This window comes from Pristiophorus japonicus, chromosome 16 (assembly GCF_044704955.1).
Source record: "Pristiophorus japonicus isolate sPriJap1 chromosome 16, sPriJap1.hap1, whole genome shotgun sequence".
Lineage (NCBI taxonomy): Eukaryota > Metazoa > Chordata > Chondrichthyes > Pristiophoridae > Pristiophorus > Pristiophorus japonicus.
In genome coordinates, this window is record NC_091992.1 from 77,150,096 (window position 1) to 77,294,274 (window position 144,179).

Here is a 144,179-nt window from a genome sequence, read left to right on the forward strand (position 1 = left end):
AGGTGCTCGGTGGTGTCCCGACCTGTGACCAATATGACTTCCTGAAAGACCACTGTGTGTGGTACCGACTTGAGTAGGCTCTCCATGTTTCTCTGGAAGATCGCTGCAGCCGACCGAATTCCAAACGGGCATCCGTTGTAGATGAACAGTCCCTTGTGCGTGTTGATGCAGGTGAGGCCCTTCGAAGACTCCTCCAGCTCCTGCGTCATGTAGGCCGAAGTCAGGTTGAGCTTGGTGAACGTTTTGCCTCCTGCCAGCGTCGCAAATAGGTCATCTGCCTTAGGTAGCGGGTATTGGTCCTGTAGCGAGAAACGATTAATAGTTACTTTATAATTGCCGCAAATCCTGACCGTGCCATCACTTTTGAGTACTGGAACAATTGGGCTGGTCCACTCGCTGAATTCCACTGGGGAGATGATGCCCTCGCGTTGCAGCCTGTCCAGCTCGATTTCCACTCTCTCCCTCATCATGTGAGGTACCGCTTGCGCCTTGTGGTGAATGGGTCGTGCCTCTGGGACCAAGTGGATCCGCACCTTCACCCCGGAAAAGTTTCCAATGCCTGGCTCAAAAAGGGAAGCAAATTTGTTAACAACCTGGGTACATGAGGCCTCATCGACATGTGATAGCACTTGGATGTCATCCCAGTTCCAGCAGATTTTACCCAGCCAGCTCCATCCAAGCAGTGTGGGACCATCGCCTGGGACAATCCAGAGTGGCAATTCGTGCACCGTACCCTCATAGGTGACCTTGACCATGGCGCTGCCCAGGTCAGTAATAAGCTCTTTGGTGTACGTTCTTAGTTTCGTGTGGATGGGGCTCAGGGCTGGTCTGAATGCCTTGTTGCACCACAGTCTCTCAAACATCTTTTTACTCATGATGGATTGGCTAGCGCCAGTGTCCAGTTTCATGGCTATGGGTAAGCCATTCAATTTTACGTTTAGCATTATAAGTGGACATTTCGTCGAAAATGTGCGCACCCCGTGTACTTCAGCATCTGCTTCCTCTCTCTGAGGCTCGAAATTGCTTTGATCCACCATGGACCGATCTTCCTCTGCCACATGGTGGTTAGCAGATTTTGCAGAGCTTGCAGCTCATTTTCAAGCTCATTGGAGGTGCTCCATTGTTCCACAGCTCTTGCAAACATATCCTTTGAAGCGCCATGAATAGGCTGAATGGAAGCGTCCACAACGCCAACAAGGTGTGAATTGCCTTGCATTCATCCTTTGTTGGGGACTCTGAGTCATCTGGGTCACCTGAGGCCTGCTGGCAGTTGCAGACTTGTGGTTTCTGCCCTGTACATTTCTGCTCGCAAACACAGTTCCAGTTAATTTATGAACATTGCTAGCACTTGTGTGCTGAGAGATTTGTTTGGTGTTATCACTGGTGGATATAAACGCCTGTGCTATCGCAATGGCCTTACTGAGGGTCGGTGTCTCTACAGTCGAAAGTTTTCGTAGGATGGTCTCGTGGCCAATGCCTAGTACAAAAAGGTCTCTGAGCATTTGCTCCAGGTAGCCATCAAACTCACATTGTCCTGCAAGTCGCCTTAGCTCGGCGACGTAGCTCACCACTTCCTGACCCTCACATGTAGAACCGATACCTCGCCATCAGCACGTTCTCCCTCAAGTTAAGATGCACCTGAACCAGTGTACACAGCTCCTCATACGATTTATCTGTGGGTTTCACCAGAGCCAGAAGATTCTTCATGAGGCTGTAGGTCGGTGCCCCGCAGAGTGTGAGGAGGACCACTCTTCTTTTTGCAGCACTTCCTTCTCCGTCCACTCGCTGGCTACAAAGTACTGGTCTAGCTGTTCGACATAGGCTTCCCAGTCCTCACCCTCCGAGGAATTCTCCAGGATGCCCACAGTTTGCTGCATCTTAGCGTTGGATTCGTATTCTCGTCACCAGTTATTGTGTTCCTAACACAGATGAGGCTGCACACAAGGAGGTTAAAGTAACAGTGACCTCAGTCTTTAATAAGACACTCCAGAGTGAGGAACAGGCTTATATACAGTGCTCCCAAGGGATGCTGGGATCTCTTGGGACTTCAGGGGATGAGCTCCTTGGTGGCGGAACATGGGAGTGCATGCTTTACAGATACAAAATTATCACGTTGCTGTTTGTGGGAGATTGCTGTGGGCAAATTGGCTGCCGCATTTCCCATATTACAACAGTGACTACACTCCAAAAGTACTTCATTGGCTGTAAAGCATTCTGAGACGTCCTGAAGCTGTGAAAGGACCTAAAGAAATGCAAGTCATTCTTTCTTTAATAAAGAGAATGGTGCTTGAAGAAGCCTTTTATTTACTGTTAATTTTGCAGGATAATTGTGGTAAAAATCTTCGCTGGATCTATTCCGCCTGTTAGTTATTAGCAGAAGCCCACGCAGGCTGGGTATGGAAGGAGGAGTGCAGTCTGCAGTCATCCGCTGACATGGCTTCTGCTTAATCCTTTCCAGGGACTGCAGCTGCTGACTGTGTCAGCACAGGTAGGTGGTTTTTGAAGCAGCCTTGCACAGTAACAATAATCCTCATTAAACATAATTAGTCGGTCACCTACTGGGTAATTATGGCCACCGCCACTGCTGAAGCATGAAATGATCTGAGGCATTGCATGGATGGAAGAGAACATTTAGGGGCCTTTACCTTAACAATGCTCCAAGTATTTTAGTTTAAGCTTGAAATCAAGGAAGTGTCAGATATAAATTAATTCTGTGCAATATCCGGGAGTCACCTGCATTGTGACTGCATCCCTCTTGCAAAGTTTAGGAGATGGTTGGGTAAGGCACATCTCCATTATCCAACCCTCTCCTTAAACTTGATTTCAATTTATTTTTAAATGGGTCATTTTGGAAACGCACTGCACCTGTACTGAAAGATTGGGACACTCGGTGCCAGGGCCATTCAATGTCAGGGAGTGCGTGTGCTTTAAACTGGATATCCATATCTGTACCTTTGGACACATCTGAATGGTCTGAGAGAAGCACATTGTTCATGTCTTTAATATAGACCAATCAGATCTGAGAGCCATAACAAAGGAGGCGGGCATTATTGATCCCACACCAGCTCTCCCCATTCCCGCCCAACTTTTGTTTTTGGATTTTCAGCTTTGATGATTTCAGGGCGGTAATGGCGGCGGGGCGGTAAAGTTAGCGCCCGGGAACAGTTTGCGTCTCAGTAAGTTTGGGCAGCTGGGCCCTGAGTCAGGGGGCGCAGCGCTAAGGGAGGCGTTGTACATCTCTCTCGGGCGTTGGCATGGGAAACTCCCAAGAGACGTCTGGGGGTGCGAGGAGGAGAATTAAAAAAAAAACACAAAAACATTCCTGAAACATAGCCCACGCCGCCACAACATAAATTGCAAAGAAAATTAAAAGAAAAAACAATCACACTTACCTCAGGAGTCCAAGACTCACCTCTTCGCTGTCGGGCTGGTTGGACCACCTGATTTCCCAGGCGGTCACTGTGGGGCGTGCTGCGGGTTGGGCTGAAGTCAAAACTCGCGGCCGTGTCGCAACCAGGGGCGTTGCACATCGGGTGAAGCTCCTCCGGGCGGTGCTGCTCCACGCTGCCGCAAAACCGGAGCCGAGGATCGCTGCGGGGTGCTGGAGGGGTGAAAAACGGAGCGGAGGGGAGCCGAAAATCCGACCCGTAATCGCTTAAATATCTTATTTATGCGCTTCCTGTCAGCACCACTTGTCTTCCTGTTGTCACGTTTTGTGTCAACATTTTACCATTATAATTTCCAATGTCCACATTTAATATGGGATTCGTCTACAAAAGTTTGTCACAGTTTGATTCTACTTGGGTGGCTTCGTGCCCTGTTAGTGAGTCCCTCGCTGGACGTGTTCACAGCCCAGGGGGGCCACTGGCTTAGTTTTGCTGCAGTTAAACTTTCACTTTAAGTTTTACCGTTTTCATCTCGGGATTCTTGAGAGTTTAGTTTGAAAGGTTTGCGGCCAGGAATTTTCTTGCGAGCTGCTGCCGCTCAACGTGTAAACGAGATTTAAGCCAAACTTCCGGCAAAGTTACGGTGCAGAACTGGAGCAGCCTAGAGGAAATTCCCGGCCTTTATACTTGTCTCCTTTCACATTCTGAATCTTCCCCGTCCCTTCCTTACCCTGTTCAAAATAATGAAGGATTTTAATAAATCATCATCATCGGCAGTCCCTCGAAACGAGGATGACTTGTTTCCACGCCAAAAAAGGATAAGTTCACAGGTGTTCCAATGAAGGTCCTAAAATTCCAGGTCCGGAACTACATCCTGAAGGGTGGAAGATGCCTGTGCGTGGATTGTTTTAACGTGTGGTGGCCGTTGCACACCAGCCGCCACACGGACTTGACAGAGCTAGGTCTTGTTCCAGTGGCAAGGAATAATCAGGATGACTGGAGACTTGCTCTGCTGCACGGACCTAGTGTGCGCACATATGGCATTGTGGGCTGACCCGTGCTGCCCCTGGGCCCTCGCCTCTTCTGGCCCCGAGCTCACGTCTCTCCCGAGTCCGGATCACATCCCTCTACAATCTCTCACCGCTCCTTCGCTCCAACCTTGCCGCTCCTGCTTCACCTGCCCACGCTCCAATCACCGATCTGGACCTTGATGACGTTTCTCTTCGCTGCCATCGCCCTGGTACACCTCCACGCTGTCCAGGAGCCGCCGCTCGCTGCTCCTTTTATGGCCCCAACCTGCCGCTGATGGTCTCTCGCAGGTCGGGGCTGCCATGCTGTCCTGGGATCGGAATAGGGTCTTGTTAGAATAAGGAATCCAAAACATTTATTGTAGCGAAGGACATCTTTTATTTTGAATGAAATATATTGATGTGAAGTTATATTCCCTTTTGCTCCCGATAGCCAGGCCTGATCCCAAAGAGTCCCCATCATCCTGACCTCCCATGCAATCCCTGCCCCGTGCAGTGCTCTACACTGCGGCATATTCAGCTGCTTGTTTGACAGCACCGCCCACACCGATGATCTCCACCATCTAGGACAAAGACAGCAGTGGCATGGGAACGCCACCACCCCCATGTTCCCCTCCAAGTCACAGACCATCCCGACTTGGACGTATATCGCCGTTCCTTCATTGTCGTTGGATCAAAATCCTGGCACTCCCTGCCGAACAGCACTGTAGGAGTCTCTTTTCCACACGGACTGCAGTGGTTCAAGATGAAGGCTCACCGCCAACCTTCCAAGGACAATTAGAGATAGAAAGAAAGACTTGCATTTATATAGCATCTTTCACAACCACCGGATGTCTCAAGGCGCTTTACAGCCAATGAAGTACTTTTGGAGTGTAATCACTGTTGTAATGTGGGAAACGCGGCAGCCAATTTGCACACAGCAAGCTCCCACAAACAGCAATGCGATAATGACCAGATAATCTGTTTTTTTATTACGTGGATTGAGGGTTAAATATTAGCCAGGACACCGGGAAGAACACCCCGCTCTTCTTCGAAATAGTGTCATGGGATCTTTTACGTCCACCTGAGAGAGCAGACCGGGGCCCCGGTTTAATGTCGCATCTGATGGGCAATAATTGCCAGCAACGCCCACATCCTGAGAATTAATTTGTAAGAACGCAGGAACTTCCTGTTGAGTAAATTAGTGGTACATCCCCCACCCCCACCCCCTCAAAGTTTTTTCTAACACTGTAACATCATGCGCTGAAACCCTTTTAGCTTGTCTGGAGTTCATCATCTCGTTTTCTTCTTTTCGCAGACATCCCTTATCTCCCCCCTTTACTGCCGAATTTGCATTTGGTGCAGTTGAACTTCTCTTCCCCTGAACTTGCAGTGAAACCGTCATCCCCCAAGTTTGGTATCAGTGCTGACCACCTCCTCCTCCCCTCCCATGACATTGGCATCTGTTGTGGCTTTAGCCCACATAGTGTTGGATGAATCGATGCTGGATAACCCAACTGACATAGAAACATAGAAAAATAGGTGCAGGAGTAGGCCATTCGGCCCTTCGAGCCTGCACCGCCATTCAATAAGATCAAGCCCCCCCTCTCCTTCCCCCCATCCCTCTCCTTCCCACCCTCCCTCTACTCTTTCCCCCCCTCCCTCTCCTTCCCCCACCCTCTCCTCTCCCCCCCTCTCCTCTCCCCCCCTCCCTCTTGTCTCCCCTCCCTCCCCGTCTCCCCTCCCCCCTCCCTCTCGTCTCCTCTCCCGCCTCCCTCTCGTCTCCTCTCCCCCCCCTCCATCTCCTCTCCTCTCCTCTTCCCCCCCTCCCTCTCGTCTCTCCCCCCCCTCCCTCTCGTCTCCTCTTCTCTCTCCCCCCCCACTCTCGTCTCCTCTCCCCCCCTCCCTCTCGTCTCCTCTCCCCCCCCATTCTCGTCTCCTCCCCCCCCCCCTCGTCTCCTCTCCTCTCTCCCCCCCCACTCTCGTCTCCTCTCGCCCCCCTCTCGTCTCCTCTCCCCCTCCCTCTCGTCTCCTCTCCTTCTCGTCTCCTCTCCCCCCCCCTCTCATCTCCTCTCCCCCCTCTCCCTCTCCTCTCTCTCTCCCCCCCCCTCCTCTCCTCTCCTCTTCCCCCCCCCTCTCCTCTCTCACCCCCTCCACCCTCCATCCCCCACCCCTCGCTATCAGAAACACAGACACTGACAGACAGAGGCAGAGAGAGAGACACTGACAGAGACAGAGAGACACTGGGGGGGCTGTCCCAGCATGCTGTTGGAGGGCTCCCGGTGCTGCAGTTGGTGAGTAGAAACTTAATTTTGTTATTTATTGAATTTTTAACTTAAAAAAAAATTTTTTTTTTTTGATTGATTTATTGGTTGATTTATTGATTTATTTATCATTTATTATTGATAATGGCTCTTTATTTGTAAAAATGATGTGTTTCGTGTTTGTAAACGTCCCTTTCCCTCGCCACCCCCCCCCCCCCGCCCCCCACCCCCTACTCCATCTCTCTTCCTTACGCCTGATTTCTAAGTGTAGGCAAAGTTTTTCTGAGCATACAAAAATCTACACTTACTCCATTCTAAGTTAGTTTGGAGTAAGTTTTCTCTGCCTAAACTTGCAAAACAGGCGTAAGTGAACTTGGCAAATTTACAGTGGGCTTGTGCTTTGGGAACCAGCAACAGTGACTTTAACGGCATTTTTTTATTTCAGCACTGGTGTCAGGAGAGCGATATTATACTACCTTTCCAGGATTTCTCTCAATCCCTAGTCTGAGGAAGAACGTACATGGTTTTTGAGGGAGTGCAATGAAAGTTCACCAGACTGATTCCAGGGATGGCTGGGCTGTCATATGAGGAGAGATTGGATCAACTGGGCCTTTATTCACTGGAGTTCAGAAGGATGAGAGGGGATCTCATAGAAACATATAAGATTCTGACGGGACTGGACAGGTCAGATGCGGGAAGAATGTTCTTGATGTTGGGGAAGTCCAGAACCAGGGGACATAGTCTTAGGATAAGGGATAGACCATTCAGGACTGAGATGAGGAGAAACTTCTTCACTCAGAGAGTTATTAACCTGTGGAATTCCCTGCCGCAGAGAGTTGTTGATGCCAGTTCACTAGATATATTCAAGAGGGAGTTAGATATGGCTCTGACCTGGGACTTGACGTTGATTACGGCGTTTGGAGTAGGTAAAGCTGATCGCCCACCGCCCTTCCCGTCCCATCCCGACCCCACCCTTCTCCACTGAGCTGGGATAGGGTGCACTATAACCCACTCCCTCCTCCCCACATATACTGGTAAACTTTGAATCAGTGCTAGTTAAACCCTCTGATCTTGGAATCAGTGCTAGTTAAACCTCCTGATCTCAGAATCAGTGCTACTTAAACCCTTTGATCTTGGAATCAGTGCTAGTTAAACCCTCTGATCTTGGAATCAATTCTAGTTAAACCCCCTGATCTCAGAATCAATGTTAGTTAAACCCTCTGATCTTGGAGTCAGTGCTAGTTAAACCCTCTGATCTTGGAATCAATGCTAATTAAACCCTCTGATCGTGGAATCAATGGTAGTTAAACCCCTGATCTCAGAATCAATGCTAGTTAAACCCTCTGATCTTGGAATCAGTGCTAGTTAAACCCTCTGATCTTGGAATCAGTGCTAATTAAACCCTCTGATCTTGGAATCAGTGCTAGTTAAACCCTCTGATCTTGGAATCAATGCTAGTTAAACCCTCTGATCTCGGAATCAGTGCTAGTTAAATGCTCTGATCTTGGAATCAGTGCTAATTAAACCCTCTGATCTTGGAATCAGTGCTAGTTAAACCCTCTGTTCTTGGAATCAATGCTAGTTAAACCCTCTGATCTCAGAATCAGTGCTAGTTAAATGCTCTGATCTTTGAATCAATGCTAGTTAAATCATCTGATCTTGGAATCAGTGCTAGGCATGGAATCTGAATGACACCCCCATTCTCTCAAACATTGAATACATACTGGTGTCCCCCACCTCCAATCTTAGCCCCAATTCCACCCCACTGAAGACAGAATCAAGAATAGCAAATTATCTCAATCTCCTTGAGTTGCGAATCTGACATTGCCGGCCCCACTGAGCAGGTAACCCTGGAGCTGCAATATAGCCCAACCCTCCTCCTGCCCAGCCTCCTCACTTTCTACTCCGCCAATTAGTGGTTCAAATACATAATCTTATCTGAAATAGATTGAGTTTTACAGAGAAATTATGTTGAAATTGAAAGAATTTAATTATTTGCAAAATTAGATGAAGTTGTTTTTACAAAGGCTTATAATGTAACCTTAGAGGTTTATGGATAAAGGGAATGTCAGGTAAAATTTAAAAAATCAAGACTTGCATTTATATAGCATCTTTCACAACCACTTGACGTCTCAAAGCGCTTTATAGCCAATGAAGTACTTTTGGAGTGTGGGAAACACAGCAGCCAATTTTCACACAGCAAGCTCCCACAAACAGCAATGTGATAATGACCAGATAATCTGTTTTTGTTATGTTAATTGAGGGATAAATATTGGCCAGGACACCGGGGATAACTCCCCTGCGCTTCTTTGAAATAGTGCCATGGCCTCAGTTTAACATTTCATCTGAAAGACAGCACCTCTGACAGTGCTGCACTCCCTCAGCACTGCACTGGAGTGTCAGTCTAGATTTTCTGTGCTTAAGTCCCTGGAGTGGGACTTGAACCCACAACCTTCTGATCCAGAGGCAAGCGTGCTACCCACTGAGCCACAGCTGATTTAATTTGTCAATGAGAAAACTGCTGTGAAATTCCTGAAATTGTATATTAAAATGTATTTATGCACAATGTATATATTATGACATTTAATAACATTTTATACACAGCATATTACATAATGTGGACATGGTATTTAATATAAATGGATTGCTTTATTGTCGGTGTTTTGTGACAATAACAGAGTGCAGCAAACAATATATTAACACTATAAATAAATTTGATGGACACTGAAATGTTCTGGAAAACTGGTGTCTGAGACTGGTGGGATACATGAAAAATACAATTTTCTGTAGTTATTTTTGGTGCATTTAAAATACACATCAACTTCAGGTACAAGCCAAGTGTCACTTTATTAATGAAAAAAAGAGAATATCTCTGAAGAGCTGAAAATAATAAAAGGGTTCTGAGTGTAGAACTTTGACAGGAACAATATTGTATAAAAGTGATTTTTAGGTTGGAATGGGAAGAGTGACGTTCAATGTTCCCGAACTATTTTTGTGCATGGTCCGTTCAAAGTGTGGTGCAAGCGCGGGTTCTCCCATTGAAAGACCAGCGAGCAGTCTGCGCGGGGTCTCCAGACAACTGGGCGGCACACGGCTGAGCGAGAAAGTTGGTGACGTTCAGGTATTGAGGCAAAGAGAGATCGTGGGGCAGCTGGGAGATAAAACTTTGGTGAGGGGAGCAGGTTTGCGATTTCCAGGAGAGTTCAGATTCAATTGGTCAATGAGGAAATTGGGGTTAGAGTTGATTTTTTTGTGGTGAAGAACCTGTCAGGAGGCACAACAATTGTGGAGAGGAAATCAGCAAATGGGGATAGACTCATAGAAAATAGGAGCAGTAGTAGGCCAATCAGCCCTTCGAGTCTGCACCGCCATTCAATATGATCATGGCTGATCCACTATCTCAACACCATATTCCCGCTTTCTCCCCATACCCCTTGATGCCTTTTGTTTCTAGAAATCTATCTATCTCCCTCTAAAATATATTCAGTGACTTGGCCTCCACAGTCTTCTGTGGTAGAAAATTCCACAGGTTCACCAGCCTCTGAGTGAAAAAAATTCTCCTCATCTCGGTCCTAAATTTCCGACCCCATATCCTGAGACTGTGACCCCTTGTTCTAGACTTCCCAGCCAGGGGAAACATCCTTCCCGTATCCAGTCTATCCAACCCAGTCAGAATTTTATACGTTTCAATGAGATCCCCTCTCATTCTTCTAAACTCTAGTGAATACAGGCCTAGTCGACCAAATCTCTCCTCATACGACAGTCCTGCCATCCCAGGAATCAGTCTGGTGAACCTTCGCTGCACTCCCTCTATGGCATGTATATCCTTTCTTAGGTCAGGAGCCCAAAACAGTTTTCTAGCTTTTACAAAGACATTTTCTTGGCTTTTACCCCATACCCATTCATCTTCTTTACGCAGTAAGACATGCTGTGGTTCTAACAGTGTGCTAAGACCCGATAAGAAGTTACCAAAGTAGTTCAGGAGTCCTAGAAACGACCGCAGCTCCGTCACAGTCTGAGGCCCTGGTGCGTTCTCGAATCGGTGGGCCTAATGCCGTCCACCGCGATTCTTCTCCCCAGGAACTCCACTTCAGGCGCCAGGAAAACACACTGAGCATTTTAACCTGAGCCCCATGCAGTTGAGTCGACTAAGAACCTCCTCCAGGTTCTGCAGATGCTCGACTGTGTCCCGACCTGTAACCAAGATGTCGACCTGGAAGACCACCGTGCGCGGGACTGACTTCAGTAAGCTTTCCATGTTTGTCTGGAATATCGCCGCGGCTGATCGAATCCCAAACGGGCATCTGTTGTAAATGAAGAGACTTTTGTACATGTTGATGCAGGTGAGGCCCTTCGATGATTCCTCCAGCTCCTGCGTCATGTAGGCCGAGGTCAAGTCCAGCTTCGTGAATGTCTTTCCTCCCGCCAGCGTCGCAAATAGATCGTCTGCCTTTAGTGGGTATTGATCCTGCAGGGAGAAATGATTGATAGTTACTTTGTAATCATCACACATTCTGATGGTGCCGTCTCCCTTGAGGACTGGAACAATCGGACTGGCCCACTCGTTGAATTCGATCGGTGAAATGATGCCCTCTCTTTGCAGCCAGTGCAGCTCGATCTCCACTCTCTCGCTCTCATCATGTACGGTACCACTCTCGCCTTGTGATGGATGGGTTGTGCCCCCGGAATCAGGTGAATCTGCACTTTTGCTTCTTGGAACTTCCAGATACCTGGTTCGAACAGCGAGGGGAACTTGTTTAGGACCTGGGCACACGAAGTGTCGTTGACAGACGAGAACGCTCGGACGCTGTCCTAGTTCCAGCGTATCTTCCCCAGCCAGCTCCTGCCGAACAGCGTGGGGCCATCGCCCGGTACCACCCAGAGTGCATCGCTCCATCGTAGGAGACCTTTACAGTGGCATTGCCGATTATGGGAATCAGTTCCTTTGTGTAAGTTCTCAGTTTAGTGCGAATGGGAGTCAGGACTGGACTTGAGGCCTTGCTGCACCACAATTTATTGAAAGTCTTTTTGCTCATAATGGACTGGCCCGCGCCCGTGTCCATTTAATTCAACCTTCAGCATTATCGGGGGACACTTTGTGGTAAATGTGTGCGCCCCATATACCTCTGCCTCCTCGGTCTGAGGCTCTGGTTCGTCGTGATCAGCCTTGGATCTGTCCTCCTCTGCAACATGGTGGTTTGCAGGATTAGCAGGATTTGCAGCTCACCTGCACATACGTTGGAGATGTCCCATTGTTCTACAGCCCTTACAAACGTATCCTTTGAAGTGGCATGAATGGAAACGATGATCATCCCCGCAGCGCCAACAAGGTGTTAATGGCCTTGCATTCATCACCCTTGATGGTGGACTCTGAGACATCTGCAGACGTGCAGCTGCAGGCATGTGGGGCCTGCCCTGTATGTTGCGATTCGAAAACAACATCACTTTGTTCACAGTACTTGTAGCAGCACTCGTGTGCTGAGAGATTTGCTTGGTATTATCACTGGTGGCAATGAACGCCTGGGCTATTGCTATGGCTTTACTCAAGGTTGGGGTCTCTACAGTCAAAAGTTTGCGAAGTGTTACTTCATGGCCAATGCCAAGTACAAAGAAGTCTCTGAGCATGTGCTCCAAATGTCCTTCAAATTCGCAATGTCCTGCAAGGGGTCTTAGCTCGGCGACATAACTCGCCACTTCCTGACCTTCAGACCTTTCGTACGTGTAGAACCGGTACCTCGCCATCAGGGAGCAGCTTTCCTTTGGGTTAATATGCTCCCAGACCAGTGTGCACAAATCATCATACAATTTCTCTGTGGGTTTCGCTGGAGCAAGCAGATTTTTCATGAGGCCATACGTTGGTGCCCCGAAAACGATGAGGAGAATCGGCCTTCGTTTGGCAGTGTTCGCTTCTCCTTCCAGCTCGTTGGCCACGAAGTATTGGTCGAGTCGCTCCACGAAGGTTTCCCAATCATCTCCCTCTGAAAATTTCTCCAGGATGCCCACTGTTCTCTGCATCGTTGCGGTGGGGTTCGCCATCTGTATCTCATCGCCGGTTATTGTGTATGAATAAAGAGTCTGACCAGATGCTGTGAGCTCAAAGTAAAGTGTGACCTTAGTCCTTTATTGCAGGTCTCCAGACTGCCTCTCCAGCCTGTGAGGCCTTCTTAAGTACAGGTGCTCTCAAGGGATTGTGGGATCCTTTGGGACTCCAGGCGATGAGCCCTCTGGTGGTTAAACAAGGTATTTACAGGTTTACATATATAACAATTTTCCTTTCATAAATCCATGTTCACTTTGTTTAATACCTGGGAGATAGAGAGAGTGGATGAATGGAGATAGAGTGAGTAATCAAGTGAGATGGTGAGGAAGAGCGAAGAGTGGATGAATAGAGATAGTCCAAGGTGACACTCTTCATTGCTGTATCCACATTGCCGTCACATGATCCCACTACCTTTGCAAATTGTAATGGCTTTCACTCCATTAATGTGGAACTGGTGTGTGTTCACAAGCAGCACACCATCCAGGTCAGCGCCTGAGCTCCTGGCAATTGCCATGATGCTTTTACATTGCTACCACCCACAATCCCTCTCCCCCCATTGCAAAACTCCTTGTCCCTGCTCAGAAAGTGAAAGGCTGGCTGCTTGGGGACAAGAGCTACTCCCTATGCACTTGGTTGGTGACTCCTCTCAGGAACCCATGCTTACCGGTCGAACTGCACAACAATCAGATCCTCAAGCATCGATTCCGTTGCCTGGACAGGGCTGGTGGCTTCCTGCATTGCAGCCCAGAAAGGGCATCCCATCTAACTGTGGTTTGCTTCATGCTGCACGACTTTGCTCTGCCTCGGAGACAACACATGGGACAACCATTATACGACAACCTTCAGCCTAATGAAGGAGATGATAGAGGATGGTGAGAAAGCGGAAGGGCTCAAACACTTGCCTGTAGCCAGAGCTCTTCAGCAGCAGCTCAGTGAAGAGTGCTTCAGCAAAATGTTCCCTGACCCTGCCATGTCCAACATCTCATCCAGTTCTTCCTCCAATAATCTGCATCCACCCCAAGACTAACATTGATATTCATGCCAACTAATATACCAGCTAATACACAAACACTGTCTGCTCACACAGATTTTATGAAGATTATCATGTTCATGCCTTATACAAGTGCTAAACACTAGTTATCAACCTAGTGCCTACCCTAAGCACTCTCTTACCTTTTTTTAAATAAATAAACTGGGATTCCACTTGACTTTTTAAAAATTCATTCCTGGGATGAGGGTGTCACTGGCAAGACCGGCATTTATTGCCCATCCCTAATTGCCCTCAAGAAGGTGGTGGTGAGCCGCCTTCTTGAACGGCTGCAGTCCGTGTGGTGAAGGTGCTCTCACAATGCTGTGAGAGAGGGAGTTCCAGGATTTTGACCCAGCGACGATAAAGGAACGGCCGATATATTTGCAAGTCAGGATGCTGTGTAACTTGGAGGGGAACTTCCAGGTGATGGTTTTCCCATGCGCCTGCTGCCCTTGTCCTTCTAGGTGGTAGAGGTCGCGGGTTTGGGAGGTGCTGCTGAAGATGCCTTGGCGAGTTGCTGCAGTGCATCTTGTAGATGGTACACACTGCAACCACGGTGTGCCAATCAAACAGGCTGCTTTGTCCTGGATGGTGTCAAGCTTTTTGAGTGTTGTTGAAGCTGCACTCGCCCAGGCAAGTGAAGAGTATTCCATCACACTCCTGACTTGTGTCTTATAGATGGTGGAAAAAAGGCTTTGGGGAGTCAGGAGGTGAGATACTCATTGCAGAATACCCAGCCTCTGACCTGCTCTTATAGCCACAGTATTTATGTGGCTGGTCCAGTCAAGATTCTGGCCAATGATGACCCCCAGGATGTTGATGGTGGGAGATTTGGCGATGATAATGCCGTTGAATGTCAAGGGTCGGTGGTTAGACTCTCGTTTGTTGGAGATGGTCATTGGCTGGCACTTGTGTGGCGCGAATGTTACTTGCCACTTATCAGCCCAAGCCAGAATGTCGTCCAAGTCTTGTTGCATGCAGAACATCCCCACTTCTGACCTGATGATGGAGGGAAGTTCATTGATGAAGCAGCTGAAGATGGTTGGGCCTAGGATACTGCCCTGAGGAACTCCTGCAACGATGTCCTGGGACTGAGATGATTGGCCTCCAACCACCACAACCATCTTCCTTTGTGTTAGGTATGACTCCAGCCAGTGGAGAGTTTTCCCCCTGATTCCCACTGACTTCAGTTTTACTAGGGCTCCTTGATGCCACATTCGGTCAAATGCTGCCTTCATGTCAAGGGCAGTCACTCTCACCTTACCTCTGGAATTCAGCTTTTGTCCATGTTTGGACCAAGGCTGTAATGAGGTCTGGAGTCAAGTGATCCTGGCAGAACCCAAACTGGGCATCGGTGAGCAGTTATTGGTAAGTGCCACTTGATAGCACTGTCGATGACACATTCCATCACTTTGATGATGATTGAGAGTAGACGGATGGGGTGGTAATTGGCCGAATTGGATTTGTCCTGCTTTTTGTGTACAAGACATACCTGGGCAGTTTTCCACATTGTTGGGTAGATGCTAGTGTTGTATCTGTACTGGAACAGCTTGGCTAGAGGCGGGGCTCGTTCTGGAGCACAAGTCTTCAGCATGACAGCCGGGATGTTGTCAGGGGCCATAGACTTTGCTGTATCCAATGCACTTAGCCGTTTCTTGCTATCATGTGGAGTGAATCGAATTGGTTGAAGACTGGTTCTGTGATGGTGGGACCTCAGGAGGAGGCTGATATGGATCATCCACTTGGCATTTCTGGCTGAAATGGTTGTAAACGCTTCAGCCTTGTCTTTTTCACTTGCGTGCTGGGCTCCGCCATCATTGAGGATGGGGATATTCATGGAGCTTCCTCCTCCCATTAGTTGTTTAATGGTCCACCACCATTCACGACTGGATGTGGCAGGACTGCAGAGCTTTGATCTGATCCATTGATTGTGGGATTGCTTAGCCCTGTCTCGCGTGCTGCTTTCGTTGTTTAGCATGGATAGTCCTGCTTCCCCAGGTTGGCACCTCATTTTTAGGTATGCATGGTGCTGCTCCTGGCATGCACTCCTCATTGAACCAGGGTGGCCCCCTGGTTGTTGGCAATAGTAGAGTGAGGGATATGCTGGGCCATGAGGTTACAGATAGTGGTGGAATACAATTTTGCTCCTGCTGATGGCCCACAGCACCTCATGGATGCTCAGTTTTAAGCTGCTAGATCTGTTCCGAATCTATCCCATTTAGCACGGTGGTAGTGCCATACAACACGATGGAGACTGTCGTCAGTGTGAAGATGGGACTTCGTCTCCAAAAGGACTTTATATGTGTCACTCTTATCAATACTGTTATGGACGGTAGATGCATCTGCGACAAGTAGATTGGTGAGGACGAAGTCAAGTAGGTTTTTCCCTCATGTTGGTTCTCTCACCCCCTGCCGGAGGCCAGGTCTGGCAGCTATGTCCTTCAGGACTCGGCCAGCTTGGTCAGTAGTGGTGCTACCGAGCCACTCTTGGTGATGGACATTGAGGTCCCCCACCCAGAGTACATTCTGTGCCCTTGCTACCCTCAGTGCTTCTTCCAAGTGGTGTTGAACATGGAGGAGTACTGATTCATTAACTGAGGGAGGGTAGTAGGTGGTAATCAGCAGGAGGTTTCTTTGCCCATGCTGGACCTGAAGCCATGAGACTTCATGGGGTCCGGAGCCAATGTTGACGACTCCCAGGGCCACTCCCTCCCGACTGTATACCACTGTGCCGCCACCTCTGGTGGGTCTGTGCTGCCGGTGGGATGGTGATGGAGGAATCTGGGACATTGGCTGAAGGGTAGGAGACTGGGACATTGGCTGAAAGGTAGGATTCTGTGAGCATGACTATGTCAGGCTGTTGCTTGCCTAGTCTGTGGGGCAGCTCTCCCAATTTTGGCACTAGTCCCCAGATGTTAGTGAGGAGGACTTTGCAGGGTCGACTGGGCGGGGTATGCCGTTGTCATGTCCGAAGCCGCTGCCGTGATCGATGCCACATGGTCCATCCGGCTTTATTCTTATTATTGTTTCTTGTAGCGGTTTGTTACAACTGAGTGGCTCGCTGGGCCATTTCAGAGGGCAGTTAGGAGTCAACCACATTGCTGTGGGTCTGGAGTCACATATAGGCCAGACCGGGTAAGGGCAGCAGATTTCCTTCCCTAAAAGATATTAGTGAACCAGATGGGTTTTTACAAAAACAAATCTGATAGTTTCATGGTCACCATTACTGATAATAACTTTTTATTCCAGATATAACTGAATTTAAATTCCCCAGCTGCTGTGGTGAGATTTGAACTCAAATCTCTTGATCGCTAATCCAGTAACAGAACCACGATGCTACCTCATAGGAGCTTCTAGAGTGCAACCAGTTATTTACAAAAGTTTAGCACCACTTCCTTGCTTTTGTACTCTATACCTCTATTTATAAAGCCCGGGATCCCATATGCATTTTTAACATCGTTATCAACTTGTTCTGTCACCTTCAAAAATTTGTGCAAATGAATATGGTCATAAGAACATAAGAAATAGGAGCAGGAGTAGGCCACCTTGGCCTAACTCCACTTCCCTGCCCACTCCCCATAACCCTTCACTCCCTTATCATTCAAAAATCTATCTCCACCTTAAATATATTCAATGACCCAGCATCCACAGCTCTCTGGATCAGAGAATTCCACAGATTCACGACCCTCTGAGAGAAGAAATTCCTCCTCATCTCCGTTTTAAATGGGTGACCCCTTATTCTGAAACTATGCCCCCTAGTTCTAGATTCCCCCACGAGGGGAAACATCCTCTCTGCATCTACCCTGTCCAGCCTCCTCAGAATCTTTAATGTTTCAATAAGATCGCCTCTCATTCTTCTAAACTCCAATCAGTACAGGCCATATGGTGACAAGCCATAAGAGTACTCGCAACCCGATCAGCTAGAGGGTATGTTACTGCTGCTTTTTGGGGTTTCTTTATTCTTTTCATACTCTGAATATTTTTGTCTCTACTCCCGTAGCTAAAAACAAAATAAAAAACTGAAAATTATTCTTTGTATTCCAAAGTTTAAAAAAAATAAACTTTTCAACCAACAAACTGCGAAGCTACTGCAGGGTACGCCCCTTTAATAATATTTTAGAGCTTTTAAATAGGGTTTTCATCACCCAAAGGTGAATCAATCCCAAAAGAAGTTCATTGACAAGGTGGTACAGCTCTATAAATGCAAGTATTTCTTTCTCCAACTCTCACCGACCGATTCACGAGGCAGTCAGTCGAGGAGGCGGGAGCTCGGAGCAGCGCGAGTCCGGGGTCGGCGAGAGGCCTATAAAGGCCAGCGGGAGTCGAGCAGTTCGAGCAGTCAGTCGAGGAGGCGGGAGCTCGGAGCAGCGCGAGTCCGGGGTCGGCGAGAGGCCTATAAAGGCCAGCGGGAGTCGAGCAGTTCGAGCAGTCAGTCGAGGAGGCGGGAGCTCGGAGCAGCGCGAGTCCGGGGTCGGCGAGAGGCCTATAAAGGCCAGCGGGAGTCGAGCAGTTCGAGCAGTCAGTCGAGGAGGCGGGAGCTTGGAGCAGCGCGAGTCCGGGGTCGGCGAGAGGCGTGCCGGTGCAGCTACAGGGAGAAGGCAAAGAAAGAAACAAAGGTGACGTCACAGCCTAGGGGGTAAGTGATTGGCTGGTGATTGGTGAGTAGTTTTTCTTTTTCTTCTTATATCAGTGAGTAACTTTTAACATTGTTGTTGCCAATTTAAGTGTATCTAAGGGTTCAGTCATGGCAGGAGAGCTCGGTCGGGTGTTATGCTCCTCCTGTACCATGTGGGAACTCAGGGACACTTCCAGTGTCCCTGACGACTATGTGTGCAGGAAGTGTATCCGCCTCCAGCTCCTGACTGTCCGCGTTGCGGAGTTGGAGCTGAGGGTGGATTCACTCTGGAGCATTCACGATGCGGAGAATGACGTGAATAGCACATTTAGTGAGTTGGTCTTACCGCAGGGAAAGGGTCCACAGCCAGCTAGGGAATGGAAGACCAGCAGGAAGAGTAGTGCAAGGAAGGTAGTGCAGGGGTCCCCTGTGGTCATCCCCCTGCAAAACAGATACACTGTTTTGAGTACTGTTGAGGGGGATGACTCATCAGGGGAGGGCAGCAGCAGCCAAGTTCATGGCACCGTGGCTGGCTCTGCTGCACAGGAGGGCAAGAAAAAGAGTGGGACAGAAATAGTGATAGGGGATTCAATGGTGAGGGGAATAGATAGACGTTTCTGCGGCCGCGACCGAGACTCCAGGATGGTATGTTGCCTCCCTGGTGCAAGGGTCAAGGATGTCTCGGAGCGGGTGCAGGACATTCTGAAATGGGAGGGAGAACAGCCAGTTGTCGTGGTGCACATTGGTACCAACGACATAGGTAAAAAAAGGGATGAGGTCCTACGAAACGAATTTAAGGAGCTAGGAGCTAAATTAAAAAGTAGGACCTCAAAAGTAGTAATCTCGGGATTGCTACCAGTGCCACGTGATAGTCAGAGTAGGAATCGCAGGATAGCGCAGATGAATACGTGGCTTGAGCAGTGGTGCAGCAGGGAGGGATTCAAATTCCTGGGGCATTGGGACCGGTTCTGGGGGAGGTGGGACCAGTACAAACCGGACGGTCTGCACCTGGGCAGGACCGGAACCAATGTCCTAGGGGGAGTGTTTGCTCGTGCTGTTGGGGAGGATTTAAACTAATATGGCAGGGGGATGGGAACCAATGCAGGGAGACAGAGGGAAACAAAAAGGAGGCAAAAGCAAAAGACAGAAAGGAGATGAGGAAAAGTGGAGGGCGGAGAAACCCAAGAAAAAGAACAAAAAGGGCCACTGTACAGCAAAATTCTAAAAGGACAAAGGGTGTTAAAAAAACAAGCCTGAAGGCTTTGTGTCTTAATGCAAGGAGTATCCGCAATAAGGTGGATGAATTAATTGTGCAAATAGATGTTAATAAATATGATGTGATTGGGATTACGGAGACGTGGCTCCAGGATGATCAGGGCTGGGAACTCAACATTCAGGGGTATTCAACATTCAGGAAGGATAGAATAAAAGGAAAAGGAGGTGGGGTAGCATTGTTGGTTAAAGAGGAGATTAATGCAATAGTTAGGAAAGACATTAGCTTGGATGATGTGGAATCTATATGGGTAGAGCTGCAGAACACCAAAGGGCAAAAAACGTTAGTAGGAGTTGTGTACAGACCTCCAAACAGTAATAGGGATGTTGGGGAGGGCATCAAACAGGAAATTAGGGGTGCATGCAATAAAGGTGTAGCAGTTATAATGGGTGACTTTAATATGCACATAGATTGGGCTAGCCAAACTGGAAGCAATACGGTGGAGGAGGATTTCCTGGAGTGCATAAGGGATGGTTTTCTAGACCAATATGTTGAGGAACCAACTAGGGGGGAGGCCATCTTAGACTGGGTGTTGTGTAATGAGAGAGGATTAATTAGCAATCTCATTGTGCGAGGCCCCCTGGGGAAGAGTGACAATAATATGGTGGGATTCTGCATTAGGATGGAGAATGAAACAGTAAATTCAGAGACCATGGTCCAGAACTTAAAGAAGGGTAACTTTGAAGGTATGAGGCGTGAATTGGCTAGGATAGATTGGCGAATGATACTTAGGGGGTTGACTGTGGATGGGCAATGGCAGACATTTAGAGACCGCATGGATGAATTACAACAATTGTACATTCCTGTCTGGCGTAAAAATAAAAAAGGGAAGGTGGCTCAACCGTGGCTATCTAGGGAAATCAGGGATAGTATTAAAGCCAAGGATGTGGCATACAACTTGGCCAGAAATAGCAGCGAACCTGGGGACTGGGAGAAATTTAGAACTCAGCAGAGGAGGACAAAGGGTTTGATTAGGGCAGGGAAAATGGAGTACGAGAAGAAGCTTGCAGGGAACATTAAGGCGGATTGCAAATGTTTCTATAGGTATGTAAAGAGAAAAAGGTTAGTAAAGACAAACGTAGGTCCCCTGCAGTCAGAATCAGGGGAAGTCATAACGGGGAACAAAGAAATGGCAGACCAATTGAACAAGTACTTTGGTTCGGTATTCACTAAGGAGGATACAAACAACCTTCCGGATATAAAAGGGGTCTAGTAAGGAGGGGGAACTGAAGGAAATCTTTATTAGTCGGGAAATTGTGTTGGGGAAATTGATGGGATTGAAGGCCGATAAATCCCCAGGGCCTGATGGACTGCATCCCAGAGTACTTAAGGAGGTGGCCTTGGAAATAGCGGATGCATTGACAGTCATTTTCCAACATTCCATTGACTCTGGATCAGTTCCTATGGAGTGGAGGGTAGCCAATGTAACCCCACTTTTTAAAAAAGGAGGGAGAGAGAAAACAGGGAATTATAGACCGGTCAGCCTGACCTCAGTATGGGTAAAATGATGGAATCAATTATTAAGGATGTCATAGCAGTGCATCTGGCAAATGGTGACATGATAGGTCCAAGTCAGCATGGATTTGTGAAAGGGAAATCATGCTTGACAAATCTTCTGGAATTTTTTGAGGATGTTTCCAGTAAAGTGGACAAAGGAGAACCAGTTGATGTGGTATATTTGGACTTTCAGAAGGCTTTCAGAAGGTGCCACACAAGAGATTAATGTGCAAAGTTAAAGCACATGGGATTGGGGGTAGTGTGCTGACGTGGATTGAGAACTGGTTGTCAGACAGGAAGCAAAGAGTAGGAGTAAACGGGTACTTTTCAGAATGGCAGGCAGTGACTAGTGGGGTGCCGCAAGGTTCTGTGCTGGGGCCCCAGCTGTTTACATTGTACATTAATGATTTAGACGAGGGGATTAAATGCAGTATCTCCAAATTTGCGGATGACAATAAGTTGGGTGGCAGTGTGAGCTGCGAGGAGGATGCTATTAGGCTGCAGAGTGACTTGGATAGGTTAGGTGACTGGGCAAATGCATGGCAGATGAAGTATAATGTGGATAAATGTGAGGTTATCCACTTTGGTGGTAAAAACAGAGAGACAGACTATTATCTGAATGGTGACAGATTAGGAAAAGGGGAGGTGCAACGAGACCTGGGTGTCATGGTACATCAGTCATTGAAGGTTAGCATGCAGGTACAGCAGGCGGTTAAGAAAGCAAATGGCATGTTGGCCTTCATAGCGAGGGGATTTGAGTACAGGGGCAGGGAGGTGTTGCTACAGTTGTACAGGGCCTTGGTGAGGCCACACCTGGAGTATTGTGTACAGTTTTGGTCTCCTAACTTGAGGAAGGACATTCTTGCTATTGAGGGAGTGCAGCGAAGATTCACCAGACTGATTCCCGGGATGGCGGGACTGACCTATCAAGAAAGACTGGATCAACTGGGCTTGTATTCACTGGAGTTCAGAAGAATGAGAGGGGACCTCATAGAAACGTTTAAAATTCTGACGGGTTTAGACAGGTTAGATGCAGGAAGAATGTTCCCAATGTTGGAGAAGTCCAGAACCAGGGGTCACAGTCTGAGGATAAGGGGTAAGCCATTTAGGACCGAGATGAGGAGAAACTTCTTCACCCAGAGAGTGGTGAACCTGTGGAATTCTCTACCACAGAAAGTAGTTGAGGCCAATTCACTAAATATATTCAAAAGGGAGTTAGATGAAGTCCTTACTACTCGGGGGATCAAGGGTTATGGCGAGAAAGCAGGAAGGGGGTACTGAAGTTTCATGTTCAGCCATGAACTCATTGAATGGCGGTGCAGGCTAGAAGGGCTGAATGACCTGCTCCTGCACCTATTTTCTATGTTTCTATGTTTCTAACCCACACATGCAGGCATGGTGCCCTCTGCTGACTGATTTCCAATTTTTTATAAAACAGTAGTTCTGTGTAACCCGAGTCAAATCATAATCCAGGTATTTTACAGCATTGTGTGCACCTGACTGCATCCAAACCCGCAAATGTTTCGTTGACTTTTCTATTCAGAGTCTGCAATCCATAGCAGTCCCCGCTGTGGCTCAGTGGGCAGCACTCTTGCCTCTGGGTCAGAAGGTTGTGGGTTCAAGTCCCATCCAGAGACTTGATACACATCACCTGAAGGAGGTGCCGTCTTTTGGATGAGACATCAAACCCCCGTCTACTCTCTCAGATGGACATAAAAGATCCCATGGCACTATTTCAAAGAAGAGCAGGGGAGTTATCCCCGGTGTCCTGGCCAATATTTATCACTCAACCAACATAACAAAAACTGATTATCTGGTCATTATCACGTCGCCATTTGTGGGAGCTTGCTGTGCGCAAATTGGCTGCCGCTGCCGCTACATTAAATCAGTTACTATGCTTCAAAAGGTACATAATTAGCTGAAGCCTTCCTGATAAAGTGCAACATCCCCACTGACACCTGGGAGTCCCTGGCCAAAGGCCATCCTAAGTAGAGGAAGAGCATCCGGGAGGGTGCTGAGCACCTCGTGTCTCGTCGCCGAGAGCATGCAGAAACCAAGCGCAGGCAGCGGAAGGAGCGTGCGGCAAACCAGTCCCACCCATCTTTTCCCTCAACCACTGTCTGTCCCACCTGTGACAGACTGTAATTCCCGAATTGGACTGTTCAGTCACCTGAGAACTTACTTTTGGAATGGAAGCAAGTCTTCCTCGATTTCGGGGGACTGCCTAGGATGATGAATTAGCTGTGAAGCACTTTGGTTGTCCTATGGTTGTGAAAGGTGCTATATAAATGCAAGTCTTTTGTTTTAAATGTTGGTACAGTAAGCAAGTATTGCCGCACTGGAGAGCCACATTTACCCCCTCGGTGCCCCAATGACACAGCATGTGAATGCACTGACCATCTGCATTATCTAGTCTCGGATCGGGCCTGGCCTTAGCAACTGGAGAAAGAAGGGAAGGGAGAGTTGACAATTATATAGTGCCTTTCGCAAACACAGGACAGAGATCAACATTTAGGTTTCCTCCTCCACACATTCACGTTTCCCTCCCCCCAGTGCAAGAGAAGGAATATTGTGTCCAGCTACAGTATAAGTTGCAAGGCCTGTGCAGTTGCTTGTTTTCACCTGTTATGGCTGCTGATCATGGCCATTGTGGAGAGGCAGCTTTTGGGGGCTGCGTCATCTCATGTGAAGCTCTTGGTCAGCTTTTGCTCGTTTTCTAAGCTGGCGTGTATGCACACATACGTGATGCAATCTTCACTGAGCTGTCTTGTTTATGAGCTAATATCCCTCCCATCAACAGGTGGCACTGTTTTACAACGTGTATTTATACAGTGCCTTTACCGTAGTGAGATGTCCCAAGGCGCGTCACAGGAGGGTTATGCGATAAAAATTTGACACCGAGCCGCATAAGTAAAAATTAGCGCAGGTGACCATAAGCTCGGTCAAAGTGGTATGTTTCAAGGAGCGTCTTGAAGGAGGAAAGAGAGGTGGAGAGGTTTAGGCAGGGAGATCCAGAGCTTGGGGCCGAGGCAACAGAAGGCACGGTCATCAGTGGGTGAGCGATTATAATCAGGGATGCTCAGAAGGGCAGAATTAAAGGAGTGCAGACATCTCAGGGGGGCTGGAGGAGATTACAGAGATAGGGAGGGGCGAGGCCATGGAAGGATTTGATAATAGGGATGAGAGTTTTGAAATCGAGGCGTTGCTTAACCGGAAGCCAATGTAGATTAGTGAGCACAGGGGTGATGGATGATGATGATGACGATGATGGGTGAGCGGGATGGTGAGAGTTAGGACACGGGCAGCGAGTTTTGGATCACCTCTAGTTTACGTAGGGAGGCCAGCCAGGAGTGCATTGGAATCGTCAAGTCAAGAGGTAACAAAGGCATGGATGAGGGCTTCAGCAGCAGATGAGCTGAGGCATTTACCTTTTACATCCTAACAGGCAATAATCTCACACTGGTAAAAGTATTAAAACCATTGCAGAATTCGAACAGATATTTAATATAATCTTTAGCACATGCACATATTTCAGTATCTGCACTTGTACCGAGTAGCTGTGACTGTCTTTCTAATGGATCAGTTTGCACTGGTTATATTTACAGCCAAACAGCCTATGTCGTTTTGAGTGCCAGCAAATTCTCAAACGATACAAGTGATCGCCACTCTATTTTGTGAAAAATGCTCTCTCTTTCTGAGTGCCTCAGTCTATTAATTTGCCAGGTATCATGGTTTCTCGAAAATATTATTTTAATACCTGTAGCTGCTTCTATTAATCTGGACCAGCGTTACCAACCTTTGCCTCATTTGCATGCCTATACTATTAATAGGGGGTTTTCAATACCTCTGTACATGCTCGAATACCGCCACCCCTATTGCTGCAAAAGACAATACCCTTCTCATTGGGCTGTGAAGAAAGAAAAAGAAATTAAGAGAAAGGAAAAAAGAAAAAGACAGAAAAATCTTACTGCGTAAAGTAATTTCTCCTAATCTCTCTCCTCACTTTTAGCAATAATTTTAATTTGGTGTTAGAGTAAGTAGTCTTTCCCTATTCACTCCATCAAAACCCTTTATAATTAAAGAAAATTCTCTCTCAAATCTCCTCTCAACCTTCTCTGTTCCATTGGAAATAGCCTCAGCATTTCATGTCCTTCCTCATAATTATAGCTTCTCATCCCGATTATATTAGCACAGTTGGATATTATAAGTTGGATAGCCCTATGAAAAGCAAGGTACATTTTAATCCAACGAGGGTCAGCTGAGCAGTGAATGACAAGGACCACTGCTTTGCTCAACTGTTGTAAACATCAGCCAGTTCTGCCCAGCAACAAACTTGGGGGAGCAAAATGTTGCAAAAGCTCAAAGAACAAGGTGAAGGCAATAGAGCATGGTAGCATTGGGGTAAACGAAAACCAGAGCGTGACAGGAAGGGACAGGATCTATAAACATAACAGTGTATCAGAAACTGGGGCCATAGCAGAAGAAAATGGTAAGAAAAAACATTTAAAAGCTCTTTATCTGAATGCACGCAGATAAAGGTTCACGGAGTTGGAGGATGGATAGAGGATTGGCTAACTAACAGAAAACAGAGAGTAGGGATAAATGGTTCATTCTCTGGTTGGCAACCAGTAATTAATGGAGTGCCGCAGGGATCAGTGCTGGGACCCAACTATTTACAATCTATATTAATGCCTTGGGAAGAAGGGACTGAGTGTAACGTTGCCAAGTTTGCTGATGATACAAACTAAACATTCAGGGGTACTTGACAATTCGGAAGGACAGACAGAAAGGAAAAGGACGTGAGCTAGATCTGTTGATAAAGAATGGAATCACTGCAATAGTGAGAAACGATATTGGCTCAAATGATCAGGATGTTGAAACAGTTTGGGTGGAGATAAGGAATAATAAGGGGAAAAGTCTAGAGGTCCCCTAACAGTAGCAATTCTGTTGGTTGGAGCATAAATCAAAAAATAGTGGGGGCTTGTAAAAAGGGAACAGCAATAATCATGGGTGATTTTAACCTTCATATTGATTGGACAAATTAAATTGGTCAGGGTAGCCTTGAGGAGGAGTTCATAGAGTGCATAAGGGACGGGTTCCTTGAGCAGTATGTATCGGAACCAACCAGGGAACAGACTATCTTAGATCTGGTCCTGTGTAATGAGACAGGATTAATAAACAATCTCCTAGTAAAAGATCCCCTTGGAATGAGTGATCATAGCATGATTGAATTTCAAATTCAGATGGAGGGTGTGAAAGTTGGATCTCAAGCCAGCGTAATAAGCTTAAATAAAGGTGACTACAAAGGTATGAGGGCAGAGTTGGCTAAAGTGGACTGGGAAAATAGATTAAAGTGTAGGACGGTTGATGAACAGTGGTGTACATTTAAGGAGATATTTCATAACACTCAAGAAAAATATATTCCAGTGAGGAGGAAAGGGTGTAAAAGAAAAGATAGCCATCCGTGGCTAACTAAAGAAATAAAGGATGGTATCCAATTAAAAACAAGGGCATACAAAGTGGCCAAAACTAGTGGGAGGACAGAAGACTGGGAAGCTTTTAAAAGCCAGCAAAGAACGACTAAAAAAAATGATGAAAAAAAGGAAAATAGACTATGAAAGTAAACTTAGCACGAAATCTAAAAACAGTTAGCAAGAGTTTCTATAGGTATATAAAAAGGAAAAGAATGGCTAAAGTAAATGTTGGTCCCTTAGAGGACGAGACCGGGAAATTAGTGATGGGGAACATGAAGATGGCAGAAACTCTGAACAAATATCTTGTATCAGTCTTTAGGGTAGAGGACACTAAAAATATCCCAACAGTGGATAGTCAAGGGGCGATAGCGGGGGAAGGAACTTAACACAATCACAATCACTAAGGAGGTGGTATTCAGTAAGATAATGGGACTAAATGCGGATAAATCCCCTGGACCTGATGGCTTGCATCCTAGGGTCTTAAGAGAAATAGCGGCAGGGATAGTGGATGCATTGGTTGTAATTTACCAAAATTCCCTGGATTCTGGGGAGGTCCCAGCAGATTGGAAAACTGCAAATGCAATGCCCCTCTTTAAAAAAGTAGGCAGACAAAAAGCAGGAAACTATAGACCAGTTAGCCTAACATCTGTGGTTGGGGAATTGTTGGGAGTCCGTTATTAAAGAAGCAGTAGCAGGACATTTGGAAAAGCATAATTCGGTCAGGCAGAGTCAGCATGGATTTATGAAGGGGAAGTCATGTTTGTCAAATTTGGTGGAATTCTTTGAGGATAAAGGGGAACCAGTGGATGTGGTGTACTTGGACTTCTAGAAGGCATTTGACAAGGTGCCACATAAAAGATTACTGCACAAGATAAAAGTTCACAGGGAGTAATATATTAGCATGGATAGAGGATTGGCTAACTAATAGAAAACAAAGAGTCGGGATAAATGGTTCATTCTCTGGTTGGCAATCAGTAATTTAGTGTTGGGGCCCCAAATATTTACAATCTATATTAACGACTTGGATGAAGGGACCAAGTGTAATGTAGCCAAGTTTGCTGACGATACAAAGATGGCAGGAAAAGCAATGTGTGAGGACAGAAAAATCTGCAAAAGGACATAGACAGGCTAAGTGAGTGGGCAAAAATTTGGTAGATGGAGTATAATGTTGGAAAGTGTGAGGTTATGCACTTTGGCAGAAAAAAATCAAAGGGCAAGTTATTATTTAAATGGAGAAAGATTGCAAAGTGCCGCAGTACAGCGGGACCTGGGGGTCCTGGTGCATGAAACACAAAAGGATAGTGTGCAGGTACAGCAAGTGATCAGGAAAGCCTTTATTGCAAAGAGGCTGGAGTATAAAAGCAAGGAAGTCTTGCTACAGTTATACAGGGTATTGATGAGGCCACACCTGGAATACTGCATACAGTTTTGGTTTCCATATTTAAGGATATACTTGCTTTGGAGGCAGTTCAGAGAAGGTTCACAAGGTTTATTCCAGAGATGAGGGGGTTGACTTATGAGGAAATGTTGAGTAGGTTGGGCTTCTACTCATTGGAATTCAGAAGAATGAGAGGTGATCTTATCGAAACGTATAAGATTATGAGGGGGCTTGACGAGGTAGATGCAGAGAGGATGTTTCCACTGATGGGGGAGACTAGAACTAGAGGGCATAGTCTTAGAATAAGGGGCCGCCCATTTAAAACTGAGATGAGGAGAAATTTCTTCTCTGAGGGTTGTAAATCTGTGGAATTTGCTGCCTCAGAAAGCTGTGGAAGCTGGGACATTGAATAAATTTAAGACAGAGATAGACAGTTTCTTAACCAATAAGGGAATAAGTGGTTAAAGGGAATAGGCAGGGAAGTGGACCTGAGTCCATGATCGGTCAGCCATGATCATAATAAATGGTGGAGCAGGCTCGAGGGCCGTATGGCCTACTCCTGCTCCTATTTCTTATGTTCTTATAAACCACAGGCTTACAATGATTTTTATATTCAATTTAAAGAAGTAATCGACAACAACCCCATCATCTCCTGAAACAGGAAGGCATCATTCTTGAGCCCGTAGTCTAAGTTGACACTCCAGTGCAGCGCTGAGGGAGTGCTGCATTGTCGGAGATGCCATCTGCCTTCTCAGGTGGATGTAAAAGATCCCATGGCACTATTTCAATGAAGAGCGGGGAGTTATCCTGGGGCCAACATTTAGTCCTCAATCAACATCACTAAAACAGATTATCTGCACCATTCCTCCAGTATCCCGGCGTGCCGCGCGAGGTCTGGCGTAGTTCTCGGCTCCTCCAGTATACCGGCGTGCTCCGCGCGGTGCCTGGCGGAGTTCTCGGTTTCTCCAGTGTCCCGGCGTGCTCCGCGCGAGGGTCGGTGATCATGGCGGCAACTCGGGAAGATGCGGCAGAAAATAAAGAGAACCGAGCGGCGGCGGCTACCCTGAGCCTGGAAAGTATCCTTTGCCGAGCCCGGGGCTTTCCGGTGCCGCGCGGAAGCAGCCCGGCGGCACCAGCGCGTTCCCCGGCCGCAGTGAGGCAGAGCTGGGGCACAGAGTGTGGGCACAGAGACTACGTGTCAGTCCCGGGAGTGGGCCCCGGGGAGGGGAGGGCACAGGCAGTGTGTGGGGACTGGATAGGAAGGGCACATTTTCCTTGGGTCAACAACCAGTGGGCATGGATTTAAAGTAATTGGGGGGAGGTTTAGAGGGGATTTGAGGGGAAATGTCTTAATCCAGAGGGTGGTGGGGGTCTGGAACTCACTGCCTGAAAGGTGGTAGAGGCAGAAACACTCACCACATTTTTTTCCTCCCTGGTGGCTCACAGCAGTGTCAAGGAGGTTAATCTTTAAATACCTCGAGACTCCAGGACAATCCTGAAGGTGTGCACCTAAAGTGCTGTAACCTGCAGGGCTGCGGACCGAGAGCTGGAAAGTGGGATTAACATAAGGGGCCGCCCATTTAAAACAGATGAGGAGAAATTTCTTCTCAGAGGGTTGTGAATCTGTGGAATTCTCTGCCCCAGAGAGCTGTGGAGGCTGGGTCATTGAATATATTTAAGGTGGAGATAGACAGATTTTTGAATGATAGGGGTGTGAAGGGTTATGGGGAGCGGACAGGGAAGTGGAATTGAGGCCACGATCAATCAGCCGTGATCTTATTGAATGGCGAGCAGGCTCGAGGGGCCATACGGCCTAATCCTTCTTATGTTCTCATTAGGCTCTTTGTTAGCCAGCATGGACACGATGGTCTAAAATGACGACCTTCTGTGCTATAGAGTTTGAACCCAGCTGTGAAGGGGGCAAACGGGCATGTGGGTATCGGGAGGGGGTGAGCCACGAGCCTGGGGGCCACAGTGTGCGGGGAGCCCAGACGAAGGTGTGAGCTGTTTATCCCGCTCTCTGGCACTGGAAGCGGCCCAGTTGTGACACGGAGCTCGCACTTTGCTGCCTTTAGGATGTGACATTTGCTGCAGACCGTCAATCCCAGCCGAATGTCCTATCACGGCATATGCCTTTAACCATGCCATCATCACATTTTGTCAACTATCAGTTATATTTATCTTGGGTCATTTTGAGATGATCGAATAAAGCTCCCATTTAATGTTAATTTGGTAGAGTGCATGCTCCTTCAGTTAGGCCCTTTTACTGAGTGAAACCATCTTGAAACTGACGTTACACCCCCTGAAATCTCCCAACCATCTGTAGTTAGACCATCATGGTGATTCATTCACTGATGTTGAAATGTGCAGCTTTCTGGATGATTCTCTGTTACCACCTCCTCATTGCAACAGATCTGTTTCTTGAGGCAGTTGGTTTCCTGTTTGGGCTTACCAATTATAAAGTTTTATGAACAGTGGCAAACTATCAGTGGGAAGTTTGTGGCAGAGGGGCACTTTTAATACTATGTGGAAGATGTCCACTTTCATTCATCTTTACTAAGTACAGATAGCAACTTATGAGCAAAACTTGTGCTGGGCAAGTAAAACGCAACTTCTCCTTGCCCTGTAGGTGCAACTGTCTGAATGGAAAATAAAACTGTAACACAAAAAAGAATGCTGGAATCACTCAGCAGACCAGGCAGCATCTGTGGCAAGAGAAAGAGTTAATATTTCAGGTCGACAACCTTTCATCAGAACATTCACAGAAACCTACCACTGAGCTTGGTGCCTCTTTAAATTACATCAGCACCCCACTGTCCCTCCAAGCCAACTTCATGAAAACTTCCCTTCCTGCCACCTTTGGTTCCCATACCCTGCTTCTGTTCCTGCCCACTGTGTGCCCTCACCATTTCAGCCTCTGGCACGGCACACTTGTGCTTCCTCCTGCCTCATTTCATCTAACTTTTCAACCCCACAGTCTCACAGTTTCTGCCCAGTTTCCTTTGCCCACATATCTTGCAGAGGTTTCCCTGTGCACCAGGACTCACTGTTACAGGTAAACTGTACAGACGGGTGACAAGGCTGCAACTTCAAATTGAAAGTGCCCTTCCAGGTCAGACTGGTGTGACCACTCCCTTCAGCCCACGCCATTAAATCCTTCTGCCCTGAACCATGTGTTCTCTGACCTAAGACAGTTACAAGAAGGCACAATTATTATGTTTCAATTAACATCACAAAACATTGTTTGTGGGAGCTTGCTGTACACAAATTGGCTGCCCCGTTTCCTACAGTACAACAGTGACGACACTTCAAAGTACTTCATTGGCTGTAAAGTACTTTGAGACGTCCAGTGCTCGTGAAAGGTGCTATAGAAATGCGTCTTTCAGTGAGAAGCGTGAATGGTAATGAACTGATTTGGTGACTACAGGTTCTGAAGTTTAGCAATTTAACACCTATACTATGCAGGCATATGTAGCTTTTGTTACTTAACCGGATTCCTCTATTTGGTTTACTGGGATAGCGATAACTAAGCTCGGGGTAACTTGATCCCTGTGGCTCAGAGCAGACAAGACTTACGGGAAGTACAATGTTGCTTATTGCAAGAACAAAGATTGGGAGAAATGTACGGGTTTGCACAGATGGTGCTCCTCAGTGCCCCAGTCTCTCCATAGTTGGTAGTTGGAACAGTCAAAGCTCCAGTTTGATAGCGGGAAGTGGTTCTCACCGCCAGCACTTGGCAAATCAGTTGTGAGCACAAATTGCCAGGTTTCTCTCCTCTCGTGAATGCAGTAACTTTCTGTTCTACGGCACTATTCAACCATGGAGGTCATCACCAAGTCCAAGCAAACCTTCTTTCCAGCAGGAGTGAGAGCCCTGTCTATCAGTTTCTCCCTCTCCCTCAATTGTAGGCTCCTGAACAGCTGCCACAGCAAGATCAGGGAACTGGGGGCATAATGGGATTCGAACCAGAGACCTTCCTGCCCTGCGTTGCTCAGTACTTTCTTCATTTCACTGCCTTTGTGTGAAGCAGCCAAGCACTCCTTATGCACATCCTGTTTTCCTCAATGTGTGTATTCCAGTCCTGCAGATCATCAAGGACTCTCAGCAACAACATGGCCTCCGACATGAAGACTACCAGAGATACAGGTTGGTGGTGATGGTCGGTTGTTGTTTGTTACCTTTGTGCCAACTTGGCGTTGGGGAACTTGCACATTTCAAACATCGTATCAGAGAAAGCTGCGACAGGGTGTCGTTCAATCCACTGCAGAAGGGCCTGAAGAATTCACTTAAAGCTTTGTGTGTCAGGAACAATTAGATTTCCAGTGTGTGCTGTACCTTTTGAGCACGGGTAACTTGGAAAGATTTTAGTTACTGCATTTGCCAGTGTATAAAGTTGCTTCATTGGTTGATTATTGAAAAGCTTGACTGTTGCAGTGCTACGCAATGTGTTTCCCTTACAGTCAGACTAATCTGCGCAAAGTGCAATTTCAAACATCAGGTTGCACCGTCGTGAGGAGCTGTTGCTCTATCCTTTAACAGCACCAAACTAGACAATGTGGAGCTCCTGTCAAAGTTTATAAGGGTTTAGACTTCTTTCAGGCCTGTCGCATACTTTCCTTCAACAGCATCCATGTGTATGAGGGGCCCAGATAGAGTGGATAGGATGGACCTATTTCCCTTAGCAGAGAGGTCAATAACCAGGGGGCATAGATTTCAAGTAATTGGTAGAAGGATTCGAGGGGAGTTATCATAGAATGGTTACAGCACGGAAGGAGGCTATTCAGCCTGTTGAGCCCATGCCGACTCTCAGCTCGTCTCACTTCTCCCCCCGCCCTTTCCCCGTAGCCCAGTGAATTGTTTCCTTTCAGGGACTTATCCAGCACCCTTTTGAGTCTGCCTCCACCACCCCCTCAGGCTGGCATTCCAGATCCTAACCACTCACTGTGTAGAAAAGGTTTTCCTTGTGTCGCCTTTGGTTCTTTTGCCAGTCACCTTAAATCTTGTGTCCCTGGTTCTCGGCATTTCCGTCAATGGGAACAGTTTCTCGCTAGCTACTCTGTCTAGACCCCTCATGATTGTGAACACCTCTAACAAATCTCCTCTCAACCTTCTCTGCTCCAAGGAGAACAACCCCAGCTCCTCCAGTCTATTCACGTAACTGAAGTCCCTCATCCCTGGAATCGTTCTTGTAAATCTTTTCCGCACCCTCTCTAAGACCTTCACATCCTTCCTAAAGTGCAGTGCCCAAAATGGGACACAATACTCCAGTTGAGGCCAAACCAGTGTTTTATACGTTTGTACTCTATACCTCTATACCTCTAATCAGGATCCCGTAAGCTTTTGTAACCGCTTTCTCAACCTGCCTTGCCACCGTCAACGATTTGTGCACATATAACTCCAGGTCTCTCTGTTCATGCATCCCCTTTAGGATTGTACCCTTTAGTTTATATTTATATTTACTCTCATTCTTTCTACCAAAATGTATCACTTCAGACTTTTCTGTGTTAAATTTCATCTGCCCATTCTACCAGACTGTCTCTGTCCTCTTGAAGTCTATCCCTCTCCTCACTGTTCACTATACTTCCCGGTTTTGTGTCATCTGCAAATTTTGAAATTGTGCCCTGTACACCCAAGTCAATGTCATTAATGTATTATCAAGAAAAGAGTTGAGAATTTTTTTCACCTAAAGGGTGGTGGGATCTGGAACTCACTGCCTGAAAGGATATTAGAGGCAGAAACCTTCATTGCATTTAAAAAGGATTTGGATATGTACTTGAAATGCTGTAACCTACAAGGCTACGGACTAAGAGCTGGAAAGTGGGATTAGGCTGGATAGCTATTTTTCAGCCGGCGCAGCCACGATGGGCTGAATGGGCCCTTTCAGCGCCGTAATTTCTATGATTCTATAATTAATCATGGTATCAGCATAATATCTTGTCACAGTGAGTTAATGAATAACACATACCTGGGAGTGAGTCACAAACTGGACTCTAATCGAGGGGTTCAGGTGGGTTATATACAGAATAATGGTTAGCCGGGATTGAGGTATAGGCTGGAATCTAATCAAAGGGTTCCAATGGTCTATATAGATTATTAGAGTATTCCCAAAGGAACCCAGGAATCACGTGATCTTCCTCACTGTCAGCTGATGTGCAATTCTGCACCTCAGGACTTCCATCCACAGTCTGCTGGCTATTGTATTTTGTCGAAAGCAGGATGTGTGGATTGGGATTGTGTTCTGCAGCTTTGGGCAGTGTCTGGGTTTTTGCAGATGACCGATTTGCAAACCGGGGATCTAAAAGTCAAATTATATGGAAATCGTTTCCCACAGGCTGCAAATGCCACAGAGAAATACTACAGTTGGCATCTTCCCACTTAAACTGACGTGCTGTATCTTTCTCCTTTCAATAAACAAATAAGTCACGGAATAAATTCAGGACCTTGTTAATTCACTCAATTTGATAAACAGCCCAAAAATGCGCTCAAGCCATGGAGTTTGTAATTGAAAGTGCCGATATCTGCAGTGTCTGCATTTCAATTGGTTTTTATTTTAGTGCTTGTGTGTTTGAGAGCTGTACTCTTACAGGCCATTTAAAAAATTAAACAAGTCCCACTCTTGCACTACCCTTTTGGGTCTGAAGATGGTCATGGATTCCTCCTCATAAACCAAAATCTTTTAGTCAAAGGCTGGTAAAGGTACCGACGGATACGGAGCAAAGGCAGGTAAATGGAGTTGAGGTACAGATCAGCCATGATCTAATTGAATAGCGGAATAGGCTCGAGGGCTGAATGGTATCCTCCTGTTCCTGTGCTCTGCAGCTCTGAGCAAATGAACATTTTGGGAGGGCTATGGATGTGACTTAAGCAGTTATTTAAAACCCTGGTTGAGAGTCGCAGCCTGGAGTTTCCTTTACAATGAAGACTACAAGCCTATTTTGCTTCCTCCGCCCCGAGAACCCCCTGCTTTCTCCTGTGCTTTTGGCTTGCGCTGTGCTTTCCCTTCACCATGTGCAAACCCTTACTCTCTCACATGCTTAATCTTTGTTCGTGGGTGTGCGTACAGTTCTCTCTCTTTCCCTATCTCGCTCGCCATGCACTTTAGCCTTCGGGCACAAAATTAGTCTGGGAAGTATTGGAGAACAAACAGTAATCATTGGGTGCCTTTTTAAAATTTGGACTATATCATTAACATGCCAACAATTGTTTCTCTTAACTGTTTCGCTTACAGTTGGGTTTTGAGAGTTGGGAAAGATGGGCTAGAGTCAAAATTTTCCTTGTAAATATCAAGGAGAAATTTGCAGGGCGATGGGGAAGAGCAGGGGAGTGGGATTAATTGGATAGGTATGTCAAACAGCCGGCACTGATGCGATGGGCCAAATGGCTTCCTTCAGTGCTGTGTGACACTATGCTGGTTCAGTAATATTCCCCCTCTTTTCCACCTGGAGTTGCTGTGGTTATTCTCCCTTGTGGGTGGGTTGAGTGCACAGGCGATTAAGTGTGGTAGTGGTTGTTCGGCTACAGCTCCTGTACTTCTGTTGATTTGTGTTGGAGATGGACTCGCATTGGCTGCGTCGTCACTAACTCTCTCCTTGGTTGGCTGTAGGGGTTACTGTTCACGCAGACTCCGCCGCCTCAGGAAGGCGCTTGGCTTTAAAATGGGAAACAGGCACAAGTTCACGGGCAAGAAGGTCACAGCGGAGATTCTGTCAGACAACAGGTAGGAGACTGGAAACTATACTGCCATCTTGATTTCAATTTCATTGTCTTTGGGCTGTGTACTGATAAGCTAGAGTCTATCCAGGGCTGGAGGAAAACAGTTTTTACTGTTGATGGTTCTTGGTGAAATTATTTCAGGTTCTTTCAGTCTTGTTCTTGATCAGCACGTGATCTTCACATGGCACAAATATGCCCACCACGGTCAGGAGAAACAAACTGCTGAGAATCACTGACTTTTCTATAACAAATGGAGCTGAATGAATATTTCACCAGTACTTCTGCACAAGTACATTTGTTTGCAGTGAATTAAAAAGCACAATGTGGTGAAATGTATTTGATTGAAAAATTCCCAATTTATGGTAGCTGATCTGCGCTGTACCAGCGCGAGGGAGCGAGCATTTGCTGCTGTACAGGGAACTGTACAGAGTGTGTTGCAGTGTATCTGAACTGCAATGCAAGAGTCTAGGGCGCTTGATGCAGGTGGGGCCAGATACCAGAGGCCTCGCCTCGTATGTTCAAGCTATTGATAGATGCGTAGTGCTTTCTCTAATCCTGCCCTCCTGTATTTAGGTATTTGTTGCTGGTTTTGATGGACGCAGAGCGAGCGTGGAGCTACGCCATGCAGCTGAAGCAGGAAGCCAACACCGAACCTCGCAAACGCTTCCACCTGTTCTCTCGGCTCAGGAAAGCCGTCAAGCACGCAGAGGAGCTGGAACGCCTGTGTGAGAGCAATCGCGTTGATGCAAAAACAAAATTGGAAGCTCAGGTAAACGGAGGAGAGAGAGAACCTGCGCAGGACAAGCAAGGTTTAGCGGCTTGTGTCATTGGGGGTAGTCCTTGCATTTCACGTGCTTTTATGTTCTGCTGCTCCCTATTGTATCGTGTTTTTCCTGCTGACTGCTTTGTATTCCTTTCAGGCGTACACTGCCTATCTTCGAGGCATGCTGAGTTTCGAGCTACAAGAGTGGAAAGGTGCTATGGAGGCTTTGCACAAATGCAAGTGAGTGATTTGCTTCTTTATAGTAGTGTTCCTTTAGGTTCTCCCCTGGCTTCTCAATGTGCGCTACATGTGGTTCCTGTCTCTCTCCTACCTCCTGCCCACTTCCCCATTGGCAACCTGATGTCGTGGTTTTACTCCCCGTGGGCCATGAGTGTTTGAGGCTTTTTGTTTGTTCTTGGAATGTGGGCGACACTGGCAAGGCTGGCATTTATTGCCTATCCCTAGTTCCACTGAGCAGGTAATGATTGAACGCCGCCTTGAAACACTTCAGCCCTTGTGCTGGTGAAATTCCCACAATGGGGTTAGGTAGGGAATTCCACGATTTTGACCCAGCAGCAATGAAGGAATGGCAATAAATGTCCAAGTCAGATTTCTTGTCCTCAGTGGTGAGGTTGCTGGGCAAGGAGGTGCTGTCTAAGTACGCTTGATGAGTTGCTGCAGTGTATCCTGTAGATTGTACATGCTGAAACTAGAATGTTCCAGTGATGGAAGGGGTGGGTATTGACTCTGTTGGCAAGAATGCCAATCAAGTGAACTGCTCTATCCTGAATGACGTTGAGCTTCTTAAGTTATTTCGATTGTACCACACTGACTTGAGCCTTGTAGGTGGTGGAGGACTTTGAGAGATCAGTATCCACTCATTGCAGAGTACCGAGCCTGTTCCCTGCTCTTGTAACCGCGGTGTTGATATGGCTGGTCCAATTAGTGTTCTGGTCTGTGGTGACCTCCATGATGTTGATTGTGGGGGGACTTGGCGATTGTGGAGTCATTGAAGTTTGGGAGAAGTGACTGGGATTTCTCTTGTTGAGATGGTGATTTCCAGGCACTTGTCAGCCCAAGCCTAGGTGTTACTCAGGTCCATCTGTAGGCTGGCATTGGCTGCTTCACTATCGGAGGGAGTTATGAATGGGGCTGAACACTGGAGTCATCGGAATCACTCCTGACTTTGACACAGGGAAAGTCATTGATTAAGCTGCTGAAGGTAGTTTTCTAGAAGACATCGGCAATCTTGGTTCTGAACTGCTCTACTTGTTCCGTTTGATGTCTACCTGAGACCAAGATCTATTGTCTTTAGCAGTAATTGTTTTGAGGCTTTTTCCTTCCAGGCTCTGTGTAAAATGGGAGGGCAGAGGATTCTCGCGAATAGTTGGGCATGCCTTCTCTATCTGCTGGGAGAATGGAGGACCCGAGGAAATAGTATGCATCTTCTCTGTCTGAGCAAAGGGATGAGCAGGATTGAGATGTTACTATGACAGCACTGCTTAATGCCTGATTCTTGCCTACCTTTGTGAGCACAGACAGCAGCTCTCCTTTGCAGTGGTTGGATTTGAAGGTCTGGTAGGTTGTTTACACGAGTGCTGGTGTGATTGGAAATGCTTGTTGCTGTGGATGAAGCTTGCTTTATAGAACAAGCTTTTTATTGATGCTTGCTCCAACTCTTGTCGTCAGAACACTTATTTCAAAATGCTTTGTAAAAAGAGGGCAAGAGTATTGGGAATTACTGAGGAATGGGATAGCAATATATTTAAATTATCTTTAGAGATGTTTCTGTGGAAGGGAGCAGTGCCAGTTTCCCTCGGTCTTTGTACCCACACCAGACTGAAGCAAGCAGGCACTGTCCACGTTGTTATGGCTGTGTGTTCCTGTGTTTGGCTAAATGGGCTATTCTGAAAATAGCCCTGCCCCCCCTCCCCCTTTCACCTTTGTCTCTCGCTGCACATCATTCCTGGCGGTGAGGGTGATTGAGCAACCTGCCCCTCGACCTCCAGAAGGTGAAAACACTGGCCTTTTGGACCGAGCCTTGGCCAATGCTGCCTGGTCACTGACTCTTCCCTGTCAGAGTCAGGGAATGGGGTTCTGAACAATGACGGAGCGCAAAGCAAAAGCTCTCCATCGACCTTCCCGCGAATGTTTCCGGAGCGCTGTGTGACGTCCGGGAAAGCAGCCTGAGGTTTAATGGCTACACGGCTGGGTGGTTAGCACATAACGTGGCACATGATTCAATGCCAATGGTCTGCAGATCCTGTGCAGGCCGCTCACTGACTTTTCAATGTAAATAACCACATGTGCACGAAAAATTGAATGGGTTGTACTGCCAGTTAAAAGGTCCGTGGGGAACATTGCTCTCTAGGTGGAGTGTTGTACATGCACATCCATGTTGTACCACTTCACTGTCCCCAAAACTTTTTTTACTTTTACTTTTTTCTCTTGTTCTCTTGTCATGCACAGTTTGAACCCACAATACAAATAACATATAATATTGGGTTGGACTAAAATGGAATCTAAATGTGTAGACTATGTTTTGAACTATCGCCTATGAATCCCCACTTCCTTCACCCCACCATTGGTGGCTGTGTCTTCAGTCATCTAGGCCCTAAGCTCTGGAATTCCCTCCACAAATCTCTCTGCCTCTCCATCTCCCTCTCCTCCTTTAAGAGGGCTGCTTAAAACCTACCTCTTCATTGGCTGTAAAGCAAGCGCTTTGGGACGCCATGAGGTTGTAGAAGGCACTATATCACTGAAAGTTCTTTCTTTCCTTTCTCTTTAACCGAATGTTTGCTCACCTGTCCTAATGTGACTCGTGTCAATTTTTGTCTGGTTATGCTGGGACGTTGTCATGTATCCTATATTGCTACTGTTTGTACTATCACAAGGTGTGCCACCAGAGGGCACAGCAGTGGGAGACTTGTAGGTTACCTGTACAGGTGTGCCTGGCCTAGTATAAAAGGCAGGCAACCAGGTGTGATCCTCACTCTGGAGTTAACAAATAAAGGACTAAGGACACTACAGTTCAAGTACAACACATTGCCTCGTGGCGTCATTACTAGAGTATCCAAGGACATAACACGTTTAAAAGCGCTGTGTAAATGCAAGTTGTTTAAGAGATATGAGCCGTGTCAGGAGTTGGGGTGGTAAAGGCTCAATCTCCCAAGTAATGGGAACAGTTTAAATACTTGTGAGTTTATGTACACAGCTGTTTGCCAGTGTGAAAGTACCCGACTGTGTGCGGTTTTGAGGTTTTGACCCTAATTTTCCTTTGTCTTTGACAGGACAATCTACGAGAAGTTAGCAAGTGCGTTCATGGACGAGCAGGCGGTGCTGTACCATCAGCGCGTGGAGGAGATCTCTCCCAACATCCGTTACTGCGATTATAATATCGGTAAGATCATGTGTGCTTGAGGCACCGGCAGGGCCTCTCCGAACCCAATCGTGTCAGGAGTTCAGCCAGACACACTGTGCTATTCCTGGAATTCCTTTAGTAACATGTCAATGCAACGGGGAAAGGGTGGGGGAGTGGGACTAGCTGAGGTGTTCTTGCAGAGAGCCGGCATGGGCTCGACGGGCTGAATGGCTGCCTTCTGTGCTGTAACCATTCTATGATTCTATGAAGCCCCCAACTTGTGCTCAGGTGTGACTCGACGGGCCTCCAGAGCAGCCCTCCCTTGCCTTGTCCAAGTCGCCATTCTGCAGGTGTGGTCCGGGACAGCTAGGGATCAAGAAAAGTCATTTATTTTTTTACTAATTTCTACCATATATCTGTGGATTTTACCAGGTTGGTAGAGTGGTTAAAAAAATTCTCTCAATATTTACCATTTAAAAAAAACCCACATATTTCTCCTCGTCTTTGAGCTGCAAATCAGACGTTATTTGCCTGCATCGCATTGTTAGCATTGTCATGCCCAATGTGCGATGGCCTGCTTTATGTCACAGCTCTATACATCCCACAGTCTATGTGATGGTGTCACTAATGTAATGCGATCTTCTCAAGGCCCAATTTTCACTGTTAAATTCCTTCAAGGAGCCGGGAGTTAGCTTTTGTTACGAAGGTATTAGAGTCGAAGGGCTGGATTTTCGGTTTTCGGCAAAAACGGTAGTTTTACGCCAAAATTACCGTTTTCGCAGCACTACCGTTTTTAGGCCTAATTTTCGGTCTTTACGATCGTTAAAGTCGGCGGTGCACGAGGATTAGCGGTGCAAACTGCAAGGTTCGACAACTTTAGTCCAAGGCCGGTAGCTGCGAGAGAGGCCTTGGTGGGGGGGAAAAAACAACAATAAAACAAATTGCAAAAAAAACATTCACAAAACCCCTACCTACTAAATCGCTGAAAAATAATTACAAAATAAAAACTCTGGTAACTTAACTTTTTTGCAGGTCATCGTACTTACCGCTGCTGGCTGGTTTGACCTGTCGGTATATTCTGGGTGTGGCGGAGAGTGCCGAAAGTATGATAACGCAATCCGCGGCGTTTCACGTCGACATGCCGCTCCCTGGCAGTACTTGAAAGCGCTGCCGCAGAGAGGTCCCCAAGGATCCTGCCAACCAGGTTCTTGCCGCGAGGGTCAAATTGCAGCGAAAACCCGGTTGCAAAGTCGGCAAAAATCTAGCCCTAAGAGTAAAGAAGTCTTACTACAATTATACAGGGAATTGCTGAGTCCACACCTGGAGTACTGTGTACAGTTGTGGTCTCCTTACTGAAGGAAAGACATACTTGCCATAGAGGGAGTGTAACAAAGGTTTACCAGACTGATTCCTGAAGCGATTGCCCTGTGAGGAGAGATTGAGCAGACTGGGCCTATATTCCTTAGAGTTTAGAAGAATGAGAGGTGATCTAATTGAAACATGTAAAATTCTTAAGTAGCTTGACAGAGTTAATGCTGAGAAGATGTTTCCCCTAGCTGGGGAATCTAGAACATGGGGTCATCGTCTCAGAATAAGGGGTTGGCCATTTAGGACTGAGATGAGAAATTTCTTCACTCAAAGGGTTGTGAATCTTTGGAATTCTCTACCCCAGAGAGTTGTGGATGCTCAGCTGTTGAGTATATTCAAGGCAGAGGTCAATACATTTTGGGCAATTAAGGGATATGGGGAAAATGCAGGAAGGTGGAGTTGAGGTAGAAGATCAGCACGATCTTGTTGAATGGTGGAGCAGGCTCGAAGTGCCAAATGGCCGACTCTGCTTGTATAATTGATGAAGACCTGAGGTGGGTTCGGCAGTGACAGTGTGCAGATCACCTGTGGTTCTCCTGCTACAATAGGGTCACACAACTGAGCTGATGAACACCTCGTGCAGCCTGCATAAGGTGCACAAAAATATCAGTTGCCTCACGAAAAGTGCTTTACAGGGTACAGTCCCCACCACTCATGGCAATGACTCTAAGCTGATGAAATCTAAAAACCCCTCCATTCCTGTCAAATTCTGATTCCGAGGCTTGTTGCTTATTTCTTCAGATCTTAAAAGCTGGATTTAAATAATGAACTGGTTCTCATCAAGGGACGGCTTTGTGTTCTGCCTTGCCAAGCTGTTGGTATTAAATGTTTGAAACCTTTCAGGGGAGTTTTCCCCGGTGTCCTGGCCAATATTTGCCCTTCAACCAATAATACTGAAACAGATGATCTGGTCATTATCACAATGCTACTGTGTGAGCTTGCTGTGTGCAAATTGGCTGCTGCCTTTCCTACATTACAACAGTGTCCAGACTTCAAAACTACTTCATTGGCTGTGAAGCGGTTTGGGGCACCCTGAGCTCGTGATAGGTGCTATATAAATGATAATTGCTTCCTTTGGTACAAAATCCTTTCTACTTTCTAAGTATAAAATGATACTATTGCTAGCCACATGGCCTTGATGTCATTTGTTAGTGACTTCAAAGCAGCTTAATGCGAGGCAAGAACCCCAGATCATAAGTATAGCTGTAACACTAGCACTGAGCCCCAGTTCAAATAAGGCCCTAATACTGTAACTGCTTGTTAATTTGACATTCACCCTTTAAGCCACCAGTACTTTTTCCTATTCAACATGCAGCAACTGCACAATGGGGGCTGGTGGGGCCTCATAAAGTGGGCTTTCCTTCCAAAAGATATTTTAAGATAAGAAACGTCCACGTTTAAAACAGACAGTGGCTTATATCGGCCACAAATGAATAACCCTAATTATTTGCACTAACATCAATTTCAAAGTTGCCAGTTATAACGCCTTAACGTGCTCCCTTTAGTTCGAGCAGAAGCAGCTGTGTTTAGCTGTTAGTTTGCACTTTGTTCAGGTGGCACTGAATGCAAGAACAAACATATGCGAGTAAATAACAACTTGTTAATGTTCAATTACCTTTTTGTGTACTCCTCTAATCTCCTCCAAGTGGTATGGGGTTACAGCTTGTACTGAGCACTGGCAGCAGGTTATAGAATCATAGAATGGTTACAGCTCTGTAGGAGGCTATTCGGCCCGTCGAGCCAGTGCCGGTTCTCTGCAAGAGCATTTCAGCTAGTCTCAATTCCCCACCCTTTCCCCGGAGCCCTGCAAATTTTTTTCCTTCAGGTACTTATCCAATTCCCTTTTGAAAGCCACGATTGAATCTGCCTCCACCACCCTTTCAGGCAGTGCATTCCAGATCCTAACCACTCGCTGTGTAAAAAAAGTTTTTCCTCATGTCACCTTTGGTTCTTCTGCCAATTACCTTAAATCTGTGGCCTCTGGCTCTCGACCCTTCCACCAATGGGAACAGTTTCCCTCTATCTACTGTCTAGACCCCTCATGATTTTGAACACCTCTATCAAATCTCCTCTCAACCTTCTCTGTTCTATGGAGAACAAACAGAGAAACATAGGAAATAGATGCAGGAGTAGGCCATTTGGCCCTTCGAGCCTGCACCATCATTCAATAAGATCATGGCTGATCATTCCCTCAGTATCCCTTTCCTGCTTTCTCTCCATATCCCTTGATCCCCTTAGCCGTAAGGGCCATATCGAACTCCCTCTTAAATATATCCAATGAACTGGCATCAACAACTCTCTGCGGCAGGGAATTCCACAGGTTAACAACTCTCTGAGTGAAGAAGTTTCTTCTCATCTCAGTCCTAAATGGCCTACCCCTTATCCTAAGACTGTGTCCCCTAGTTCTGGACTTCCCCAACATCGGGAACAATCTATCCGCATCTAACCTGTCCCGTCCCGTCAGAATCTTGTATGTTTCTATGAGATCCCCTCTCATTCTTCTAAACGCCAATGTATAAAGCCCCAGTTGATCCAGTCTCTCCTCATATGTCAGTCCAGCCATCCCGGGAATCAGTCTGGTGAACCTTCGCTGCACTCTCTCAATAGCAAGAACGTCCTTCCTCAGATTAGGAGACCAAAACTGAACACAATATTCCAGGTGAGGCCTCACCAAGGAACTGTACAACTGCAGTAAGACCTCCCTGCTCCTATACTCAAATCCCCTAGCTATGAAGGCCAACATACTATTTGTCTTCTTTACCGCCTGCAGTATCTGTATGCCAGCTTTCAATGACTGATGAACCATGACACCCAAGTCTCGTTGCACCTCCCCTTTTCCTAATCCGCCACCATTCAGATTATCTTTGCATTTTTGCCCCCAAAGTGGATAACCTCACATTTATCCACATTATACTGCATCTGCCATGCATTTGCCCACTCACCTAACCTGTCCAAGTCACCCTGCAGCCTTTTGGCGTCCTCCTCACAGCTCACACTGCCACCCAGTTTAGTGTCATCTGCAAACTTGGAGATATTACACTCAATTCCTTCATCCAAATCATTGATGTATATTGTAAAGAGCTGGGGTCCCAGCACTGAGCCCTGCGGCACTCCACTAGTCACTGCCTGCCATTTTGAAAAGGACCCGTTTATCCCGACTCTCTGCTTCCTGTCTGCCAACCAGTTCTCTATCCACGTCAGTATATTACCCCAAATACCATGTGCTTTGATTTTGCAAATCAATCTCTTGTGTGGGACCTTGTCAAAAGCCTTTTGAAAGTCCAAATACACCACATCCACTGGTTCTCCCTTATCCACTCTATTAGTTGCATCCTCAAAAAATTCCAGAAGATTTGTCGAGCATGATTTCCCTTTCATAAATCCATGCTGACTTGGACCGATCCTGTCACTGCTTTCCAAATGCGCTGCTATTTCATCCTTAATAATTGCTTCCAACATTTTCCCCACCACTGATATCAGGCTAACCAGTCTATAATTACCCACTTTCTCTCTCCCTCCCTTTTTAAAAAGTGGTGTTACATTAGCTACCCTCCAGTCCATAGGAACTGATCCCGAGTCGATAGACTGTTGGAAAATGATCACCAATGCATCCACTATTTCTAGGGCCATTTCCTTAAGTACTCTGGGATGCAGACTATCAGCCCCTGGGGATTTATCGGCCTTCAATCCCATCAATTTCCCGAACACAATTTCCCGCCTACTAAAAATGTCCTTCAGTTCCTCCTTCTCACTAGACCCTCGGTCCCCTAATATTTCCGGAAGGTTATTTGTGTCTTCCTTCATGAAGACAGAACCAAAGTATTTGTTCAATTGGTCTGCCATTTCTTTGTTCCCCATTATAAATTCACCTGAATCCAACTGCAAGGGGCCTACGTTTGTCTTCACTAATCTTTTTCTCTTCACATATGTATAGAAGCTTTTGCAGTCAGTTTTTATGTTCCTGGCAAGCTTCTTCTCGTACTCTATTTTCCCCCTCTTAATTAAACCCTTTGTCCTCCTCTGCTGAATTTTAAATTTCTCCCAGTCCTCAGGCCTGCTGCTTTTTCTGGCCAATTTATATGCCTCTTCCTTGGATTTAACACTATCCTTAATTTCCCTTGTTAGCCACGGTTGAGCCACTTACCCTGTTTTATTTTTACTCTAGACAGGGATGTGCAATTGCTGGAGTTCATCCATGTGATCTTTAAATGTTTGCCATTGCCTATCCATCGTCAACCCTTTAAGTATCATTTACCAGTCTATTCGAGCCAACTCACGCCCACGCTGCCTCTCCGACGACGCTGCTCCGCAGCTTCTCTCGTCTATCCACATAACTAAAGTCCCTCATCCTTGGAATCATTCTCGTAAATCCTTTCTGCCCCCTCTCTAAGGCCTTCACATCCTTCCTAAAGTGCGGTGCCCAGAATTGAACACAGTACTCCAGTTGAGGCCGAACCGGTGTTTTCTAAAGGTTCATCATAACTTCCTTGCTTTTGTAGAGTAGAACTGGAAACAAAACTGGGTAAAAGGTCACTGCGCAGAAGTAAAATTCTTGTTCTATCATCATCATGATAGGCGGTCCCTCGAACGAGGATGACTTGCTTCCACATCAAAAGGGATGAGTTCGCAGATGTTTCATTGAAGGACCCGATGCCTGTGCGTGGATTTTTTTAACGTGTGGTGGCCGTTGCACATCAGCCACCACACGGGCTTGACAGAGCTCGGCCTTTATCCAGTGGCAAGGATTAACCAGGATGACTGGAGACCTGCTCTGCTGCACGGACCTAGTGCGCGCACATGGTAGTGTGGGCTAGCCCGTGCTGCCCCTGGGCCCTCTGTTCTTCTGGGCCCTGTACCCACATTCGCCGCACCTCCGCCACAATCTCTCACCGCACCTCCACACCAAATATTTGCCTCACCTCCGCCACGATCACTCGCTGAATCTCAGCCACGATTTTTCACCGCTCCTTCGCCCCGATCATCGGCTGCATTTTTGCCTTGATCTCACGCTGCTTCTCCGCCTCAATCATGAGCCGCACCTCCGCCATGATCTCTCGCTTCTTATCTGCCCCGACCTTCCTGTTCCTCTGCTGTACCTGGGCCCCGCCGATGTTCCTGCCCACGCTTCAAACGGCGACCTGGGCTTTGATGACGTCACCCAGTCGCCCACCTCGAAGTCGTCGCACATTTGAAACGACTCGCGCTGGAAGCTGCAGTGGTATGTCCACGATGTTAAAGGGCCCGCACTGCAGCTGTTTTATCCTCTCAACCTGCGGTGGTGTCCTCTCGCAGGTCGGGGTGATTCACGATGTTGCAGGAGCCCACACTCCAGCTCTTATACTCCCGACCTGCGAGAGGATTTGCCTGCTCTACCCGATAACCAGTATAAGTGGTATGCAGTGTATTCCTAGCCCTATAAAGAGCTTTTGTTCTTGAGCATAGTAAAGGTTTATTTTTATTAACAAGGTTGAAAAATTGTTCCTTTTTCTCAATCTGGTGCACTACCTCGCCCTAATTGTTCTTTACCTCGTACTTGGTATTTGTGACAGTGTCATATGCTCACAGTGTTTTATTGCTTTTAGTGCTGAGCTGTGTACATATTTGTGGGTTATCGTTCAGCTTTATTTTTAGTTCCATGTTTTCACGGCGCTTGATGTTCCAAATGAAAACTGATTTACTCGGGTATTTTTGGACCCTAACTTTTTCTTGTATTTTATCCCGGTTCTCAACAAAAACCTAAAGATGGTGGAGAGAAGAATGCTATTTTCTTAAAATCTGGCTACCAAATTGTCTGTCAAAGAACTACCACCAATCATTAACTCTTGCCCTTCCCACTGGCCTGACCTCAGACACCATTGTCAATCAAAAACTTTAACCGCAAGATGGCTTGATCTACTGATCTATGCTGGATAACTTTCTGTTTGAGAACCTGTGAAGACACATCAGAACAAAATAAACCAACAAGCTCGCTCCTTTAGTTACATAGATTAGATGCAGTATCATAGTGCAGAGCATCTTTGAGTAACAAGGCCAGAGTTCCTGCAAATCAGTAGATTTGAAAGGAATTGCTTGGATGAATTAAACAATTATGAGGGCTTTTGATAAGAGTAAATAAGGAGAAACTGTTTTCACTGGACACAAATTTAAAATAATTGACAACAGACGAGAATTTTTTTTACACAGCTTGTTATGATCTAAATGTACTGCTTGAAAGGCTAGTGGAAGCAGATTCAATAATAACTTTCAAAGAAGATTTGGATATATACTTGAAAAGAAAAAATGTTCAGAGCTGCAGGGAAAGAGCAGGGGAGTGGGACGAATGGGATATCTCTTTCAAAGAGCAGGCCCAGGCATGGTGGGCTGAATGGCCTCCTCCTGTTCTGTGTGTTTCTGTGATATGAAGCACTATTATCTGTCAGGAATTAAATCTGTCAGGAATTGTGTGCAAAACTCTTTGATAACCATTCAGAACTTTTGTTTTCTCACCATGTGTAAAGTATTAATTTTACTCTATTTCATAAGTCGAAAGAGAAAAGTGAAGGCAGCAAAGCTGAGTAATGATTTAGGTAAAATCAAGCAGTGTGTGTCAGGGAGTGACAGAGTTTAACAAAGGTAATGGAGCATTAGATCATGAGAACATAATAGGAGCAGGAGTAGGCCATTTGGTCCCACGAGCCTCACCTCCCACGCCCCCCCCCACCCCACCCCTTCACCTGTCTCTCTCCCTCTCTCACCCCCCAGCCCCTCTCACTCTCTCATCCCCCAGCCCCTCTCCCTCTCTCGCCCCCCAGCCCCTCTCCCTCTCTCGTCCCCCCAGCCCCTCTCCCTCTCTCGCCCCCCCAGCCCCTCTCCCTCTTTCGCCCCCCCAGCCCCTCTCCCTCTTTCGCCCCCCCCAGCCCCCCTCCCTCTTTCGCCCCCCCCAGCCCCTCTCCCTCTCTCTCCCCCCCCAGCCCCTGTCCCTCTCTCGCCTCCCCAGCCCCTCTCCCTCTCTCGCCCCTCTCCCTCTCTCGCCCCTCTCCCTCTCTCGCCCCTCTCCCTCTCTCGCCCCTCTCCCTCTCTCGCCCCCCAGCCCCTCTCCCTCTCTCGCCCCCCCAGCCCCTCTCCCTCTCTCGCCCCCCCAGCCCCTCTCCCTCTCTCGCCCCCCCAGCCCCTCTCCCTCTCTCGCCCCCCCAGCCCCTCTCCCTCTCTCGCCCCCCCAGCCCCTCTCCCTCTCTCGCCCCCCCAGCCCCTCTCCCTCTCTCGCCCCCCCAGCCCCTCTCCCTCTCTCGCCCCCCAGCCCCTCTCCCTCTCTCGCCCCCCCAGCCCCTCTCCCTCTCTCGCCCCCCCAGCCCCTCTCCCTCTCTCGCCCCCCCAGCCCCTCTCCCTCTCTCGCCCCCCCAGCCCCTCTCCCTCTCTCGCCCCCCCAGCCCCTCTCCCTCTCTCGCCCCCCCAGCCCCTCTCCCTCTCTCGCCCCCCCAGCCCCTCTCCCTCTCTCGCCCCCCCAGCCCCTCTCCCTCTCTCGCCCCCCCAGCCCCCTCGCCCCCCCCAGCCCCTCTCCCTCTCTCGCCCCCCCAGCCCCTCTCCCTCTCTCGCCCCCCCAGCCCCTCTCCCTCTCTCGCCCCCCCAGCCCCTCTCCCTCTCTCGCCCCCCCAGCCCCTCTCCCTCTCTCGCCCCCCCAGCCCCTCTCCCTCTCTCGCCCCCCCCAGCCCCTCTCCCTCTCTCGCCCCCCCAGCCCCTCTCTCTCTCTCGCCCCCCCAGCCCCTCTCCCTCTCTCGCCCCCCCAGCCCCTCTCCCTCTCTCGCCCCCCCAGCCCCTCTCCCTCTCTCGCCCCCCCAGCCCCTCTCCCTCTCTCGCCCCCCCAGCCCCTCTCCCTCTCTCGCCCCCCCAGCCCCTCTCCCTCTCTCGCCCCCCCAGCCCCTCTCCCTCTCTCGCGCCCCCAGCCCCTCTCCCTCTCTCGCGCCCCCAGCCCCTCTCCCTCTCTCGCCCCCCCAGCCCCTCTCCCTCTCTCGCCCCCCCAGCCCCTCTCCCTCTCTCGCCCCCCCAGCCCCTCTCCCTCTCTCGCCCCCCCAGCCCCTCTCCCTCTCTCGCCCCCCCAGCCCCTCTCCCTCTCTCGCCCCCCCAGCCCCTCTCCCTCTCTCGCCCCCCCAGCCCCTCTCCCTCTCTCGCCCCCCCAGCCCCTCTCCCTCTCTCGCCCCCCCAGCCCCTCTCCCTCTCTCGCCCCCCCAGCCCCTCTCCCTCTCTCGCCCCCCCAGCCCCTCTCCCTCTCTCGCCCCCCCAGCCCCTCTCCCTCTCTCGCCCCCCCAGCCCCTCTCCCTCTCTCGCCCCCCCAGCCCCTCTCCCTCTCTCGCCCCCCCAGCCCCTCTCCCTCTCTCGCCCCCCCAGCCCCTCTCCCTCTCTCGCCCCCCCAGCCCCTCTCCCTCTCTCGCCCCCCCAGCCCCTCTCCCTCTCTCGCCCCCCCAGCCCCTCTCCCTCTCTCGCCCCCCCAGCCCCTCTCCCTCTCTCGCCCCCCCAGCCCCTCTCCCTCTCTCGCCCCCCCAGCCCCTCTCCCTCTCTCGCCCCCCCAGCCCCTCTCCCTCTCTCGCCCCCCCAGCCCCTCTCCCTCTCTCGCCCCCCCAGCCCCTCTCCCTCTCTCGCCCCCCCAGCCCCTCTCCCTCTCTCGCCCCCCCAGCCCCTCTCCCTCTCTCGCCCCCCCAGCCCCTCTCCCTCTCTCGCCCCCCCAGCCCCTCTCCCTCTCTCGCCCCCCCAGCCCCTCTCCCTCTCTCGCCCCCCCAGCCCCTCTCCCTCTCTCGCCCCCCCAGCCCCTCTCCCTCTCTCGCCCCCCCAGCCCCTCTCCCTCTCTCGCCCCCCCAGCCCCTCTCCCTCTCTCGCCCCCCCAGCCCCTCTCCCTCTCTCGCCCCCCCAGCCCCTCTCCCTCTCTCGCCCCCCCAGCCCCTCTCCCTCTCTCGCCCCCCCAGCCCCTCTCCCTCTCTCGCCCCCCCAGCCCCTCTCCCCCTCTCGCCCCCCCAGCCCCTCTCCCCCTCTCGCCCCCCCAGCCCCTCGCCCCCCCAGCCCCTCTCCCTCTCTCGCCCCCCCCAGCCCCTCTCCCTCTCTCGCCCCCCCAGCCCCTCTCCCTCTCTCGCCCCCCCAGCCCCTCTCCCTCTCTCGCCCCCCCAGCCCCTCTCCCTCTCTCGCCCCCCCAGCCCCTCTCCCTCTCTCGCCCCCCCAGCCCCTCTCCCTCTCTCGCCCCCCCAGCCCCTCTCCCTCTCTCGCCCCCCCAGCCCCTCTCCCTCTCTCGCCCCCCCAGCCCCTCTCCCTCTCTCGCCCCCCCCAGCCCTTCTCCCTCTCTCGCCCCCCCCCCCAGCCCCTCTCCCTCTCTCGCCCCCCCCAGCCTCTCTCCCTCTCTCGCCCCCCCCAGCCCCTCTCCCTCTCTCGCCCCCCCCAGCCCCTCTCCCTCTCTCGCCCCCCCCAGCCCCTCTCCCTCTCTCGCCCCCCCCAGCCCCTCTCCCTCTCTCGCCCCCCCAGCCCCTCTCCCTCTCTCGCCCCCCCAGCCCCTCTCCCTCTCCGGCCCCCCCAGCCCCTCGCGCCCCCCAGCCCCTCGCGCCCCCCAGCCCCTCGCGCCCCCCAGCCCCTCGCGCCCCCACAGCCCCTCGCGCCCCCCAGCCCCTCGCGCCCCCCCAGCCCCTCTCCCTCTCTCGCCCCCCCCTTCCCCCCACTCTCTGCCCCGACCACCCTCCCCCTCTAGCGCCCCCCCAGCCCCTTTCTTGACGCTCCGCTTCAGCCTCTCTCTCCCACCCCGCCCCCCAGCTTTTCTCTCTCTCTCTTCTGTCCCCCCTCCCCCTCCTCCCCACAGCACCTCTCTCGCTGTTGGGCCCATGCCAGTCGCTGTCGTTCCGCTGCCATTGGGCCCAGGACCGCCACTATTGGGCCCATGCCAGCCAGGAGGGAGAGAGTCGGAGCCTCGGGTTCTGCTTCTCGGCACCATGTTCATGGAATGATTTGGCCGGGAGGGGGGCGGAGCTTTTCGACTGTCAGTCAGAAAAGTGCAGTACGGCCAGGGAGAGGGCATGGCTGGACAGACACCTGTCTGTCAAAAGAAATGCAGTACAAATAGCTACATCGGCAATATCTAGCCTACTTCAATCATCAAATTAGAGGAACATGTCATAAGAGTAATGCATTAATCATTTGGGACATTATTCTTCATATAAACTCGGCAAACCAAATTTGCAAAGGTAGTTTGGAAGACGAGTTTATAGAATGCATGCAAGACAGTTTTCTAGAAGGATATGTCAAGGAACCAACTAGGCAACAGGATTAGTTTTAACTCTCGCATTGTATAATGAGACCGTGTTCATTAATAATCTTATAGTAAAGGATCCTCTGGATCATAATATGTTAAATTTCATATTGAGTTTGGTGGTTAATTCTGAAACTAGGGTCTTAAATTTAAACAAAGCCAATGATGTCGGAATGAGGTCTGAATTGGTGAAGGTAGATTGGGAAATTAGAATAAAAGATATGACGCTAGATAAGCAATGGCGAACATTTAAAGAAATAATTCAAAATTCCTTTTGTTCAGCAAAGATAACAAGGAACCCTTTAACAAATTATCTTTTTTGAGTGTTGTAAACGGTGAGGAGGATAGCAAGAGACTTCAGGAGAATATAGACAGACTGATGAAATGGGTAGGCACATGGCAGATGCAATTTAACACAGAGAAGTGATGCATTTTGATAGGAATACTGAGAGACAACATAAACTTAACATAATCGAAATGTTACAATTTTAAAGGGGGTGCAGGAACAGAGAGACCTGGGGGTATACTTGCACAAATCTTTGAAGATGGCAGGACAAATTGAGAAGGCTGTTAAAAAAGCATGCGGGATCCTTGGCTTTATAAATAGAGGCAGAAAGTGCAAATGCAAGGAAGTTATGCTAAACCCATATAAATCACTGGTTATTCCCCAGCTGGAGTATTGTGTCCAATTCTGGGCACCGCACTTTAGGAAGGATGCCAAGGCCTTAGCAAGGGTGCAGAAGAGATTTACTAGAATGGTACCAGGGATGAAATATTTCGGTGAAGTAGAGAGACTAGAGATGGTTGGATTGTTCTCCTTGGAGCAGAGATGGTCAACAGAAGATTTAATAGAGCTGTTCAAAATCATAAAGGGTTTTGATCGAGTAAATAAAGAGAAACTGATTCCAGTAGCAGAAGGGTCTGTAACTAGATTTAAGGTCATTGGCAAAAGACTCCGAGGGAACACGAGGGGACGAGGAGAATTCTTTTTACACAGTGAATTATGATCTGAAATGCACTGCCTGAAAAGGTGGTGTGAGCAGATTTAACAGTAACTTGCAAAAAGGAATTGGATAAATACTTGGAAGTGAAAACTTTTGCAGGGCTATGGTGAAAGGGCAGGGGAATGGGACTAGTTGGACAGCTCTTTCAAAGAGGCAGCATCTATACGATGGGCCGAATGGCCTCCGTCTGTGCTGTATCATTCAATGATTCTATAATTCTCAACAAATATACATTCCCTTGAGGAATAAAAGCTCATGGGAAATGTGATCCAATCATGGCTAACTGGAGAAGTTAAGGATAGTATTGGATTAAAAAAAGAGGCTTACAAAGTTGCCAAAAAGAGTAGTAAGCCTCAGGATTGGGAGAGTTTTAGAAATCAGCAAACAATGACCAAGAAATTGATAGAGGGAGAAAATCGAATAAGAGAGTAAACTAGCAAGAAATACAAGAACAGATTGTAAGAGCTTTTTACATGTATGTAAAAAGGAAGGGATTAGAGAGAGTAAACGTGGGTCCCTTAGAGGCAGAAACAGGATAAATTATAATGGGGAATAAGGAAATGGCAAAGACGTTAAACAAATATTTTGTGCCTGTCTTCACAGTAGAAGACACAAAAAAACATACTGGAAATAGAGGAGAGCCAAGGGTCTAATGAGAGTAAGGAACTTAAAGTAATTAATATTAGTAAAGAAAAAGTACTGGAGAAATTAATGGAGTAAAAGCCGACAAATTTCCTGGACCTGATGGGCCTACATCCTAGGCTTTTAAAAGAGGTGGCTGCAGAGATATTAGATGCATTGGTTTTGATCTTCCAGAATTCCCGAGTTTCTAGAATGGTCCCTCCCTGTGGATTAGAAGGTAGCAAATGTAACCCCGCTATTCAAGAAAGAGGGAGAGAGAAAATGGGGAACTACAGGCAGTTAGCCTGACATCAGTAGTAGGAAAAATGCTGGAATCTATTATTAAGGACGTAGTAACAGAGCACTGAGAAAATCATATGATTAGGCAGAGGTAACGAGCAGGGTAAATAAGGGGTAACCAGTGGATGTCGAATATTTGGATTTTCAAAAAAGGCATTCGATACGGTGGCACACAAAAGATTGTTACTCAAGATTAGGGCTCATGGAATTGAGGGTAATATATTAGCTTGGATTGAGAATTGGTCAACGCACAGAAAACACAAGAGTAGGAATAAACTGGTCATTTTACGGTTGGCAGGTTGTTACTAGTGGGGTGCTGCAAAGAACAGTGCTTGGGCCTCAGCTATTTACAATCTATATCAATGATTTAGAGGAGGGGATTGAGTGTAATGTATCCAAGTTTGCTGACGATACAAAGCTAAGTGGGAGAGTAAGCTGTGAGGAGAATGCAAAGAGGCTGCAAAGGGATATAGACAGGGTAAGTGATTGGCGTATAGTGTAGAGTATAATGTGGGGAAATGTGAGGTCATTCACTTTGGTAGGAAGAAAGGAAAGCAGAATTTTTTTTTAAAAAGGTGAGAGACTAGTAAATGTTGGTATTCAGAGGGATTTGGGTGTCCCTGTACAGGAATCACAAAGTTAACATGCAGGTACTCTGGATCAGTTCCTGTCGAGTGGAGGGTGGCCAATGTAACCCCACTTTTTTTTAAAAAAGGAGGGAGAGAGAAAGCAGGGAATTATAGACCGGTCAGCCTGACCTCAGTAGTGGGTAAAATGATGGAATCAATTGTTAGGGATGTCATGGCAGCGCATTTGGAGGGTGGTGACATGGTGGGTCCGGGTCAGCGTGGATTTGTGAAGGGGAAATCATGCTTGGCAAATCTTCTGGAATTTTTTGGGGATGTTTCCAGTAAAGTGGACGGAGGAGAACCAGTTGATGTGTATATTTGGACTTTCGGAAGGCTTTCAACAAGGTCCCACACAGGAGATTGATGTGCAAGGTTAGAGCACATGGGATTGGGGGTGGTGTGCTGGCGTGGATTGGGAGCTGGTTGTCGGACAGGAAGCAAGGAGTAGGAGTGGATGGGTGCTTTTCAGGGTGGCGGGCGGTGACTAGTGGGGTGCCGCGGGGTTCTGTGCTGGGGCCCCAGCTGTTTACATTGTACATTGGTGATTTGGACGGGGGGATTGAATGTGGTATCTCCAGGTTTGCGGATGACGCTGGGTTGGGTGGCGGTGTGAGCTGCGGGGAGGATGCTGTGGGGTTGCAGAGTGGCTTGGGTGGGTGGGCAGATGCGTGGCAGATGAAGTGTGATGTGGATAAGTGTGAGGTTGTCCACTTTGGTGGTGGAAACAGAGAGACAGACTGTTATCTGAATGGTGACGGATTGGGGGGGGGGGGAGGTGCGGCGGGACCTGGGTGTCGTGGTGCGTCGGTCGCTGGGGGTTGGCATGCAGGTACAGCAGGCGGTTGGGAGGGCGGGTGGCATGTTGGCCTTCGTGGCGAGGGGGTTTGGGTGCAGGGGCGGTGAGGTGTTGCTGCAGTTGTACAGGGCCTTGGTGGGGCCACACCTGGAGTATTGTGTACAGTTTTGGTCTCCTAACTTGAGGAAGGACATTCTTGCTGTTGAGGGGGTGCAGCGAAGATTCACCAGACTGATTCCCGGGATGGTGGGACTGACCTATCAAGAAGGACTGGATCAACTGGGCTTGTATTCACTGGAGTTCAGAAGAATGAGAGGGGACCTCATAGAAACGTTTAAAATTCTGACGGGTTTGGACAGGTTGGATGCAGGAAGAATGTTCCCAATGTTGGGGAAGTCCAGAACCAGGGGTCACAGTCTAAGGATAAGGGGTAAGCCATTTAGGACCGAGATGAGGAGAAACTTCTTCACCCAGAGAGTGGTGAACCTGTGGAATTCTCTACCACAGAAAGTAGTTGAGGCCAATTCACTAAATATATTCAAAAGGGAGTTAGATGAAGTCCTTACTACTCGGGGGATCAAGGGGTATGGCGAGAAAGCAGGAATGGGGTACTGAAGTTTCATGTTCAGCCATGAACTCATTGAATGGCGGTGCAGGCTAGAAGGGCTGAATGGCCTGCTCCTGCACCTATTTTCTATGTTTCTATGTACAACAAGCAATTAGCAAGGCAAATGGTATGTTAGCCTTTCTTGCAAGGAACTTGCAGTATAAGAATAAGGAAGTATTGCTGTAATTGTATTGCTGTAAGTATATAATTACATTGGTGAGACCACACCTGGAGTACTGTGTGCAGTTTTGGTCTCCTTCCTCAAGGAAGGATATACTTGCCTTAGACTGGGTGCAATGAAGGTTCAGTACATTGATTCCTGGGATGGAGGATTGTCATATGAGGAACGATTGAGTAGAATTGGCCTATATTGTCTGGAGTTCAGAAGAATGAGTGGTGATCTCATTGAAATATATCAAATTCTTAGAGGGCTTGACAGGATAGATGCAGGGAGGCTGTTTCCCCTGGCCGAAGAGTCTAGAACCAGGGGTTCTCAAGATAAGGGGTCAGTCATTTAGGAATGAGATGAGAAGAAATTTCTTCAGTGAGGGTGGTGAATCTTTGGAATTCTCTACCCCAGAGGGCTGTGGGTGCTCAGCTGTTGAGTATATTCAAGACTGAGATCGATAGATTTTTGGACTCTCGGGAAATCAAGGGATATGGGGATTGTGTGGAAAAGTGGAGTTGAAGTAGAAGATCAGTCATGATCTTATTGAATGGCGGAGCAGGCTTGAGACATCATATGGCCTACTCCTCCTATTTCTTTCGCTCTTAAAGCTTTTGTTTTCTCTCCATATGTGAGGTATAATTTTACTCCATTTTAACTTAGTTGGGTTGGGAGTTATATCAGTAGCACGGGTCATTGCTGCTAGACAATACGGAGTCTGCCCATGCTGGCTACCCTTTCTCTACGCCATCCAGTCAATTCCTGTATGAAACTTGGGATTGTTCCAGGATTTTGAAAGTAAGTGGCTCCGGATCTTTTGAGGCTACTTGATAGAGTCTGAAACCGGGATCTGCGTGGAGCAGTTGGGAACCGAAGGATCATTTAGGAATATTCAGACTGCCTCACAATACAGCACATCCGAGAATAGCACTGATCGTCAGTGATTTATTCCATTGTCAGCGTTGAGCTCATGTTAGGGAGGAATCATTAACCATCCTCTGTCTCTTTGGCAGGTGACCAGTCTGCAATGAAGGAGCTGATGCAGATGCGGATGAAATCAGGAGAGAGTGGAGGGCTACTGGATGTAAGCAGTTACTGTTTAAAATCTGATTGTAATTGAGTGGCTGGGTCAGATTTAATTGGTTGAGCGACTCCAGCTCTTCCTGGTTGGTTGTGTGCTTTCTAATTGGTTACTTACAAAGTTCATAGTTCATTCATTTTGTCTAAAACCCTTATTTTGCTAATTATTTGGGTGAGGGGATGGGGGGCTGCTGCTCAGATAGGACGGAGCAGATTTGAGTGAGAGGCAGCAAGCTTCTCCCAAGCTACAGCCACATGACCCTCCCCACCTAGCCTCAAAATGAGCTTTAAGATTTCGATAGAGCAGCTTTAAATGATTTGAATTCTGAACTGATTGGATTATCGTATGCTCCTCGAAGTGAAACAGCAGAGAAATTAAACTTGCAGCGTTACATGCAGTATGTTGGCAGTGAGGACCGTGGTCCACCACAAGCTTCACACTTGATGTAAGGAACATGCGCCCCAGTCTGCTCCGGTGCCTGCTGGTCAGTGCACCTCTCCTGTGCTTAAATCATAGCTTTACGTTTTTTCTTTTCGACAAACTGGCTCTCCAGCATTGCTCATCTCAAGCCTCGATTTTAACTCCTGTAGGAATTCTTTGCTGTCCAGATTCATGGCTAAAGACCTACCACGTTTGCTTTTGAACAACACAGTGGGTGACTGCTAGTTGTTTTAAAAACAGGGGGTGTTTTTTTTGTGTGTGTCTCATCAATTTTCTTACTTCCAGGCTTGCCTTGACAGATCCTTCCCTGCTTGACCACTCCCTAGGTCCTGGAATAATGCCATTGAGTCCCTATTTACCAGCATCCTGTGGTTGTAGATGAGCCTTCATGCTGGTCTGTAATCACCAATCATTGAGCCATAGACGTTAACAGCACAAAAAAAGGCCACTCGGCCCATCGTGCCTGTGCTGGCTCTGTACTAGTGGAGCTGCTTGCCATTCACTGGTCCGTAGTGACCCGCTGTTTGTTTCAAACATTAGCAAAGATTCGGCGAAATCTATTGGTATAAGGAAGTTATTTTCTGAGTGAGCCTATACCCGTGCTGCAAGTTGGGCCTGACTTTTATCTTGTTTGCAATTCCCAAAGACTCTGATTACGCAGACCAGAGCAAAGCATGCTGCCACTATGAGTGAGGTGGAGTGGAGGGGACGGGTGATCCCAGTGAAAATCGATAAAGTGCGGATCTTCCTCCTTGGGCTGGATGAAAATGAGGCAGCAATTGCACAGGTATGGCTTGATTGCAGAGATGTGCCAGCAGAATAACGAGGGACATGTTTAGTACCTGACAACCATATGTCTGTTTATTTCTGCTTGCCCCTTTGAGCAGTGGGCTCCCAATAGAGTTCTGTTTATTTAACCAGCCCCATCCCCATCTTTCGGATGAGTCGTTGACTGAGGCTCCGTCTGCTCTCTCAGGGGGCATAAAAAAATCCCACGCCACCTCCCAAACCCGCAACCTCTACCACCTAGAAGGACAAAGGCAGCAGGTACATGTGAACGCCACCATCTCCCAGTTCCCCTCCAAGTTGCACACCATTCTTACTTGCAAATATATCACTGTTCCTTTGTCGTTGCTGAGTCAAAATCTGGAACCCCCACCCTAACAGCACTGTGAGTGTACACACGGACTGCAACGGTTCAAGAAGGTGGCTCACCACCACCTTCTCAAGGGCAATTAGGGATGGGCAATAAATGCCGGCCTTGTCAGTGATGCCCACATCCTGTGAATTAATTTTTTTTTCAATTATGTTATGTGTCAGCCAGGGCTCAGTGATGACACCCTTGACTCCAAGTCAGAAGGTTGTGGGTTCAAGTCCCAGCCCTGGGACCTGAGCCTATAGTCAAGGCTGACAATCCATTGTCGGAGGTGTTGTCTTTCAGATGAGATGTTAAACCAAGGCCCCGTCTACCCTCTCGGGTGGACGTAAAAGATCCCCTGCCACTATTTTGAAGAAGAGCAGGGGAGTTATCCCGGGTGTTCTAGAGAGCATTTATCCCTCAACCAACATCACAAAAAAAATGATCTGGTCATTATGACATTGCAATGTGTGGGACCTTACTGTGCTCAAATTAGCTGTCAGTTTTCCTACATTACAACAACGATTGCACAAAAGTACTTCATTATCTGTGGGGAGCTTTGGGACATCCTGAGGTTGTGAAAGGGACTATATTAATGCAAGGTACAGAATACTGTAGTGTATTGGGTATGTTACTGGACTAGTAATCCACTGTAGTGACTTCAAATCCCCATCCATGTCAGTTTGAGAATTTGAGTTCATTTAACAAAATCTCGGAATAAAAATCTGATATTTGTAAAATTGACCATGAAGTTGTCGGATTATCGTAAAAACCCAACCGGTTCACTGTGCTTTATGGAAAGAAACCTGACATCCTTACCCGGTCTGGCCTATGTGTCTCCAGTCCCATACCAATGTGCTTGACTCTTAATTGCCGTCTGAACTCAGTTGTATCACAACAGGACATCTCTGGAAGGGCAATAAGTGCTGGCCTTGTCAGCAAAGCCCACATCTGCAGAATGAATTTTTAAAATTCTTTAATTTCCTTTCGGCCTTGTCTCTTTCTTCGATGCCATAATTTGTTCAAATAAATTGATGTTGGAGCTAGTTGTAAATTTGATTGTGAAAAATATCTCGCTGTAATCGTGATCGTTTTATTCACAATTGCCTTTTTTGGGTGTCCAGGTTTTACCTCCTGAAGTGGAGGCATTTTAAAGTCACGGTCTGGTTGTTTTGCAGTGATGTTCAATGGAATCTGCAGTACTGTTTCCTGTCTTCGGAAGGTGCTGTTGCTCCTATAACACGCGCTCAGGCCTATTGTGCAAGACAGCAGCGGGATTGTAAAAAGTAGGGGAGCAGAGCAATAGGTTTGGGCTTTTAAAGCCTGTAAATTGAAGGGAGGGGATGGGAAAAGGAGATGGGCGAGCAGTTTTGAGGTAATGGAAGAAATGGTTTTAGATAGGACATGGGGTGTCTTAATTTGAATTGAGTGAGGTGGGAGGGAGGAGGAAACGCAGGTAGGAATGTGTATTTGGAGTAGAATGCAATTTGGAAAAACTTTCATGCTGGCAAAGGCACATATCGCCGTTCTTCTTTCATCGCTGGGTAAATATTTGGGAGCTCCCTACCTACCAGCACTGTGGGAGCACCATCACCTGTAGAGGTTGGAGATGGAAAGCCATCATCGCCTTTTCAAGGCAACTAGCAACGGGCAATAGATGCGGCCTTGCTGGTGCCGCTCACATTGTGAGAACTCATACATGAATGGTACCAGGGATGAAAGACTTCAGTTGCTTAGGGAGACTAGAGAAACTTTGACCGTTCTCCTTGGAGCAGAGATGGTTATCATCATCATTATAGGCAGTCTCTCAAAATCGAGGAAGACTTGCTTCCACTCTAAAAGTGAGTTCTCAGGTGACTGTGCAGTCTCTTGTCACAGGTGGGACAGATAGTCGTTGAAGGAAAGTGTGGGTGGGGGGGCCTGGTTTGCCGCACGCTCCTTCTGCTGCCAGCGCTTGTGTTCTGTACGCTCTCGGTGATGAGACTCGAGGTGCTCAGTGCCCTCCCGGATGCTCTTCGTCCACTTAGGGCGGTCTTTGGCCAGGGACTCCCAGGTGTCAGTGGGGATCAAGGAGGCTTTGAGGGTGTCCTTGAAACGTTTCCTCTGCCCACCTGGGGCTCACTTGCTGTGCAGGAGTTCCGAGTAGAGCTCTTGCTTTGGGAGTCTTGTGTCGGGCATGCGAACAATGTGGCCCGCCCAACGGTTAACAGAAGATTTAATAGAGGTGTTCAAAATCATGAAGTGTTTTGATAGAGTAAATAAAGAGAAATTGATCCCAGTAGCAGAAGGGTTTGTAACTGGATTTAAGGTAATTGGCAAAACAACCTGAGGAAACATGAAGGATGAGGAGAATTCTTTTTACACAGTGAATTATGATGATCTGAAATGCACTGCCTAAAGGGTGGTGGGAGCAGAGTCAACAATAACTTGCAAAATAGAATTGGATAAATACTTGGAAGTGAAAAATTTTGCAGCGCTATGGAGAAAGGGCAGGGGAATGGGACTAATTGGCTAGCTCTTTCAAAGAGACGGCACAGGCATGATGGGCCGAATGGCCTCCTGTGCTGTATATAACATAAGAACATAAGAAATAGGAGCAGGATTTGGCCATTTGGCTCCTTGAGCCTGCTCTGCCATTCAATAAGATCATGGCTGATCTGATCATGGCCTCAACTCCACTTCCCTGCCCACTCCCCATAACCCTTGGCTCCCTTATCATTCAAAAATCTATCTCCACCTTAAATATATTCAATGACCCAGCCTCCACAGCTCTCTGGATCAGAGAATTCCACAGATTCACAACCCTCTGAGAGAAGAAATTCCTCCTCATCTCCGTTATAAATGGGCGACCCCTTACTCTGAAACTCTGCCCCCTAGTTCTAGATTCCCCCACTAGGGGAAACATCCTCTCTGCATCTACCCTGTCAAGCCCCCTCAGAATCTTACACGTTTCAATAAGATCACCTCTCATTCTTCTAAACTCCAATGAGTATAGGCCCAACCTGTTCAACCTTTCTTCATAAGCCAACCCCTTCATCTCAGTAATCCAATGCTGAAATCCATGTAACCACAGCACGACGGACTGGTAATTGCAGCAACGTGTATAGGGATACCCGTCTGCCCAACTCCCCAGGCGGGGTAGTGAACCTGGTTGTGACCTATAGCTGTCAGTGGACCTGGTGTTTAATTGCCTGTCAGCTCGGTTTTGCTGTCGATGGCAAAATGCAGGCCGAACAAAGGCAGTGCTGAAATAAAACTGGTTTCTGTGTTGTTTTAAAAAGAGGGGAGCGGGCCGATGCCCTCTAACCCAGTAGGAGTTGGTATGACTGCGTTGCCCGGCTATGTTGTCTATCTACTTCACAATGCTGTAGGATGTGTAGAGGACAAAGGAATGTTGGTTAACATTTTTAAAAACGGTGGGGAAAACGACCAAAGTGCTGTTTAAAGTATTCTTTTCACCTTCTGTGGTTGCTTTTGCTGCCAGTCGTGGTAAGTCTCGCCTGGCCGCTTGAGAGAAATGGAGATGTATGTCTACACAAAGCCATCCAGGGATGTACTGCCAGGATAAGGGCACCCAGCCACAGAATGTGTAGAGTAAAAGAAACCTGGGAGTGCCATCTAATCTCTGGCTTTGAATGATCTCATGAGTCCACAAGTCTGAAACATGACCCATTTGTTCATGCTTCCTGGTGACTGCCACCTTTAATTCACTCCCTGCTACCGGTTATTCTATTTTGTGGTGTTATGGGGTTTTCTTATGCAACCTGTTGACATCTATGTGGGTAGGGAGCTCCTGACCAGTGCATGGCCATTCTGACTCAGTCCCCTCCCTCCCCACAACTAACTTACATTCCAGCAGTGACTATGCTTTAACAATAATTGGCTGTGAAGCACATTTAGAAATCCTGAGGATGTGAAAGATGTTATCTAAACACAACTTCTTCCTTCCAAAGCTCTCCTGACTCGAGCTGTGCCCACAACAAAAGCAACTATCTGTATCTGCTGGTGCCACCCTTCGCAGCACCAGTTTGCCATGGTCTGACTCTACCACTGCCATATGCCGAGGCACCGATATTGGCCGAGCCAAAATACGAAGGTGCCAAGCGAAGTTTTGGTCCTTCCTCACAGGGAGGAGCGCATTGAAGGGCATTCATCCCGTGGCTGCTTTCAGAGTATCGGAGGCCTGGGGGCAGGTCGCTAGATCACTAACCCCTACCCCACCCCACCCCTCCCCATGGCACTATTTCGAAGAAGAACAGTGGAGTTCTCCCCAGTGTCCTGGCCAATATTTATTCCTCAACCAAAACTTTAAAAACAGATGATCTGGTCATGATCACACTGCTGTTTGTGGGAGCTTGCTGTGCGGCAATTGGTTGTTGCGTTTCCCACATTACAACAGTGATTACACCCCAAAAGTACTTCATTGGCCGTAAAGCGCTTTGGGACGTCCTCAGGTTGTGAAAGACGCTATATAAATGCAAGTTCTTTCCTTTCTTACTATAATTTGGCAGAAACCAAAAGCCACTATACACTTCTCAACCAGACCATCACCAGTGCTTGTTAACGTAGAAGTACACAATAACTAGACGAACATGGTGCTCATGAATCATCAGTTACCAAGTCCATTATGTAAATGGGAGTTTTTAACAGCACCGTGCGTAGCTGATGATAACCAGAAACATCCCTCCGTTTACATTGACCATTCCTATATTTGTTGTTTATAAGTTTCTAGGTTCCTATGCTTTCTCGGGAGGGTTCCAGTGACTCATTGCAGTCCTAATGACACTCACATGAGGGTGTGGCGTGTTTGTGTGGCACCTATGCTGCAGTAATTGTAACATTGCTTGGAAACCCCCGTCTGAATATTCACTCTGAACACATTAAAAATGTGTCCTGAGTGCTATTATTACATGAATGCTGCTGAGGCTCCAAGTAGGTTAATGGTGTGGCCGTCCTCTCAATCGCCGCGGGAGTGACAGCTCTCAAACGCAAAGCCTGGACGAGAACGTGAAACCTTCCACTTTCGTTGCATTTTCCAGAGCAGACTACTGGCCTGTGAATGTGCACACTGCATCAAAAAGGAAGAACTGCACTTGTCTCTCACTTTCACAACCACGGGACATTTCAAAGCAATTCGCAGCCAATCAAGTACTTTTTGAAGTGTAGTCACTGTTGTAATGTAGGAAATGCGGCAGCCAATCTGCGCACAGCAAGCTCCCACAAACAGCACTCTGTTTTTGGTGGTGGTGGTGGTTGAGGCATAAGTATCGGCTAGGACACCAGATGAACTCGCCTGCCCTTCAGAATAGTGTGCGCAGGATCTTTTACCTGAGAGAGCAGACAGGTCCTCAGTTTAACAGAAGAATGAGAGGGGATCTCAGAAACATACAAAATTCTGATAGGGTTGGACAGGTTAGATGCAAGAAGAATGTTCCCAATGTTGGAGAGGTCCAAAACCAGGGGTCACAATCTAAGGATAAGGGGCAAGCCATTTAGGACCGAGATGAGGAGAAACTTCTTCACTCAGAGAATTGTGAACCTGTGGAATTCTCTACCACAGAAAGTTGTTGAGGCCAGTTCGTTAGATATATTCCAAAGGGAGTTCGATGTGGCCCTTACGGCTAAAGGGATCAAGTGGTATGGAGAGAAGGCAGGAATGGGGTACTGAAGTTGCATGATCAGCCATGATCTTATTGAATGGTGGTGCCGGCTCGAAAGGCCAAATGGCCTGCTCCTGCACCTATTCTCTATGTTTCTATGTCTCATCCAAAAGACGTATGTACCTCCAACAATGCAGCACACCCCCTCTACTGCAATGAAGTGTCAGCTGAGATTATGAGCGCAAGTCTTTGCAGTTTGTAAAATGGTGATTACTGCTCGCATTCGGGGCTCCCACTAATTGTGTTCCAGATCCCAGGGAAATGTGTTGTATTTTTATCCTCTTGTCCCCAAGCAATATGTATCCCACTTTCATGGAATACAGTTTTTTTTGTCATTTGTGAATTATTGGGTTAGCACAGTTGTGGGGTCTAAATCCTATGACATGGGGCTTCTCTCATTTTTCCTGTGTATCGTTTCTACCTGAGTGTAATCAGTGTAGGTGTTCTGATTTATAAACAGCACGCTTATATAGAAACTGTAAGAGACATGGGGCTGGATTTTACGCTGTTTTGTTTTCGGGGCGAAAACAGAGGCGGGGCAGGAAAGTTACCGGCCAGGAATAGTTTGTGCATTGGTAAGGAAGTTTGGGCATCTGGGCCCTGTGTCAGGGGGCGCAGCGCGACGGGAGGCATTGTACACTTTTCGTGGCGCAAGGATGGGAAACTCGTGTGCTAAACTGCCGGCCCGTGTGTGCTCCGAGAGAGGCCGGGGTCCGGGAGGGGGGAGACCTTTAAAAAAAAAAAAAAAAAATTACATGCCCAAAACATTGCCCACACCACCACAATACAAATCGTTGAAAAAATTAAACGAACAAACTCTCGCACTTACCTTTGGAGAACTTTACCTCCCTCTGGACTGCTTACCCAGGCGGTCATTGCCGGCGGACGGATCGGACAAAAGGCCAAAGTACTGCCGGTGTCGCAACCAGAGGCGTTTGCATACCCGGCGCAGCTCTTCTCGGCGGGGTGCAGGAGACCTGAACGGCGCCTTTCGTGCTGCTCCGGGGCGAAACCCGGAACACAAAGGACCGAAAAATCCAGCCCTTTGTGAACAAACCAGTCTTAATTAAAACCAAATAATGTAAACAAATACGATATCTCTAATTCGGTGTCAACTGTTGTCTGATAACATTCCTGTAAGCGCCTTAAGATGTTTTTACTATGTTAAAGGCACTATATAAATGCAAGTTGTTGTTGCTATGAAAGGAATGACAAAGTTGAACTGGGTAAACTTCAAATATTTGGTGACACAAAATTGAGGAAGTTAGAAGGAAGACGTGGACGTTTTCACCCAAAACTTTGGAAATAGTTACTGGGAGGCCATTGAAACTATCGAGCTATCACCCTAGAAGTTGCTGTTGTGATATTCATAACAAAATAAGAAATAGGAGCAGGAGTAGGCCATTTGGCCCCTCAAGCCTGCTCTTCCATTCAATAAGATCATGGCCTCAACGCCACTTCCCTGCCTGTTCCCCATACCCTTGACTTCATTATCGTTCAAAAATCTGTTATCTGCACCTTAAATATATTTAATGACCCAGCCTCCACAGCTCTCTTGGGCAGAGAATTCCAAAGACTCACGACTCTCTGAGAGAAGAAATTCCTCCTCATATCCGTTTTAAATGGACGGCCCCTTATTCTGAAACTATGCCCCCTGGTTCTAGATTCCCCCACGGGGAGGAAACATCCTCTCTGCATCTACCCTGTCAAGCCCCCTCAGAATCTTATATGTTTCAGTAAAGATCACACCTCATTCTTTTAAACTCCAATGGGTATAGTAGGCTCAACCTTTCTTCATAAGACAACCCCTTTATCTCAGGAATCAATCTAGTCAACCTTCTCTGAACTGCCTCCAATGCAAATATATCCCTCCTTATATACGGAGACCAGAACTGTATGCAGTACTCCAGGTGTGGTCTCACCAATACCCTGTACAGTTGTAGCAGGACTTCTGCTTTTATACTCCATCCCCCTTACAATAAAGGCCAACATTCCATTTGCCTTCCTGATTACTTGCTGTACCTGCATACTAACTTTTTGTGTTTCATGTACAAGGACCCCCTGATCCCTCTGTACCGCAGCATTTTGGAGTCTCTCTATTTAAATAATAACTCATTATTAATAATTTATGTCTGATTCAGCTTACGCATTCCTCTGTCTTATCTATTTTAATAGGCATAAATTTCAAAAAAAAATATTCTCAGGATATTGGGATTGCTGTCAAGGCTGGCATTTATTGCCCATCCCTAGTTACTCATCAGATGGCAAGTTGTTGTGGAACTTGTTACATCTATATTAAAGTAGTGGAAAATTAATCTTGTACAGTCAGCCGTGGCTCAGTGGGTAGCACTCTTGCCTCTGAGTCAAAAAGGTTGTGCGTTCAAGTCCCACTTCAGGGACTTGAGCACAAAATCAAGTGAGGAAGCGCTGCACTGTTGGAGGAGCCATCTTTTAAACCGAGGCCTTGTCTCCCCCCTCAGATGGACGTAAAAGATCCCACGACACTATTTTAAAGAAGAGCAGGGGAGTTATTCCCGGTGTTACGGAGAATATTTATCCCTCAGCCATCATCACTAAAACATATTATCTGTTCATTTTCATATTGCTGTTTGTGGGAGTTGCTGTGTGCAAATTGGCTGCTGCGTTTCCTACGTTACAACAGTGACAACACTTAGATAGAAACATAGAAAATAGGTGCAGGAGTAGGCCATTCGGTCCTTCTAGCCTGCACCGCCATTCAATGAGTTCATGGCTGAACATGCAACTTCAGTACCCCATTCCTGCTTTCTCACCATACCCCTTGATTCCCCTAGTAGTAAGGACTTCATCTAACTCCTTTTTGAATATATTTAGTGAATTGGCCTCAACAACTTTCTGTGGTAGAGAATTCCACAGGTTCACCACTCTCTGGGTGAAGAAATTCCTCCTCATCTCGGTCCTAAATGGCTTCCCCCTTATCCTTAGACTGTGTCCCCTGGTTCTGGACTTCCCCAACATTGGGAACATTCTTCCTGCATCTAACCTGTCTAACCCCGTCAGAATTTTAAACGTTTCTATGAGGTCCCCTCTCATTCTTCTGAACTCCAGTGAATACAAGCCCAGTTGATCCAGTCTTTCTTGATAGGTCAGTCCCGCCATCCCAGGAATCAGTCTGGTGAACCTTCGCTGCACTCCCTCAATAGCAAGAATGTCCTTCCTCAGGTTAGGAGACCAAAACTGTACACAATACTCCAGGTGTGGCCTCACCAAGGCCCTGTACAATTGTAGCAACACCTCCCTGCCCTTGTACTCAAATCCCCTCGCTATGAAGGCCAACATGCCATTTGCTTTCTTAACCGCCTGCTGTACCTGCATGCCAACCTTCAATGACTGATGTACCATGACACCCAGGTCTCTTTGCACCTCCCCTTTTCCTAATCTGTCACCATTCAGATAATAGTCTGTCTCTCTGTTTTTACCACCAAAGTGGATAACCTCACATTTATCCACATTATACTTCATCTGCCATGCATTTGCCCACTCACCTAACCTATCCAAGTCGCTCTGCAGCCTCATAGAATCCTCCTTGCAGCTCACACTGCCACCCAACTTAGTGTCATCCGCAAATTTGGAGATACTACATTTAATCCCCTCGTCTAAATCATTAATGTACAGTGTAAACAGCTGGGGCCCCAGCACAGAACCTTGCGGTACCCCACTAGTCACTGCCTGCCATTCTGAAAAGTCCCCATTTACTCCTACTCTTTGCTTCCTGTCTGACAACCAGTTCTCAATCCATGTCAGCACACTACCCCCAATCCCATGTGCTTTAACTTTGCACATTAATCTCTTGTGTGGGACCTTGTCGAAAGCCTTCTGAAAGTTCAAATATACCACATCAACTGGTTCTCCCTTGTCCACTCTACTGGAAACATCCTCAAAAAATTCCAGAAGATTTGTCAAGCATGATTTCCCTTTCACAAATCCATGCTGACTTGGACCCATCATTTTACCTCTTTCCAAATGCACTGCTATGACATCCTTAATAATTGATTCCATCATTTTACCCACTACCGATGTCAGGCTGACCGGTCTGTAATTCCCTGTTTTTTCTCTCCCTCCTTTTTTAAAAAGTGGGGTTACATTGGCTACCCTCCACTCCATAGGAACTGATCCAGAGTCAATGGAATGTTGGAAAATGACTGTCAATGCATCCACTATTTCCAAGGCCACCTCCTTAAGTACTCTGGGATGCAGTCCATCAGGCCCTGGGGATTTATCGGCCTTCAATCCCATCAATTTCCCCAACACAATTTCCCGACTAATAAGGATTTCCCTCAGTTCCTCCTCCTTACTAGACCCTCCGACCCCTTTTATATCCGTTGGTTGTAAAATGCCTTGGGATGTTGTGTGGCCGTGAAAGGCGCTATATAAATGCAAGTCTTCTAGTGACCGTTGGAAAGAATTTGCATTTCTTATAGTGATTCACGGCTGTCTTTAAAATACATTTGCTTGTTTCATAGGCAAACGTGGCAACCAGCTTTTGCACAGTAAAATCACACACAACAATGAGATGAAATGTCCAAGTAACCGGTGGTTTTTTTTTTGGAGGTGTTGTCTGGAACTGTTGGCGCTGACACTCCGATCTCCCCTGCTCATTGACTAAGTGGCCAAATATTACGTAACTTCCCTTTCCAATATAGTGACCTGTATTAAACTCATAGCTTCAGGTGGAGTCTGTTGACACAGTCCCATGTCTGTTCCCCTTCCACAGTCTTCTCACTTTGCACTTACTAGCATTAAATAAAATCTACCCAACTTCCCCATCTATCTCAATATTTCTGTATTTATTCCACATTTCATGTTTTTGTGTCTTTCCCCACCCCTCCTTCCCAGTTTCGTATCGTCAACAAACTTTGCTTTTGCCTCTGCTTCCAAATGATATACATACATTGTAAGCAGCGTCCTCACCACTGATCCCTGAAGCACCATGCCTAGCCCCCTCCTTCCATGTTGATGCAGCCCTGTGTACAGCTCAACTTATTTCCCTGGGATTCAGCCGATTTCACAAGACCTTTCCGTCCCTGCCCCACCCACCCACGCTGCCATTGTGTGCCATTCAACTTAGCTCCTGTGTGGTGCTGTGTCAAATGATTTAATAAAATTGAAATATATGGCATTCTCCCGAGTTCCTCTTGTCCATTAGGTCTGTTATGTAATTGAGGAAGCCCAGTGGATTAATTGGGCATGATCAATCTCGTTCTCGTAAAACCCCGCTGATTCTCTCATTGGTCCATATTTCTCCAATTGATTCATTATTTTCTCCTGCTGGGTGCCCTCTAATGTCTTCCTTGCTACAGACGCCAGGTTCACTCACCTGTACTTTCCAAGTTCACCTTTCCCTTTTTATGAATTGGTATTAAATGTGCCCTATCCAGCACTCAGACACCATTCCTGTTTGCATTGATTCCCAAGCTACGGTCATCGGGAATGATTGATTCATTTAGCTATTTCTTTAACTTCCCAATTCTGCAGTCCAACTGTGGTTTTCCTTCATCAACACAGAGCCAAGTCTTTTAGGATAATCTGCCATCCTTTGTAATGTTGATCAATATTTACTGTACAGGTGGGGATAAGCACCTGAGGTACAGGTGACTGGACCCAAGCTGAGCTGCAGTAGCTAACACCCTTCAGGCAAGTTCGTAACCAGTACAACAGGCTGTTCAGCATTCAGTCATAGTCCCAACATACCTTCTTTGGGTTGGGCGCTTGGCTGCTTACAAACCTGCTGAACTGTGCAGCCAACAATCCCACATCACAATAGCCCTTGCATGATTCCATTTTCCTTACACCTGACAATCAGTGGCTGCTATTATAAACAAATATTAAATGAATGGTAAAAGTGTTGTCATTGAGACAGTGTTCTATTGTGTAGAACGTAGCACATTCCTTGGTATTCAGTGCTGGCCATGAACTGGTAATTGAATTGCTGGAGGATTATATGATTCCATGGACTTTGGGATCCTTTACCGTGCTCAGTGACTCCACTGCATAAATGTAATATGTGCTCAAAACTGTAGCTTTTGCTTCTTTTGCTAAATTGTTTTGTGTTTGAAGATGACAACGGGAAGCAATTCTGAGAATCTGCTGTGGAGCCATTAACCATATGGGATACATCGACAGCAATTGCACTTATCTAGTACCTTTAATACAGGCAACTTTCGATTATCCGGGTCCCTCGGGGATTGGGCTATTCTGGGTAAACGATTTTTCCGTTAGGGTGAATCTACATTTTAAAGTTAAAACTTTAATGAATAAATACAATCGTTAGGGCGAGTTTACATTTATAAGTTAAAACCTTAATGAATCAATATAATCAGCTAACAAAAGATGGACATTACCAACATGCATGTACAGGTTCTGTAAAGTTCTGTCCCCTCAGTACATGAGGCATGTAGTGAAGTCAAGGTCACTGGACCTGCACCTTTATTTCACAGCTCTGGAATGCTGCACTTGTCTGAGACCTGTCCTTATATACCTGTCTCTTGCAAGTGCACCCCTGGTGGTAAGGTATGCTGGTGGTTACAGGTCATATCTTATTACAGTCATGTATAGCATTTTAGGATACAGTTATATATAATAATGTAAGATACATGACGGGTTCTGTGTCTGGAACCGCTGCCGGCCCTGCCCCCGTTCCCAATGTCAGCGGCGGCTGCGAGAGACAGCGGCTGCAGCAGCATGCGCACACACACACCAGGAAAGCAAGGGCAGAGGAGGGTGATTCTTACGGTGAGTGTGAGAGAGAATGTGCGAGTGTGAGAGAGAGAGTGAGTGTGTAAGAGGGAGAATGAGCAAATACAGATGAGCACAGTGTTTGGAAGGCAATTTTTCCAAATTATTTGGGGATGTCCTTTCACTTGTTAGCAACAGAATTTTAATCCCGTTACAATGGTTTTCCGTTGGATCCGTGTCCAGATAATCGAGGGTTGTCTGTCATGTAATAAAAACACCCCAAAGTGCTTCAGAGGTGGAAATAACAGAACATCAAGCAGTAGTGGGAGAAGGGGTAGGGATGACCCAAGTCAAGATTAAAGAGCTCGGCTTTAAGAAGCCTTTTTGAAGGAAGGAGGGTTTAGGGAGAGTGTTGACGAGTATAGGGCTGAAATAACTGGAGCAGGAGAGGTGTGCAAAGAAGGCCAGAGTTGGAACTGTATAGGGCACGTACTGGCTGAAGGAGGATGCAGAGATAAGGAATGCGGAGGGACTTGCAAATGAGGATAATGACTTTGAAATCAATCCTTTGACGATAGGAAACCTGTGAAGCTTGGCAAGGACTAAGGGAGTGAGCCTTTGTCCCACAGGGTAGCATGCGGGTGATAGAGTTTTGGATAAACTTAATTTGTGAAGGGCCAAACATGGTAGGCTGGCAAGTAGAGTATCGTTCGGAGTAATCGAGTCTGGAGGTGACAATGGCGTAGCTAAGAACATAAGAATTAGGAGCAGGAGTCGGCCATTCGGCCCCTTGAGCCTGCTCTGCCATTCAATGAGATCTTCTACCTCAACTCCATTTTCCTGCACTGTCCCCATATCTCTCGATTCTTTAATGTCCAAAAATCTTGATCTCTGTCTTGAATATATACAACGACTGAGCCTCCACAGCCCTCTGGACAAGAGAATTCTAAAGATCAACCTCTGAGTGAAGGAATTTCAGTCCTAAATGTCCGACCCCTTATTCTGAGACTGTGATCCCTGGTTCTCGACTTTCAGCCAGAGGAAACATCCTCCCTGCATTTACTCTGTCAAGCTCTGTCAGAATATTGTATGTTTCAATGAGATCACCTAAACTCTAGAGAATATCGGCCTAATCCTCATAGGACAGAGGCGATAGCAATATTGAGAATTAGAAGCGCGGAACCTGATAGAGTGGTATCGGTAAGCACTGGAAGTAGGTGATCAAAGGATTTGAAAAATTAGTGATGGCGAGTTCAGAACTGGGTATTGACCTCCCATTCATGACTTAAGAGATAGGGTAGTAGTTGGAGTTTTTGAACAGAGGATTGAGGGTTGGGTTTTTGAACAGAGAGGCGATAGAAATATTACGAATTAGGGGCGCAGAACCTGATGAGAGAGCTCCAGTGACGGTACGGAAAGCATTGGATTGAGTGATTAGATGTTTGAATCGTGCTTTCACCACCTCGGGACATCCCAAAGCACTTTACAGCCAATGAAGTTATTTTGAAGTGTGGTCATTGTTGTAATGTAGGAAACGTGGCAGCCAATTTGCGCACAGCAAGGTCCCACAAACAGCAATATGATAAATAACCAGATTATCTGTTTTTCAGTGTTGGTTGAAAAATAAATATTGACCGGGACACTGGGAGAACATCCCTGCTCTTCAAAATAGTGCCTAGGATCTTTTGCATCCACCGGAGAGGGTAGACGGGGCCTTGGTTTAACAACTAATTCGAAAGCCGGCACCTCCGACAGTGCAGCTCTCCCTCGGTACTGTACTGGAGTGTCAGCCTGGATTTTGTGCTCAAGTCCCCGGACTGGGATTCAAACCCAAAACCTCCTTTCTGACTCAGGCGAGAGTGCCATCACTGAGCCGTGGTCAAGACCGAGCACAATGCTGGATTTCTCCACACGTGGGCGTGATCAAAAGTTAGAATAGGCTACCAAGAAGGGTGGTTGAAGCTAGGAGGCTGGCTCATTGAAGATGGAAGGGTTGGTGTTCTGGGAGAATGAGATGAATTGAGCTGAAGTGCTTTCATCTGAACCTAATCATGCAATCGGGCTGGTATCTTGTGATGTTCTGGGGCCAGGATCCTGCAGGAAGACGATGGTGTAAATAGTGACTGATTGTTTTCACTGGTCAGCGAGATGATAAGAGCAAAAAAAAGAATGAAAGGGATGGCTAGAATGTGAAATTCTCCCCCTCAAGCTGTTGCTGAATCAAAGTCCAATAATTTATTTTAAAGGGAGTTAGATGATTGCATGAAAAAGTGGAATATTAAAGGGAGGGGAGTGAGCGGGATTAGATGTGGTGGTTCATGGAGAAAGACTTTGACACAGCCTTGTTGGGCTGAATGGCCAGTTTCAGTGCCAGAGCATTCTAGAATTCAATAATTGTAGCCACAGTTTCACTGCCTGAGATCACCCTCACGTGTTGAGGGGTCCATAACCAAGATCTGTAGCGAGCTGGGCCCAGCAACACACAGTCTCCTATGGTTGCTCCGGTTTCTATCTGACACACTGGGACAAACTCCAGATGCTGGGACCTTTCTCTTTAAATTTTCTCTCCTCCTCCTGTCTTTTTGACTCATTTGCACCAGTGCCGGCTGATCTTGCTGCTTTTCCCCAAGTGCTCATCTGTGCACAGCATTGGGCAGTGTGTATCAGCACACTAGTCAACTGGGTGTAGTGGAAACTTTACCCCTTCGTCTGTCGTGCATGTGGGAGTGACTATTGCATATAAATAGAACACGAGAAATGGGAGCAGTAGGCCATTTGGCCCCTTGAGCCTGCTCCGCCATTCAGTAAGATCATGGCTGGTCTGATCTTGGCCCCAACTCCTTTTCCCTGCCCGCTCCCATAACTTTGACTCACCTGTTGTTCAAAAATCTGTGTATCTCTACCTTAAATATATTCAATTCTCTACCTCTACAGCTGTCTGGAGTGGAGAATTCCAAAGATCCCTCTGAGAGAAGGAATTCCTCCTCCATCTTTGTTTTAAATGGGCGACCCCTTATTCTGAAACTATGGCCCCTAGTTCTAGGTGGCCCCTAGTTTTAGGTTCTCCCACAAGTGGAAATATCCTCTCTGCATCTACCCTGTCAAGCCCCCTCAGAATCTTTTAAGTTTCGATAAGATCACCTCTCATTCTTCTAAGCTCCAATGAGTATCAGCCCAACCTGCTCAACCTTTCTTCATAAGACAACCCCTTCATCTCAGGAATCAACCAAGTGAACCTTCTCTGCCTCCAATGCAAGTACAGGTTGAACCTCCCTTATCCACAACTCCCTTATCCAGAACCACCTCTCATCCAGAACCACTCCCGGCCACCGGGTGGCGCATGCGCAGAACTCCAACAGGAACAAATTGAAGTCCTTCCTTGCTGCCAACTCCCGTAATCGCTGGCCTGACCCCGCGATCCACCATGTCTCCGCACCCCCCCTCACCCCCTGCCCCACGATCTCTCTGCTGCACTCCCAGCCCCAAGCCAGCCAGCCCCGATATCCCCTTGCTCAGTACCTGTACCATCCAATTTAACGCGACCACACTCGTCCAGAAAAATCCCTTATCCAGAACATGCCAGGTCCCAAGGGTTCCGGATAAGGGAGGTTCAACATGTATATCCCTCCTTAAATCAGGTTATAAAAAATGAGAGAACCCTTTCTCCTTGAGCGCAACCAAGTATAAATTAAGGTCCATTTGTGTGGTTCGGCACAGTACCTGGAGGTGGCTGCGATGTGTTCTGACTGTTGAATGGTTTGTGTTGCAGACTACAACTGACGAGGCCAAGGAGCGACTATACGAGAGTCTATTGAGTGAGTGCCGTGATGCCATCCAGGCAGTCCGCGAGGAGCTGAGGGTGGATCCGGTAAGTGCGAGAGTGAAGCTATAGGCGAAACGTAGTACTGACCACACTTGATCAGCTCCGCTGGGCAGGCCACATTGATCGCATGCCAGACACGAGACTCCCAAAGCAAGCGCTCTACTCTGAACTCCTTCACGGCAAATGAGCCAAAGGTGGGCAGAGGAACCCTCAAAGCCTCCCTGATAAAGTGCAACACCCCACTGACACCTGGGAGTCCCTGGCCAAAGACCACCCTAAGTGGAGGAAGAGCATCCGGGAGGGCGCTGAGCACCTCGAGTCTCGTCGCCGAGAGCATGCAGAAATCAAGCGCAGACAGCGGAAGGAGCGTGCGGCAAATCAGGCTCCCTGCCCACCCTTTCCCTCAACGACTATCTGACCCACCTGTGACAGGGACTGTGGCTGCTCAGCATCTCAGCCACCTAAGGACTCATTTTAAGAGTGGAAGCAAGTCTTCCTCGATTCCGAGGGACTGCGTATGATGATGAGTCCACGAGGAGCTGAGGGTGGATCCGGTAAGTGCGAGATTGAAGCTGTCGGCGCAACGTAGTAAGAGCAGCTTTTGAGAGTTTCCTGCGATAGCTTTCAGCTGTGACATAGGAACATTAGGCCATTCAGCCCCTCAAGTCTGTTCCGCTGTCCAATTGAATCATGGCTGCTCTGCATCTCAACTCCATTTTTCCGTCTTTGCTCCATATCACTTGACACCCTTACCTAACAAAGATCTATCAATCTCTGTCTTGAAGGCTCCAGTTGACACCCCCAACATCCACAGACTTTTGGGGCAGAGAGTTCTAAATTTCTACGACCCTTTGTTTGGAAGAAGTGCTTCCTGATTTAGCTCCTGAATGGCGTAGCTCTATTTGTAAGATTAGAATCATTGAATGGTTACAGCGTGGCAGAAGGCCGTTTGACCCGTCAAGCCCATGTCAACTCTCAGCTAGTCCCACTCCCCTGCTCTTTCCCCGTAGCCTTGCAGATTTTTTTTTTTCTTTAGATACTTATCCAACTCCCTTTTGAAAGATAAAATTGAGTATGCCTTCCACCACCATTTCAGGCATGCATTACAGATCTTAACCACTTGCTGCGTAAAAAAGTTTTTTCTTACATCGCCTTTGGTTCTTTTGCCAATCACCTTACATCTGTGACCTCTGGTTCTCGACCCTTCTGCCAATAATTTTGAACACCCCTAACAAATCTCTCCACCTTCTCTGCTCCAAGGAGAACAATCCCAGCTTCTCCAGTCTATCAACGTAACTGAAGCCCCTCATTCCTGGAATAATTCTCGTAAATCTTTTCTGCACCCTCTCTAAGACCTTCACATCCTTCCTAAAGTGCAGTGCCCAGAATTGGACACAATACTCCAGTTGGGGCCGAACCAGTGCTTTATGCAGATTCATCATAATTTCCACACTTTTATACTCTGTACCTCTATTTATGAAGCCCCGGGTCCCGTAAGCCTTTTTAACTGATTTCTCAACCGACCCTGCCACCTTCAATGATTTATGCACACATACCCCCAGGTCTCTTTGTTCATGCACTCCCTTTAGGATTGCACCATTTAGTTTATATGTCCTCTCCTCAGTCTTTCTACCAAAATGCATCACTTTTCTGCGTTAAATTTCATCTGCCACGTGTTTGCCCATTCCACCAGCCTGTCTATGTCCTCTTGATGTCTATCACTATCCTCCTCACTGTTCACTATACTTCCAAATTTTGTGTCATCTTAAAATTTTGAAATTGTGCCCTGTACATCCAAGTCATTAATGTATATCAAGAAAAGCAGTGGTCCCAGAACCGACCCCTGGGGAACACCATTGTATACCTTCCTCCAGTCCGAAAAACAACCCTTCACCACTACTCTCTGTTTCCTGTCACTTCGCCAATTCCATATCCATGCTGCCACTGTCCCTTTTATTCCATGGGCTTCAATTTTGCTGGTAAGCCTATTATGTGGCACTTTGTCGAAGGCCATTTGGAAATTCATGTACACTGCATCAACCGCATTACCCTCATCAACCCTCTCAGTTATTTCATAAAAAAACTCGATCAAGTTGGTTAAACACGATTTGCCTTTAACAAATCCGTGCTGGCTTTCGTTAATTAATCCACCCCTATCCAAGTGACTGTTAATTTTGTCCCTGATTACTGTTTCTAAAAGCTTCCCTATTACCGAGGTTAAACTGACTGCTCTGTAGTTGCTGGGTTTATCTTTACACCCTTTTTTGAACAATGGTGTAACATTTGCAATTCTCCAGTCCTCTGGCACCACTATCTATGGAGGCTTGGAATATTATGGCCAGTACCTCCACAATTCCCGCCCTCAATTCTCTCAGCATCCAAGGAAGCATCCCATCTGCTCCTGGTGATTTATCTACCTTAAGTAAGCCAGCCTTTCTAATACCTTTATCAATTTTTATCCCATCAAGACTCTGCACTACCCTCTCCTTCACTATGTCTATGGCAGCATCCTCTCCCTTGGTGAAGACAGATGCAAAGAACTCATTTTGTACCTCAACCATACCCTCTGCCTCCATGCATAGGTCTCCTTTTTGGTCCCTAATCGGCCCCACCCTTCCTCTTACTAGCCTTTTACTATTTAGAAACCTAGAAATTTACAGCGCAGAAGGAGGCCATTTCGGCCCATCGTATCCGCGCCGGCCGACAAAGAGCCACACGACCCTTGGTCAGCAGCCCTGAAGGTTACACATAAACCTATGAACAATGGCGGACAGGTAAAGAGCATCCGACCCACAACTGCCTCACCACAACTGCGATATCCCATGTAGTGCAACATTTTACCCCACCCGGAGCCATGAGATCTCCTGGGAGAGGCAAGAAACCAGATAAAACCCCAGGCCAATTGGGGGAAAAAATCTGGGAAAATTTCTCTCCAACCCATCTAGGCGTTCGAAACTAGTCCAGGAAATCACTGGCCGTATTAGATCCCCTTAAGTACTTACCGTCGTATCTGCGCCAGCCAACAAGGTTATCCAGTCTAATCCCACTTACCAGCTCTAGGTCCGTAGCCCTCCAGGTTATGGCACTTCAAGTGCCCATCCAAGCACCCTTTAAATGTAGTGAAGGTTTCTGCCTCTACCACCTTCCAGGCAGTGAGTTCCAGATCCACCCTCACAATCCTCTGCGTGAAGAAGCTTTCCCTCAAATCCCCTCTAAACCTTCCACCAACCACCTTAAACCTATGTCTCCTCGTAATTGACCCCTCCACCAAGGGAAATAGGCCTTTGCTATCCACTATATCCAGACCCCACAAAATTTTATACACTTCAATGAGGCCTCCTCTCAGCCTCCTCTGTTCCAAGGAGAACAACCCCAGCCTATCCAATCTGTCCTCATAGCTAAGATTCTCCATTCCAAGCAGCATCCTCGTAAATCTCCTCTCCAGTGCAATCGCGTCCTTCCTATAATATGGCGACCAGAACTACATGCAGTATTCCAGCTGTGGCCTAACCAGTGTATTATACAATTTAAGCATAACCTCCCTGCTCTTGTATTCTATGCCTCAGCCAATAAAGGCAAGCATTCCGTATGCTTTCTTAACCACCTTATCCACCTGGCCAGCTGCTTTCAGGGATCTGTGGACAAGCACTCCAAGGTCCCTTTGTTCATCTACACTTCTAACTGGCCTACCGTTTAATGTCTATACCCTTTCCTTATTAGCCCTCCCCAAGTGCATTGCCGCACACTTCTCCGAATTAAATTCCATTTGCCACTGTTCTGCCCACCTGACCAGTAGATTGATATCCTCCTGCAGTCCATAACTTTCCTCTTCATTATCAACCACACAGCCAATTTTAGTGTCATCTGCAAACTTACCCCCATTTCAAATCTTGATCATTGATTTATACCACAAAAAGAAAGCGACCCAGTACTGAGCCTTGCAGAAACCCACTGGAAACATCCTTCCAGTCACAAAAACATCCATCAACCATTACCCTTTGCTTCCTACCTCTCTCAATTTTGGATCCAACTTGCCACTTTGCCCTAGATCCCATGGGCTTTAACCTTCGTGACCAGTCTACCATGTGGGACCTTATCAAAAGCTTTGCTAAAGTCCATATACACTACATCGTACGCACTGCTCTCATCGACCCTCCTGGTTACCTCCTCGAAAAATTCAATCAGGTTAGTCAAACACGATCTTCCCTCAACAACTCCATGCTGACTGTCCCTGATTAATTCTTGCCTTTCTAAATGTAGATTTATCCTGTCCTTCAAGATTTTTTCCAATAATTTTCCCACCACTTAAGGTTAGGCCTATAGAAGACTTCTGGATTACTTTTTATGTTGGCTACTATTCTATTCTCATACCCTCTGACCTTTCTATATATAGCTTGATTCTCCGATGTATTTGCAACCTGACATCTGTCATACGCGCTCTTTTTCTGCTTCATCATATTCTCTATCTGATTCGTCATCCAGGGAGCTCTGACTTTAGTTGCCCTACCTTTCTCCCTCGTGGGAGTGTACCTCGACCGTACCCGAACTATTTCCTCTTTAAAGGCAGCCCATTGTTCGATTACAGTTTTGCCTACCAATCTTTAATTACAGTTTACCCAGGCCATATCTGTTCTCATCCCACTGAAATTGGCCTTCCCCCAGTTAAACATTTTTACTCAAGATTGCTCCCTGTCCTTTTCCATAGCTCATCTAAACATTATGATACTATGATCACTGTTCCCTAAATGCTCACCTACTGACACTTGCTCCACTTGACCCACCTCATGCCCCAGAACCAGATCCAGCAATGCCTCCTCCCTCGTCGGGCCGGAAACATACTGATCAAGAAAGTTCTCCTGAACACACTTCAGAAATTCTTCCCCCTCTCTGCCCTTTATACTATTACTATCCCAGTCTATATTAGGATAATTGAAGTCCCCCATTATTACTACTCTATAGTTCTTGCACCGCTCTGTAATTTCTCCGCAAATTTACTCCTCCATATCTTTCCCACTATTTGGTGGTCTACAGAATACGTCTGGTAGTGTAATGACACCTCGATTATTTCTTAACCCTAGCCATATAGATTCTGTCCTTGACCCCTCCAGGACATCCTCTCTCTCCAGCACTGTAACATTCTCCTTACCAATACTGCCACACCACCTCCTATCTTTCCTCCTGAACACCTTATAACCAGGAATATTTCATACTCAATCCTGCCCCTTTTTGAGCCAGGTCTCAGTTATTGCCACAACATCATATTCCCATGTGGCTATTTGTGCCTGCAGCTCACTTACCTTGTTTACTATGCTTTGTGCGTTTACATACATACACTGTAAACCCAGCTTAGACCATCCTGTGTTCTCCCTTAGTTGGACCCCACCTAATACCTTACCATTTCTTACTTTAGTGCTCTCTACCTCTCCCAATCCTTTGAGCACTTTATTTTTCATTTCTAATGTTACATCCTGCCAAGTTAGCTTAAACACTCCCCAACCGCACCAGCAAACCTCCCCACCAGGATATTGGTTCCAACCCTGTTGTTCTTGATCCCCCACCAGAGGAAATCGTTTCTCCATGTCTACCCTATTAAATCCTTTAATCATCTTAAACACCTCGATCAGACCACCTCTTAATCATCCATACTCAAGGCAAGTCAGGTTCATGCAACTTAACCCTCTGAGCCCCGATATAATTCTGGTGAATCTGTGCTGCACCCGCTCCAAAGCTGATACATCTTTTCCGAGATGCGGTGCTCAATACTGAACACAGTTCTGCAGATGGGCTCTGACCATCTACAAAACTACTGCTATATGGTTAGTGTGCGGGCTTACTTAGTAAGTGCTCATCTGGGCTGAGATTTAAATTTTAAAGTAGTACAGGAGTTTTGTGGGTCACTTGTATATGTACCACATTGGGCTCCTGGATCAGTGCATAAAGAGTAAATCGATCTTCCCTTTAACTTGCATAAATTCCGAGTTGTCAATTTCAGTCTGGCCATTGTATGAGTGCTAGAATTGGCCTTGGCACCTCTGGATCAAGGAGAGGGAAATCAGTGGCATTTCGGCTCCTAATCACAAGGCAATTGCCGGGTCATTGGGCGACAACAAAAGGGTATGATGCATGCAGCAGTGGAACAGCCTGCTATATCTCGCATGTGAATAGTGGCTAGCTGGAGATGATGCTGGAGGGTGTATAGTACCTTTAGAACCATGCCCAGCAAGGATTCAATGTCTGCATGGGATGGGGCGAGTAGGTTGGGTGACGAATTGGATCTAGCTGCTGTATTTTTTGATATTTCAGTGATGGATGAATTATCATAGGCAGTCCCTTGAAATCGAGGAAGACTTGCTTCCACTCCAGAAGTGAGTTCTCAGGTGACAGAACAGGCCAATACTGGAATTACAGTCTCTGTCGCATGTGGAACACAGTCGCTGGAGGAAAGGGTGGGTGGGACTGGTTTGTCGCATGCTCCTTCCGCTGCCTGCGCTTGTTTTCTGCATACTCTCGGCGATAAGACTCAAGGTGCTCAGCGTCCTCCCGGATGCTCTTCCTCCACTTAGGATAATCATCATCATCATCATCATAGGCAGTCCCTCAGAATCGAGGAAGACTTGCTTCCACTCCCAAAGTGAGTTCTTTGGTGGCTGAACAGTCCAATACGAGAGCCACAGTCCCTGTCACAGGTGGGACAGACATTCGTCGAGGGAAGGGGTGAGTGGGGCTGGTTTGCTGCGCGCTCCTTCCGTTGTCTGCGCTTGACCTCTTCACTCTCTTTGTGTTGAGACTTGAAGAGCTCAACGCCCTCCCGGATGTACTTTCTCCACTTCGGGCGGTCTTCGGCCAGGGTCTCCCAGGTGTCAGTGGTGATGTCGCACTTTACCAGGGAGGCTTTGAGGGTGTCCTTGTAATGCTTCCGCTGCCCACCTTTGGCTCGTTTACCATGAAGGAGCTCCGCATAAAGCATTTGCTTAGGGAGTTTCGTATCTGGCATGTAAACTATGTGGCCTGCCCAGCGAAGCTGATCGAGTGTGGTCAGTGCTTCAATACTGGGGATGTTAGCCTGGACGAGGACACTGATGTTGGTGCGCCTATCCTCCCAGGGGATTTCCAGGATCTTGCGGAGACATCGTTGGTGATATATCTCCAGCGATTTGAGGTGCCTTGTATACATCGTCCATGCCTCAGATCCATACAGGAGGGCAGGTATTACTACAGCCCTGTAGACCATGAGCTTGGTGGTAGATTTGAGGGCCTGGTCTTCAAACACTCTTTTCCTCAGACGACCGAAGGCTGCACTGGAGGCGATGTTGAATCACTGCATCAATGTCTGCCTTTGTTGATAGCCCTTATATATAGCTGCCTTCGATCTTACAAAGGCCTTTGACACTGTCAACTGTGAGGGTCTATGGAGCATCCTCCTCCGTTTCCAATGCCCCCAAAAGTTTGTCAACTTAGAGTAAAGTGAGACTGTGGCAGCTGTATAGAGATACAGGAAGTCTGTGCGGGGGTAGGACGGCAAGAGACGTGTAAGTGAATGGTGTATTAGGAATGTAGGAGGGCATTAACACAGTCAAGTCGTAGCATTGCTGACCGTTTTCTTGCTGTTTCTTCAGGTGCAGAAGCAGCGGGAGCGTTCTCTGGAGCCTGACGTGGGGAAGGTGTCCATCCTACAATATCTCCACAGGTATGTATCCTGCTCTTAATGCAGAAGTGCGCCCAAAGGCTTAGCTGGTTCAGGCAGTGAGCATCTGAGCCGCACAGACTAGAAGGAGCTAGACCAGTTTGTGTTGAGTTGTCTGATTGTAGTTAAGGGGTGAGAAAAGCTCAGCTGTCCAGGCGTGCATGTAAACAAAGAAGACGACGACAGAATGACTTGCATTTATATAGCAGCTTTCACAACCACCGGATGTCTCAAAACGCTTTACTGTCAATGAAGTACTTTTGGAGTGTAGTCACTGTTATAATGTCGAAAACACGGCAGCCAATTTGCACACAGCAAACTCCCACAAACAGCAATGTGATAATGATTAGATCATCTGTTTTTTTTTGTTATGTTGATTGAAGGACACCAAGGATAACTCCCCTGCTCTTCTTCAAAATAGTGCCATGGGATCTATTGCGTCCATCTGAGAGAGCAGACGGGGCCTTGGTTTAATGTCGCATCCGAAAGATGACACCTCTGACAGTGCAGCACTCCCTCAGCACTGCAATGGAGTGTCAGCCTAGATTTATGTGCTCAAGTCCCTGAAGTGGGACCACAACCTTCTGACTCACAGGCGAGTGTGCCACCCACTGAGCCATGGCTGACACTCCTATACTACGTTGTCTGATTGTAGCTAAGGGGTGGGAGAAGTTCAGCAAGGCTTGTGTGTGTATCTCAATGATGGGTGAGTGGAGGATCAGCTCGGCCTGACTGTGATGCCCCTGCACTTCAGTAGCCTGCCAACACCTGCGGTCTAGACGCACATATAGAATGGCTTCTGGAGGGCAAGCAGACATCTCTGGAAATGTCGTCCAGTAAGGTCACAAGGTACTTAAAGGAGGAAGCCCATTCAGCTTAACTTAATACATTTGTTACTTCTTAAATAATTTCAGTATTTTTCCCTGCACCACTCTGCCCAGAAGTTCAATCCAACTGTTGATTTCTCTCTGAAGAAGAACCTTCTGATACCAGTCCCAAAGTTTCCTTTTGCTCGGTTAAACTTTTGTCCCCCTTGCTCTACTCTCGCTGTTTAACTAAATGTAAGATGAATCTTTTCCGTACCATTTATTATCTTATCTCCCTCTACAAGATCACCTCTCCGCAGAAAAACCCAAGTATCTTGAGTCGGCGCCTTTATCGAAGGGCGGGGGGAGATAATGTAAAAGAGGTATGCAGAATGGCAGCAGAAACTGATGGAAATTAGTGTGTAATGGTGGTGCACCCCTACCAACCAACCTCAAAATAAACCTGGCTGCAGGTTTGTGCTCCACAAGAACACTTGCATTGGTGTTAGAGGGCTTAATCCTCCATCCAAAGTCCCCTGATCAGCCATGATCATATTGAATGGTGGTGCAGGCTCGAAGGCCTAGTCCTGCATCGATTTTCTATGTTTCTATGTTTCTAATCCTGCAGCTGGTTGTTGTGTAGTAATCTTGCAATGATAAATGACCATCCAAAAGAATAGTAACTGATTGCAAGATGAAGTGCAAACCGGAGCTGAGATCTAATAAGTAGTATTCTCTTGAGGAACATGAGTAGATCATTCAGCTCCAGTTAGATCATGGCTTATCTATATCACAAGGTTGATTCCTGAGATAAAGGGGTTGGTTGTCTTAGGAAGAAAGGTTGAACAGGTTGGGCCTATACTCATTGGAGTTTAGAAGAATGAGAGGGAATCTTATTGATACGTATAAGATTCTGCGGGGGCTCGACAAGGTAGATGCAGAGAGGATGTTTTCACTCATCGGGGAATCTAGAACTAGGGGACATAATTTCAGAATAAGGGGGCGCCCATTTAAAACGGAAATGAGGAAGAATTTCTTCTCTGAGAGTTGTGAATCTTTGGAATTCTCTACCCCAGAGAGCTGTGGAGGCTGGATCATTGACTATATTATCATCATCATCATAGGCAGTCCCTCGAATCGAGGATGACTTGCTTCCACGTCAAAAAGTTCACAGCACTCCAAGGTTCCTTTGTTCATCTATACTTCTAACTGGCCTACCGTTTAATCTGTATACCCTTTCCTTATTAACCCTCCCCAAGTGCATTACCTCACACTTCTCCGAATGAATATATTTCAGGTGGAGATAGACAGATTTTTAAACAATAAGGGAGTGAAGGGTTATGGGGAGCGGGCGGGGAAGTGGAGTTGAGGCCAAGATCAGATCAGCCATGATCTTATTGAATGGCGGAGCAGACTCGAGGGACCAAATGACCTACTCCTCCTATTTCTTATGTTCTTAGGTTCTTAACTCCATTTACCCACATTTGCTCCATATCTATATCCCTTGATATCCTTGCCCAATAAAAATCTTACCTATCTCGGTCTTGAAAACTCCAATTGTCCCACCAGAGGAAATAGTTTCCCTGTATCTACCCTATCAAAAATGTTTCACATTTTAAACCCATTCTTACTAAACTAAAGAAATTTGAATGAGGCTTTATTAGGCTACAGATTATTCAATACTCATTATTGCTGACACCCACACAGCTACCTTACGTACATCAAGCTTTCCACGGCGATAAAACGCAACGTTATCATGGCCGAGGCCTTGCAGAAGCAGCTGAGCGAGCCAATGCAAGATGAGGGGAAACGCGTACTGCGGCCGCAAGACCTGATCCGACTCTACGACATTATCCTGCAGGTAAGGGGGTGGTTTGTAAGAAGATCTGTGGCAGTGGTTTCTTTCCTTGTAGAACGAGACACTGTTGTTGGTATGTAGGCAGTCCTCCACAGTTAGTTTGTTAGACTCATAGAAATTTACAGCACGGAGGGGGCCATTTTGGCCCATTGTGTCCGCGCCGGCTAACAAAGAGCTCTACAGTCTAATCCCACTTTCCAGCTCTTGGTCCGTAGCCCTGTAAATTATGGCACTTCAGGTGTACACCCAAGTACTGTTTAAATGTGGTGAGGGTTTCTGCTTCTACCACCCTTTCAGGCAGTGAGTTCCAGACCCCCACCACCCTCTGGGTGAAGAAATTTCCCCTCAAATCCCCTCTTAACCTCCTACCAATTACGTTAAATCTATGCTTCCTAGTTCTTGACCCCTCTGCTAAGGGAAATGGGTCCTTCCTATGCACTCTATCTAGGCCCCTCATAATTTTGTAAACCGCAATAAGGTCTCCCCTCAGCCTCCCCTGTTCCAAAGAAAACAAATCCAGCCTATCCAATCTTTCCTCATAGCTAAAATTCTCCAGTCCATGCAATATTCTTGTAAATCTCCTCTGTTATCTCTCCAGTACATCTTTCCTGTAATGTGGTGACCAGAACTGCATGCAGTACTCTAGCTGTGGCCTAACTAGTGTTTTGCACAGTTCAAACATAACCTCCCTGCTCTTGTATTCTATGCCTCGGCTAATAAAGGCAAGTATTCCGTATGCTTTCTCAACCACCTTATCTACCTGGCCTGCTACCTTCAGGGATCTGTGGACATGCACTCCCAGGTCCTCCCCCTCGTCCCACTTGTAACACGTGAAAGAATCTCCTTGAACTCTGTAGTCTCTTCAACTGAGGTGGTAACTTGCCATTCTCCATTTGATTTGTTCTTTTGAAGCCAGAGCTGCTGCCATCTACACTGAAATAGCTCAGTCAGAAACGTACGTGCTGTAAAGAGATAGGCAAACTGGAGATTAGGACAACTGCTTGTGGGGAATAAGTAACATGGACTGGTTGGGCTGACCGGCCTGTTTCCAAATTCTATTTCTTTTTCCATGTTCCAATTTCTATGTAATTTATATCGGAGGCACCCCATCTGGTTGTTTCAGCAGAACCTCTTCACAACCCTTTATGGTGCGGGTGGCTGGGACAAGTGTATCCATAGCAACAGTATGGGTCACATGACCACACACGCTGTGCTAATAGAAGCACCCATGGTTCATGGCCGAATAGGGGAAAATTGACTTGCATGGTGAGAATGTTGTATTTCTGAACACATGGTTGATGTAAATGAGGCCACTGAATGGTTTTGAATAGCTGGCACACGCTGAGTTGCTCAAAACCCTCTGTTTATTTGCCATTGTAAACGATGATCTGACCACAGGCCGTGACTGGAGAATGGTGAGAGTTTCCAGTCAGTGAAGCACGTGCTCTGACAGTCAAATGGAGAACTGCAAGATACCACCTCGGTTGAATAGACCACAAATTTCTTTCACCACATGTAAATTTAGTAAGTGGGACTGGGGTAGAGGTGCATCCCAGTCGGTAACCTCTGTTTCCCCTCCCCTGACTGAGGCCCCTTACCCCCAGCTCCCTCACAGGCTAGATCCCCATTCACTACTCTTCCCCTAGCCTGTGTACGTTGCACCCCTAAACCCCCCACCCCCTGAGTCGGCAGCAGTGACAGAGATCTCATCTGGCATGGGATACCTGTGCATTCTCCAGGCCTGGCCCCACGCCAGTGACTCCAAGCCCAGGCCCCGGCCCAGGCCCAGTACTATCTCCCGGTTCGGCAACGGAGGCACTGGGATGGGCAGCAGCTGTCCCTCCGCCTCTTGCAACCTGCTCGGGACATTCCTGAAGGGAGTGCAGCGATCACACTTCTGCCCAAGAGGAGAGTTTCATATTTGTTTAAGAGGCCGCATAATTTCTGCGGGAGAGTGAGAGACACACAAAAGTATGAGAGAGCCATAGAGAATGGGAAAATACAGAAGAGACAACAATAAGGAAGAGACCTGAAGAGAGAGAAAACGAGTCAGATAGTCAGAACGAGAGAGAACTATTTAAGTTTTTGTCTGTAGGTAGCTAAGGGAGATCAGCTAGTGTCTCTAAAATTCGCTAAAGTTTAAAATCTTCAAATGCATGGCCGATTTGACCGAGTGGTATCAAGTAGCCCTCGTAAAAGTGGTGTCAATGGGAATTGGGGGGGGGGGGAACGGGGACTCTCCATTGGCTGGAGTCATACCTCGCGCAAAGGAAGATGGTTGTGGTGGTTGGAGGCCAATCATTAAAGCCTCAGGACATCACTGCAGGAGTTCCTCAGGGCAGTGTCCTCGGCCCACCCATTTTCATCAATGACATTCCCTCCATCATAAGGTCAGAAGTGGGGATGTTCGCTGACTATTGCACTGTGTTCAGTGCCATTCGCAACTCCTCAGATAAGGGAGCAGTCCACGCCCACGTGCACAACATTCAGTCTTGGGCTGATACGTGGCAAGTAACATTCGCGCCACACAAGTGCCAAGCAATGACTGTCTCTAACAAGCGAGAGTTCACCCACCATCCCTTTACATTCAAGGGCATTACCATCCCGAATCCCCCATCAACATCCTGGGGGTAACCATTGACCAGAAACTTAACTGGACCAGCCACATAAATACTGTGGCAACAAGAGCAGGTCAGAGGCTGGGTATTCTGTGGCAAGTGTCTCACCACCTGCCTCCCCAAAGTCTTTCCACCATCTACAAAGCACAAGTCAGGAGTGTGATGGAATACTCTCCACTTGTCTGGATGAGTGCAGCTCCAACAACTCTCAAGAAGCTCGACACCATCCAGGACAAAGCAGCCCGCTTGATCGGCACCCCATCCAACACCTTAAACATTCACTCCCTCCACCACTGGCATACCGTGGCTGCAGTGTGTACCATCTACAAGATGCACTGCAGCAACTCGCCAAGGCTTCTTCGGCAGCATCTCCCAAACCCGTGACCTCTACCACCTCGAAGGACAAGGGCAACAGACGCATGGGAACATTACCACCTCCACGTTTCCCTCCCAAGTCACACACCATCCTGACTTGGAAGTATTTTGCAGTTCCTTCATAGTCGCTGGGTCAAAATCCTGGAACACACTTCCTAGCAGCACTGTGGGAGTACCTTGACCACATAGACTGCAGCGGTTCAAGAAGGCGGCTCACTACCATCTTCTCAATGGCAATTAGGGGTGGGCAATAAATGCTGGCCTTGCCAGCAACGCCCACATCGCATGAACGAATAAAAGAAAACTGGCAGTACCAAAGCCAGGTTGCTAGTTTGACACCACTGGAGACGGGGCAAAGCTGATTCCTGTGCATGAACACTTAAGCACACTTGCCTTTTCCTGCTAGCTAGTGATCTAAATGCAGCTTCAAAGATCTTGCACGCAGTTGTGAATAGGAATTGCATTCTCCGCACAGTGAGCACTGAGGCAAGAGCCCACATCAGAGGCTATTGGGAGAGGCTGTCGGACATTGATAGTCTTGTCCTGCTATAAATAGGGAATGTGGGAATTGGGAACTAATCCAACAGCTACCATCCCTGATGCCAACGCTTGCATTTAGGACTGCTCGACGCTTCTGTGCTGAAGGATTTGGGGTACGCAAGGGTTGAAGTATAGTAAGGTGTGCATGGTGTATCTGAGCGATTTCACAAGCTGCTTCTAACACTGGATATTGTATTAATGCACAGAATCTGTCGGAGCTGCCCCAACTGTCGGGACTGGAGGATGATAAAAACTTTCAGGCGGAGGTAGAGCTGAAGACTTTGGTTTACAGGGCCTACAGGTAGGCAAGGAGGAGGACGAGTTCATTCTCTGCCTCCTCAGTTAATCAGCGATCGCTATGTTTTCCTGATTTCCTCCTTTTCCTCTGCTGAAGGCACTGACTCCTCCTGGCACCCCTCAATCCAAGTAGTCATTCTTCACCCGAGAGCAAGACAATGAGGCCTTTTTAGGTGACATTGCAGTCCAGCCTGGTACCATCCGCCTGTGATGTCCAAACGTGTATATTTTCCCTAACTAGGGCAAGGTACCAGATGATGCTGGCTTCTGTACCTGTGTCCCAGTATGAGTCAGTCAGCACCTTCAGGAGAGCAGGGGGAGCAAATTGGGGAGGGGTAAGTCAAGTATTTGACCTGATCGTTTAATGAGCCAGTAGCAGGATGATGATGTACATTGCATAACAGGGCTACACACTTAGTTTGTCCACATTCTAACCTATAGACTGATATCTTCATCATAATGCTGGCAACATGTATTAATACTTTCTTACATGGTTGGTACATGTATTAGCTGAAAAATGTCCTCTGTCCCTTACTGTATAAGATGCTGGATATATGTATAACTGAGGCCATCTATTACGCTGCAGTGGAATTCGTTTATAAGAACATAAGAAATAGAAGCAGGAGTTGGCCATACAGCCCCTCGAGCCTGCTCCGCCATTTAATACGATCATGGACTCAGGTCCACTTCCCTGCCCGCTCCCCATAACCTCTTATTCCCTGATCGGTTAAGAAACTGTATCTCTGTCTTAAATCTACTCAATGACCCAGCTTCCACAGCTCTCTGAGGCAGTGAATGATTTAGATGAAGGAATTGAGTGTAATATCTCCAAGTTTGCAGTAAACTGGGTGGCGGAGTGAGCTGTGAGGAGGACGCTAAGAGGCTGCAGGGTGACTTGGACAGATTAGGTGAGTGGGCAAATGCTTGGCAGATGCAGTATAATGTGGATAAATGTGAGGTTATCCACTTTGGGGGCAAAAACACAAAGGCAGAATATTATCTGAATGGCGGCAGATTAGGAAAAGGGGAGCTGCAACGAGACCTGGGTGTCACGGTACATCAGTCATTGAAAGTTGGCATGCAGGTACAGCAGGCAGTGAAGAAGGCAAATGGTATGTTGGCCTTCATAGCTAGCAGAGTTGAGTATTGGGGCAGGGAGGTCTTACTGCAGTAGTACAGGGCCTTGGTGAGGCTTATTGTGTTCATTTTTGGTCTCCTAATCTGAGGAAGGACATTCTTGCTATTGAGGGAGTGCAGCGAAGGTTCACCAAACTGATTCCCGGGATAGCTGGACTGACATATGAGGAGATCGACTGGGCCTTTATTCACTGGAGTTTAGAAGGATGAGAGGGAATCTCATAGAAACATATAAAATTCTGATGGGACTCGACAGGTTAGATGCAGGAAGAATGTTCCCGGTGTTGAGGAAGTCCAGAACCAGGGGACACAGTCTAAGGATAAGGGGTAAGCCATTCAGGACTGAGATGAGGAGACACTTCTTCACTCAGAGAGTTGTTAACCTGTGGAATTCCCTACCGCAGAGAGTTGGATATATTCAAGAGGGAGTTAGATTTGGCTCTTATGGCTAAAGGGATCAAGGTGCTGAGGTGAATGATCAGCCATGACCTTATTGAATGGTAGTGCAGGCTCGAAGGGCCAAATGGCCTACTCCTGCACCTATTTTCTATGTTTCTACAGATTCACAACCCTCTGAGAGAAGAAATTTCTCCTCATCTCAGTTTTAAATGGGTGGCCCTTATTCTAAGATTATGCCCCCTAGTTCTAGTCTCCCCTATCAGTGGAAACATTCTCTCTGCATCCACCTTGTTAAGGCCCCTCATAATCTTATACAGTTCGATAAGATCACCTCTCATTCCAATGAGTAGAGGCCCAACATACTCAACCTTTCCTCATAAGTCAACCCCCTCTTCTCCAGAATCAACCTAGTGAACCTTCTCTGAACTGCCTCCAAAGCAAGTATATCCTTTCATAAATATGGAAACCAAAACTGCACACAGTATTCCAGGTGTGGCCTCACCAATACCCCTGTATAACTGTAGCAAGACTTCCCTGCTTTTATACTCCATCCCCTTTGCAATAAAGGCCAAGATGCTGTTTGTTGCAGGCTTCTTCAAATACCTTGCACCCAACACACAAATCCACTTCGAAAACCACGTATGTGTTTCCTATGAGCTGAAACAAGGCCTTGTTTGCAATATATCTGGGACGGCATACCCAGGACTAGCAGTCGGGCCCTTTCTTGTCTCTGCAATGCCGTTGGGATTTTCACTACACTCCTCCATCACTTCAGCGGAGATTGATATCAAGCCACGCCAGATAACAGATTTAATTATAAAACAAATTTATGCACAGATAGTACTGACAGCAAGTTGTTAGTTATTCCCAATAAAGCTGCACTTTGACCCAGTTCATTAAAGGTGTGGATGGACCTAACAATCGGTTGAGTTTTTTCGGCTTTCCTTGCATTTTGTTTAAGCAAAAGATAAATACTCTCTGAAAGGAAGTTGTAATGTATTTGCTTCATGGGTTCTTTGCTTAAGAATTCTTAGCAACACATTGCTATTAAGAACTAGTTGGTTTATTAGCAAAAGGTTTAACAATCACACGACACATTACCAGTTCATCCACCAGGCTCACAACCACCTGCCTCATCGTGGATTCCCCCGAACCCAACTGGCTGGGGTTTTATTGAGTCTTGTGAACATTACGTGACTGGTTAAGCCACTCACAACTCAACACTCTGCAACTATTTTAGTTGTAAATATTAGTCAAGTGCTTCCTGATTAAAAGTGGGGGGGGAACTAAAACCGACAAAATAAACCAATTGAACTTTGAACGGTAAACTTAAATCAAATTAAAATTTGGTTGCCGGGGGTGATGATGCACTCCAGTCCCTCCGGCGCCCACCTCTCATGGAAGGCCGCGAGCGTACCGGTGGACACCGCGTGCTCCATCTCCAGGGACACCCTGGCTCAGATGTAACTGCGGAAGAGAGGCAGGCAGTCGGGCTGAACGACCCCCTCGACCGCCCGCTGCCTCGACCGGTTGATGGCCCCCTTGGCCGTGCCCAGGAGCAGTCCTACGAGGAAGCCCTCCGACCTGCCTACTCCCCTCCGCACAGGGTGCCCAAAGATCAAGAGCATGGGACTGAAGTGCAACCAGAATTTGAGGAGCAGCCCCTTCAAATAATGGAATAGGGGCTGCAACCTCACACATTCCACATATACATAGAACATGGACTCTTCCAGACCGCAGAAATTACAGGCGGCCTGGGTGCCCATGAACCGACTTAAAAATCGCTTGCACGGGACTGCTCCATGCAACACCCTCCAGGCCAAGTCCCCAATAAATAAAGGGAGGACTTCCGCATAGAGAGCACTCCATTGGGGACCCCCGCCTCCTCCGGACGGCAAAGTGATGTGCCATGGTGTGTCCGGACAGCAGACGAGGATGGCAAGGTGGAGAGTGTGCAAGAGCAGCCCGTACAGGAATCCCCTCCACGCAGAACTAAAAGGCACAGAGGGGATTTCCCGGAGGAGGCTCAAGTTGTGAGGCGCCGGCTCCCGAGGGACATTTCGGGGCTTGACGCCGATGAGGATTTCTGTCCGGACGGGGGTCAGGTCGGACGGGATCTCCCCATGTGCTTGAGCCTCCTCGACACACCTAACGGAGTCAGGGCCCTCAACAGCTCTCCAAACCTGTGAGTATACTCACAACTGCATATATTACAGAAGTAGCCAGCTGCTTGCTCCCAATCTGTTGCTGACTTGGGATTAGATAGGTGTCCCTACTTATGGAGCTGCACCTTGCCTCAGTTTGTTGCAGCCAGGTCAATACCGTAACTAACTTGTATGTCAAAGGGATCTAATCCTTATACCCATAAAACCCTTTGAGACAGTAAAACCTAGCACCCAGCTCAATAACACATAGAGAGAGGCATGGAGATGGCCACCTGTAGTCTGTATAATGCTCGAGCTATCCTAATTGGCTGTTAGTGACGCCACTATTCCTGACAAGAATAGAGATGATTGGATGATTCCCTGTCAATCACACCTGGAAACCGCACTGCTGTAAGTGACTGGGATTGATTGTATGTAAATACCCTCCCCGTGCTGCAATAGCCTGGAGAAATAATTAACTTGTATTATGTAACTATGTTTGCTGAGTAAATAGACTTTGCTTACTTTGCTGTAAATCCTGTCCGCAAGTCCCGCCCCACCTCCAACTCATTGGCTGGTACTGTTGTGAATAGACACTCTGATCCTAATTAGATTATACCACTTCTCAGTAACCCAGTGATGAATGTTAAATGTTTCTCACACTTGGGTGTGCTTGGTGATTTGTTTACGCAGACGCGCTATCTGTTAGTAATAAACCGCATTGGTTTAGCCGCTTTATTTCAGATGTGTTTCATGCCGAGGGAAAGGAGTAGAAGCTAGATTCTAAGCCTCCCATTTTGAGAGTGCTGTCTTAAATGGACCTGTGCTTCTAAATTTAGAAATGCAATGCAGAGGAGAAACTACAGACTAAAAGACCCTATTTCTGTCTCACTGATCTTGGAGTGCAAATGTTCAGGCATTCTAGTTCACTTACTACAACAACAACTTGTATTTATATAGTGCCTTTAACGTAGTGAGACGTCCCAGGGCATTTCACAGGGGTGTCATGAGATAAAAATTTGACACCGAGCCGCATAAGTAGAAATTAGAGCAGGCTTGGCCAAAGAGGTAGGTTTGAAAGAGCGTCTTGAAGGAGGGTAGAGAGGCGGAGAGGTTTACGCAGGGAGTTCCAGAGCTTAGGGATACTCAAGAGGACAGAAGACACTGAAAGTGCACAGCCACCGAATGAGTAATTGAAAGAAGTGACAAGTTAATGCTTCAGAGGTTGCGCTTCTGATTGAAGTTCCAACCCAGAGTATTCGCTTATTCTCAGCAATTCCTGCTTTAATTTCAGGTTTTGAACCGTTTAATATACAATTAAGATGGAACAGTAGTGCGGGATGAAATTATTACTGGTGGATAAAATCTGATGGGTAAAGGTCCGTTTCGATCATCAGCGACAGTTTCAGGTCACACTCTCGGCCTGAAGCAGTAGCAAGCACCACACCCTCAGAGCAGTGTTTCTTTGAATCCAGGCAATACACGGAGCAGTTTCAAGTTCGACAGACTGTTCACTCAAGTGTTTTCTCCATTAAAGTCTGTAATGTTTAGTCAGCTGCCCTTCAGTCCCATATCCAACAACCACAACGTGTATTTATATAGCGCCTTTAACGTAGTGAAACGTCCCAAGGCACTTCACAGGAATATTATGCGATATAAATTTGACACCAAGCCACAGAAGTAGAAATTAGCACAGGTGATCAAAAGCTAGATCAAAGAGGTAGGTTTTAAGGAGCATCTTGAAGGAGGAAAGAGAGGCGGAGAGGTTTAGGGAGGGAGTTCCTGAGCTTGGGGCCTAGGCAACAGAAGACACGGCCACCAATGGTTGAGCGATTACAATCAGGGATGCTCAGGAGGGCAGAATTAGAGGAGCGCAGACACCTCGGGGGTTGGGGGGTGGTGCGGGGTTGTGAGGCTGGAGGAGATTACAGAGATGGGGAGGTGCGAGGCCATGGAGAGATTTGAAAATAAGGATGAGAATTTTGAAATCGAGGCCTCATTTCTTTTTCCATCAGGTTCCCCCCCCCCCCCCATTCCAACTTGGGATATGTTCCATGGGTCCCATGTACCTCATGTTTAGGCAGTGATCGGCGAGGTGATTGAATCCGTTATAGATTGGGCTGTAGAATGCACATAGATCTTGTGCAGCCGGGTCTTAACCCTTTTGTCCTGTCTATGTATTGAGATGTAATGTGCCTAAATTCAAATTAAGGGAGTTATGTTTAAAAATGCTTCATGGATCAAAGGTGAATTTAAATTAAAGAAACAGATGCAAGTGCTGTGCTCTCTGCTTGGTGGGCACACCCGAAGAATGAATACCCCCGGGTGAATGCCGAATAAAGAGGCCCTGTTCCACCACTGTAAGCAAGGCAGGGCTGCCCTGGCTCTGGACCCACCCCAAATCTCAGGGTGTTGTCCCATACAAGGGAGTGAGCACCTGCACCGTTTTTGACATTCCCCAGACATCTGTCACATAGAGGGCCAGGAATTTTCCAGTGGGAGGGGGAGGGAAGGGGAGAACATTTTAAAAGTTAGCATTTTAAAGTTGCCATTAGGAAACGGGGTTTTTGTCAATTTTTCTTTCACCCCCACTTCCGCCAGGATGATATCTGCCCCCGTTTTTGGCAGAATATTGAGACGGTAGAAAGAAAGGGGTGGCAGCCCAACGGAAACAGGCCCCGCCCAAAATTCTGGTCAGTCTCGCCAGCTTGCGCCGCCATAGTCGGAATCTCTGGGTCGGAACCTTGAGGTGTCTGCTTGACTCCGCTGATAACACAAGACCGAAGGTTGAGAGTTCAAGCCCACTCCAGGACTTGGTGTGTAACCTAGGCTGACACTCCAGTGCAGTCCTGAGGGAGTGCTGCAGCGTTGGAGGTGCCGTCATTTGGATGAGGAATTAAACCAAGACTGCATCTAACAAATGGATGTTAAAGATCCCATGCTACTGTTTTGCAAAAGGCAAGGAGCTCTTGCAGTGGCCTGGTCCACATTCATCGCTCAAGCAGCATTACCAAAACAGCTTAACTGGTCATTCATCTGGTTGCTTTGCGCACAATGGCTGACATGGTTGCCAACAGAACAGTCACTGTACTGCAAGTTAATTGACTGTATACGAAGTGCTCTGAGAGGCGTGACACGGTGCTATATAAATATAAGTCTAATTTTTCACTGATGTGGCTACCCAGAGACTGGCGTGTTCGGAGCTGAAGCCATGCGAGATCATCAGAAGCCATCCAATCACTGGTTTGTTCCTGTCCATTTGTTTTCTGAAGTGCTGCAGAGCTGTACGGTGTGTTGCGGTTTTGGGGAAAGGGGGTTGTATCTGCATTGGTCTCAATGTCCTCTTTGTTTTCCAGGTGCTTTTTCATTGCTCAGTCCTATGTACTAGTGAAAAAGTGGAGTGAAGCCCTGGTTCTATTTGAGCGTGTCCTTAAATACACCTCCGAGGCACAGACCCAGACTACAAAATTTACAAATAATTTACAGGTACAGCATTGGTGAATGCCACATTTTATTCAGAGACCTGTTCATTTATGAGTGTTTCCAGATAATAAACATTGATAAAAAGGACAGCAAAAAGTGCCGTCACACTGCCGCCGCCTTGCATTGGATGATTAGACACATCCAAATGCATCTCTTGGCTGATCAGCTAGCAAAGCCACACCACCAGCTCTCTACGTAGATATCGTCCCATGCCCTCTGTTTTGTTGAGCGGACTGCATGAGCTACGGAACACAGATGCAACAAGAAGCAGCTTGAATGCAAAGGAGATGTCATCTTTGAGAAAGGGCCACTTGGCCGATCAAGCCACTTCTGTCCACCTCTGCCATTTACCTCATTGTCTGTGGGACCTTGCGCACAAATCGGCTGCTGCGTTTGCCTACAAAGCAATAATGATTATCATTCCAAAAGTAACTGGCTGTGAAGCACTTTCATGCATCCAGAGAATGTAAAAGTTCTTCCTTTGTCTTACCCACTTGTCTCTGTCTTCCTCATAAGCTCTGTCCATCGAGCATCGCCCTTCGTTAGTTTAACCATTCATCACTTTACACCCTCCTGCAACTGAGTGTTGACATTGTGGTAGCCTCCTTTCTCACTCCTCCTTAGTTAGCAACCCTGTGGCATCCAATCTAAATGAAGTCTTTGGTAATGGTTTGTAAATGTTTCCTTGTGTTGTACTGTTTTTGTTAAAGCTATATACAGTGACGAGCAGTAAAGGAAGCTTTGCACAGAAATATAGAAAATAGGTGCAGGAATAGGCCATTCGGCCCTTCGAGCCTGCACCACCATTCAATCAGTTCATGGCTGAACATGCAACTTCAGTACCCCATTCCTGCTTTCTTGCCATACCCCTTGATCCCCCTAGTAGTAAGGACTATATCTAACTCCTTTTTGAATATATTTAGTGAATTGAATATATTTAGTGAATTCTTCAATAATACAAGCCGTAACAGGTGCGAAGTGCTGCTTGCCTGATGCCCCCAGTGAGTTGCTGAGCCATACAGACAAGGGCGTACTGAGTTAGCTGACGTCTGCTGGGCACCACAGTTGGGGCAGCTACAGTCAGCCAGGAGACCCTAAGAACATAAGAAGTAGGAGCAGGAGTCGGCCATTTGGCCCCTCAAGCCTGCTCCGCTATTCAATAAGATCATAGCTGATCTGATCTTGGCCTCAACTCCACTCCCTTGCCCACTTCCCCTCAGATCAGGAAGGGAAAGGAAAATCGGCCCGGTTCTCATTCCTGATGGCTATCCAGTGACCTCTTTGGATTGTACACATAAGATGCAGATAGGAGCGCTGTGATGCCTCCCTGCATGGTTGAACAGGCTACTGAAGTTCATTCTTGAGGTTTGTACATGAATACTGATCATTTGGTCGCAGGCAACTCGACAACTTCCAGTGTTGGATTAGTACACTTCTAACCTCCTGCTTAAGTAAGACATAACTGACCTGGTCAAGAAACAGAACTTTGTCCTTAAAACTTTTTTTTAATATCGTACTGGTCATTTTTATGACAGGTAATTAAGTCATGGCAGAATTTTCTCCTCATGTTTTGATTTTGTGTGCTTCAATGTAATAGTACATAAATACTAGCTATTATAGTCTGAATTTAATATCTGCCTCTGAATTGAGTGATATAGTACAAGACTGTTCAATCCAGTATGAGTAAGGGTAATTGTTAACCTTCTGATCACACAACTGCACATAAAAAGTACAGTGTCTGCATCATAGTGGATATGCGGTGCTTACAGGAAATGATATTAAACAATTGCGAAAACATTCTATTTTTAAAAAAAAACCAAATGTAACTGTGGTTAGTGATGCAGAAATATTGGGGTAACATTGTGAACATAGGCCATTTGGCCCCTAGAGCCTGCTCCACCATTTAATAAGATCATGGCTGACCTGATCATGGACTCAGCTCCACTTCCCTGCCCAGCTTCCTGATTACTTGCTGTACCTGCATATTAACTGTTTGTGTTTCATGCACAAGGACCCCCAGGTCCCTCTGTACTGCAGTACTTTGTAATTTTTCTCCATTTAAATTGTAATTTGCCCTTCTGTTTTTTCTGCCAAAGTGGATAACCTCACATTTTCCCACATTATACACCCATTTGCCAAATTTTTGCCTACTCACTTAGCCTGTCTATATCCCTTTACATATTTTTTGTGTCCTCCTCACAATTTGCTTTCCCACCCATCTTTGTATCATCAGCAAACTTGGCAACATTACACTTGGTCCCTTCATCCAAATCATTAATATAGACTGTAAATAGTTGAGGCCCCAGTACTGATCCCTGCGGCACTCCACTAGTTACTGTTTGCCAATCGGAAAACAACCCATTTATCCTGACTCTCTGTATTCTGTTAGTTAGCCAATCCTCTACCCATGCTAATATATTACTCCCGTGAACTTTTATCTTGTGCAGTAACCTTTTATGTGGCACCTTATCGAATGCCTTCTGGAAATCCAAATAGACCGCATCCACTGGTTCCCCCTTATCCACCCTGCACCCTCAAAGAACTCCAGCAAATTTGTCAAACATGATTTCTCTTTCATAAAACCATGCTGACTGCTGGATTGAATTATGGTTTTCCAAATGTCCTGCTACTGCTTCCTTAATAACAGAATAATGTGTGCTGCTTCTGTGCAGGATCTCCCTGACGTGAAGGAACTAGCTGCCCGAGTCAATGCTGAGAAATACTCTGTGCAGGCAGCTGCTATTCTAGGTGAGTGCACTAAGCTGGTTGAGTGGGCATTTGGTCAAACATTATAATGCATGACTGTGTCTGTGAAACTTGCTAAAAATGGAAACTCTACATTGTAGCCGGAAGTAAATGATATGTATATGTGCATGCTGTGTGTAGTGTGCTGCACGTACTTTGGGAACTGAGCTGGTTGAAGTCATGTTGTACAAGCTTGTGCATTGTTGCCACTGTATATGTTGGGGAATATGTGAGAAGCCGGCCTTGTGGGCAAGAAGTTGGTACTGTTTGTAAGTGCAAGGGTAATTGGGATTGTTGACTCTATATAGTGGAGAGAGTACTGGGGTTCCTGGCTCTGTATGTGATGGAGAGGGAATGGTGTTATTGGCTCAATTTAATGTGGTTATTGGCTCTGTGTAATGGAAGAGTTAATTCGGTTTCTGGCTCTGTGTAATGGAGAGGATAATGGGGTTATTAGATGAGCAGAGTTTTGGGGAGAGAAAGAAAGATTTGAATTTATAGAGTGCCTTTCATGACCACTGGACGTCTCAAAGTGCTTTACAGCCAATGAAGTACTTTTTAGAGTGTAGTCACTGTTGAATGTTGTGATGCACGGGGAAGACTGAAGCCGTTGTCTTTGGTCCCCACCACAAGCTCCATTCACTAGCCACCGACACCATCCCGGCCACTGTCAGAGGCTGAACGAGACTGTTTGCAACTGCAGCGTTCTATTTGACCCTGAGCTGAGGTTCCAACCACATATCCTCTCCATCGCTAGCTCCGCCTATTCGATCTCCGGAACATCGCCCGTCTCAGCCCTGCCTCAGCGTGTCTGCAGCTGAAACCCTTTGTTACCTCTAGACTCGACTATTCCAGCGCTCTCCTGGCCAACCTCTCGCCTTGCCCCTCTGTAAACTTGAGCTCATTCAAAACTCTGCTGCCTGTATCCTAACTTGCACCAATTCCCATTCACCCATCACCCCTGTGCTCCCGGTCTGGCAAAGCCCCAATTTAAATATTCTCATCCTTTGTAAATTCCTCCAAGGGCCTTGCTCTCCCCCTATCTCTGTAACCTCCTCCAGCCCTGCAACCTCCGAGGTCTCTGTGCTCCTCCAATTCTGGCCTTTTGTGCGTCCCCCCTTTAAATCGCTCAATTGGCGGCCGTGCATTTAACTGCCTAGGCCTAAGCTCTGGAGCTCCCTCCCTAAACCTCTCCGCCTCTCTACTCCTCTCTCCTCCTTTAAGACGCTCCTTAAAACCTACCTCTTTGGCCAAGCTTTTGGTCACCTGTCCTAATATCTCCTCCTGTGGCTCGGTGTCGAATTTTGTTCGCTAATCGCTCCTGTGGGACGCCTTGCGACATCTAACTACGTTAACGGTGCTACATAAAGGCAAGTTGTTGTTGTTTAGCTGTGTATGTAGTGAATATATTGGAAAATGTAACTGGGTTCTTGGCTTTGTGTAATGGAAGGATTAATGGTGTTCTTGGCTCTATATGTCATGGGGAGGTGTAATCTGATTGTCACCTGTGTGTGTGGAAGAATGAATGGCATTACTTCCCTTCGATATGTTAAAGGGTAATCTTCTTCTGAGGCGCTCCCTTGTATCGAGGATGACTTGCTTCCACACCAAAAAGGGATGTGTTTACATGTGTTTCGATGAAGGACCTGATATTCCAGGTCCCGAACTACATGTTGAAGGGTGGAAGATGTCTGTGCGTGGATTTTTTTAACGTATGGTGGCTGTTGCACACCAGCCACCACACGGGCTCGACAGAGTTAGGTCTTGGTCCAGTGGCAAGGGTTAACCAAGACGACTGGAGCCCTGCTCTGCTGCACGGACCTAGTGCACGCACATATCGCAGTGTGGGCTGGCCCATGCTGTCCCTGGGCCCCGAACTCGTGCCTCTCCTGGACCCCGATCTCTCTCCATTCCTCTGCCCCGGACATTCACTGCACCCCTGCTGTACCTAAGCCCAGCCGAAGTTCCTGCCCACACTCCAATCGGCGACCTGGGTTTTGGTGACGTCACCCAGTCGCCCTCCTGGAACGGCTCGCGCTGTATCTTGAAGTGGCTCCTCCTCTTATACCCCCAATCTGCAGCAGGTGTTTCCTCGCAGGTCGGGGCACCAATTGTTTACACCATAGTTGGAAGCATTGTTATAGAAAGGACATTAAAGCTATAGGGAGCATACAGCATGGATTCACCCAGATGATGCCAGGGATGGGAAAATAGTTGAGAGATTCCACATACTGGGACTATTCCAACTGAAGCAGAGAAGGATAAAAGGAGATTTAGTAGTGTGTTTTTTAAACTGAAAGAACAGGAATTGTGATTTGCACAGCTGTGAGAATAAACCCTGAGAAATGAAGCAACATAAAGTGCAGAATAATCTCGGATGTCTTCCAACATCCCTATAATCACAATGTTTTCACAACCACAAGGAACACCAGTGTGGAAAATCAACATTAATATTGAATGCACTTTTCCTAATTACCCATGCATGGATGTCACAGCGATGAGGCTCAGGAATCCAACCTTTTCAGGTGCATGAAGACATTAATGAGAAAAAAGACAGCAAGATACAAACCGGGAGAAGGAGACATGCAGAATGTCCCCACCCCTTTGAAACAACAAGAATTCCCCCCCCCCCCCCCCCCCCCCCGCCATCCCCCACTGGTCATCGACAATGTAGGTTGACGAAGAAGATTAAAAGGCCCATATCTTGCACAGCAGTGCAAGGAAGTGTGGAATGTGACCACTAATCTTGAAGCTGATTTTTGCTCAGGAGATGGAGCAGATTACAAAAATAATACCATCCCGTCATTAAAATGCACGGCCTGTTTCTCCAGCCATATACAGGTTATATATTCGAGGAAAAAGTCAAAGTGTACATGTTAAAATAAACATTCAGTTTTGTTTTAACATTGAGTTCTTTGGTTTAAAAAACAATCTACATGTTTTAATGGGAAGAATCTCAGCCATTAGCAGTCATATGTGATCAGACTGAGATTAGGAGTAGGCGATAATGCAGCTTGCATATGAATGTCGGAGACGGAAATTAAAAAATGTATATAAAAGGTAATAGCTACTTAGCAGCAGAAGGTGACTGCAGTGGTCTTACCACCTGTAACTAGGAGGGCATGGCTGGTTTACTGTGTGTTTTAGGGTGAACACTGGCAATAATAATGCCGCTGTGTGTATTTTAGGGTTTGATCATTCTATTCCTGTCCCTGTTCACATCAGAGAATATTGTGACTGCCTTGTATTATTCTGTCTTTTTATCCCCCCCCGTAGACACCGAGGATGTCTCTGAGATGGTGTCACAGCTTCAGGTCAAGGACAACAAGGTAAGGGATTCCCAGTCATTTCCTGAGCCCGAATTAAGTGTTTCACAACCACGAGAGGAAATTGTTCACTGCTTTATATCGAAACATTTTGTTAGAAATTATGACCAAAATCAAGATTCTAAATCACCATATTTGTTCAATAAAATCGATGGCATAAAGCGTGTAGCACAGTATAGCACCATCTTGAGACTGATAAAGATATGTTTGGCCGCAAGGAAAGCATTGCTGGCATTTTCAGACGCATACTCTGAAGATTCTGTTGTGACCCCTTAAAGATCTTCAAGATTAATGAGGGGTTACAATCTGAGGAATTGTGTTGACTGGTGGCTAGGAGGGTAATAGGGCCCAAAATCACAAGAATTAAAGGGGGTCGCGGGGGGTGGGTGGAATATCTTTGGATTGGGATGCCTATCATGTGGGATTCTGTGTCACAAAGTATTGTTGAAGCCGAGTCCATAATATTTCTTTTAAAGGGAATTGATTGCTTGAAAAAGGGGACTATTAAAGGGTATGGGGAGTGGACAGGAGAACAGCTCATGGTGAAAGATATTGGCACTGACTGGATGATGGAATAGTCCATTTCCGTGCGGCAGCAATCTTTGATCTGGCGGTACTTGGAACATTCCATCCTTCCGTTGTTAGTCTCATTACAGGCTGTCGGTAAGAGCATGGGGGCTGAATCTTGCTTTTGTCTCGAGGACAGGGTAGTTCGGAATTATTTTTGCTTTTCCAGCATGTGGTTCATTGAGCTGGTTTTGTCTTGTACATATATTTGTGTTTATCAAAATTAAAACTTTTCCGCAGTCCGTATGGTGGGGTGAGGACATTGCCCTTTCAGCAGAGGTTAAATCCAGTCCAGGTGACGTGAAAGTCAGCTGGAAGGGTCTTGTATAAAATACGGTTTGATCATATTAGATGGGACCCCGGCACCAAACTGCCCAGGATGCTGACAGTAATTCGAGCACCCCTATAGCTGAGGTCAACTAACTCCGCATTGACTGGGGATTTACACCTTTCTGGTCTGGTTTGGCTTTTACCTTCTTAAACCATCTGGGGAACTGCCAGTTGGGAGTCTTTATGGCATTAATTCTGCATGCAGTGAATTGCCAATCTTGTCCTGCAGTTAGGTAAAGCACACAGCAGAAATCTGGTGCTTCCCAGAGGGAGGGAAATCCAAGAAAAGTCAGCCAGTCATACGCTCAGGGCCTGGCAGCCAGGCCACTTGTCCTTTCCGCCCAGGGAATGGTGACTAGCACAGGAGGCATAAATGAAGGGGAGAGGGCAAAATCCATGTTGGCAGAATATCTTTTAGGAAATAAGTTTGTATTTGTCTTAGAATCATACTGCACTGAAAGAAACCATTTGGCCATTGTGTCTGTGCCGGCTTTTGAAAGAGCTATCCAATTCCTCCCACTCTATAAGAACATAAGAAATAGGAGCGGGAGTAGGCCCTACGGCCCTCGAGCCTGCTCCGCCATTCAGTAAGATCATGGCTGATCATCGACCTCAACTCCCCTTTCCTGCCCGATCTCCATATCCCTTGATTCCTCTGAATATATTTAGAGACTCAGCATCCACAGCCTTCTGGGGTAGAGAATTCCAAAGATTCACCACCTTCCGAGTGAAGAAATTCCTCCTCATCTCTGTCTTAAATGGCCGACCCCTTATCCTGAGACTATGCCCCCTGGTTCTAGACACTCCGGCCCAGGGGAAACAACCTCTCAGCCCCTCTCCCCATATCCCTGAAAAATGTTCAGATCATAAAAGCCCACTGCATAAAAAAATTCTCCTCATCTTCCCCTTGGTTCCTTTGCCAGAGGAGGCTGAGGGGAAATTTAATTGAGGTGTATAAAATTATGAAGGGCCTAGTTAGAGTGGATAGGACTGACGACCTATTTGCCTTAGCAGAGATAATCAGGGGGCATAGATTTAAAGTAACTGGCGGAAGGTTTAGAGGAGAGTTGAGAAATTGTTTCACCCAGAGGGTGATGGGGTCTGGAACTCATTGCCTGAAAGGGTGCTAGAGGCAGAAACCCTCACCACATTTAAAAAGTACTTGGATATGCTGTAAACTGCATTATCATCATCGGCAGTCCCTCGAAATCGAGGAAGACTTGCTTCCACTCTAAAAGTGAGTTCTCAGGCGGCTGTACATCAAATACGGGAATTACAGTCTCTGTCGTAGGTAGGACAGACAGTGATTGAGGGAAAGAGTGGGTGGCGAGTCTGGTTTGCCGCACGCTCCTTCCGCTGTCTGCACTTGGTTTCTGCATGCTCTCGGCGACGAGACTCGAGGTGCCAACATCCCCAGCATCGAAGCACTGACCACACGCGATCAGCTGTGTTGGGCGGGCCACATCGTCCGCATGCACGATGTGAGATTCTACTCGTAACCTACAAGGCTACGGATGAAGAGCTGGAAAGTGGGATTAGGCTTAATAGCTCTTTGTTGGCCGGCACAAACATGATTGGCCAAAGGGCCCCTTTCTGTGACATAAACTTCTATGATTCAATGATGTTATGCACCCTGCTGGAATGGGGTTTATTATGGTATAGTGGGTAAAATCAGTGCCTGGTGTAGTGAGCTATGCAGACCACGAGTTGGCTCCTGTATGGTGCTGAGTTAGTTGATCTTGACATGGATGGCATTTGTAACACTGCAGTTGGCCTCATTGCTTGAGCAAGGCAAGGGAGAAAAAGTGCAAGCCTGCAAGCCAGCATCCCACTCCCGATTGCTACTTGTGTGCGCACATTTGATGAGATTGGGATTGGGCTGTCGAGTTGATGCATGAAGAGCGGCCACTTGTGTGAGTAATTTCCGCTAGTGGGCGCCTGTGACACTGTACCTCAGTGTATGTGGCCGTCTTCAGCAAAGGGAGATAAAAATGGGGGAAATTTTAAAAGAAAATGTCGTGTGGTTTTGGTTGACTCCCAAGTGGACATTCTGGTGAAGTTCGGTGTGTTGTCCAGGGCTGCTGACCTTACCAGTTCACACATGGTAAATCACAGTTAGACTGTACCTGTGCATTCTTGAGCTGTGGTTGTAACCTTGCGACTCCGCTTCTTTTGCAGCCTCTCGGAGAGTGTATGGATGTGTTCCGCATCGACCCCTCCCTGGTCACGAAACACGCCAATCTCGTGCGGTTCCCACCAGACTTCCAGCCGATCCCCTGCAAGCCCCTGTTCTTTGACCTGGCTCTGAACCACGCAGCATTCCCAGCCTTGGAGGACAAAGTGGAGCAGAAAGGGCGAGGCGGCCTCACTGGCTACATCAAGGGTTTCTTTGGCTTCCGTGGCTGAAGTTTGGAAGGGGATTAAAAGCCTATTTTGTTTCATGTAACGGCCTGTGTCTACTCTTGCATCTCTGAAAAGAGTTTTAACGTTTCAAATGTAATCGGAAACCAAGGAGGATCTATGGGTGCACAGCAGACTGAACTGATCTCTGACACCAGCCTCACAAGAGCCTTAACTCCTCTCTACTTGGGTTGCGGAATCCATTCAACTCTGTCCTCCTACATACAGCACCGAGTGGCCCATGTTTCCCATAAACTTACCTGTGAAAGTACCTGGGTTAAAGGCTCAATCCCTGTTGGGCATGGGAGAAAGCCAAATTACTAATGTACAGGCCCCTCAACTGTAAAAATAAGACTTTTGTTTCAATTGCCCTTTCCTTGAGGACGATGCCAAGTACAAGCAATTCTGCTTCACGAAAACCTGATCAATAATGGGAGTCCAAGACAAAGCAGTCTCTGTGATGTTTCGCTTCTTTTTCTCCTGCCCAGGTCTGTCAGTCTAACCCTGGCTGGTGGCCAGGAGCAGCACGAATTTGGGCTGTGCTGCCATAAACTGGTGTAAGCTTTTATGTTTTCATTTCCTTAAATGCAGTTGAGAAGGTGGTGACTTAGGTGGCAAAGCACGCAGATAAAGTTCAGTCGGGGAGACTGTTTAATATATATGCATATTATGTTCTTTACTCATTCCTCTCTCCGTCCCGTTTCTTCCCCCCACCCCCTCCAGCTCCTTGTATTAATGTAGTATACTACACAGGGTATGTATATAACACACAGCATTTACTTTCTGCTGCATACTGTATCCATGTGGCCCTTTGCATTTTAGTTTCACGTAGGTTTTGAGGCACCCTTGTTCTGTATGCTGAGGGTGTAGACCTTTTGGCAAGGATCACGGAGCTTCAGATCCTAGTTTCGCACACCGTGCGTTTAGTCTGTCGCCGACTCACTGGTTTTGAACCAGGTGATCCGTTGTCGGGGATGGTCACCTGGAGGTTTAAATAGGCTCCATCCTTTTTTGGCGTCCTAGTTGCGGGTGTTCTCGGGCAGAGCACGTGGTGAAAAGAGGACAGCGGAGACGCCTGAAGTGACCCATTGTACACCTGAAACAATCCCAGCTAATGGGATGCACAGCCGCACACCTACCAACCTGCAAGCTCCACAAGTGCCTGTCTTCCCCCCCCCCCCCCCCTCACTGTCACTGCTTCTGTGTATAGGCGGGCGTTTGCAGAAGTGAAGAGTTGCACATTTATAATTCCACGCCTGATTCTTTAAATTGTCCGCGCTGGTCGCTGGCTGGCCTGGGAGGACTACACGGGAAGCCAGTGTGATGCTGGGATCAGTTCAGTCTGCTGTGCACCGACACAAAGGCACCTCAGCTCCTCCTGTTCGCTCATCAGATTAGATCATCCCGCCGACTCAAAAGCTGAAGATCTCGCCGATTATTTAATGCTCGAGAGCTTGTTGTTTGAAGCCTCTGTTGTCTGTGTTAAAGCCAGTGCAACCTGGAATCATTCCACAGGTACATGATATTTTTCTTTTTAAAAAGACAAGTCGAGGAGAATTGATACTGTGTGTCTGAATGAACTGGGATTAGAATCGCCCAGGATTTGAGTTGTTGGACATTGAGCCATTTCCCGTTGTACTGTGGCTGGTCTTTGACAAACAGTTCTTATAATTGGATAAAAGAAAATGGAAATTTTATTTTTTTGTTCTAAAGGCCCTGAAATAAACTCTTTAACCGAAAGTGAACGTTGTGATGACTGTGCAGAAGGCTAACCCTTCAGTCTTGTTAGGTGGGCATCATGGCCGAACTGGCTTCGCAGTGTCCACAGGCTCAACAAATAGTCCAAAACAAATTGATGTATGGTGGACAGTTGGGTCAACTGGACAAAGTGTCAGTTTGACTCATTTGGCAGCATTCTCGCCTCTGAGTCAGAAGGTTGTGGGTTCAAGCCCCACATTAAGAGCCCAGAATTTAGGCTGATGCTTCAGTGCACTACTAACGGAACACTGCACTGTTGCAGGTGCCAATCTTGGGGGTTGGGACGTTACACCAAGGTCCTGGCTAGCTGTCCTGGTGGTTGAGGGGTGGACGTTGAAGAATCCATTTCTGCCCAATTCATTCTGTGCTTTTTGTGGAATCTTGCTGTATGCAAAATGGCAACATACAAAGCAACAATCACTGCACTGTAAAGTAATTAATTCCAAGGGGAACACCGAGTTGTTTGTGAAACACATAATAAGATGCCATAAAAATTTAAGTCTCTACCTGTATTTGCCTGAACTTCACGTGTACAAGATTGATTGGCTTGTCTGGCCAAGAAATCACTTCAACTGGATAAACCAGTGAATCTAGTAAGTGCATTACCAAATTTGGTATCTCGTAAGAAAGTTTATCCAGGCCGCCGCCTCGAATGCAACCTGAGTACTTCCGGCTGGTGTGAACCAATGTTCTCCCTAATTTTTTGTGGGGTGCGCGGCCCATTCAAAGTTTCGCGAATGCGCAAACTTTAACATTAAAAAATGTGTGGGACCAGCAGGGAGCTGCGCAGCCCCACAGCTTAGATGGAACATCGGTATGAACTACCTCATTTCTTTCTTAGCCATCTAGAGCAACTGCACCCAAATTTAAATTTAAAAAGGACTTGCATTTATATAGCGCCTTTCATGTCCTCAAGACATCCCAAAGCACTTTACAGCCAATTAAGTGCATTTAAAGTGTAGTCACTGTTGTAATATACAAAGTGCAGCAGCTAATTTGCACACAGCAATGTGATAATGACCAAATCTGTTTTAGTGATATTGTTTGAGGGATAAATATTGGCCAAGACACTGAGAGAATTCCCCTGCTCTGCTTCAAAATAGTGCCGTGGGATCTTTTACGTCTCATTCGAAAGACAGCACCTAGATTAAAACTGTTCCAGTCAAACCACTTAACAGTGGTTGATTGCAGTTAAAAACCTATGGTGGATGCAGTTGGGCTTTGTGTGTATAGCGCAGTCGTTCTCTCATCTCTCCTTTATGGATGTGAGACCTGGACACCCTACAGGCGTCACATCAAAAAGTTGGAAGCATTCCATATGCGCAGTCTCAGATCTATACTCCACATACGCTGGCAAGACCGGGTGTCAAACTTTGAGGTTCTAGAGAGAGCACAATCAACTAGCATCGAGGTGCTGATTATGCGAGCCCAGTTCCGGTGGGCTGGACATGTCATCCGCATGAATGAGTCAAGGATCCCTCGTCAGCTTCTTCACGGCGAGCCCTGAAAACACCAGGGGTGCCCCCGCAAACGCTACAAAGATTGCATCGAGGCTAACCTCCAGTACAGTGGCATCCGACCAAAGGACCTCGAGAATACAGCAGCTAATAAAATCCAGTGGCGAACCCTCACGAGGACTGCCTGCCAGACCTTCGAAGAAAGACGATGTCAACACCTGCGGGACACTAGAGATAGACGACATCAGGTGGCAGTACTGTCAGCATCAGGCACATCGAACTTCCCTTGTCCAACGTGCAAGAGACTATGTGCATCCAGAATTGGCTTATACAGCCACTTGAAGAACATGCCATTGATGATTAGCACATCAACGTCTTTGTTGGATACGACAGACTACCAAGAGAGATCCTGTCAGACTGCTGCAACAGGGCAGATCAAGTGTAGTCATGCAATAAAGTACCTCTCCATGCTGCCCATCAATGGATTTTTACCAGACATTTAGGAACAGGAGGAGGCCATGCAGCCCCTCGAGCCTATTCCGCCATGCAATTAGATCATGGCTGATCTGTACCTCAACCTCATTTATCGGCCATTGATCCATATCCTTCATACACTTATCTAACAAAAATCTATCAATCTCAAATTTTAAATTGGCTCAGCATCCACGTTAAACCGAGGCCCCATCTGCCCTCTCAGGTGGACGTAAAAAATCCCATGACACTATAAATGCTCTGACTATCACATTACTGTTTGTGGGAGCTTGCTGTGTGCCCTAGATTACAGTAGTGACTACACGCCGAAAGTACTTCATTGCCTGTAAATCGTTTTAGGACGGCCTGAGGTCATGAAAGGCGCTATATAAATGCACGTTCTCTCTTTTAAAGAAAGAGCTGGTTCCAGCATTTGCACTACCCTTTGTGGGGAAAAAAATGCTGTGATTTTACCCCTAACAGGCCTAACTCTATTTTTAAGAAAATGGCCACTTTGGGTGTGTAGAAAATGCGAATTACATGCGATGGGAAGTTAGAATAGTCTGAAAATCAAAATTAAAGAAATGAGGTGTGCATTTGCCAGAGTTCTTTCTGCCTTTCTTACCATCCTGCTCCTCTCTGCTCCTGTCTGATGATATGTTTTAAAAGTTATTTTAAGTGGTATGTTCCTATCCTGCACAAACTACTTGGATGTGTTTGGGTTAGTAATGGGGAGGACTACAAGGATAATGTCCCTTTTTGAGATGTTTCTACTGTAGGCGATGGGTGAATTTTGTTTCCCAATCCTAATGTTCTCCCTGTCTCTGTGATCTCCGGCCCCACAACTCCCCCCCCGAGATGTCTGTGCTCCTCTAATTCTGCCCTCTTGAGCATCCCTGATTATAATCGCTCGACCATTGCTGGCCGTGCCTTCTGTTGCCTGGGCCCCAAGCTCTGGAACTCCCTCCCTAAACCTCTCTACCTCTCTTTCCTCCTCCAAGATGCTCCTTAAAACCTACCTCTTTGACCAAGCTTTTGGTCACCTGCCATAATTTCTCCTTATGTGGCTCGGTGTCACATTTTTATCTCGTAATACTCCTGTGAAGCACCTTGGGATGTTTACTACGTTAAAGATGCTATATAAATATAAGTTGTTGTTATGCGAAAGGTATCTCTCTGGAAAGAACTTACTTTCCCCATTCCCAGCATTAAACGTCTACTCCCTTCAGTTAAAAGTTCTTACAAAGATTTCTGTAATCACAGTCTGCAATGTCAAAAGTATTCTTGCCTTCACTATGCTCTAGTTCCATTTGGAAGAAATGAAAGGGGATCTCATAGAAACATATAAAAATCTGACGGGATTGGACGGGTTAGATGCAGGAAGAATGTTCCCCATGTTGGGTAAGTCCAGAGCCAGGGGTCACAGTCTAAGGATAAGGGGTAAGCCATTTAGGAGGAGAAACTTCTTCACCCAGAGAATTGTGAACCTGTGGAATTCTCTACCACAGAAAGTTGCTGAGGCCAGTTCGTTAGATATATTCAAAAGGGAGTTAGATATGGCCCTTACAGCTAAAGTGATCAAGGGGTACGGAGAGAAAGCAGGAATAGGGTACTGAAGTTGCATGATCAGCCGTGATCATATTGAATGGTGGTGCAGGCTCGAAGGGCCGAATGGCCTACTCCTGCACCTAATTTCTATGTTGCTGGTTGGTGCCGAGGTGCAGTCAGCGGTAAATTACGAAGCCTATACTTGCTGTTTTTGCTGAGATGTTGTTTTTCTTTTCCTTTAATGTGCACTTGGCTTTAACCCTAACCGTGTAACCTGTAACATGGATGTGCCCACAGTAAAGCCTCTGGTAAGTAGGTTTGCGTCTTTTGGGACCTTGCTGAATTGGAACTTGCTTTTTGTCTTATTTGCTCTCTGGATGTGGAGAGAGGGAGGTGCTGTAACTAAGTATAGGACAACTGTGACCACCTCCATCTCAGAATTGTTGATCCGTCTGACCAGTATGAAACCTTCCGAACCTGATTATACCATGTGTAGGGTTGAACCATTCTCGAAGAACTCCTTCCAGACTTTCTGTTAACAGGAGCACTGTGCAGTAAGCACCTGACTGAGCAACACAGTTTGATGCCTTTAGTCGTGTCCTCGATTGCTCTTCTTAGAAACCTATTTCTGATCTGTAGACCACAAGAATCAATATTTTTTTAAGAGAACATGTAGCTGACATAGAATCATAGAAAATTACAACACAGAAGGAGACCATTCAGCCCATCGTGTCCGTGCCGGTTGAAAAAGCTACCCAGCCTAATCCCACCTTCCAGCACTAGGTCCGTAGCCCTGTAGGTCACGGTATTTCAAGTGTACATCCAAGTACCTTTTAAATGTGCTGAGGGTTTCTGTCGCCGCCACCCTTTCAGGCAGTGAGTTCCAGACCCCCACCACCCTCTGGGTGAAGAAATGTTTCCTCATCTCCCTTCTAATCCTTCTACCAACTACTTTAAAATATGCCCCCCTGCTAAGGGAAATAGGTCCTTCCTATCCACTCTATCTAGGCCCCTCGTAATTTTATACACCTCAATTAAATCTCCCCTCAGCATCCTCTGTTCCAAAGAAACCAACCCCAGCCTATCCAATCTTTCCTCATAGGTAAAGTTTTAGTCCTGGCAACATCCTCGTAAATCTCCTCTGCACTCTTTTGAGTGCAATCACATCCTTTCTGTAATGTGACCATAACTACACATCCTTGACGACTTGTCATAAAGGGATACACATGACCGAGCGGCCCGGATAGTTCAGAACCGACAATGGTGGAATGAATTAATTCAGCCCCATCGTTGATACTGAGCTGACAGATGGGAATTTAGTAGTAATCGTAGCTCGTGTCAATTTTATGACTATTTTAAAATGGCTTGTTTTCTGGGAGGGAAGGGGATGTTGAGCGACTGCACACCTGCCTGTTTTGAGTGGGTTTTAATATTCAAGTAAAATGTCTAAAAAAAAAAACTCCATAAACTTGAGCTCATCCAAAACACTGCTGCCCATATCCTAACTTACACCAAGTCCCGTTCACCCATCGCCCTTGTGTTCGCTGACCTACATTGGCTCCCAGTCCACCAACGCCTCGAATTAAAATTCTCATCCAAGTGTTCAAATCCCACTATAGCCCCACCCCTCCCTATCTCTGTACTTCCACCAGCCCTACAACCCCCCGAGAACTGCATTCCCCAAATTCTGGCCTCTTGTACATCCCCCACTTCCTTCGCCTCAACATTGGTGGCTTTTCTTTCAGCTGGTTAGACCCAAAGCTCTGGAATGCTGTTTCTGAACTCCTTTGACCAAGTTTTTGGTCATCTGTCCTAATGTCTCCGCCTTTAGTTGTCACTTTTTGTCTTGATTACACTCCTTTGAAACACCTTTAAAGGCGCTATATAAATGCAAGTTGTTGCCTTGCCTCTGTTCATAATGATTGCTCGTGGGGCAAATTATTTGATTGTCTCCTCAGACATGTAGAAAAGAGCTGGAGCCATTAATCTGCAATGGGGGACCTCTTGGAGAAGAATTAATTCCACAACTCTTAATACCCTTACTTCACAAAAATCTATTGATCTCAGTTTTGAAATGTTCTATTGGCCCTCAGCATCCACAGCTAAAAATCTGGAGGAGAGTTCCAGATTTCTATTATTCTTTGTGTGAAGAAGAGCCGTAGCGTTTAAAAACCGTGCGGGAACCCAGCAGCAGAGGCAATGTAGCAGAGCACATCAGGAGAGCGGATACAAAAACAAGGAGTGACGTCACAGGACAAGAAGTAGGTGTTGGTTGGTGAGTATTAATGTTTTTTCCCTCTAAGCTTGGACAGTGGTTTAAACCATGAACAGGAGACTATAACGTACTTTATTAAATTTAAAACTAAACTAGATGAACTAACAACTATAAATAATCGTTGAATAAAGATTTTAACTAATTAAATAAATAAAAAGAGCTTAAACTAAGATATGGTAGAGCAGGTTGTGTGTCAGAATGATGCCTGTGTCTGCACACACAGGCTGAACTCCAGGACCTTGTCAATGTATTTACCGAGGCATATGAAAGCATGGGCCTTACGCTAAACATTAATAAGACAAAGGTCTTCCACCAGCCTGTCCTCGTCGCACAGCACTGCCCCCCCAGACATCAAGATCCATGGCGTGACCCTGGACAACGTGGACCACTTCCCCTATCTCAGGAGCCTCCTATCAACAAGAGCAGGCATTGATGACGAGATTCAACACCACCTCAAGTGTAGTCTTCGGCCGCCTGAGGAAAAAAGTGTTTGAAGACCAGTCCCTCAAAACTGTCACCAAGCTCATGGTCTACAGGGCCGTAGTAATACCCGCCTTCCTGTATGGCTCAGAGATGTGGATCATGTACAGTAGATACCTCAAGTCGCTGGAGAAATACCACCAGCGTCTCCGTAAGATTCTGCAAATCCCCTGGGAGGTCAGATGCACAAACGTTAGCGTCCTCGTCCAGACCAACATCCCCAGCATTGAAGCACTGACCACACCACCAGCTCCGCTGGGCAGGCCATGTAGTTCGCAAGCCAGACACGAGACTCCCAAAGCAAGCGCTCTACTCGGAACTCATCCACGGCAAACGAGCCAAAGGCGGGCAGAGGAAACGTTACAAGGACACTCTCAAAGCCTTCCTGATAAAGTGCGACATCCCCAATGACACCTGGGAGTCCCTGGCCAAAGACCGCCCTAAGTGGAGGAAGTGCATTCGGGAGGGCGCTGAGCTCCTCGAGTATCATCGCCGAGAGCATGCAGAAATCAAGCGCAGGCAGCGGAAGGAGCGTGCGGCAAACCAGGTTCCCTGCCCACCCTTTCTCTCAACGACTATCTGTCCCACCTGTGACAGAAACTGTGGTTCTCGTATTGGACTGTACAGCCACCTAAGAACTCATGCTAAGAGTGGAAGCAAGTCTTCCTCAATTTCAAGGGACTGCCTATGATGTGGGAGTTTGTGGACAGCAAGACTATCTTGAGCAAATATGTCTGCGGGAGATGTCTTCATATCGAATCTCTCTGGCTCAGAGTCATTGAGCTGGAGTGTGAGTTGGAGACACTGACACATAAAGGAGGGGGATGAATTTCTGGGCAGTTTTTTGCAGAATAAAGTCACACCCCAGAAGAACACACAGGTTCAGGAAAGGGAGGGTGTGACTATTAGTGAGCCGGGTAGCGGGGATTTAGGAGAGGTTGAGAAGGAGGCCCTGCAAACTCTGCTCCTGTCCAACAAGTACGATGCACTCGCTACCTGTGAGGACAAGCAGAGAGACTGTGGGGAGGACAGCCACAATGCAGACCAAGGCACCGTGGCTCAGGAGGCTGTCCAAGGGGTAGAAGAGCAGAATAGAAATGTGGTAGTAATAGGGGACTCTATAATTAGGGGTATAGAAAGCATCCTCTGTAGCCAAGAACGAGAATCCCGAAGGGTGTGTTGCCTACCAGGGTGCCTGGGTAAGGAATATCTCACGGCAGCTTAGAGAGGAACTTGGAAAGGGAGGGGGTAAATCCAGTTGTTGTGGTCCATGTTGGAACAAATGACATAGATAGGGACAGGGAGGAGGCAGAAAGAGTTAGGTTCTAAATTTAAAAGCAGGACCTCGAGGATAATAATCTCTGGATTATTGCCTGAGTAACATGCAAATTGGCATAGAAGCAGACAGATCAGGCTAAAGGGCTGGTGTGGGAAAGAGGGGTTCCTTTTCATGGGACACTGGGACTGGCCCAAGTTCTGGGACAGGAAGGAGCTGTACCGGTGGGATGGACTCCATCTGAACTGGGTGGGACCCGTGTCCTAGTGGAAAGGGTAAATAGGGAGGTGGCAAAGGCTTTAAACTAGTAAGATGGGGGGGAGGAATCGACAAGAAATGTAACCAGCCTAAATATAAACAAAACAGGAAAAGAGAGCATAAGAAATAATAAATTAAGGGAGGACATTGATGGCAAGGGAATAAATAGAGTTCGAGAACAGGAGTCTAAAAAGATGGTTAAACAAAGTGAGAGGAAATCCTATTAAAAATGAGTTAAACTGTACAGCAATGCACAGTGTCTGTAATAAAACTGGGGCTGGAGGCAATCATGCGTTGTGAGGAACCAGACATAGGGATTACTGAGAGATGGCTACAGAAAAATCAGGACTGGGAATTAAACATTGCAGGGTATAACATATTTAGAAAAGATAGAGAGGGAAAAGGGGAGGTGGAGTAGCTGAACTTATTAGGGATAACATAATGGCAGTAGAAAAAAGTGACGCAGCTATCAGCAAGACAAAAATAGAATCCATGTGGATAGAGATAAAAGATAAGTGTAGTCTACAAACCACCTTATAGTGGAAGGGAGGTGGAGGAAGAAAAATGCAGACTAATTAGGGAAATGAGTACAAAAACATAGAATAATAATCATGGGAGAATTTCAACTACCCCGATATTGGATAGAAGCTGTAGGTAAAAGGGATAATGGAATGGAGTTCATAATCTGTGTACAGGATTCCTTTCTAACCTAATATGTAAAAATCCCAAAAAGGGAGGATTCGCTATTGGATCTAGTAATGGGGAATGAACCAGAGCAGATAAGAATAGTTAAAGCAGGGGAACATCTAGGCAATAACGACCATATTATAATACGCTTTAAGATAATAATTGAGAAGGACATAAGTGTGACGAAAATCACGGTAATAAATTGAAGAAAAGCTGATTTTGAGGGGCTGAGGATAGAACTTGGGAAAATAAAATGGGCAACAATATTGGCAAACAACGATGTACAACAGCAATGGGAAACATTTAAAATGGTGTTCAACAGAGTGCAGAAGCAATATATTCTGCTAAAAGAAAAGAAATAAACGCTAATGAGACTCCATGGATGAATAAAGCCATAAGGAAACAATTGAGGGTAAAGAAAGAGGCATACATTAAGTACATAGACAGCAGGGGAGTGCATGATAAGGGAGAATACGAAGAGATTAGGAGAGAAGTCAAAAAAACAATTAAATTATCAAGAAACATAAACCAAAATAGTAAAATATTTTACAGGCACATCAATAAAAAAAGGAAAGTAGGGATGGTAATAGGGCCACTAAGGGATAGACAGGATAATACCACAGGTAATGATAGATAGATGGCAGAAATATTAAATAATTATTTTGCTTCAGTATTTACCAGGGAGATAGAACAGATGGGCATGACATTGGATGATGAGATTAGTAATGAGATAAGTGCTTTTAAAATAAAAAGAGAGGATATTAAATAAACTAAGCAAATTCAAAGAAGATAAAACCCCTGGACCAGATGGATTTTAAAAGAATCTAGGGAAGAGATAGCAGAGGCATTATTACACATTTTTAATAATTCTTTAGAAAAAGGTGTAGTGCCAGAGGACTGGCAGATAGCTAACATAATGCCTATATTTAAGAAGGGGGAGAAAACATGTCCAGGGAATTATAGACCAGTCAGCTTAACATCGGTCGCAGGAAAAATAATGGAATCCCTACTAAAGTAGAAAATTGAAGAACATCTAGAAACCAAAAATATAATAATGAATAGTCAGCATGGATTTCAAAAGGGAAAGTCTTCCTTAACCAACTTGAGTTTTTTGAAGTTTTACAAGGGTAATGTAGTAGATGTAATTTATCTACATTTTCAGAAAGCCTTCGATAAGGTACCCCATAATAGACCGATGAACAAGGTCAGAGAATGCGGAGTCAGGGGACAAGTAGCAGAATGGAAGATAGCTGGCTTCAAGACAGAAAGCAGAGAGTAGGGGTAAAGGGCAGCTACTCACAGTGGCAGAAGGTGGGTAGTGGTGTTCCACAAGGATCAGTGCTGGGACCACTGTTGTCCACAATTTATATTAACGATTTAGACCTCAGAATCAAAAACACAATTTCTAAATTTGTGGATGATAACAAATTGGGGGGAATAGTCAACACTGAGGAGGACTGCAACAAATTACAGGAGGACATTAATAAACTTGCAGAATGGGCATATAATTGGCAAATGACGTGCAACACAGATGAATGTGAGGTATTATATTTTGGTAGGAAGAATAGAGAGGTCACTTATTAGATGGAGGGTGCGAGTCCAAGTGGGGTAGAGAAACAGGGATCTCGGAGTCATCATCATAGGCAGTCCCTCGAAATCGAGGAAGACTTGCTTCCACTCCTAAAGTGAGTTATTTGGTGGCTGAACAGTCCAATAAGAGAGCCACAGACCCTGTCACAGGTGGGACAGATATTCGTCGGGGGGGGGGGGGGTGCGGCACAGATTTACCACACGCTCCTTCCGCTGCCTGCGCCTGACCTCTTCACGCTCGCAGCGTTGAGATTCAAAGAGCTCAACGCCCTCCCGGATGCACTTTCTCCACCTAGGGCAGTCTTCGGCCAGGGTCTCCCAGGCGTCAGTGGTGATGTCGCACTTCACCAGGAAGGCTTTGAGGGTGTCCTTGTAACGTTTCTGCTGCCCGCCTTTGGCTCGTTTGCCATGAAGGAGCTCCACATATAGTAGTTGCTTAGGGAGTCTTGTGTCTGGCATGCGAACTAAGTGGCCTGCCCAGCGAAGTTGATCTAGTCTGGTTAGTGCTTCATAGAAACATAGAAAATAGGTGCAGGAGTAGGCCTTTCGGCCCTTCGTGCCTACACCGCCATTCAATGAGTTCATGGCTGAACATGCAACTTCAGTACCTCATTCTTGCTTTCTTGCCATACCCCTTGATCCCCCTAGTAGTAAGGACCTCATCTAACTCCCTTTTGAATATATTTAGTGAATTGGCCTCAACAACTTTCTGTGGTAGAGAATTCTCTGGGTGAAGAAGTTTCTCCTCATCTCAGTCCTAAATGGCTTTCCCCTTATCCTTAGACTGTGACCCCTGGTTCTGGACTTCCCCAACATTGGGAACATTCTTCCTGCATCAAACCTGTCTAAACCCGTCAGAATTTTAAACGTTTCTATGAGGTCCCCTCTCATTCTTCTGAGCTCCAGTGAATATAAGCCCAGTTGGTCCAGTCTTTCTTGATATGTCAGTCCCGCCATCCCAGGAATCAGTCTGGTGAACTTTTGCTGCACTCCCTCAATAGCAAAAATGTCCTTCCTCAAGTTAGGAGGCCAAAATTGTACACAATACTCCAAGTGTGGCCTCACCAAGGCCCTGAACAACTGTAGTAACACCTCCCTGCCCCTCACTATGAAGGCCAACATGCCATTTGCTTTCTTAACCACCTGATGTACCCGCATGCCAACCTTCAATGACTGATGTACCATGACACCCAGGTCTCATTGCACCTCCCCTTTTCCTAATCTGTCACCATTCAGATAATAGTCTGTCTCTCTGTTTTTACCACCAAAGTGGATAACCTCACATTTATCCACATTATACTTCATCTGCCATGCATTTGCCCACTCACCTAACCTATCCAAGTCACTCTGCAGCCTCATAGCATCCTCCTCGCAGCTCATACTGCCACCCAACTTATTGTCATCCGCAAATTTGGAAATACTACATTTAATCCCCTCGTCTAAATCATTAATGTACAATGTAAACAGCTGGGGCTGCAGCACAGAACCTTGTGGTACCCCACTAGTCACTGCCTACCATTCTGAAAAGTACCCATTTACTCCTACTCTTTGCTTCCTGTCTGACAACCAGTTCTCAATCCACATCAGCACACTACCCCCAATCCCATCTGCTTTAACTTTGCACATTAATCTCTTGTGTGGGACCTTGTCGAAAGCCTTCTGAAAGTCCAAATACACCACAGCAACTGGTTCTCCCTTGTCCACTCTACTGGAAACATCCTCAAAAAATTCCAGAAGTTTTGACAAGCATGATTTCCCTTTCACAAATCCATGCTGACTTGGACTTATCCTGTCACCTCTTTCCAAGTGCGCTGCTATGACATCCTTAATGATTGATTCCATCATTTTACCCACTACCGATATCAGGCTGACCGGTCTATAATTCCCTGTTTTCTCTCCCTCCTTTTTTAAAAAGTGGGGTTACATTGGCTACCCTCCACTCCATAGGAACTGATCCAGGGTCTATAGAATGTTGGAAAATGACTGTCAATGCATCCGCTATTTCCAAGGCTACCTCCTTAAGTACTCTGGGATGCAGACCATCAGGCCCTGGGGATTTATCGGCCTTCAATCCCATCAATTTCCCCAACACAATTTCCTGACTAATAAGGATTTCCCTCAGTTCCTCCTACTTCCTAGACCCTCTGACCCCTTTTATATCCGGAAGGTTGTTTGTGTCCTCCTTAGTGAATACCGAACCAAAGTACTTGTTCAATTGGTCTGCCATTTCTTTGTTCCCAGTTATGACTTCCCCTGATTCTGACTGCAGGGGACCTACATTTGTCTTTACTAACCTTTTTCTCTTTACATATCTATAGAAGCTTTTGCAGTCCATTTTAATGTTCCCTGCAAGCTTCCTCTCGTACTCTATTTTCCCTGCCCTAATCAAATCCTTTGTCCTCCTCTGCTGAGTTCTAAATTTCTCCCAGTCCCTGGGTTCGCTGCTATTTCTGGCCAATTTGTATGCCACTTCCTTGGCTTCAATACTATCCATGATTTCCCTTGATAGCCACGGTTGAGCCACCTTCCCTTTTTTATTTTTACGCCAGACAGGGATGTACAATTGTTGTAGTTCATCCATGCGGTCTCTAAATGTCTGCCATTGCCCCATCCACTGTCAACCCCTTAAGTATCATTTGCCAATCTATCCTAGCCAATTCACGCCTCATACCTTCAAAGTTACCCTTCTTTAAGTTTTGGACCATGGTCTCTGACTTAACTGTTTCATTCTCCATCCTAATGTAGAATTCCACCATATTATGGTCACTCTTCCCCAAGGGGCCTCGCACAACGAGATTGCTAATTAATCCTCTCTCATTACACAACACCCAGTCTAAGATGGCCTCCCCCCTAGTTGGTTCCTTGACATATTGGTCTAGAAAACCATCCCTTATGCACTCCAGGAAATCCTCCTCCACTGTATTGTTTCCAGTTTGGTTAGCCCAATCTATATGCATATTAAAGTCACCCATGATAACTGCTGCACCTTTATTGCATGCACCCCTAATTTCCTGTTTGATGCCCTCCCCAACATCACTACTACTGTTTGGAGCTCTGTACACAACTCCCACTATCGTTTTCTGCCCTTTGGTATTCTGTAGCTCCACCAATACCGATTCCACATCATCCAAGCTAATGTTCTTCCTTACTATTGCATTAATTTCCTCTTTAACCAGCAACGCCACCCCGCCTCCTTTTCCTTTTTGTCTATCCTTCCTAAATGTTGAATACCCTTGGATATTGAGTTCCCAGCCTTGATCACCCTGGAGCCATGTCTCCGTGATGCCAACCACATCGTATCCGTTAACTGCTATCTGCACTGTTAATTCATCCACCTTATTCCGAATACTCCTCGCATTGAGGCACAGAGCCTTCAGGCTTGCCTTTTTAACACACTTTGACCCTTTAGAATTTTGCTGCAAAGTGGCTCTTTTTGTTTTTTGCCTTGGGTTTCTCCGCCCTCCACTTTTTCTAATCTCCTTTCTGTCTTTTGCTTCTGTCTCCATTTTGTTTCCCTCTGTCTCCCTGCATTGGTTCCCATCCCCCTGCCATATTAGTTTAACTCCTCCCCAACAGCACTAGCAAATACTCCCCCTAGGACGTTGGTTCCAGTCCTGCCCAGGTGCAGACCATCCGGTTTGTACTGGTTTCACTTCCCCCAGAACCGGTTCCAATGCCCCAGGAATTTGAATCCCTCCCTGCTGCACCACTGCTCAAGCCACGTATTCATCTGAGCTATCCTGCGATTCCTACTCTGACTAGCATGTGGCACTGGTAGCAATCCCGAGATTACTACTTTTGAGGTCCTACTTTTTAATTTAGCTCCTAGCTTCTTAAATTCGTCTCGTAGGACCTCATCCCCTTTTTTACCTATATCGTTGGTACCAATGTGCACCACGACAACTGGCTGTTCACCCTCCCTTTTCAGAATGTCCTGCACCCGCTCCGAGACATCCTTGACCCTTGTACCAGGGAAGCAACATACATCCTAGAGTCTCGGTTGCGACCGCAGAAACGCCTATCTATTCCCCTTAAAATTGAGTCCTCTATCACTATCACTCTCCCATTCTTTTTCCTGCCCTCTTGTGCAGCAGAGCCAGCCACGGTGCCATGAACTTGGCTGCTGCTGCTCCCCCCTGATGAGTCATCCCCCTCAACAGTACTCAAAGCGATGTATCTGTTTTGCAGGGGGATGACCGCAGGGGATCCCTGCACTACCTTCCTTGCACTGCTCTTCCTGTTGGTCTTCCATTCCCAATCTGGCTGTGGACCCTTTACCTGCGGTAAGACCAACTCACTAAATGTGTTATTCATGTCATTCTCAGCTTCGTGGATGCTCCAGAGTGAATCCACCTTCAGCTCCAATTCCGCAACGCGGTCCGTCAGGAGCTGGAGGCGGATACACTTCCCGCACACGTAGTCGTCAAGGACACCGGAGGCGTCCCTGATTTCCCACATAGTACAGGAGGAGCATAACACGTGTCCGAGCTCTCCTGCCATGACTTAACCCTTAGATACACTTAAATTGGCAACAACAATGCTAAAGTTTACTCACTGTTATAGAAGAGAAAAAAGAAAAACTACTCACCACTCACCAGCCAATCACTTACCCCCTTGGCTGTGACGTCACCTTTCTATTTCTTTCTACTTTTTTGCCTTCTCCCTGTAGCTGCACAAGCTGGGCCTTTATAGGCCTCTCCACGCACCTCCTCAACACTGGGCACCGGACTCCCTGCTCTGCCTTTTATAGGCCTCTCGCCGAAGTCCCGACTGCCTCTCCACGCACCTTCAATGCTGGGGATGTTAGGCAAGGACACTGATGTTGGTGCGTCGGTCCTCCCAAGGGATTTGCAGGATCTTGCGGAGATATCGTTGGTGATATATCTCCAGCGACTTGATGTCTCTTCTGTAAGTCGTCCATGCCTCTGATCCATATAGGAGGGCGGGAATTACTACAGCCCTGTAGACCATGAGCTTGATGGTAGGTTTGAGGGCTTGGTCTTCGAATGTTCTTTTCCTCAGACGGCCGAAGGCTGCGCTGGAGGCGATGTTGAATCTCCGCATCAATGTTTGCCTTTGTTGACAAGAGGTATGGGAAGTAAGTGGTCCACGTTGTCAAGAGCCACGCCGTGGATCTTGATGACTGGGGGGGCAGTGCTCTGCGGCGAGGACAGGCTGTTTTAGGACCTTTGTCTTACGGCTGTCAAGCGTAAGGCTCATGCTTTCATATGCCTCGGTGAATGCATCGACTGTATCCTGGAGTTCAGTCTCCGAATGTGTGCAGACGCAGCGTCGTCCGCGAACTGCAGTTCAACGACAGAGGTTTGGCTGGTCTTGGACCTGGTTAAACAGCTTCCCACTGGTTCTGTAGTTTACTTCCACTCCGGCGGGGAGCTTGTTGACGGTGAGGTGGAGCATGGCAGCGAGGAAGATTGAGAAGAGGGTTGGAGCGATGACGCAGCCCTGTTTGACCCCGGTTCAGATGTGGAATGGGTCTGTAATGGATCCGTTGGTAAGGATCACGGCCTGCATGTCGTCATGGAGCAGGTGAAGGATGTTGACAAACTTTTGGGAGCACCGAAAACGGAGGAGGATACTCCATAAGCCCTCATGGTCGACAGTGTCAAAGGTCTTTGTAAGATCGAAAAAGACCATGTATAAGGGCTGGCGCTGCTCCCTGCATTTTTCCTTCAGCTGTCGCGCTGCAAAGATCACGTCCATTGTTCCCCGTAGGGGACGAAATCTACACTGTGACTCCGGGAGGAGCTCCTCGGCCACACGGAGAAGACGGTTGAGGAGGACTCTAGCGACAACGTTCCAGTGGTTGATAGGGAGATTCCCCTGTAGTTGCCGCAGTCGGATTTGTTCTTTTTAAAAATGGACACGATCACTGCATCTCTGAGATCTCCCAGCATGCTCTCTTCCCTCCAAATGAGAGAGATGAGGTCATGTATCTGCGCCAACAGTGCCTCTCCGTCATATTTTAGCGCCTCAGCAGGAATTCCATCCGCACCCATAGCCTTGTTATTCTTAAGCTGTTTTATGGCTTTGCCTAGCTCTTGCAGCGTTGGAGTTTCACTGAGGTGGTGGCGGGTTGCATGCTGCTGGATGGAGTTGAGAACACTCGAGTCAAAGGCAGAGTCTCGATTGAGGAGATCTTCAAAGAGCTCCTTCCAGCGGGCCCTGACAGCCTCGGTGTCCTTGATGAGTGTTTCCCCGTGCTTTGCCAGGAGTGTGATGGGGCCTTGGGAGTTTGGACCGTTGGTGGCCTTGACTGCAGTGAAGAATCCTCGCACATTATGGCTGTTGGCCAGTTGGTGTATCCTCCTGTGCTATCTCCATCCACGACCTGTTCTTTCGGTCCCGGGTTTTTTGTTAGACCTCAGCCTTGAGCCATCTGTAACGTTGCTTTGTAGCTCCTGAGTTTGGTTGTTGCTTGAGGCTCAAAAATGCTCTGCGCTTGCGAGCTATTAGTTCTTGGATCTCCTGATCATTTTCATCAAACCAGTCCTGGTGTTTTCTGGTTGAGTAACCAAGTGTCTTTTTGCAGGCACTGGTTATAGAGGTCTGGAGGGCAGACTCGAAGTACGAATACACAAATCACTGAAAGTTGTGACACAGGTTACCATTTCTAAAAAAAAAAAGCAAACCAAGCACTGGGGTTTATTTCTAGAGGTATAGAATTGAAAAGTAGGGAAGTTATGTTAAACTTATCATCATCATAGGCAGTCCCTCGGAATCGAGGAAGACTTTCTTCCACTCTAAAAATGAGTCCTTAGGTGACTGAACAGTCCAATACGAGAACCACAGTCCCTGTCACAGGTGGGACAGATCGTCGTTGAGGGAAAGGGTGGGTGGGACTGGTTTGCCGCACGCTCTTTCCGCTGCCTGCACTTGATTTCTGCATGCTCTCGGTGACGAGACTCGAGGTGCCCTCCCAGATGAACTTCCTCCACTTAGGGTGGTCTTTGGCCAGGGACTCCCAGGTGTCAGTAGGGATGTTCTCGTATTGGCTCGAGTAGAGCATAAACGCCAGCATGGACTGGTTGGGCCCAATGGCCTGTTTCTGTGCCGTATATCCTATTAATCCTATGTGAAGATGTTCTTCCTGACATCACCCCTGAACGGCCGAGCTCTAATGTTATGCCCCCTTGTTCTAGACACCCTATCAGAGGAAACAATTTATTTCTATCTACACTGTTGGACGGTTGGTGAACAGTGGTGTACATTTAAGGAGATATTTCAAAACTCTCAAGAAAAATATATTCCAGTGAGGAGCAAAGGGTGTAAAGAAAAGATAGCCATCCATGGCTAACTAAAGGACGATATCCAATTCAAAACAAGGGCATACAAAGTGGCCAAAACTAGTGGGAGGACAGAAGACTGGGAAGCTTTTAAAAGCCAGCAAAGAATGACTAAAACAATGATTACGGAAGGGAAGATAGACTATGAAAGTAAACTAGCACAAAATATAAAAACAGATAGCAAGAGTTTCTATAGGTATATAAAAAGGAAAAGAGTGGCTAAAGTAAATGTTGGTCCCTTAAAAAGAGGACAAGACCGGGGAATTAGTGATGGGGAACATGGAGATGGCAGAAACTCTGAACAAATATTTTGTATCAGTCTTTATGGTAGAGGACATTAACAATATCCCAACAGTGAAAAGTCAAGGGGCTATAGGGGGGGTGGAACTTAATACAATCACAATCACTAAGGAGGTGGTACTCAGTAAGATAATGGGACTAAAGGCAGATAAATCCCCTGGACCTGATGGCTTGCATCCTAGGGGCTTAAGAGAAGTAGCGGCAGGGATAGTGGATGCATTGGTTGTAATTTACCAAAATTCCCTGGATTCTGGGGAGGTCCTAGCAGATTGGAAAACTGCAAATATAACGCCCCTATTTAACAAAGAAGGCAGACAAAAAGCAGGAAACTATAGACCAGTTAGCCTAACATCTGTGGTTGGGAAGATGTTGGAGTCCATTATTAAAGAAGCAGTAGCAGGACATTTGGAAAAACATAATTCAGTCAGGCCGAGTCAGCATGGACTTATGAAGGGGAAGTCACGTTTGACAAATTTGCTGGAATTCTTTGAGGATGTAACGAGCAGGGTGGATAATGGGGAACCAGTGGATGTGGTGTATTTGGACTTCCAGAAGGCATTTGACAAGGTGCCACATAAAAGGTTACTGCACAAGATAAAAGTTCACAGGGTTCGGGGTAATATATTAGCATGGATAGAGGATTGGCTAACTAACAGAAAACAGAGAGTCGGGATAAATGGTTCATTCTCATGTTGGCAATCAGTAACTAGTGATGTGCCGCAGGGATCAGTGCTGGGACCCCAACTATTTACAATCTATATTAACGACTTGGAAGAAGGGCCCGAGTGTAACGTAGGCAGGTTTGCTGACGATACAAAGATGGAAGGAAAAGCAACGTGTGAGGAGGACACAAAAAACCTGCAAAAGGACACAGACAGGCTAAGTGAGTGGGCAAAAATTTGGCAGGTGGAGTATAATGTTGGAAAGTGTGAGGATATACACTTTGGCAGAAAAAAATCGGAGAGCAAGTTATTATTTAAATGGAGAAAAATTGCAAAGTACTGCAGTACAGCGGGACCTGGGGGTCCTGCTGCATGAAACACAAAAGGTTAGTATGAAGGTACAGCAAGTGATCAGGAAAGCCAGTAGAATCTTGGCCTTTATTGCAAAGGGGATGGAGTATAAAAACAGGGAAGGCTTACAACAGTTATACAGGGTATTGGTGAGGCCACAACTGGAATACTACGTACAGTTTTGGTTTCCATATTTAAGAAAGGGTATACTTGCTTTGAAGGCAGTTCACAGAAGGTTCACTAGATTGATTCCGGAGATGAGGAGGTTGACTTATGAAGAATGGTTGAGTAGGTTGGGCCTCTACTCATTGGAATTCAGAAGAATGAGAGGTGATCTTGTTGAAACCTATAAGATTATGAGGGGGCTTGCCAAGGTGGATGTAGAGAGGATGTTTCCACTGATAGGAGAGACTAAAACTAGAGGGCATGATCTTAGAATAAATGGCCCCCCATTTAAAACTGAGATGAGGACAAATGTCTTCTCTGAGGGTTGTAAATCTGTAGAATTCGCTGCCTCAGAGAGTTGTGAAAGCTGGGTCTTTGAATAAATTTAAGACAGTTTCTTAACCAATAAGGGATTATGGGAAGCGGGCAGGGAAGTGGACCTGAGTCCATGATTGGATCAGCCATAATCGTATTAAATAGTGCAGCAGGCTCGAGGAGCCGTTTGGCTTACTCCTGCTCTTATTTCTTATGTTCTTATGTATAAATCCTTTAATCATCTTAAACACCTCAATTAGATCACCCCTTAATCTTCTATACTTAGGTCTACGCAATCTATCTTCATAATTTAAGCCTTTACACCCTGGTAAGAGTGGTCAGAATGTAGAACTCACTACCACAGGGAGTAGTTGAGGCGAATAATATAGATATATTTAAGGGAAAGCTAGATAAGCACATGAAGGAGAAAATAATTGAATGGTATGCTGATGGGATTAGATGAAGAGGGATGGAAGGAGACTTGTGTGCAGCATAAACGCCTACGTAGACCTGTTACATAAGAACATAAGAAATAGGATTCGGCCATTCAGTAAGATCATGGCTGATCTTCTACCTCAACTCCACTTTCCTGCACTATTCCCATAATCCCTTGATTCCCTTAATATCCAAAAGTCTATTGATCTCTGTCATGAATACTTAATGACTAAGCCTCTACAGCCCTCTGGGGTAGAGAATTCCAAACATTCACAACCTTCTGAGTGAAGAAATTTCTCCTCATCTCAGTCCTAAATGGCCGACCCCTTATCCTGAGACTGTGACCCCTGGTTCTCGACTCCTCAGCCAGGGGAAACATCCTCCCTGCATCTATCCTGTCAAACCCTGTAAGTATGTTGTATGTTTCAATGAGATCACCTCTCATTCTTCTAAACGCTAGAGAATATAGGCCTAGTCTACTCAATCTCTCCTCATAAGACAATCCCCCTATCCCAGAAATCAGTCTGGTGAACCTTCGTTGCGCTCCCTCTGTGGCAAGTATATCCTTCCTTGGGTAAGGAGACCAAAACTCCAGGTGTGGTCTCACCACAGCCCTATATAATTGCAGACTTCTTTACTCTCATACTCAAATCCTGTTGTAATCAAGGCCAACAGACCATTTGCTTCCCTATTTGCTTGCTGTACCTGCATGTTAACTTTCAGTGATCCGTGTACAAGGACATCCAGGTCCCTCTGAACACCAACATTTCCCAATCTCTCACCGTTTAAAAAATACTCTGCTTTTCTATTTTTCCTACCAAGTGGATAACTTCACATTTCTCCACATTATATTCCATTTGCCATGTTCTTGCCCACTCACTTAGCCTGTCTATATCCCCTTGAAGCCTCTTTGCATCCTCCTCACCACTTGCATTCCCACGTAGCTTTGTATCATCAGCAAACTTGGATATATTACATTTGGTCCCCTTATCCAAATCATTGATATAGATTATGAATAGCTGGGGCCCAAGCACCGATCCATGCGGTACTCCACTAGTTACAGCCTGCCAACCCGTAATGACTATTAAATCAAACCTATTAATTTCTGTCTGCGATATTAATTCATCTATTCTGTTTTGAATGCTTTGCGCATTCAGAGGTAATGCCTTTAGCGTTGACTTTTTTCTATTTTTCCCTGATGCCACCTTAGTCAGTGATGTCCTGTTAATTTTGTTACTCTGTCGCTTCCTGACACTCTACTTATTTTTACTCAAAACTCTGCTCTGCTCTCAAGCCTCGACATTTCTCTCGCTGCTTTTAAATGTATTCTTTCCTGAATCCTCCTCCCTCCCCCCCCACCCCCCACCCCATGGCATTTTTCTGTGCTGTAGACTCGATGGAATACTGTTAAGTTTTGTAATTTTATCTAAATCTCCTGTTTTCTTTTGGATTCTGTTGAGTCTTAATAAACACAAAATAGAAGTTTTGACAATAAGCCAATAGTCTGCTATTGTGCAGCTGGACCTATGCCCTTTGATATTTAGATGATGAGCTTGTCATAATCTTTCACGAGATTCTGTTAGGACAGTCATCTAATGAAGGCTTCATTCTGTTTTGGAAACAAAGATCAGTGAATACAGGAAAATGCCTATTCACCAAGATAGCCTTTCAGACTGCAATGTCAGAGGTGGTGTCATTCGGATAAAATGCTATCTCAGGTAGATGAAAATGAACTTGTGTCACTATTTGATGACAAACGGTATCCTGGCCAATATTTAGCTCTCAACCAACATCACTAAAAAGAGATTATCTGGTGATTATCTCATTGCTGTTTGTGGGAGCTTGCTGAGCGCAAATTGACTACTGTTTCCTACATTACAACAGTGACTATGTACAGCAGACACCTCAAAACGCTGGAGAAATACCACCAGCACTGCCCGCACAAGATCCTGCAAATCCACTGGCAGGACAGACGCATCAACATCAGTGTTCTTGCTCAGGCCAACACCCCCAGCATCGAAGCACTGACCACACTCGACCAGCTCCGTTGGGCGGGCCACATCGTCCGCATGCCTGATTCGAGACTCCCAAAGCAAGCGCTCTACGCAGAGCTTCGACACGGCAAGTGAGCCTTAGGTGGGCAGAGGAAACGCTTCAAGGACATCCTCCAAGCCTCCTTGATAAAGTGCAACATCCCCACCGACTCTTGTGAATCCCTGGCCCACGACCGTCCTAAGTGGAGGAAGAGCATCCGGGAGGGCGCTGAGCACCTCGAGTCTCATCGCCAAGACCAAGCAGAAAACAAGCGTAGACAGTGGAAGGAGCATGCGACAACCCAGACTCCCCAACCACCCTTTCCTTCAACCACAGTCTTCCCCGGCTGTGACAGGGGCTGTAATTCCCCCAATGGACTCCTCAGTCACCTGAGAACTCACTTTTAGAGTGGAAGCAAGTCTTCCTCGTCTCTGAGGGACTGTATGATGATGACAACAGTGATTACACTTTTTTTTTAAGTACGGTACTTAATTTGGCTGTAAAGTGCTTTGAGACATACTGAGGTTGTGAAAGGCGCTATATAAATGCAAGTTTTTATGCAAGTGTTCTTGGCAATACTCTTGCTGCCACCATTGCGTTAGTTGAACAACAGGCATGTGTTGCAACTGGCTTCATTTTAAAGAATTAATAGTGTTTCGACGGGGTTACTAAATATTTGGTGGAGCACCTTGTTAAAGTTGCTTAACTTTAGGGATGGGCCCGTGGTTTTCTTTCTATTACAGGGCATGATACCAAATGTTACATGAGCTGTTCTTGAACCACACCCACTTTGGGTTTTTAGATGGAGGAATGCTGTCAGGAATGTTGCATATTTCTTGTTACTGATACCTGAAAGGATTCACATCCGAAAAATACTAACCTTTGCCTATGTATCCTCGTGACTCTTGCCTCTGATTCAGAAGGTCGTGGTTCAAATCCCACCCCAGAGACTGCAGTGCAAAATCCAGGCTGAGGGAGTGCTGCACCTAGGTGGAGAAAGTGCATTCGTTAGGCCGCTGAGTTCTTTGAATCTCAATGCTGCGATCTTGAAGAGGTCAGGCTTCCTTCCTTCCCCCGACGAATGTCTGTCCCACTTATGACAGGGTCTGTGGCTCTCGTGTTGGACTGTTCAGCCACCAAAGAACTGACTTTAGTAGTGGAAGCAAGTCTTCCTCGATTCCGAGAGACTGCATATGATGATGATGATGATGTAGGAAGCACGTCTTTCGGATGAGGCTTTAAACTGAGGTCCCGTCTGCCCCTTGGGGTTGACATAAAAGCTACAAATGGCAGTCTGCGAAGAAGCGCAGGGGAGTTATCCCTGGTGCCTTAGCCAATATTTATCCCTCAACCAATGTCACTAAAAACAGATTATCAGGTCATTATCTCATTGCTGTTTGTGGGAGCTTGCTGTGTGCAATTTGGCGGCCACATTTCCTACATTATAACAGTGACTACATTTCAAACAAGTACTTCATTGACTGTAAAGCACTTTGGGACATCCTGAGGTCGTGAGGGGCACTATATAAATGCAAGTTCGTTCTTTCTATGTGTGCACCCATGACTGATGGTAGCTGTGGTATCTAGCGTTCGTGGACTGTGATTTATTGCGGGTGTGTGCAGCTGACACTACCTCGCTGTCCACGTAGTGAAGTGTTGCAATTGGTACCTCACATACTAGGGTGAAATATTAACAGAAGCTACAAATGCAGTTCGAGGGATTTTAATAATGGTCCAACCCAGAGAGAGGTCATAGTCACAGCAGGGACTCTCCCACCCACACATCCTACACACCCTGTGGCTGCTCTACTGATAAATGCTGGAAATCTGAGATCAAAGACTAAACTTGCTGGAAAAACACCGCACCTGAACAGAGAAAATATGTGTTGATGTTGGAGATGGTGACCCGAAACATTAACCTGTCGGCTTCTTTCAGTCATAGACTTGACCAACAGTGTATCGCCAGCATTTTCTCTCAATTTACCGGCTGCTTTTTCAGGTTGGCAGGCTGTAACTAGTGGGGTGCCGCAAGGATCAGTGTTTGGCCTTCAGCTAGTTACAATCTATATTAATGACCTAGATGAAGGGACCGAGTGTAATGTATCGAAGTTTGCTGACGATACAAAGCTAAGTGGGACAGTAAGCTGTGAGGAGAACACAAAGCAACTGCAAAGGGATATAGATAGACTGAGTGAGTGGGCAGTAAGGTGGCAGATGGAGTATAATGTAGGGAAATGTGAGGTTATTCACTTTGGTGAGAAGAATTAAAAAACAGAATATTTTTTCAATGGCGAGAAACTTTTAAATGTTGGTGTTCAGAAAGATTTGGGTGTTCTTGTCTCAGGATAAGGGGTAGGCCATTTAAGACAGAGATGAGGAGGAATTTCTTCACTCAGAGGATGGTGAATCTCTGGAATTCTCTGCCCCAGAGGGCTGTGAATACTGGGTCTCTGAATATATTCAAGGCTGAGGTCAATAGATTTTTGGAGTCGAGGGGAATCAAGGGATATGGAGATCGGGCAGGAAAGTGGAGTTGAGGTCGATGATCAGCCATGATCTTATTGAATGGCGGAGCAGGCTCGAGGGGCTGTAGGGCCTACTCCTGCTCCTATTTCTTATGTTCTTATTATGAGACACTGTTATTGGATGCAAAATCCTCACTGAACACTCAATTTCCGTGTTCTTATATAAATATGAAATGTCCTTCTGGGTTCCAGCGCAGGGTGTCCACTCGAAACACTAATCCTTCTTTGCTCTTTTCAGCCATTGGCGCAGCCTACTGCATGATATCTGGTATTTTCTAAAGGAAAGGGTAAACTTGCATTTATCTAGTATCTTTCTAGATCCCAAGATGAACCAAAGCACTTCACGGCCAATGAAGTACATTTTGGAGTGTAGTCGCCATTGCAATGTAGGAAATGGGGCGGCCAATTTACACACGGCAAGATCCCACAAACAATCAATGATCAGATATTGGCCGCGAAATTCGGCACCTTAGCGGTGTGTGTTACGGCCGGTATCAGCAAAAGATGGCAGCCGCCTCGCTACCGACCACTGCCGGCGTGGGCCACAGCAGCTGCCATCTGGGGCAGGTCGGAAGCACGGCCAGTGCCAGCATTCACCAGAAGAATGCTAATTAAGCAGATCATCAGGATGCGGAAGCAACGGATCCGCTGCCTTGACCGCTCGGGCGGAGGACTCAACCCGGAGCGGGTGTCCCAGTTCGTGGCGGTCTGCTGAATCCGCCACAACTTGGCCATCATGAGAGTGCAGCCCTTGCCCCCACGGGTTCCGTGACCACCTCAGGGGGAGGAGGAAGGGAGGGGGCAGGCAGCAGATCCCCATATCAGACGGGCTGTCTGTGAGCACTTCATCAGACTCTGGTTCCAATCAATGAAACCACAGATCCCTGTTGCTCAACACTTCCCCACCTGACCAGCCCTCTCTCACTGAATATCACAGTGTCCTCTTGGGCACAAAACTGAAATGAGAGCCACCACAAAACAAACATTCCAAACATAATTTAGAAATGATTCAGTCCAATGCTACATAATAAAGTCAATAGTCACCCTTGTGCATTTCCTTGGTGACTTTATTTTGTGTTCCTTTGCGTGTCCTAGTGCCCCTACGCAGTGCTACCCCAGTGGCTGCAGCCTGGCTGGTGGAAGGTTCTGCAGGTGTGCTTTACCCCAGCCCCTCTGCTGCTGTTCATGGCGGTTGTGAGCCACCTTGACCTGCAAAAGGAAGGGAAGTGTATCCATGATTGCGGTGCAGTGTGTTTGGGTGATGTGCCTATCGTGGTTGAATAGCTGGCATTGTGTGCAAGATGTGGGTGTGAGGCTTGCAGCAGTGGTGAGTGTGAGAGAGTGAGGTGAAGCTATGATTGTGAGGTGTGAGTGGTGATTGCTGGAGTTTGTTGCTAGGTGAGTAATGGGGGTGTGGTGCATTGAGCAGTGTGTGAGGCTAGTGGTGCAGTTGGTGGGATATGACATTGGAAGATGCATTCGCTGACCTTGACCACTCGAGTGAAGTCATTAAACTTCTTGCGGCACTGAATCCAAGTCCTAGTGGCAACATTTGTCCGCGTGACTGATTTCGTGACTGCTCCCATTGCCTTCTGGCGTTCTGCTTGGAAGGCCTCCTGCCCCACTGTGGGTAGGGGACTTGTCATCTTGTGTGTACCCACAGCACCAAGGCCTCCAGTGCTGCATCTGAGAAGTGCCTTGCCCTCTCTTCCCTGTCGCGACATGGCTGCATCCAGACTGACAATGAAGGTGCTTCTGCAACAAAGCACCTCCCGTTTAAGAAGTGCAGAGAACCTCGACAAGCACCTAATATTGGCCCTCCTCTTGAGCGCTGAGTGCCCCAATTGTCATTATGAGTAGGCAGCACGGATTTTGCGCGATCTCCATGCCCATTTTGGAGCCCAATCCAATTTCTCACACACACACTGTTTTTAGGTCCACGGTTGAAGGATAAATATTGGCCAGGTCACCAGGGAGAACTCTCCTGCCCTTCTTCAAAATCTTTTACGGCCACCTGAGAGACCAAATGAGGCGTCGGTTTAACGCCTCATCCCACATTGCAATGGTGACTACACTCCAAAAGTACTTCATTGGCTGTAAAGTGCTTTGAAACATCCAGTAGTTGTGAAAGGCGCCATATAAATGTAAGTCTTTCATCCGAAAGACAGCACCTCCGACAGTGCAGCGCTCCCTCGGTACTGCACTGGGAGTGTCAGCCTGGATTTTGTGTTCGCGTCTCTGGAGTGCATTTTGAACCCACAAACTTCTGACTCCGAGGCGAGCGAGTTACCCACTGAAACGGGGATGAAACTTTTACTTTCTGTTTTAATTACCGATTTCTAAAATTTGCAGTATTTCTTTTTTTTATCTAAAATCCATCTTTATAGAGTCCATGATGTCGTTAAGGAATACTTTCCGTAGATTTGTGATGTTGCTTTATTTTGCTTGGGCCAAGGGAATGCATGGGGCTGCCCCAATGCCAGTGGGGCAAAATATCCCGACAAGCGACTCCTCCCCAAGGGTGAAGGGCACCACTAAAACAGAACAAGTGGCCCAATGAACTCAAATATGTGTATTATATCGTAATTCAAATCTCGCCATGGCCCCTCCCTATCTCCGTAACCAAGAATGTGGCGCTTGCTACTACAAGGCAAATAGCACAAATGCTTTTAAGGGGAAGCTAGATAAACACATGCGGGAGAAAGGAATAGAGGAGATGTTGATAGAATTAGATGAAGTAAGGTGGGAGGAGGCTCGTGTGGAACATAAACACCAGCACAGACCTGTTGGGCTGAGTGCCTTATTTCTGTGCTGCAGATACTATGTTTGTAACTCCTCCAGACCTACAACTCTCCCAAGAACTCTGCGCTCCTCCAGTCCTGGCCTCTTGTGCAATCCCCCACTCCCTTCGCTTCACCATTGGTGGCCGTGCCTTCAGCCGTCTAGGCCCTGAGCTCTGAAATTCCCTCCTTAAGCCACTCTAGCTCTCGAACTCTCTGCCCTCCTTAAAACCTACTTCTTTGACTAAGCTTCTAGTCACCCATCCCAATGCCTCCATCTTTGGTTCGGTGTCAATTTTTGACTATTACGCTCCTGGGAAGCACCTGGGGATGTTTTCCTATGTTAAATGCAAGTTGTAATTTAATTTTCACTTGATGAGACGAGCAGTATGTTGCAGTGCCCAACCACTGCGGAAGTCCAGTCAGTGGCTTGCTATGGTGCCAATGCTGCACGTTTGGGGGAGAGGGTTCCAGATTTCCACTAGGCTTTGTGTGGGGAAAAAGTGCGTCCTGATTTTACTCCTAAATGGCCTAGCTCTAATTTTACGATAAAGCCCCCTTGTTCTGGATTCCCCCACCAGAGGAAATACTTTCTCTCTATCTACCCCATTGAATCCCTTTATCATTTTAAATACCTTGATCAGATCACCCCTCAACCCTCTAAGCTCAAGGGAATGCAAGCCAACTTTATGCAACGTGTCCTTTTCTTGAGCCTTTTCTTGTTAATCCACAGCACAAAACTGCCCATTATCGAGCACGGATTGACACTTGATGGGGATTCCCACTAAAGTCTCGTTGGGAAATGGAAATGTCACTCCTGCACAGTAGGACGTGCTAGTATAACTGACTGGTGCGTTTCATGCTGACATTGGGTAACCAAAGTGAGAAACTCTATCTCCAGCCATAATTCTCCTAAAAAGCAAAATGCACCAGAAAAATTCACGATAAAATCTTTACATCCTGCGTGGCTAATGTGGCCATCAGAACTTTTGCTTTCTTTCATTGCCTATTGTACACTGTGGCGGTCACATTTTAATGTTGCAGTCTGTGACTGGGACTTGCACCCATAAAGGGCCCAAGTTTCCACATGATTTGTGCCTGATTTTTAGGAGCAACTGGTGGAGAACGGACTATCTTAGAAATCACAATTCTCCACATTTTCTTTTCTGCAGTTCTAGTCAGGTAGAACAGTTCTACTTTGGAACAGAATTTTTTCTTCAAAAGGGGGCGTGTCCGGCCACTGACGCCTGATTTGAAAGTTTCCACAGTGAAAACGTACTCCAAACTAAAGTAGAATGGAGCCAGTGAAGATTTTTGTAGAACTGAAAAAACCTGTTCTACACATTAAAAAATCAGGCGCAGGTTACAAATTAGGCGCCCAGAACGAGGGGGGGGGGAAGGAAGCTCATTAAATTCTACAATAAATCCTTATTTATACTTCTACAAATATTATACAAATAAATCCAACCTGAATAAACATTTATAAGCCAAGAAAAGATTAAATAAACCATCTTCCTACCTGTGTGAAAGTGCTTCAGCCAGGGAGAATTCTGCAGCCGTTCGTGCCGCTGAGCGGGAGGGGGAGAGGGGGGGAGGGGGAGGAGGGAGAGGGAGGGAGGAGAGAGGGAGGGAGAGAGAGGGGGAGGGAGGGAGGGAGAGAGAGAGAGGGAGGGGGAGGGAGGGAGGGAGGGGGAGAGAGACGGAGAGAGGAGCGGTTGTCGGGTCGGGTCTGGTCGGCGTGGGGGGGGGGAAACGGGTGTCGGGTCGGGTCTGGTCGGCGGAGGGAGCAGGTGTCGGGTCCGGTCGGGGGGGGGGGGGTGGGGGGGAGCAGGAGCTGGCCGTGGGAGGAGCCTTATTCACGCAGCCCCAGTGAGGACATTCAGCCAGGGCTAGGGGCTGCGTGCTTCGGGCCCCTCCCACACAGTTCGGCGCCTGGAGCTACTGCACTTGCGTGCCGACTGTAGCGCGTATGTGCAGAGGTCCCGGCACTGTTTTCAGCGCAGGGACCTGGCTCCGTCCCCCACAGCTCGTGCTGCGCTGCGCCGAGGGCCAGAGGACCTACAGGTAGGTGGAGAATACCGAGGATTTTTTTAGGCGCGAAAAACGGGCGCCCAGCTCGGAGAGGCGCCCGTTTTTTTTCTTGTGGAAACTTGGGCCCATAGAGTTACTAATCTTCTGAGGCAGTCCCCTGGAGTCGAGGATGACTAATATGAGTTCCAAGGTGGCTGATGGGGCCAATGCGGGATCTACAGTCTCTGTCACAGGTGGGTGGGGCAGGTCGTGGTTGGAAGGACGGGTGGGGAGCTTGGGTTGTCGTGCGCTCCTTCCGCTGTTTGTGCTTGACTACCATATGCTCCTGGTGAAGAGACTCATAGTGTTCGACGCCTTCCCGACTGCTTCTCCACTTTGAGCGGTCTTGGGCCAGGGATTCCCAAGAGTTGGTGGGGATGTTACAATTTTTCAGGGAGGTTTTGAGGGTGTCCTCGAAGCATTTTCTCTGCCCTCCTGGGGCTCGCCTGCCGTGACGCAGCTTGGAGTTGAGTGCCTGTTTCGGGAGTCTAGTATCGGGCATGCGGACTATGTGGCCCGCCCATCGGAGCTGATCGAGCGTGGTCAATGCCTGTGTTTCAAGTCAAGGCTGTCTCATTGGTAGCGACAGTTCACTCAAGTGTTACGCCCATTATTGTATGTCAAAGAAACCTGGGGCTGACTGTCAAAGCCTGTAACTGAAGTTGGGTTCTTACTGATGCTGATGGTAACCCTGCATTTCAAAACTGGTTAGTGGAATGTGTCTTAAAAGTGGCCTGAGTACATAAAGGCTCATTGCACTTCTTTTGTGTGGAATAAAAGGCCTGGAGCTCCCCAATGCCAGGAGTGTGTTGTGTTTAACCAGTGAGCCACAAATGTCCAATCATCATCATCATAGGCAATCCCTCGAGTCAAGGATGACTTACTTCCATGGCAAAAAGTTCACAGGTGTTTCAATGAAGGACCTAAAATTCCAGGTCCCGAACTACGTCCTGAAGGGTGGAAGGTGCCTGTGCGTGGATTTTTTTAACGTGCGGTGGCCGTTGTACACCAGCCACCACATGGGCCTAACAGAGCTAGGTCTTGGTCCAGTGGCAAGGATTATCCAAGACGACTGGAGACCAGCTCTGCTGCACGGACCTAGTGTGCACACATATCGCAGTGTGGGCTGGCCCGTGCTGCCCCTGGGCCCTCGCCTCTTTTGGGCCCCGAACTCGCACCTCTCCTGGGCCCCAATCACGTGGCTCTGCAATTTCTCGCCGCTCCTGCAGTACCTGCCCACGCTCCAATCACAGACCTGGATCTTGGTGACATCCAATCCAGTCGCCCTCTTTGCTGTACTCCAGGTGTGGCCTTACCAATACCCTGTACAGTTGTAGCAGGACTTCTCTGCTTTTATACTCCATCCCCCTTGCAATAAAGGCCAACATTCCATTTGCCTTCCTGATCACTTGCTGTACCTGTATACTAACTTTTTGTGTTTCATGCACAAGGACCCCCAGGTCCCTCTCTACTGCAGCACCTTGCAATTTTTCTCCATTTTAATTATAATTTGCTTTTCTATTTTTTCTGCCAAAGTGGATAACCTCAAAATTTCCCACATTGTACTCCATCTGCCAAATTTTTGCCCACTCACTTAGCCTGTCTATATCGCTTTGCAGATTATTTGTATCCACCTCACAATTTGCTTTCCCCCACCCATCTTTGTATCAGCAGCAAACTTGGCTACATTACACTTGGTCCCTTCATCCAAGTCATTAATATAGATTGTAAATGAGGCCCCAGCACCGATCCCTGCGGCACGTCACTAGTTACTGTTTGCCAACCGGATATCCAATAGAATCTCGTCAACATAAGAACATAAAAACATAAGAAATAAGAGCAGGAGTAGGCCATACAGCCGCTCAAGCCTGCTCTGCCATTTAATACCATCATGGCTGATCCGATCATGGACTCAGCTCCACTTCCCTGCCTGTTCCCCATAACCCCTTAATCTCTTATCGTTTAAGAAACTCTCTATTTCTGTCTAAAATATATTCAATGTCCCAGCTTCCACAGCTCTCTGGGGCAGAGAATCCCACAGATTTACAACCTGCTGAGCAAAGAAATTACTCCTCATCTCAGTTTTAAATGGGCAGCCCCTTTTTCTAAGATTATGCCCCTAGTTCTAGTGCCAACGTAGCAATTCATAATCCCCAGAATAATTCTACCCAATTTATACCATGAGGAACATAGGAACAGAAGCAGGCTGTTCAGCCCCTCGAGCCTGTTCCGTCTGCTATTCAATGAGATCATGGCTGATCTGTGATCTAACTCCATATACCCACTTATGGCCCATACCCCTTAATAACTTTGGTTAACAAAAAGCTAGCAATCTCATTTTTTAAATTAACAATTGACCTTGCATCAACTGCATTTGAAAGAAAGAAAGACTTCAGCACCTTTCATGACCACCAGATGTCTCAAAGTGCTTTACAGCCAATGAAGTACTTTTGAAGTGGAGTCACTGTTGTAATGTAGGAAACGCGGCAACCAATTTAAGCACAAGCAAGCTCCCACAAACAGCAATGTGATGATAACCAGATAATCTGTTTTTTGTTATGTTATTTGAAGGATAAATATTGGCCCCAGGACACCGGGGATAATTCCCCTGCTCTTCTTTGAAATAATGCCATGGGATCTTTTACGTCCACCCAAGAGAGCAGACGGGGCCTCGGTTTAAAGTCTCATCTGAAAGGCGGCACCTCCGACAGTGTAGCGCTCCATCAGCACTGCACTGAAGTGTCAGCCTGGATTTATGTGCTCAATTTCCTGGAGTGGGACTTGAACCCACAACCTTCTGACTCAGAGGCGAGAGGAAGAGAGTTTCAAACTTCTGCCACCCAGTAAAGAACCCGTCTGATTTCCAACATTCCCGTATTCAGAATCTGCATGCCTTACGATCAGGAATTTCCCTGTACTTTTCAATGTCTAGTCACACACTAGCGGGAGAGGAAAGTCGTAACAATGAAAGGGCATTGTTTTGTGAACTGGTTACTGCATTTCTCCTCGATTCTGAAAGGTGGACTGTGAGGAGCAGTCGGGTGAGACAAGGCCAACTCGAGATCCACACACTGATTTATTTGTTCAATAATATGTGAAGGAGCAGAGTGACAATTACAGGGAATTTTAACCGACTTTGTAACGCTCCTTGTAACATAACAAGAAAGCTTGTCGCACTGCCCCTATTAGCCAGCTAGCTTTACAGAGGATTACATAGGATATACGCCTGTCCATGCCGACGTTTGTGCTCCACTCGAGCAAGGTTCCTTGAAGTTAATCAGCATTATACTGAAGGCGAGCTTTCTCTCTCTCGGGCTGATTTCCTTACCAGCTCTCGCAGATGACTGCAGAAAGATATCAACATCCCCAGCATCGAAGCGCCGACCACACTTGATCAGCTCCACTGGGCAGGCCACATAGTTCGCATGCCAGACACGAGACTCCCAAAGCAAACGCTCTACTCGGAACTCCTTCACAGCAAACGAGCCAAAGGTGGGCAGAGCAAATGTTACAAGGACACCCTCAAAGCCTCCCTGATAAAGTGCAACATCCCCACTGATACCTGGGAGTCCCTGGCCAAAGACCGCCCTAAGTGGAGGAAGTGCATCCGGGAGGGCGCTGAGCACCTCGAGTCTCGTTGCCAAGAGCATGCAGAAATCAAGCGCAGGCAGTGGAAAGAGCGTGCGGCAAACCAGCCCCACCCACCCTTTCCTTCAACCACTGTCTGTCCCACTTGCGACAGAGACTGTAATTCCCATATTGGACGGTTCAGTGACCTGAGAACTCACTTTGACAGTGGAAGCAAGTCTTCCTCGATTCCGAGGGACTGCCTATGATGATGATGTTGACATTTTCTCAAACTGATATGGAGCACAGTTTCAGTGGCTGGCCCATCTCTTTTTGCGAGATCTCATTAACATACCTAGTCTTCCATATCCAACTGGCTTTGTCTCTGTCAAGGAAAGGTGCTGGATCTTTGGGAATTAACTCTTGAGAATTCTGAATCAGATTTCAACAACAACAACACTTGCATTTATATAGCACCTTTAACGTAGTGAAAGGTCTCAAGGTGCGTCACAGGAGTATTATGCAAAAGAAATTTGACACTGAGCGGCATAAGTAGAAATTAGCGCAGGTGATCAAAAGCTTGGTCAAAGAGGTATATCTTAAGGAACGTCTTGAAGGAGGAAAGTGAGGCAGAGAGGTTTAGGGAGGGAGTTCCAGAGCTTGGGGCCCAGGTAACAGAAGGCACGAGCACCAATGGTTGAGCGATTATAATCAGGGATGCTCAAGAGGGCAGAATTAGAGGAGAGCAGACACCTCGGGGGGGTTGTGGGGCTGGAGGAGATTTCAGAGATAGGGCGGGGTGAGACCATGGAGGGATTTGAAAATAAGGATGAGAATTTTGAAATCGAGGCGTTGCTTAACCTGATTTCACATCAAAAACATATTACAGCTTAAACCGAAAATCTCTTCCAGGCCAAATAATCAAAACATTGCCTGATATTTTTCAGGGAAGGAAATTAGTGTCTCTACGAGACCAATAGGTGCTTTTGGGCAGGCATCTCTCTAGAATAATCACATGGAGTTTGGATGGAGGGGACGTGATGGGCTAAATGGCCTTTTGTTGCTCTAGGTTATTTTACATTCTTTTTCTATCTTTATCAATATTTATTTAAATTTATAGGGTTATTTATAGGGATTAATGATTTCAAATGTCGGGTCAGTAACCAGAGGACACAGAGTTAAGATAATTGGCTAAAGAATCAGAAAGGAGATGAGGAGAATGTATTTTACGCAGCGAGTTGTTGTGATCTGGAACGCGCTGCATGAAGCAGATTCAGTGGTAGCTTTCAAAAGGGCATTGAATAAATACTTTCTACACTACACTTTCCCTAAACCACTGTGTCTGTCTCCCTTCTCCTCAACTGCTAAGCATCCATTAAATCTCCCCGACCATGCCACTGGTCAGCTCCCCTAACGTTTCCAGGACTGCTCGCCGGCTCTCTGCTCTGAAGTGCCTTGGGACAATTCTCATCTTTAAGGTGTCATATAAACACATGTTGACATGTTCATGAAAAGAAAGAAAGAACTTGCATTTATATAGTGCCTTTCATAATCTCAGGATGTCCCCAAATCACTTTACAGCCAACGAAGTACTTTTTTAAGTGTTGGGTTGCGCACTGCAGTCATGAACCAGGTGGTCAGCGGATGGCCCTTGTCGTCCATAAGAACATAAGGAATAGGAGCAGGAGTAGGCCATACAGCCCCTCGAGCCTGCTCCACCATTTAATACGATCTTGGCTGATCCGATCATGGACTCAGATCCACTTCCCCGCCCACTCCCCATAACCCCTTATTCCCTTATCGGTTAAGAAACTGTCTATCTCTGACTTAAATTTATTCAATGATCCAACTTCCACAGATTTACAACCCTCTGAGAGAAGAAATTCCTTCTCATTTCAGTTTTAAATGGGCGGCCCCTCATTCTAAGATCATGTCCCCTAGTTCTAATCTTCCCCCATCAGTGGAAACATCTTCTCTGCATCCACCTTGTCAAGCCCCCTCATAATCTTATACATTTCGATAAGATCACCTCTCATTCTTCTGAATTCCAATGAGTAAAGGCCCAACCTACTCAACCTTTCCTCATAAGTCAACCCCCTCATCCCCGGAATCAACCGAGTGAACCTTCTCTGAACTGCCTCCAAAGCAAATATATCCTTTCGTAAATATGAAAACCAAAACTGTACGCGGTATTCCAGTAGCCACCCTGTGGTATGCCATGGTGGCTCAAATGCCAATGGTATGGCGGACTGTCGCAGAATGAAGGCAGTGTGGCGGTTGCCAGGATACCGAGCATTGACTTGCATCATGCAACGAGTATGGTCACACACCAGCTAGATAGTGAGGGAGTGAAATCCCTTCTGGTTGCCATACATCTCCGCGTTGAGATGCGGCGCCCGCAAAGCCACATGTGTGCAATCAATGGCACCTTGGACCAGGGGTAAACCTGCTATTCTGGCGAAGCCTCCTGCTCGCTCCGCCTGACTCTCTCCGGCAAGCGACGTATTCACCTCTCTTTGCATGCATCATCATCATCATAGGCAGTCCCTCGAAACGAGGATGACTTGCTTCCATGCCAAAAAAGGATGAGTTCACAGGTGTTTCAATGAAGGACCCAAACTACATCCTGAAGGGTGGACGATGCCTGTGGGTGGATTTTTTTTAATGTGTGGTGGCCATTGCACACCAGCCACCACACGGGCTTGACAGAGCTAGGTCTTAGTCCAGTGGCAAGGATTATCCAAGACGCCTGGAGACCAGCTCTGCTGCACGGACCCAGTGTGCACATATCGCAGTGTGGGCTGGCCCGTGCTGCCCCTGGCCCTGAACTCACGCCTCCCCTGGGCCCGATCACGTCGCTCCACAGTCTCTCGCCGCTCCATCGACCCGGCCTCGCCGCTCCTGCTGTATCTGCCCACGTTCCAATCACCGACCTGGACCTTGAGGATGTCACTCTCCGTTGCCGTCGCCCTCCTGCACCAGCTCACGCTGCTCCCTGGAGTGGTCTCCCGGGGTCTCCACGTCGCTCCCGAGGCTGCTCGCTGCTCCTTTTATGGCCCCGACCTGCCGCTGGTGTTCTCGCGCAGGTCAGGGCCTCCACGCTTGCATGCAAAGCTTCAGTGACATCCCTTGTGCAACGGTGGGTGGCCGAACTGTTGGAAATGTCACCTGCTCCTGTATGGAAGGAGCCCGACACCTCAAATTCATGGCCACGCTCTCCTTCACAGCCACTGGCAGTGTGTCCTCGCCCTGCTCTGAGGCCGCAGGTCTGCATGCAACCGGAGGCAGATTTCAGTGAGCATCTCCTTAGTGAAGCGGAGAGGTTGTGCGCACTGTCCCTTGCTGAGGTCAAGGTAGGGAATTGCTCCCTGAAGGTCCCTGGGTGGCTATGGCCTTCTCCTTCCTCTTCGAGCAGCTTGTCCTCCTCTTGTCACCTCGGCTCATTCTCCCGATTCTGCAGCAGGCCAAGGGGGAATCAAACTACTGCACCATGTCTGGGAGCAAATGGTCTGAGTAGGAGCCACACCGCTTACTGGATTCTTTAGCAACTCCAACTAAGGTATCAAACCACCAAACACTTTTACAAACTCACCGAGAGCCAGTAGAAATCAATCAGCAACTAACCTAAAAGCCGTTGATGATCCCTTTAAATAACACTGCGGGGAGGGACCTTCCTGCCGCTAAATACATGTTCAGCTGTGAGTGTTTAAGAGATGGCCTTAGCTGGAGCGTTGAGATGGAAAATGGCAGTGCTGGCATCAAACAACGTTACGATCTGCCAACTGTGAATACTTCCAGTGCACGCTCCCAGCTCCCGTGCTAATGACCTCGCCAAAAAAGTGAGCAGCACAACCGGCAGCAGAAGTGTGTATGCGCGGACGCCATTTTGGACTCAAAATGGCACCCATAGCGCTAAGAAAATGGGCGTTGAGGAGCCGAATTTCATGTTACTACTCTCTGCTTTAGGACTTGATCACATGACCTTCTTCCCCTGAGGTGAGATTTCTACTGTTCCTGATTTGCTAATATGCATGGCCGGAGGGTGATGGTCTCCAACATCACCGTGTACACACACCATATCTTGCTCCACCGGCTCCCAGTCCCCCAATGCATCGAATTCCAAATCCTAGTTTACCAATTCTTCAAAGGCAAATTCAACCCTATTTTCTATTCCACTTCCCACTGAGTCCTTCCTTACGACGTCAAGTTAAACTACACCATGTTCGTTAAACCCAAGTATGTTGTCACTACAGGTTATGAATCATTTCTGTCGGAATCTTCTGTCTGAGGCTGAGCCAGGCTGTTCGCAACCTTGCTGTCACACTTGACCCTGAAATTAGCTTTTGACCACATATCTAAGCATAACTAAGACCGCCTATTTCTACCTCTGTCTCCGCCCTTGCCTCAGCTCATCCGTTGCTGAAACCCTCATCCATACCTTTGTTACCTCTAGACTTGACTATTCCAACGCACCTCCCACATTCTACCCTACGCAAACTCAAGGTGATCCAATTAATATTTTATTTTTACTGTGGATTAGCTGAATGAGGTGTTCCTGATAGTTTATTACTTTCAACCTTTGAATCTCTGGCAAACATTCACTCCCTCCATCACCGACGCACCGTGGCTGCAGTGTGTACCATCTACAAGATGCACTGCAGCAACTCGCCACGGATTCTTCGGCAGCACCTCCCAAACCCACGACCTCTACCACTGAGAAGGACACATGGGAACACCACCACCTCCACGTTCCCCTCC

At 47.0% G+C, this 144,179-nt stretch overlaps 1 protein-coding gene across 1 annotated transcript; it reads left to right on the forward strand.

The window, feature by feature from the left end:
- Positions 1–28,921: 28,921 nt before the first annotated feature.
- srp68 (signal recognition particle 68) lies at positions 28,922–106,853 on the forward strand. Its single transcript, XM_070857466.1, has 16 exons — positions 28,922–29,040; positions 32,044–32,110; positions 35,568–35,681; positions 36,251–36,446; positions 36,598–36,680; positions 39,731–39,840; positions 56,561–56,631; positions 57,716–57,856; positions 74,351–74,449; positions 82,021–82,091; positions 84,602–84,755; positions 88,492–88,586; positions 95,619–95,748; positions 98,418–98,493; positions 101,767–101,819; positions 104,892–106,853. Exons 1-16 carry the CDS (start codon positions 28,968–28,970, stop codon positions 105,117–105,119), a joined length of 1,761 nt encoding a protein of 586 aa, XP_070713567.1. The 5' UTR covers positions 28,922–28,967; the 3' UTR covers positions 105,120–106,853.
- Positions 106,854–144,179: the final 37,326 nt, after the last annotated feature.

Coding starts and splice junctions, on each gene's coding strand:
- srp68 (XM_070857466.1), top strand. CDS start 28,968: ATGGCGGCAACTCGGGAAGATGCGGCAGAAAATAAAGAGAACCGAGCG. Junction 32,111..35,567: donor GAAGACTACCAGAGATACAG/GTTGGTGGTGAT, acceptor GGTTGGCTGTAG/GGGTTACTGTTCACGCAGAC. Junction 35,682..36,250: donor GAGATTCTGTCAGACAACAG/GTAGGAGACTGG, acceptor TCCTGTATTTAG/GTATTTGTTGCTGGTTTTGA.